Source organism: Convolutriloba macropyga, chromosome 14 (genome assembly GCF_964194025.1).
Source record: "Convolutriloba macropyga chromosome 14, txConMacr16.3, whole genome shotgun sequence".
Lineage (NCBI taxonomy): Eukaryota > Metazoa > Xenacoelomorpha > Acoela > Convolutidae > Convolutriloba > Convolutriloba macropyga.
In genome coordinates this window covers 11895211-12039389 of record NC_134481.1, presented here as the reverse complement: position 1 = coordinate 12039389, position 144179 = coordinate 11895211, and the positions used below count along the sequence as shown (strand labels likewise).

Here is a 144179-nt window from a genome sequence, read left to right as displayed (position 1 = left end):
AAGGAAGCTTACGAGAAAGATTCGTGGAACCTGAAAGTCTGGCTAGAAAATGGTGGGGACTATTTCGATCAATTAGCCAACTCGAGTCAAATTATGAACCCAAATAATTTCATGCAACTTCAGTTTTTGAGCACGCTGTACGTTGTAGTACAGGAGACGGTCGATCAAACAGAAAATGGATGCCAATTGGATGACGTAATCAACATTCCCAGGTCGAGCCATCAGCAAATTTTAGCAAAAATATTATTTATTAAATGCGCTAAAATTGCACAGAATGTGCCAATTCTTTCGAAAGTTAAAGTTCACCGCACTTAAATTCAGCAAAAGTCCACTTGTTTCAGCATTTTTCAGCGCTTTTTCAGCTCAATTCTTGAAAAGATTTTCTTGATTTACATTTTTAGCTTCCAAATATAGCTACACTATCGTAGTTTACAAATTCAATATCAATTGAGGGTATCTCTCCCATATATTCAACGCTTTTCAGAGCTCATGTACGCAAGAATTTGCAAAATGCTTTTGTTGAAAACAATAAAATTCAGATTTTGGAGCAATTTTTCGAATTGTTCTGAACAAAAGTTCCTCGACCAGGGTTAACTTAAATTTAGGGGAACACAATCTTGGTGTGGATCTCACGAAAGAGAGCGCGAAAAACTTTGTCTGAGAAAGTTGTACAACTATTACGAATTTGCGCTGATCTCAGCCAACGCGTACATGAAATACTACACGGGTGAACAATCATTTCATGATATCGAGCGATTGACTGAAAATATTCGAGAGAGCATTCTTAAGAGAATCGAGAGATCAATTCAAAATGCGACGACAAAGGTAGAGTCAACTGAAATTAAATTTCTGAAATCTTGATGCTCTTTAAAAGTCTAGATATCTTATCAAACTTTATTTATTTTTATTATAGAGGCCGCTTATATTTGTAAATTTTGACAGTTTTGTTAGGATTTTGATTTAAAAAATGTCTTACTTATTCAACGTCTTTTTGAAAACTTAGAAGTTTGCGAATACATATATTGAACTTTTCTCAAGAACTTCATTGACATTTTGGCAATATATTGAAAATATTTTCATGTTGATTTAATTTTTTCAGGCAGGTTTGACAGAATACGTGAACAGAATAATGGTACGACCACGAGTAGAACAAATTGAATGCTCATTTTCGGACAACCTTATCGAGAACTTCGAGTTAGAAACCGACGAATTCACACTTTTCCCAGTTAATTTACTTCGGATGTGGGAATTCTACCAAAACAAGGTCCTCAACGAGCCGAATCCGAATATCTTTAGCTGGGCTCTACTCACAAACGCGTTTTATTATCCTGATAGCCAGAAAATTCGTTTTTTAACATTCTTAATTCACTCTCTTTACTCGGACCAGCATCATACGCCATCAATGTACGGAGGAATTGGATCGGTTTTAGGGAACTGTTTCGTCTCCCCCTTCCCCTGGAAAAACCCCCTGTGAACAGAATTCCCAATTGAAGAAAAATTTCCATAAACAGAATTATTTGCGAAGAATTTTTCTCCTTTAACAAGTCATGAGAATTTCTGAATTGACAAAAGTTGACATAGGCTATTAAAAAGTGGGACGTGAAGAGAAATTAGAGAACTTCAAATAAGTTGTTTTTATGGTATAAACTTTGAATGTTGATCTTGCATAATTTGTATAAAATCATGGAAGATCTTGCAAAATTTGGCAAGATTAACATCTAGTCCCGGCCACGGTTTGAAATACTGTCAATCTATACACGTATAGTGTTAACATATCGTTGGTAATAGATTTCAGATGAGGGGGGATTTATGATATGAGATGATGGGGGAAGGGATGGGAGTTAAGAAACAATTCTCGATCTAGCCCACGAGTTTGGTCACTCGCTGGACCCTACAGTTGTTCCCTATTATTACCTGGGTGCCTTGATGGATTCAGAAACGAAGGCCACCATCAGCAATTTTTCCCAATGTCTAACTGATATATACGACCGAGAAGGCATAGGATTTCTTTCCTTATCTCCCAAAAGAACGCCAATATCTACTAGGATATATTCAGATCCTGGTAACGGTATTGTAATCAGTTGCATCAAAAGTATGAAGAATTGTTGGTATATGATAGTTCGCAGGCGGAAAAAAGCGTTTTTAACTAAGTTAGAAAAAAATTATTCAATAACTAAAGAATAACTAAAAGATTTCCAAAGTAAAGCTTAGAGATGAACAGAAGAAATTTGATTAGTAGATCAAGGTGGTGATTGTGATTTGTGAGATCAAAAAAGCTTAAAAACCTGTCCGCATAAATACCTATTATCAATGAGATAAATCATGATAGGAATCTAATAAAATAACCGTGATTTATAGTGAAGTCTGAGTCCTAAGTCTGACCATAAACGTTTTACTCTCACAGAATTTCCAGAAATAATATGCATTTGCCGTTTTAGAAAAATTGGTTTATACGTCAGGAGGTATCACCATCATTCAAAATTTCGCGAGAGGATTTTACTTCAAAAATCTCACTCTAATGATAGCTATCTAGATTCATAAGTTTAAATCGAGTATAGATTCTAAGCACCATTTCTTAAAGATTATTTTTAAATCAATTTTGTGATCTGAATCAATTTTCCTTGTCTGTTTAAATTCTTAAGTTAAACATTCTGAGTTTTTACCAAGTTTAGAATTTAGTTTGAATCGAATATCTAAAGCCCGCACTCAGACATGAGCAGATTGCGTAGAGTATGTTCAAATCAAGCTTCTTCTGATTATTTCCATCTTTGATTCGGTTAAAGATTTCCCGCATATATCTATTGCCATTTTGTCACTCGAAACGAAAAAAGCGAAATTGGCCCAACTTCTGTCTTGTGCCGAATGAAATGAAAAATTGTCTCAATGTATTTGCATCTTTTGCGAATAATCGGCTGTTACCAAATCTTGAGTTTCGAGAAGTGCTGCTGCCGTGCCCTAATAGTCTGCGTCTGATGAGGAAAAAGCAAACCTCCGGTGCTTTTTGACACCCCAGTTGAGTTGTGTGCCAGGTCGTTGGCGTCGAAGTAATTGCCAGTTTTTGAGCTCATGTCGCTAATGTTCCCAGAACAGTCTGCGCAATTTCCCTTAAAAAAATTGTAACTAGCGTTTTTATTGTGAGTAAATTTCATTTTTTTGAAACTGCAGATATCGTAATGGTTGCTTTCCAGATTGCCAGTGTTGATTTGTGAGTGAGTTGACGTGTCTGGACAAAAAACTAACTCTGAACTTGATATCTTTTCTTGTTGTTTTGTCAGAAAAAGAATTGATTCCACTTGGTTTCTGTGAATTTTCTGATGCTTTGTCTCCACTCTGTGCTGACAGAAACTTTAAACTCACTACGGCTGGAGTTCTTGAGGGATTGAAATGATTCGTTTCAGAACGCTCACGTATTGTTTTCATGTTACATTCTTAGACAAAAGTGAATTTGCTCTCTTCTCGTCTGAGTCTGAACACCAGAAATTATTGAAGTCTACCTCTGTCTTCCATGTTAAATGCTGCTTCGGACACCTTGGCATTGGGTATCACTTTCATACATCTGGATAATACTATGTAATTGTCAACTCAGACCAGTATAAAAGTGTGACCCACTTTCTCTGGTTTTGTGAACAATTAATAATACTCCATGCTTCTTGTGACGCCCTGTCTCAGTAAAAAAGCTAACACTTTGTAACAATTGCCAGCACCTTGCTTTAAATCTTAATTTTATTCCATTAGTCGACATAACAGCTTTCCTCTATATGATCCAATTTCACACATTCCTCTAGGTATCCCAAACTTACTTTTTTGAGTCTCCAAACAGCGGAATCCTTCAAATGTTTGAACTTTTTTGGCAACAAGAGTGTTCTGTACTTACAGAGTTGACCACTGGTCTCATTTTCAGCTCTTTGACCCAACTGCTTGTTATTGCTTCTCTGTGTCTGGTGGACCCCACGTCATTTTGTCTTGTCCCCGATTTTTCCACTGTCCCGTTCCACTGTACGAATTATTATTTTGCTTTGCTTTATAGACTGTCTTGAGTTCCAAATAGTCATCCTCATTCACAGCAAGATGGGTTCACATTTTTGCGATTTTTTTTAATCATTCCCTGCTCGTTTCCTTCGGCTGGGTCATGCACTTTCAATTTGCTCTTTTGCATGTTCATTAAAACCAGCAGTTTATGTGGTTGAAAAATGTTATATGTCAGTGCCTTCTGGGGACCCTTGAACTCTGTGTTTCCCTCTGGCAATATATCCTTCATCTAGTAGTGCTTCATAAACATCGAAAGCTTCGAGACCCATTATTGTTGCTTGAGTGATTGCGCTTTGCGTGCCAAGCCACCCACCCACCCTTTATTGCATTGGCTGTGCCCTGTTGGTCTGTTTCTAGATTGTGTAGATTTTCAAAATCTGAAAGCCAGATTCACAATTGTTCTGAACCCTCATCCCGTTGGCCAGTCGTTTCTGTGTATTCAGGTTTTTAAGTTGACTTCTGATTACTTTATGATCACAAATCAAATTTCCTTCCATTGCCCTGGGTTCATGTTTGCTGAAATTTTTGTTGCAAGGAAAATTGCTGATACCTATATCAACGTGCGAATTCCTGGATCAATGGGAAAAAAAATTTGACACCTCCTTCAAAGTCCTTTTGCACCTATGATCTAACCTGCTCTGTTGCTGACTCTCTTGACTGGTCTCTTTCTGTAGAATACCTGCGTCTAAATATTACGTCTGGGACTATTCTGTGAGAATCTTATTTGTATTGTCGTATCTCAACCTCATAAAAGAACCCACATTGATAACACGTTTTTTGGCTCACCAGTGCTTCATTTGTTGCCTCAAGCAAAACCACAAGAAAAATATGCGGAGCTCCGAAGAAAAAGCGCAGAATGGCTACTTTGACAAATACTGTACCCTGAAAGGTCCCATCACATCTGTTGAAACCTAATTCAATTTATCCACTCTTAAGTTCTCTACCATTCTTAGTCTTAGTACTGAAGTTTTGTGATTTTAGCCAATGCTTAAACATTGCAAAAATTTCCACGATGTCCACTTTTTTCTACCACATCAGCTTGATTTATGCAATCTGTGCCACCAGTCCGTACCAATTTTTTGTATGTGTTACCTAATCAAACCCAATCGTCTGTGTCACTTGCACTTACGCCCGTTACATTTCTACGCAGTTGGAAGCAGCTTATACTGCAGAACGCTGTAGAGAAACCAAACCCAACTCTTCTCTTCCGTTTTTTTTACCCTAATTTCCTTCTTTTTATTCTTGCAGCTGTTTGTTTTTCTCTAAAGTGAAGCTTTGTTCCCATTACCTGCCTCTTGAGTCTAATAAAATGTCGGAAGAATAGTCAGTACACCGCAGACTCTTGATTTCGTTTTGGCTTCGACCTGTTCGAGGAGATCTCGACCCTCACACAGCCCTTGCCCTCCACTCTCAAAGACTCTCAATTAGGATTTCTGACCTGTGATTGAATGGGCACAAAGTCAAGAAGTGCTTCAAATTTGTCACTATGTGGACAACTAGTGACTGTCAAACAGCACGCCTGCTGCCTTAGTAATAACACACTGGGCAAAAGTTGAACAGTTCTCGTCTTCTCCATTTTATTGTCACCTTCATGTCCTGTTTAGGTGGCGCTTCTCAACAAACCTGCTTCTTTGCACTGTCTGTTTCCTACTGCAGTATTTGGCAAAATGTGAAGGTATCCATAAAACAGAGCACTTTTTCACGTTTTTCTTGGGTGCCCTGTTTACATCACGTTTCACTGCTAGTGCTATCGAACCGGTTTCTAACCTGTGTCTCTGAGCTTTGCTCTTTTGGAAGTTAGGCAACCCTTTTCGTCAATTCTGTGATTTTTCTTGACTGGAAGAAGTTTTCATATCTCTTGGCGGACCGATGAAGACCGAGGCATTGAAGAGGGTAACAGAGAAAACTCTATTTCTCTTTGAAGCTGGTGAGCATTTCCTAACCTCTGATGGAGAAGCTGTCCAGATCTTAAGATTCCTCATGCTGCAGTCTGGCCGGCTTATTATGATTTTGTCTTGTTTTTCAATCTTGCTCTCAAATTGGAAAGTCCTCTGGTTTTCCTGTTTAGGACAGTATCATTACTCTCTGTTGGTCTGTTGGGTTTTGAGCGAGCAATATTTTTTGAAAATCTAATACCTGAGCAAAAAATGATTATAACTGTCAGAAAACAAAGCGTGTTGAGCAATTTGTGACTTTGAAAGCGTCGGGGCCCATACCGGTTGCTATATAAATTTTCGCAGATAGAATTAAATATATTTAAAATAAGTTAGAAAAAAGAGCTATTCAAGAATCAAAGAACAAAAAAAAGACTTTCACGTCAGACCCTAGAGATTAACAGGAGAAATCTGATCAGTAGATCAAGATGGTTGTTTTGATATGTGAGATGAAAACAGCTCAAAAACTGTCGGTACAAACACCCAATATCAATGAGGAAAAATCAAGACAGAAATTTAATCATAAAAACATGATTTCTAGTGGGAATCCTAAGTCTGAACAAATATGTTTTGCTATTACAAATTTTCGAGGAATCAATTGTCAGGGATACGGTGAATTGTATCCATTCGCACTTTTATAAGATTTCGCTTACATTTCTGGAGGTATGATGATCTTTCAATGCTTTGTGAGGAAATTTTACATCAAAGAATCTCACGCTATTAAGAGCTATCTAGATTCATGGCCGGATTCATTTTTCTTGATTGGAAGAAGTTTTCATATCTCTTGGCGGACCGATGAAGACCGAGGCATTGAAGAGGGTAACAGGGAAAACTCCATTTCTCTTTGAAGCTGGTGACCTTTTCCTAACCTCCGATGGAGAAGCTGTCCAGATCTTAAGATTCCTCATGCTGCAGTTTGGCCGGGCTATTAAGGTTTTAGTCTTGCTTTTCAATCTTGCTTTCAAATTGGAAAGTCCTCTGGTTTTCCTGTTTTGGACAGTATCATTACTCTCTGTTGGTCTGTTGGGTTTTGAGCGAGCAATATTTTTGAAAATCTAATACCTAAGCAAAAAAGGATTATAACTGTCAGAAAACAAAGCGTGTTGAGCAATTTGTGACCTTGAAAGCGTCTGGGCCCATACCCGTTGCTATATAAACTTTAGCAGATGGAATTAAAGATATTTAAAATAAGTTAGAAAAAAGAGCTATTCAAGAATCAAAGAATAATAAAAAGACTTTCACTTCAGACCTTAGAGATTAACAGGAGAAATCTGATCAGTAGATCAGGATGGTTATTTTGATATGTGAGATGAAAACAGCATAAAAACTGTCGGTACAAACACCCAATATCAATGAGGAAAAATCAAGACAGGAATCTAATCATATAACCATGATTTCTAGTGGGAATCCTAAGTCTGACCAAATATGTTTTGCTATTACAAATTTTCGAGGAATCAATTGTCAGGGATACGGTCAATTGTATCCATTAGCACTTTTATAAGAGTTCGCTTACACTTCTGGAGGTATGATGATCTTTCAATGCTTTGTTAGGAAATTTTACATCAAAGAATCTCACTCTATTAATAGCTATCTAGATTCATCAGTTTGAACCGATTATAGATTCTAAGCACCATTTGTTGAAGAAGATTCTAGAAATAAATTCCAGGAATCATTTTTTAATCAATTTGGTGACCTAAATCAATTTTTCCTTAACAAGCTAATAAGTCAAACTTGCTGATACTACTAACAAAGTTTAGGGCTTGAGTTCTAATGGAAATTCTAACCAAAAATTCCGAAAATGAGTCTGGCAACCCCCCATGCGCTACCCAAATACGTCTGATCAGAGCTGGCTTGGGTCACGCATCTCAGGGTCACTACTGAATGCTGGGTTAGGTCGCAAACCTTTCTGATGAGTTAATGCAACTTAAGCATGGGTGGTGTTATCTTATTACACAAATTAAATTAAAATTTTCCTCATGTTGTCCGAGGTTACGTTGTAGTGGTCAGAATCTACAAAAATCAAATTCAACAGACAATGAAGTCGCATTAGTTATCGTGTGAATCTAATCCATCTGGAGCTTCACTCCCCCACTCCTCCCCTCTCCCCAGGTCAGTGGTCATATAAATATAAAGTATAGCCCCGTTACCGTAAATATGCCATAATGGGAGATATAATTTTTTAATTTATACCACCCATCACAAAACACGTGTCATTACATAGTAAATCATTATGCAAAAACGGCTAGTGCAATCAATCTGGAGTTGTAAAGACCAAGCAAGAATAATCAAGAATTATTCCCGGGAGGAAAGGAAACATATCGTTCCAAAGGCATAAGTGGCTCAATTTCCTTGTCCGACAACTACGCGGATACTTTTGGGATGCAAGTGCTGGTTGACACGTTCAAACGGGAAGAAGATTTCAACACTATGACTGACGAACTCGAAAATTCGGCCATCTTGCATCATTTCTCTCCCGATCAGTTAATGTTTTTAAGCTATGGCCAGGTAAATGAAAGTAGATCACTTACCCTATTACATAATTGTGAATTTTTAAAGCTCTCCCGAAAGTTCAAAAAAGTTTCCGCTGAAAAAAATTCAATTGTTACATGTCGACAACATGCATTGAAAACGCACACAAATTGAAACAAAAGAGGTACACAAAATAGAATGGTACACAAAACAGAATGGTTTTATGCAGTTAGTTGATATATTTTCAATTCCATGTTCACTAATTAGTGTGAAAACGATACAAGAGGCTGCAAGTTTTGTTCTTAGAAAAGTGTCCCGACCTTGAATTTGGTTTGCAATTCATAATGATGCAAATTATTTTTTTTCTTCAGAAAATCAAATTAATTCAACGCATTTTTGAAGAGTATTTGAGCCTTATTTCTCCACAAAACATGCGGTAAAAGCACCAATTTAACCCAATTTTTCTATAAGAATCTTTAATCGATTGTTTTCAAAATAATTTTGCAGATATCGAATGTTTCCCCCCAAAAATCAGAGCCAATTTTGAGAGGATAAAAATTGGCGTAGACATAAATGACACTCAAATAACCCGAATATTTTCAATAAACCACTAGACAATGTTGAAAGTGTAAAAATTGTTGACACATAGGAAACTAATTGAAAAGGGGAGCATTAAAAATGACCAAAATAATGATAATCGAAAAGTGAAAAATTAAAAAGAATCTTTTCCACAATAAATCGGCTTCGTTAAAAGTTTTTTTTTGCAAATAGGGAAGCAAAAGTTCTTCATGCATCACAATTATATGTTTCAAACAAAAATATTGCCTTTTTGTATTTTTAAAAACATTTTAATCTAAATGGCGGATGAATTTAATCGTCACATTTTTCCAATATTAACTTTTGATTTCAGAAAACTTATCCTCGTTGCAACAAAAAGTCTTTTAGGAACCAGAAAGTTGCGTTTGCATCTGCTTTTCTGTGAAGAACATATTCTGTTCAGACAGAGAAAACTTGTTTGCTTAAAATTATCTGTTGGCAATTTTTTCCAATTTGCTCTATATTTTTGGCAGAAATTTCTATTCGGCTTGAAAGAAGGATTTATCAAAACAAACAATAATATAATGTTTCAAAATATAAGCAAATGATGAAAGCTCTTCCTCAGTTGCAAAATATTCACGTTGTAGAAAAAAGCTAAAAATTTTCCAAAACCTTATTCAGAGTCTCTTAAGCAGCTCTGTTTCATGCTCACGTGAATAATACTCTAAATTTAATGGACATGCTTTGATTTGATTAATTTGCTCTCAATCAAGTTAGACCAAAAAGATGAGAAGTCTTATGAGAAGTCGTTATAAGTCAAAGAATGGGAATAAATATTAAAATTAATTAAATGGTCAAGAATTCTAGTTAAAGTCGAGCAAAACTCTCTTCATAGATCGAGCCACAAGCTTTTTACAACCATAGTTTAAAAAAATATATATCAACGGAACTGAAGTTAAGTCCCTCGAACTACCCAATCCTATTCCACAGTTCGATAGTTTACTTAATGTGCTACCATGGTGACAAGAGAATTAAATATAGCTTTTGAAAGCTATTATATATGATAAACAACTAGCAGAGTAAGCTTAAGTTCGAGGACAGTTTCAATGATGGAGTCCACGTCGAAGACAAGTTTTGGGCTGAGAAGTCAAAGTTGAGATCCTCCTTTATTGGCTGGCTATTTTCAAAGACAGAGTTCTATGTCGAGTGAATTTCTTTCTCTAAGCAATACTTGCGCAGCTTGGCTTTATCTAACTTAAAAACGGTCGCAGCCGGTCTTTTAATTCGAGCTCCAAACTAGGACTGGTACGAATCTTGCTCTACAAGGGATGACCACCATAGAAGAAACTTACCAATCATAAAACGCCATATATGGATCTTAAGAAACCTTACTAAACAATCAATTATCAGAAAAAAATTTGAGCTTGGCTCATAAACAATCCAAAAAAGCCGCTTATTGTTCCGAAACTGCATTTCTGTGCATGAAAAGTCAAGATTCAGAAGTCTTTTATGGTACCAACCATAAAACGCCTTAAAATAATGTTTATGAACCGTTTTATGGTCGCAAGTTGTCCATACACAATGCTATTAATAAACTTCTCTGTTTTTTTCAGGTTTTTGCACAAATCAGAATAAACAGACTGTTTTGGAGTCTTGCAATGTCAAAAATGTAAAGTTCGTTTTGTGATATCTAACTTACCAAAAAAAAACTACATGAAAAAAAATATGGACTGTTGTATGTCAACTGATTTTCAATAAAAATACTTTTTTTAAAATTATCCAATTTTTGTTTGCATTTATGGCCATTGAGGTCAAAATAAAATTTTAGGAATCACGAAATGTCAGAATCTATAATTGAAAATTTCAAAATTGGCAACAAAGAGATTGCCTATTGACCGTTCTTTATCACATTTAAAGTAACCTTTTTACCTCACTTTTTGCAACAAGAACTCTCGCTTCAAGAACAATCGCTTCTCAAAAAATTCCTATCCGTAAAAATTATCATATATAGAGACTTATTTGAACCTTTAATGAGCAAAAACTTTTGATTCCGAATTAGATTTGTATTAATTCACGATTCTAAACCTTGTAGCATCAGTTTTCTTTCAATTAAAAGTTTAAAAATCTAAAAAAAAGAGACTTAGTTACCATAGCAATATCATAAAACGGAATTTTTAGTGGACTTTTATGGACCAAATAAATTTCGTTTTATGATAACTAAGTTTGGTCAACCTAGGTAATTAATGAATAGATCTGTGGGAGTAACTCAAAATGATAAGCTTTAGTTTCAGCAAACGTCGTCGATGGGATTCGGAACAATTTCGATGCCAATTTTGCATCTTCTGGTATCTAAGCTGAAAAATGTTTTAATGTGGTGTTTACAGTAGAGTTGACCGGTATAGATCTGCGAAGGATTAAAATTAGCAATATGTATTTTGCTAATTTATGGGATTAAAAATGGGATTACAAATTAGCAATATGTAATCCCATTTTTTTAAAAAAAAAGGTGATGCCAAACTTCCAACTGTAACACATGAACCATAAGTTCATCAATTTTATATTTGTACTTTTGCTGAACATAGCAATGAGTTGGTAAAATAAAAAGTTTTGAGTTATAACCAGACATATTTTTTTTGAAAATTTTGTCAGATTGGAGTTTTCGGTTTTCTCACTAAAACTTGAAGCCATTCTAATCATTTTTATAAGATTAAATTTTTCCAGTGATACGCATTATAATAATTGTAATACGCATTATAATAAGTTTCTTTTCAGACCGAATGCGAGGCAAGTGTGAATTCTCGCAAATCATTGAACAATGGCCAGAAATCTCACGCTCCCGGATGGGCCAGAGTCAATGTGGTACTCTCGGTAGTCCCAGAATTCGCCAAAGCATTCAATTGTGCATCAGATTCCTACATGTCATCCGGACATCACTGCAAAGTCTGGCCATAACTTTGGCCTTGAAAGTTTGATAATTCCTTTTATGTTGATGAAGTTAAGACTCTAAAATTACATCAAATTTACATGATTTTACAAATTGCATTTTTTGCAACTGATTGTTAATTCTAATTTGATCAACTGTTGTTGTCTGCATTTGTGAATAATTTGTACTGTTTATTTTGTACTCAAAACTTACTACCGTCTTATAATCTCTGATTAATTTGAGGTCGGGAGAAATAATCACGGAGCTCTAGAACCCAGTAAAGCTGTACACGCCAAAAAATTTTGGAAAACACTTTGGACAAATTGACGACAGATTGGCCTAGAGTATTACAGTCTTTAATTGGCTTTATTTAAAACAGAAAAGAGGCACACATGCATTATTACCGTAGGTTAAAAATTCTCGTAAAGTAAACTCATTTCTTTAATTGAAGAGTTAAACATACACTGCAGATTGGCTAAAAACTTGCTGATTACGCCAATTTAGATGGAAAAGACTGATGATAACACTGGTCACCTCCAGATGATTATTTTAAGCCTTTTTTACTCTTTTCTGAAGAAATTGCAAGTGCAAGCTGAAGATCTTTCTGAAGATTATAAGATCATTCAAGCGCAAGCTTAATTTTACAATATTCCTGAAAATTCAGTTCGGTAACATTGCTTCCACGAATGACAGTTGTTTAAAGTACTAAAGAAGAAACCGATCTATCGGCAGTTGTTTTGAATAAAAAATACATTACTGTTGCTCTTCAGATCTAAATTTCGATTTATAGGGGGCTGATGATCTTACTCGAATTTTTGAGAAAAGTTGGTCTAAAATATTTTCTGGTTACGTTCACTTTAAGGTAGATCACCTTCAATCAATTAGACAAACTAAAATTACTCTCTTTAGAATGAAAATATGTTTTTTTTAAAAAATAAAATCTGTAAGCGAAATGCGACTTTGCCTAAGCGATTTTAATAATTCAGACAACTCAGCTGTTTCTGTTAATGAGAAAAAAAAACTAACCACAGTTAAGTTAAACGGCGACCAATTTCTGGGCAAAAGCGGAATCACAGCGTATGATAATTCCAAGAAGAAAGGCGTAACTTGAAAGCTTGGTGTATCGCTTTCCCAAAATTTGATCTCAATTTTTTTTTCAAATTACAAAATTTTTATTAGAGCTTTGTGAAAATTTTGTAGAGGCGAAACCTTTCCAAAAATTGCTCCGAATCTTGCACTCGTGGGTAGAAATTGACCCAATGTTGATTGTTTTTTGCAGCTCGGCAAGAGTATGCATATCTTATGACAAATATACGAATGAAAAAACTACATCCAGTAAGCCAAGTCATGTGCAAATTATCAAAAACTGTTGTCATGAAGTACGATATTCATTAAAACAAAACAAAAAGGCATTAATAAAGTGAATTACTACATTATAACAGTAGCCTATATAAATTGTTTGAAAAAAAAGCGTTTTCAGATTTCTTTAGCAAATGATGGTGACCAATCATCAGCTTCCCAACTTGAATACTTGAATAAACTGAGAAAACAAATACTGCTAAATTCCATTTGCATGTATCCAGTAAATTCGGTTAGACTTGTAAAATCTAATTTCTGGAGGAGAATAAGTTTGCTTGCCTGACATAAAAAAACTAACACTGAAGATGCATTGGTTTATTGTCCAGTTCGCCAATTTTTGAACGGCAAATGGGCGAACACCTCTTTTTTTACAAAAAAAAAACAAAAATCGCGTTTTGATAAACTCAATTTAGGAGGACAAAAATATTTTACTTTTAAGAACAAAATCAAACACATTATTTACCGGCAAGTATGTAAAATTCTTTACAAAATCTTGATTTGACGACTCTCGACATATTAACATGTTTGTTAACATGCCGAGGGTAAAATTTTGCGGTATAGAGCTCAGCTACGCACAAGGAAACTCTGAAAAAGCCCTCTTTCGACACTGATTGTGGTAATTTTCTACTTTATACTGTTCGCAAGCTTCTATTTCAAGAACAGATTTAAAAAAAACTAGTTAAAACCATCAACGCTAAATCAAAGTACTAGGAGTTCATAATTCAGAAACACATCATAAATACGTTATAGTTAAAAAAAACAAGTTATTAAAATTCTCAAAAGTGCGGAAAATATCAAGAGGAAAATAGGGAGAGACTGAGGCATAACTCAAATCCCTCACGTCACATGGCACAAATTTAAACTCGATTCAGTTCGAGCTCTTACAATCTCACGAGACCGAATTGGATTAAGTCTCAGTCCCTCCATAAGACAAAAGCCTTAACACTTGAATCAAACAGGTTTCGTTTTTTTTATATTTTAGTTGTGATTTTTATACTGATATCTATTTTTTTATGAAAAGCCTATGAGATGTACGTTATTTTATCATCTCAGATGTAAGAGCGTTTTGAATCATTAAGTATTGGATCATTGCTTCGCCAGAGTGCTATTTGAAATTATCATGGTAAAGAATTTGATATTCGATTTACATTTTTTGCTTTTGAATTATACAGGCAAAATGTTGCCTTCAGTTCAATATGTTTTCCCAAATTAGGCGAATTCTGGGGAGTGCGCATTACGGTGCAAATGCTATATAATCCGAGCAATCATGTGCTATATAGTTGCTCAAAAGAAAGGTAAGGTTTTTTGACAATGTTCTTCATCATGAGTTGTGTGTGTAGACACACAAAACTTTACAGATCAGATCTTCTGCCACAGCGCATAATTGTTTCATACTCGCTTCAAAATTGGACATATATGTCACGTTTCCCCGGTTGCATGTTTTTAGCAACCGTGAACAACAGTGACACGTGTTTGTAGGTGTAATCCACGCTTATTGTTACAATTGTTCACGCTATCAATTTTGCCTACTATTACCGTATGTCATTTTTACGGTAATTAACGAGGTGATAATAAAACTAATATGAACAAAGCATAAGTGGTGATTATTTTCAGATAAGTTCCTTGCAATACTTTTTCTGGATTAAGAAGACAATTAGCAATTTTGCAACTACCCATATCACAGCTCACAGGAATAGTTAAGTCAACGGATTGGGTTCTATGTAATAATCAAATGACTTTGAGCAATGAAAGTTTAGGCTACTTGAAGATTAAGAATTGGATGCTCAAAATCGTGGCCGCACTCCGAGATTTACGTCCAAGCGTGTTCGTCAGTGTAGTAGGTTAGTTGGTGTTTAACGTATCGAGTTTTGAATATGGACAACTTTTCCTAAAATGAAATTATGTGACAAGGTATCGTCAGTGTTATCCACAAAAACCCAAAAACTTTTCCAAGGGTACTTTTTCCAACTTAACCCGGACCATAGCAGCACTGTAAATCAGCGCTGAGTCATTATATTTCTCCGTCTGTTTTCTTACTATGAACAGATTATGAGCATGTCAATTTTTACCCTGTTTAGACAGAAAATCATAGAAAAAAGCTCTCCGAAATCATTCTGAACAGTGCCAGATCCATTTCTTTCTTTATTATGCCCAGTCAAAAAAAAATCTGAAAAAATTGTGAACAGTTCTTCATCCAGTAAAACTTTTTAAAATAATCTAAAACTACTATATTAACGCTATACCGCTAAAAAAACTAAAGAAGATTTTACAATTGATCGAATCAAGTAGGCGTTAACAGACAAAATCTACTGAATAACCAACAAAAATGTTTGATAAAATAGTGAAAACAAATGATTAAACACCAAAAAATTATGAAATCAACATCTATCTGAAATTATGTACCCATTGAAGGCATTTAATTATACGCTGGTTACCCCCCTACCACTTGATGCTTTTTACCACCTTACCCCAACCCTCCCCTCCCTTGCCGCCTTTACATATTTCATACTTTCAAATTCTTCAAATCTGGCTAACTGGAAGTTGTTTGCCCAGTGCGCAGTCAAGTTGGGTCATTCCAGGCCCAACAGACCCAGTGGTCTAGATCAAAGAGCCCTTTCAGGAGGTTCTAGGAGACTGTCGTCAACACCTGTTATAGCGACAGCAATTAACTTGATATGCAGATTTTATAATATCCTACCATAAGTCTGTATAAAGCATAATAAGTGGGGTGGGGTTGGGTTGGGGGTAGGGGGAGGGTGTGGGTTGGGGGAGGGTGTGAGTTGGGGGAGGGTGTGAGTTGGGGGAGGGTGTGAGTTGGGGGAGGGCATAGTCAATTTCGGTCTCTCCCATTAAAGCCCCTAAAAAAAGTTATAGCCCCCATTATGACATGTTTACCTTGATTGGAGGGTGGGGGCTATAGGTTATCTGACCACTAAGCTGGGGGTCTTTAATCGGAGAGACCTGTCAATTTCAAGGGGGAAGGAGCGTGAATGATCGGATGAGTATCGGGGGGTAAGTGGGGGTAAGAAACGAAGTTGAATTTGGCAGCCTCTGCATATAGTTCATTCTCTGAACTTAGAATAGTCTTGTTGATTCTTTTTATTGTTGAGTCTGTTATTATGACTCTTTCCCTCCTAGTCAAGCTAAATGGTCCCGCTGGCAAGTTGCGGTGGGGGTTTCAGGGTTTTTTGTCTCGTGCACGCGGTTTTCTGTTGCCGAAAACCAACTTATATCTGTTTCCGGACCCTAGTCCCCTTGCATATCAGTACTAAAGTATTGTACTCTAATTTCATTTCCTCGGCCCAGTACTGTATCTGTTTTCATTGAACTAAAGCTAAGACACGCAGACAAAATTACATTCCAAACTGAAATAAGAACCATCAAAATCTGAAAATTGCGCCAAAAAATTTAAAACTTTGTCAGGTTCCAGGCAATCGGCATGTTTTTACTGATTTGGGTTTTTTCTAATGTCAATAAGTTTTGCAACGTTTTTGTCATCTGCATGCTCAAAAAGTCTTTTTTTTTTAAAAGTTTTACATTTTTTCATGATTTTCCTATATACATCATGGAATCAAAACCAGTCTATTTTCAGAAACAAAGTATTTATGAGACATACTGCACATCATGAGTAGCGAGATGTTCTTAGGATATACTCATACAGTACGACGATATACATTTGGAATACAATGTATCAGCACTGATTCACTATGGCACTAGGTTCCGGGAATAGAATGGTACATTTTTTGGGACCATAAAATTGCCGTACGGATAAAAGTCAGTCGAAATGGGCGAAGTATCATTTCAGATCTGGTTTCTATAACGTGATTTCATCATTAATTTTCTTAACAGAAAACCATTTTTGTAGCTAATTCAGCGGCTAATGAAAATGAAGACAAAGCAAGTTATATGAAATTATGAGCACAGCTAATCAGAATAGAGTATATATTTTTTTTTATATATATAGCTTTTTCTATCATCAGTTTTTTCCTAACGCATGAAAAAAAAACAACTCGAGACGTCATGTCAAAGATTTTAGTTTTTAAGAATTAAGTTTTGTTGCTCCAGCATTTAAAAATACAATGCCTGCCTGTTTGATCGGATAGGTTTCAACCGTAATAACTTATAGCATTTTCATTGCTTAATTTCTGTTCCAAGTTCGAAAAACTTATAACGAAGTATTTTATTATAATTGGAGCTGTATTCCTCAACGTTAAAAATGCTAATTTGTCCAATATAAGCTACAATTTCCAGTTTTGTGAAGTTTAGTGTATACAAAGCTATGCTAAACCCCAGAAAACCATCTGTAGTGCATCATCATTGAAACATTAAACAGGCCAGATAATAACCAAGCGTTCACAAAAAATAATTCCACAAAGCAATATGAAGAACTGAAATCTCAAATTTTTAAGTCTGTAGTTGACGCGACAGAAAAAAAATATAAGCTGCGTCGTTGTATTTTCGCGATATTTTATGAAACTGCTTAACTTGGTAAACACAACAAATTAAAGATGATCAGCGAGCAGGAATTATGGTTCTTCTTAATACCAGTGAGTTCGGTGTCTTTAGCCATGTGTTGCCTTACAATCGTCTTATGCCGGCTATCCAGATCTTCAAGTGAGTTCAAAAACGGAAATATTTATTTATTCCGGTCGATTTCGACCATATAATTGATAACAGGCTTTGTCAATTTGATATCTAAAGGTTAATTTAGTATCTTCAACCATGATTGGACAAAAACGGTCGTAGATTCAACACAAAATTGCATTGCTTGGAAGTTAATTACATACCAGTTCACCCAAGAGAGGGGAACGAAGCAATGGTTTGTGGCTTCCCAGTTTTTTTGCGCTCACTCAGAAAGAAGGGAGTGTGAAATGGGAGTCTAGATAATGAACTGAACTGTCAGTGTTGATTGACATAATTATTGGAAAAACATAACCAAATATCACAATTATCGTTCTCTCCAAAATAAATTAATTTCAAGAAAACAGAGTGCCTGCTCGAGTGCTTTATAGGAACCGCTTTTTCGTTTTTTATCCAATTCAGATTAAATCTCTTAAAGGGCGACAAATTGGGTGACGTACAACAATGCCGACGTATAAGAGTGCCGATTATAAGAGTGCCGAAAGTTTATTCAATTTTTCTACCAATAAATTTCTTAACCAATCAGATCACTTCAACTAAAATGAGCGCATAAGTTCTGAAACAATCACAATGAAGTGGTGATATATTGCTTTTAATTATTTAGTAGGAAAAGATAATTGGAGAGAGATAAATTTAAAGCAAATAATAAAAAATAATTGCGGACCATGGCCATGGCTGAGGCCCGTGGGACTTGATATGAATCTATCACGACCGAACTACTGATCAGCGCGCCCTGTTTGCTTTGAATGCAATGAATTCCGCTAGCACTTAGTTGATATTTAATTGTTATTGGCGGTTTCGACGCTTCTAAAATCAGTTCCAGTTTCGGCACTTTTAAACGTCAGCATAGTATTACTTCGGCACAGTTGTACGTAATTTATAAAATCACGGGCAACCAATCTCTATCATTCTCAAAACCAAAAATAACAAATATCACTGCCAAGTTTTTTAAATCTACTTATATTTGTTATAAATCATAGTTTTTCTGTTCATGGTAGGTTCAATTCTGGTTATATTTTCCACGTTTTGAGGTACTAATTTTTGAAGTATCTGTAATGAAGTACTAAGTATCTGTATTGATAACTTCCGAAGATTTTTTAACCAGTTTTCAATTTTGTTTTTATTCAGATTTTTTTCGGGCATAATTTGGCAAATCTATTGCCTTAATTTTTGCCAAAATGTTACAAGAAACAATTAGCTGCACATTAGAGATTTTTGAACTCATAATTACCTTTAAGCGAATATGAGGTCAATTATGAAAATTTTTTTTGTCAATTGTTGCCCTATAGTGTACGATTTTGCATTATTTGTCAATGTGGGTTTTCTTGGAAGTGTTTGACAACAAAAAAATTGTTTGAAAGAAATTGTCTTCAGAAATTTTTAGAAATTTTGTTGAAAACTGTCATATTTGTAAATCAAATGTTTTGAGTTTCAAACTCAAAACATTTGATTTTTTAATTGCAAATTGATATGACAACAAAAGCTAGCATAAATTAATAATAATTTTTTTGTTTTCAAGATTAAAATGGAGGTTTTTGAAAGTGAAACACCAGGAAAGGCAAGTTTTGTTAAATTTGCTACTCTTGCTCAAAAATTGAAAATTTTTTGCTGTTTAGTTGGTTTAAAGTGGTCAAAATCATTTTGTACATCATTGCTTTCATATTATTTCGCAGGGTCTTGGGATTGTAATTAATAATGTTGAATGCATCAACATCGTAATTTTTTTTGTTTAAATCTCTTTTTTCTTTTGATCCAAACTTCTTTTCTTTTTTAAAATTTCTTAATGTTATTTTAAAATATTATTTTGCCTTCATTGACCAAAACAATTTTAGTTGCTTTAACTTTTTCTATAAGTTTTTTTTGGCAGCTATCGATATTTAATGCCTTATTAACAGTGAACGTCTCATTTCAATTTTTTTTCGCTTAATCATTGATTATAAGAATCGTCCGCTACAAATTGAATCTTCACGAAGTATTTCGGTGACTTCTTTCTAAACAAATTTTCATTCACTTTTTACTGCCTAGTGTTAATATAGTTTTTGAGAATTTGAAATATTTTAAAATGCCAGTTTTTGAAGTTATTGAGCACCAAAATTATTTATTTTTTGAACTTTTCTTTACGTTTTCTGTAAATTTGGTTCTCGCTCTAAGTTCTTTCTCAGGTGGGAAAAAATACTTTGAGCTTCAGCTGGATTCTTGTGTAGTTCATTAAAGCAAAGTTGCAATTGAAGTTTAACATTACGAAACTTGAGATAGTTTTTTTTGCATTTTTTTTCAATTTGTTGTTTCATTTTGTTTTTGAAAGCAAGATTTTCATTAGATGTCAAATTCTTTGTTCTGTTTTTTTTTGCGTTTTTGGGTATAAAATTTTAGATTTTGTTACCCTAACACCAGCAGAACCCGCAACTGAAAAGTTTTTCTCTTTCTTTATAATTGTTCAAACTAGTTTTTGACTGTTTGGCTCGTAACTGTCCAATTGCCTGCCATTTTCATTCAATTTTTCGGATTGCAATTTGGGACTTGTTGGAATTTTCTGTGCCACGCACAGACTTGCACGATCCGTCTTCTTTGTAAAAAGATTACATTAGTCGATTATGTACCGGCCCGAACTATTTCAATGTGCTTTTTTTGCAATTATAAAATGATGCTACCGCCTTTTGACGATCCTTGTTGAGAAATTTTAATTTGACGTCATGAAATTTTTTCAAAATTCTAAAATTTCAGTGAAAGTTTTGGTGGGATCCATGAAAGTTTTAGTTAGATAGGGTACATTGGTTAAAATGACGGTAGGTATGTCAATTAAATTTAACACTAGCTTGTACAGAACCCAGGTTGAGGTGCCAGACCGAAAGTCGATATGTCCAGACCGAAATGAACGCACAAGGTGGCGTCGTGCGTTCAAAATTACACGGTCTGGCTCGTATAGGTGGCCAGTAATGGGGAAGGGCGGACTCTACCCCTGAGATTAAATAAAGGATTGTTTTTCAGAACGAAAGAAATTGCGAAATGTCTACACACTGATTGAAGAGGAACATTATCAAAGAGAACCTTCTGCACCTTACCTCACCGACTCTGATCAGTGATCGAAACACACTGATCAGTAAATTGCAGCCTCTGATCAGTAAACGACAGACTCTGATCAGTGATCGAAACACACTGATCAGTAAATTGCAGCCTCTGATCAGCAGTGGACAGAGTGAATTGGTCCAGTTCAACTGATACAGAACCCATATGTCCTTAGCATTTAAACAACCCATCAAAACCCGGATTCCCATCAAAACCCGAATCCATTAAAAACCCGGAAATGTTGCGGTGAATAGTGGTGGAAAATACTTCCACAGATATCAATTTTTTTTTAGCGCTGTACGATTTGAAAGCGGTAAATTTCATTAAGTACAATTTGAGATTTTAATGTGAGATTAAGTACAATTTCTGTAATTTTTGGGATAAACATACAGTGGACTTTTAAATTTTTTTGTGACATTCACCGCAAAAACCGCTATTTTGAAAACTCAGCTTCAATTACCGCTGGGAATCTCTTTTATCATGTTTTGTTTCACATCTTCAAACAGCCTGTTCTTATCTGTTTTATAATATTGCTAAATTTCATTGCAATGATTGAATGATTATGATTCATTAGTATTACGAATGTAATGATTAATTTATCTCTACTGGAAATATATGTTTGGTTTATAAGCAGTTTCGAATGAATTTATAGATCTTTCCTTTTTCAAGTTCCACAAATTTACGAATGATGAAAAATTTACGAATGATGAAAATTCAACAATATTCAAGTTACAGTAAGCGAAAATCTGCAAATGAATCATCAGGGATATGAACTCAACTTGACGTTCAAATTTTCATTTCAAAAAATTAACAAAAAAAACTGTTTTCAGCACTGTTATTACGTTGGCACTGACTATGAATTTCTGATACTACTAATCAGTTATTATGCGCAAAATATTCACTCCAGTGATGAAGTAAAAAATATTAAATTTAATATCACATCGGTGTCGCGCTCATAAATAATAAAGAACAATATAGCAATGTTTTTTATATCATTACCCTAGCATTCATAGTCCTCAATTGTTTTCAAGTGTTTAGAAAAAAATCAAACGTGCTGACTTTTACTACGGTGTCTTTCTGCGTTTGTTCTTTTAAAATTTTAGTTTTTAATTTAATAACACTCAATAATTGATTAAAATCAATTATTGAAACTTCAAAGATTTCTATAGATTGAAATCTAACTGGTACCGCTATAACAGCCTAAATTTGAAATTCACAAAGCGTTTTCGACTCAGCTCTTTATTTGGTATTATTTTAATGTCTTAGAAATTTCTCTAACAATTGGAAACCTGACATTTTATTTTGAGTCCAAAATCACGCTAAACAACTGGGACCTTATTTCTGAAGAAACTCACAGAGAATTAAAGAATCCGCACTTTCTTTAGTTTAATAATCCCAAAGTTGCCAGAGTTGCTGGTTGTGCACTTTGGGTTTTAAAATTATGGAGAGGAGCTTCATTTAAATTACATCAAATTTTCTTGTCTCCTTCTTTGAATTATTTTGTTTTACAAATATCACCAGAAACGTGATATCATCAGTGAGTTACAATATCATCAGGAGTTATATTGTTTCAAACAACAATAGCTACCACTGTTGACAAAATATTTAAATTAGACATCACAAGTGACAGTTTCTAAAGTCTGAAAAACCTGGAATTATCTTCAAATCTACATAAAAGAACGCTGAGAAACTGATTTTGACTATTGCTGCTTTACGTGTCAGATGTTTGAAAGAACGAATAACAAAAAATTTAGCGTTTTGCTGAAAGGAGTAACACATTTTGTCAGCAGTTTACTTTTTGCGTAACCATTTTTTACGATGTAAGGTAGTTAATCAAAACGTGGAAATAAATTACCATACCTCATAAGAAGGATTATATTTGGTATTAAGTACATTCACGAATGAATTTGACCCAGCTCTGCCATCTAGAGCATGTAATTAGACTGAAATTTTTTTCTTAGGAATTTTACTATTGGCTAAATGAGGGCAAATTCAAAGACTTAATTGTGCTTCTGAACAGTGCTATGGGTAAATCCATAACCGCTAACTGTATGCCTAATCCGCAATTAGGGTCAAGAAGGCATTTTCTGAAATCAATCACAAATTAGGCTTTTTTTCATTTTCTTCTAAATGACCTTGCTTCACTTATTAGATACTTCGATGACAGAAAATATTTTTTTTGATTGGCAATTCAAATCAAGCGTTCCGGCAATCTCAAAATAACAATCCTTAAAAAAAAAAGAAATTTTAGATGAAAAAATAATTTATAAAAATTATTGAAGACTTGTAATTTATAGAACATTCCTTTTATAAGTAAGAGACAAACAATCACAGAAAAAGAAGTAAGCTAACATTTGTGGAGAAAAGACAAGGTCTTTTATCAGTTCAATTTTCGTAGTCTAATGGAGCATATTTTGGACAGTTTGCGTTTATATGAAAGAACTGATAGGAACTGCATTAATTCATGCAATAACCAATTTTTTTCAACAATTCTTTTTCTTCGGTCTTATTAAGCTGCAACAAACCATAAGCGTGAAAATAGTTTTGAAAAATTGTAGTGGTTATGGCAATGCATGTTTTTCAGACACCGTCTACCCCAATAAAGCTCGCCTGCTCTAAAGTTCATCTGTAAGTTGCCTCTCAGGAGAATATATACTTTGTCTTCATTTGAGGATGTCAATGAAATGTCAAATATAAGCTGCAAAAGAGCAACTTGCCGCAAAAAATTCAAAAATGTCAGTAGAGTTTGACCAATAAAACCTGAATATCCAAAATATCAAAACTGTATTTCAATGAAAATGAAGCATTCTAATAATTACATGATGTGCATTTGTATCATTCATTGTAATAAACTATAAAACTGCAAATACCTTATTCAGTAGCATAAAAACATTTTTTTCAAAAATAAAAATATAGTGCAATAGAACAAAATTAGTGCTATGAAAAATATTACCGAAACACTTAAAAGCAAACGGTTCCATTTTTCAACTTAATTTGAAACAACTGCAATTTTATTAATAATACAATTTAAAGATGCAATTTCACAAGATACAATTTAAAGTTGTTCAAACAGACGTTCTAAGTTATCTTTCATATGAAAACAATTCAAACTGATAGATGAGCATTCGAGATAAATTACAAAATATCTGTCAGAGAAGTTTCAGTTTTCCCCAAAAAAATAACGATGTATTTGTTAAAATTTGGCTTTGTGGAAACAATAAGATCAAATGTATGGTGGGGAAAGCCCCTTTCCTCCCCCGCCCTCATCAACCCCTATATAGGCACAACATAAAACAGAAGTTCCTTAAGGCTTGTGGGGGTAGATGGCTGAGGGGGTGTTTGAACCTAGTTTGAAGAAAGTGTCATTTTTTATCAGCCTTTTTCATTTTGTTTAACTATTTTCCACCATGTATTGTAGTTAATCAAAACGTGGAAATAAATTACCATACCTCATAAAAAGGATTATTTTTTGTAATAAGTACATTCACGGATGAATTTGACCCAGCTCTGCCATTTAGAGCATGTAATTAGCCTGAAATTTTTTTTCTTAGGAATTTTACTACTGGCTAAATGAGGGCAAATTCAAAGACCTAATTGTGCTTGTGAACAGTGCCATGGGTAAATGCATAACTGCTAATTGTATGCCTGATCCACCATTCGGGTCGAAAGGGAATTTTCTGAAATCAATCACCAATTAGGCTGTATTACATTTTCTTCTAAATGATATTACCTCAGTTATTAGATACGTCGACGGTGGAAGAAGGTAGTTATCGGTTTAGAATTTCACTCAAGCGTTCCGGCAATCTCATAATAACAATCTTTTAAGAAATAAAAAGAAACTTTCGGTGAATAATTTAATAAAAATTATCCAAAACTTGTAATTTTTAGAACTTTTCTTTAAGTAAGAGGCAGACTGTCACAGAAAAAGAAGTAAGCTAAAATTTGTGAAGAGAAAAGACAAGGTCTTTTATCAGATCACTTCTCGGAATCTAATAGAACATAATTTGGAAAGTTTGTAATTATATGAAAGAACTGCAAGAAACTGCATTAATTAATGCAACTATCCAATTTAATTAATTTTTAAAATTCTACTTTTCTTCAGTCTTCATTAGCTGCAACAATGAATAAGCGTGTGAACAGTATTGAAACATTTCTCTCTATGGATTTGGCATTGTTCTTATGTTTCAGTCACCTCTCCCCGGTTAAAGTTCGCGCGCTTTAAAGGTCATCTGAACAAAGTTGCCTCTCGAAAATATATATAATTTCTTCTCACTTGAAGAGGTCGCTGAAATATCTAATATATGTTATACAAGACCAGCTTGCCACAGCAACAGCAAAAATGTCACTAAAATTTGACCAATAAAATAGAAAAATACAAAATATCAAAAATTTAATTCTTTGAAAATGAAGCACTCTAATATTTACATAATGTGCATTTCTATCATTTATTTTATGTAATAAGCTATGAAAATTGCAAATATCTTATTCAGTAGCATTAAATCTTTTATTTTCAAAAATGAAAAATATAGTGCAATAGAAGAAAATTAGTGCATTGAAAAAAAATTTACTGAGAAATTTAGAAGCAAACAACGTTACAATTTCTCAATGTAACTTAAAATAATTGAATTTTCATTAATGATTTTTAATAAATTTGAAGCCAGTTGTTTGCGGTTAAGAGGTCAAATTTCACAAAATAGAATTTAAAGTTGTACAAACAGACGTTTTAAATTATCTTTCATATTAAAACAATTCATATTGATGAATGAGCATTCGAGATAAATTACAAAATATCTGTCAGAGAATTTTCAACTTTCCCCGAAATAATAAGAAAGGATTTGTTAAAGTTTTGCTTTCTTGAACCAATTGAGATCAAATGTAGCCTGGGAAATGCCCCCTTCCCTCCCCACCCTCATCAACCCCACACCTGTGCCCTATCAGCCGTATCGCCATTATCTCTTTAGATACTTGAAAGCCTCAAATAGAGGTCAAAAATACTTACAACGGATAGTTCTCTAACTGGTCTTCATAAAACTAATATAGGCACAAAATAAAACAGAAGTTTGCATCACAACAGCTTAAAACAAAGACAGTTCTTCGCGGCTAGTGGGGGTAGATGGCTGAGGGGTTCTGAGAGAAAAAAAATTTGGAATGAGGTTAGGGATAAAAAAGATTCAAATTATTATTGTAATTGGGTTTTTAGAACCCTTCAATCACACAGTAAGACACGAGCGAGGAGAGCACTAGATAAGTGAGCCAGAGTGAAAAGAAAAACAACGCAGTGATGTATTTTGGAACCGTAGGTCCTCCCAACTCTGCTCCTATACTCTTTATAAAACGCCTCAAAAACAGAGTAGCTATGCAAATAACTGCAAGCACGCAGAATACAGTCACTGAGAAACCCAAAGTGCCCGGATCCACTTTGAACCCGCCCGGGGTTCCTTTGATCTCGTGGTAAATCGCGGCGACAGTCCAGGCCACGCCGATTCCTAGGAAGACGTTGACAGCATTGGATCCGGTGACGTTGCCAACAGAAGCATCCGCGTGTTCGTCGCCACAAGCTGCGGTTTTGGATGCAAAGGTGTCTGGCAAACTTGTTCCCAGAGCAACCAGTGAGATTGCAGTTACAGCATCTTTGAGTCCGACCGTGCATCCGAAGTGACTCGCGAGGTCTCCGATGATCGCGGTCATGAACCCGATCGCGATGATAGACACCACAAAGCATGCGTACCCGCCAAGGATATCAGTGGGGGGCACGAAGGCGAATATGACTTTCCAGAAGAGAGTGAGGAAGTGCATGATGTAGTCGAGGACCGATGGGGACTTTGGGACGCTGTCGACATCTTCTGAAAAACAAAGATCCTTTCAAATACGAAACTAAGGATCTAAATCATCAAGTCTATTGTGATTTCATTGGTTGTTGCTCATCTAGAAGTAGTCAGTCTTCTCCCCGTCAATCTCAGACTGTTTTGGCAAATTTCCCTCTCGCAGGATTCTTACAATATTTCATCTTCCAGAGCTTTTTTTTATTTAAAAAAGTCTCTTTAACTTCTTCCAAATTTTGCAGATCCTAAAATTGTTTTTAAATGGTTTTAATTTGTTTTAGCAAAAAACGTCATACCAATAACTGCAGAATTCGTAATCGTTCTAGATTTTAAATCCGACTTGGATTTTTTCTTTGGATTAGAGCCGTGAACAATTATTAAACTGGTTTTAAGATGAGCGTTAGAACAATGACTCTAATTTTCGTATTTTTGCGACGATTCATATCTTGCAAGAATCTTGTAAGATATGGTTTATCCTTCAAGATTTGAATCTTCCCATCATCAGGGAAATCTATGTTTATAATGATAAATTTATGTCTTGGCTGATCTAAATGTAAACAAGTCTGTACACTTGTCATGACATAAACAGTTCTTTGTTTGTGTTAAAACCTGACAATAAATTTTATTTCTATCAGGCAACATTTCTCACTGTCACTAAATTGACGAGATTTCATCACAATCATTAAATTTTGCTACAAAGTAGTCCTTTTTGTGAAGGGAGTCGAAATAATGTAATAAAAAAATAATGGAAAATAAATGAAATGTTTGATGGTACCAGCGTCATCATTGGCAGCATTGTCGTCATCATCATCGCCAGAGGCAGAGATGGTTATAGCCTCAATGAATTGATCCTTCCAGCTGTTACTACTCAACACTTGACCCATATTCGTATCTTTCATCAACTGATCAACGACCTATACAATACACAACCCGAATCATAGTAACATTGTAAATCAGCGCTGAATCATAGTATTTCTCAGTCTGTGTTTTTACTATGGACAGATTACGATCATGTCACTTTTTACACTGTTCAGACAAAAAATCATAGTAAAAAATCTATTTTCAGAAAAAAGTACTTATGAGACTTATACTGTACATCATGAGTAGCAATATACTCTTAGAATACACTGATACAGTACTGGGCCGACGATATACAATTGGAATGCAATGTTTCAGTACTGATTTACTATGGCACTAGGGTTCGGGAAATCAGTATGGCACTAGGGTTCCGATTTACTATGGCACTAGGGGGTTCATTTAATTTATCCAGAATCTAAAATGGTGTTGCTTGATCAGACCCGAGTTAAACGGCTAACGCAAAGGAAGCCGAAGTAAAAGTAAGCCGACAGAAAAGCAAGCCGAAAGTAATGTAATAGTTATGTAATCTATCAGAAAAAATACATTGTTAGCCGTTACAATCAATACTGCGCGTAGTATTATAGTGCATAATGTATTCCATTGCACCAAAGAAACAAAAATACGTCAATTTTTCAGACATCTAGTGGGTACGGGCCTCAGCGGACCGCTTTCCATGGCCATGCCTCTCATCCGCTGAGGGATGTAATCCGAAAACCGCGGGCCTTTTATTACGGCGAAGCCGCGACGCTTGCGCCCGCCAGGGGCAACTTAAAATACGGATATCCCAAAATTTAATTTTTCGGCTTACTTGATCTCATTTTCAAAATTCGGCTTGCTTGCCTATCGGCTTGCGTGACCACCACCGAGTTAAACAGCGATTTATTATCTCTTCTTTTGGTACTTCAATAAAGCGTGACTTTCAATCGCTCTCTCTTCTCAATGGGTGAGACGAAAAGTTATCACATGTTACTCCTCTCATTGAGCGACAAAATTCAATGGGTTTGTAAGAAAATTCAATGGGTTTGTAAGAAACCGGGTGTTATCGAAACCGGGTGTTATCTAAAGCCGGGAAATTTTTCTCTGGGAAAGGGAGATCTGAGAAACTAAGAAGATAGGGACCACATTTGAGAGCCAAAAAAGACAATGAACACATAATTTAAAAAATGTTTGGAATTTAGCAATTATTAATAGAGTATTGCATAGATCTATTATCTTATGAAGGCTTACAATGGTGAAAATTTAAAGATTTTAATTGATGACGCTTTTCTAGAATAGTACATTTAATTATTTTCTGCTTTATCATTGTCATAAAAAATAATATTGGAAATCAAGTGCGGTTTTATTGAAAAATTGGCAATGAAAAATAGGCAGCAGTTCTGACTTGAATCAATTCAACACGCCTTTAACTTCCATATCACAATTTTCTCTTTTTGTTTCCAGTGGAATCTGCTTTGAAAAATTTAATTTCGCTTATCATGATTTATATCGTTGATATCGGTTCTTTTTTGTACACGGTTGATATCACGTTGATATCGGTTCTTTTTTGATAAAGTCGAATGGTTATTTTACAAGAGTCTTGCAAGGCGATGCATTCTTTTGCAAGATTTCCCTACATAATTCTGCAAAATTTTGCATGATACCCTTCGTCATACAAATATGTAAATTATCTATACAAATTTAAGCATGATTTATGACAACAAAAATTGTCCAAATTCGCATTTTTAAGTTAAAACTTTAAATAGCAGCCAAAAATAAAATAACAACAAAAAATGAAAATTGAGTGTACAAAATCGATACATATAGCTAAGAAAAACAAAACTAAAGAAGCTCTTGTAAATCGTAAAAAGCAAATTTGTTTCACAGAAATGTAATTGGCATTTTCAGATAAGTTGGGTGATCGCAAAATTAAAACAAAGTAAATCGAACTTATTTGTTTATTTGTCAGAAAAATCAATTTATCAGTGCAAAAGCATATTTAACCGAAATTTTCAAATGAAGTTCTTATCTAAGTTCTTATATACCCGCGCTTCTTATGCCATACAAGTCTTCGCAACGGGGCAAATTAACAAAAAGGAACACACTTAAACCAACTAACGTTGGATTCATTGCTCTCGATTGACAGGCGGGGCAATTTGATTCAGAGGGAACTGTCCTTACTTTTTTATGGGTGTCAGAATTCCGTACACTGAAAGATTTGAACTCATAAACCTCTGGCGTAATAGTTTAAAGCATTAATCAATCGGTTATCAGCTGTGATAGTAAACCTTAGACAATCGCATTTATTTTTAGCAACAGACATAATTTGCGAATAAAAGTGACTTAGGTGACGCAAAAATCAAGAAGTCAAGCGTGAAAAAGTCACGCGAGAATTGAAATCAAATGTTCTAGAACAAAACGGTCATTAAACTTTTGTATAAAATTTTGCTTAAAAAAGACACGCACGTTTATAATAATTGTTTAAAACTTCCTTCGAGGGCAATCAAAAATCTAATTGGCAACTAATTGCATGCAAAACCCCCTCGGCTTACTAATTGATGATGAAAAACGAATTGCAGGATTATGCTTTAAAACTGTGGAGACAATTTCATTTCAATTGATAATTGGCATGACCAAAATCATTTAGTAAAAAGATTTTGCACGATTAAGTTTTAGCATCATCTCAATATAAATGTTAAAAATAGAGGTTTCAACATTTTTGTCAAATTTGTCAATATTTGGGCACAATTATTTAGAACACTTTTTTTAATTTTTCGACTTGAGCTTAATCGATTCCAGCATTTGCATGAGTGTAACTACGCACTTGCAGAGTATTCTCAAATAATTAAATCGTACTGAAACACCACATAAACTTATGTTTGTTGAAAAACAGTTGAAAATTTGCCGCGCTAAGTCAATTTGTATTAATATAATAGATCTGCGCGAGTTAAGTTTTCAAATAAGCGATTAGTAAGAGCCAGAAAAAATTGAATACTTATTTTTTGCCAGCATGCTAAAGTGAAAAAAATATTAACCAACATTACCTCGATTGTTTAGTGAACTAATGTGTCTGATATACTAAATTGAAAATTCTTTCAAACCTGTTTCATTTCTTTGCTCGGAATAATAGTCACCCAACATTTGCCCAAGTTTCCCAGTTTTGGTCGTCCTTTTAAGGCAATTTTCTGACTATCGCTTAACTTTGCCTCGTTAGTCTCAAAATCGTCTTCGTACACGACTGCTCCTACACCCTCTTTAGACTTCACTCTCTTCGGAATTCCGAGCTCGACTCCAAAAATTTCTTTTCTCGAATATTCTTCCTTGTCCACAATTGGTATTTTAATAGTAGCTTCGGTTTGGTTGTCGGGAAAAATGACATTTCCAGTTGTCATTGTGAAGTCGGTTTTATCCCTCGCCGAGGCCTCAATGGTCTGGAATGGTACGTGGATTTCACCCCGGGCGCCCGTTAGCCGGGTAACTTTCAACTCGGCCTCTAACAAGTTCTCATGGACCTGAACCAATTCGGTATCGAATGAAAAAACGCCTTGGTGATCATCGTCCAAAATCGTAACTAAAGCTTCCCGGAATTTCTCGCTTAATTGACAGTCCAGATCCTTATCATTCGTACCATTTTCTTCACGTGAGTTGCGGATACCTGTCAAAATGACCTTGAAGTGTTCGTCTTCTTCAAAATCTTCGTCGTCGATAATTTTAACAGTTATTGTTTTGGATTCTTCTTTTGGTGCAAAAACTAAAGTTTCCTCTTGATACTCATAGTCCGTTTCTTTCTTAGCGGTTCCATCAATAGTCTTGTAATCAACAAAAGTGTAATAATCGAAATTCGAATTTTTATCAATAGCTATGCGCTGAACATTCAGTTCAAAAGATCCAACGTTTTCCATAACCGTATAATTTGGGGGATCAAAAGCAACCCTGTTAAAGTTCTCAGTATCCTCAATGAGGACATTCAATTCATGTTCTCTAGCTTGAGATCGTTTTTCCAAGCTTTTCTTCACAACATTTCCACCTCCAGTCATTTTTCGGGTCGTAGCTACCCGGTAATAAGCCCGGCTCTTTTTCTGGTTGGCTAAAATTTCCAGCGCGGCTTGCTGCGATATTTTTGAATCCGACCAATCAGGATGCTCGTTACGTAACTCCTCCAGTTTCTTTATGTAAGCTCGTTTGTGCTCTTCTTGCGCAGTGTGTGATACCAAACTTGGGTTGCTAAGCTTTGTAGCCGATGCGTGATTCGAATTTTTGTCCATTTGTTCATACTTTCTATTCGTGTGGGTATTGTTGTCGGCGCCGTTTCTTTCGGCTAATTCCACATCATTTTCCCCGGCATCCGCTTTTTCGGCATAATACCTTTTTCCGAAAATAATTCGGTGAATGTACCGTTTATCAGCGACGTACGCGATTATAACCAAAACTGGGAAAAACGCAAAAGTGACCAACGCTTCCCAAACGTCGACTCGATCGGGAGTTATAACCGAGATTATTAGATATAACCAGATATAAGCGAATACGCTAAACGTGGCGGTGCAGACAAACACTCTTAAATGTTCAATTCTACGAATTTCGCCGTTCGGAATTACCACGACACAAATCGCGATGATACAAAATAGGTTGAAGGCTGCCGATCCGACTATTGTGCCCGGTCCAAGATCGCCCGCTTGAAAATTGTTGCCTACAATTTCGATCACAGAAAGCAATATTTCGGGTGCCGATGAACCAAGGGCCATAAGGGTTAAATTGGACACCGTTTCGTTCCATATTCGAACGTTGATCACTGTTTTCTCACCTGTGTCGGGGTTTGTATATACGACCTCTTTCTCCTACAAAATAAGGGTCAAAATTTCACCACAGAATTATTGAGATCTAACTGTTATAGTTTATGTTTCAGATAACATAATCAGCCTAAAATGATCTCTATTTATCGTATAGGGACTGAAAAATTTAAACAGGAACACAATCATTGCCGCATATAAATTGAAAATAAATTTGCCACGCTTCGTTTTATGAAAGCAATGGCCTATTGTACAGCCTCAATTCTCAATTCTGCGATTGAATTCATCAGCGTTTCTAAGCAAAGCGATAAATTTCCATTCTAATTTTTTTGATCTCGATACAAGATGGATTAGCAAATGTTTTGAAATAATGGAAAGTTTAAGAGATATCTGCCATAAAGAAACATCAGGATTTCAGCTTAAATAATCAGCTTTTACATAAAAATCATGCATGATTAACGGCCTTTTCAGACGAAAAACTGGCAACTTTTAAACTAATTGAGCGAACGTCATCAAAATAAGCTCAAACAAGTTTACAAAACTTGGGTATGAAACCAAACAAGGCGACTCGGTAATGTGCAATTGCACATATGGTTCCGACCCAGCTCATCCACAATTTTCGCATGATTGTCTACCAAATGAGGAATATAGAACGACCCAAAAATTCAAATATTTTTTTAAATGTGTTGTATGAACAAAAAAATAGCCTCCAAAGCAAATAACTCAGTGGTGGAGCATTAGATAATGGTGCATTAGATTGATAAGATGTGCAAATAGTAAGAAAGCCAGTCAAGACGAAGAGCAAAATCAAACAATAACAACAACAAAATTTACTTACATCAAAAACTTCATGTCCGTTTTAAAAAACAAAACATAATAAGAAAGTCAAAATAGCGTCAGATGAAACTGATATTAAACAAAAAAAATTTAAATCAGCAGAAAAGATATGGGACTACCCAATAAAAAGACTACTCAATAAAAAGACTACTCAAACAATAACAACAAATACTAATTACAACAAAAACTTCATGTCCGTTTTAAAAAACAAAACTAAACAGCAAAGTCAAAGTAGCGTCAGATAAAGCTGATATTAAACAAAAAAAACTTTTAAATCACCAGAAAAGTTACGGGACTACTCAATAAAAACGCTTGGTAACAAAACGAACAAAAATTAATTACATCAAAACCTTCATGTCCATTTTAAAAAACAAAACTTACTAACAAAGTCAAAATAGCGTCAGATAAAATTGATATTAAAAAAAACTTTTATATCTTTTATATCACCAGAAAAGATATGGGACTACTCAATAAAAAAGCCTGGTAACAACAACAAAAATTAATTACATCAAAAACGTCATGTCCATTTTAAAAAACAAAACTTAATAACAAAGTCAAAATAGCGTCAGATAGAACTGATATAAAACAAAAAAACTTTTAAATCACCAGAAAAGATATGGGACTACTCAATAAAAAGGCTTGGTAACAACAACAACAAAAACTAATTACATCAAAAATTTCACGTCCGTTTTGAAAAACAAAACTTAATAACAAAGTCAAAATAGCGTCAGATAAAACTGATATTAAACAAAAAAACTTTTAAAACACCAGAAAAGATATGGGACTACTCAATAAAAAGGCTTGGTAACAATTAGACCATAATGAACAAATACAGTAAATTTGTAAAATTCGCTTATTTCTTTAAAACAAATAATTTCAAAGTAATGAAAACCATTAGAAATCAACTAAATTATCCCATAGGTGTATAATTACCAATGCTTCTATAGAAGGAATTAAGAGTTGCCAGTATTCAATTTTTTATGCGGTTACAAAAAGAACAACAAATAGACAACAAACAAAAAACCAATTAAAACTTGGCAGAAAACACTTTCGAAACCGTAAAGCCATACTATGGCCATCAAAATATGTTCGATTGCAATTTCTGCGAGCACTGATGATGTATTTTGTAACCTCTCATTAATGAAGCTAGGTAACATGTAGATAAACATGAAAAAAAAATGCAAAAGTAAGTAACACATTGTCTGTTTCGAAAAAAATGAATCCAAAGACATGAACGCCATTAATTACAGAATGATATATCCAGAATATGTCTTACGTCTACAAAAAGGACGTCAAACATTACAAAAATCAAAAATTATTTTTTTTCCGTGTCGAAGCCAGTAATGTCAACGAATTCTTTAAAACCATTAGATTGTATCACACCAGTTCCTCTTGAAACCTTCCTTTGACAACATTAATGTCATATTTGGCTTGTAATTAACGAGACTAGATAACAAACAGACAAAAAAGGAGCAAAATTGCGAAGTTAAGTTTTTTTTAATTTATAAAACAATCGTTTTCAGAGTCATGAAACCCATCAGCTATCTACTAATATCAGAAAATCGGATCATCTATGCTTCCCTGAAAAACCAACTAAATCGAGTCACTGTAGTGGAATTTTCATACGACTAAAAAGAGAAAGTAAAAAGTACAGTTAAAGACAAAAATTTTAAAATTCAAAAAAATTCTTCAAGAAAGTAGTGTCGAAGCCGTTAAAATCATAATCTATCTTCAAGGATTTTAATATTATCAATTGTGCATTATTTGAAAAGCCAAAAATGCTATATACGAATTGTCAATAATGTGATAATGTGACAAAACTAGAAAACGTGAAAAATGGGCAAATACCGTAAATTTTTTAAAAAAATGTGAAATCTAGTAATATCAAAGCCAGAAAACCATAACTTAAGGCGTAAAACCGCAATGAAGATTGCATTTGATTTCAATAGAAAGAAGAAGCATTCTTTCATTGCTGACAATAAGCAACAATTCACCAAAATTAATAGAAAAATAGACGCAAAGTTTAATAAGTCATTATTTATTTAAAAATCAAATACTTCTAAAAGTCAAAACGACCATAAGCTTTCAAGTAATCAATTAAATAAAACAATGTGGAGCTATTTAGGAATCCAATTAGACCTTTCATTAGTGAGCTTTGGTTTGAAAAGTTCTGTTATTTAATTAATGTAGAAAAGATCGATTTTTTTAAATTAAAAAAGACCGACTGATTACAATTCGAATTACTTTTGGATTATACCAGTCCAAGATTGGTCCAAAACTAGCCCTGCTAATGCTGTTTGTCCGTTAGGAACACTTAATTATTCGAATGTTCTAGATATTGATATTTTATTAGTTAAAAACTCAAAAATAGATGCTGCGTTTTTGATAATCAATTGAAAAATTTAGCAAAAACCGGCAAAGTTTTAGTTACAGAGCACTCTCAACGGAATTTGAAGTAAATAAAATCCCCATTTTGAGTCTACAAAGATTGTGTTAGTGGTGTTTGGGTCTGTATTTCCTGTAAATTTAATCAAACTGGACTAAAGTAACTTATTTCGTGCTGTTTTTGATGAAAAAGTCTTAATTTTGAAAAACTTAGCCAAAATTTTTGACAAAAAAATAATAAAAACAGCCTACAATAAAGCTTTACAAACAAAAATCAACAACACTTTCCAAAAAAAATTTAACAAATTTTTGCAAAATTGGCGAAGATTTAGTCAAAATGTGAAAAAAGTCTCATAGGAATTTACTTTTTTTTTCTCAAAATTTAAACCTTGATAACTCCCTGTAAAAAACGAAAAATAAAAAAATCTTTTTAATTCCATATTCTACGCTGGACAAGCATTCTAATGATACCAGTCTCAACTCTCTACGATGAATATATCGATCGGCCAAAATTGACTGAACAAAAAAAGCCATTTGAGTATATAGTTTGTTCCCCCTCCACAGGGGTCGGAACAAAAGAGCATGTCATAGTAGAAATTTGACCCAAAACGGAAACAGTTTGACTAAATTTATTGAAAGTACATTTTTTCACTCAAATTTTGTAGTAAATTGACCAGCAGAAGCAGCAAAAAAGACAATTAGAGGAAATGCTTAGCAAAACTGTATAATTATGGTGAGCTTTCGAGATTGTAAAATAATGTACGGGCACTTGCTTGTTTTAATTGCAAGAACGAAAGTTTTTTGTTTACATGTGTGCTTGTACTAATTAAAAAAGTAAATGAATTTGCGTAATTTTTTGGGGAGTTAATTGAATTTTTGGTTATTTGTTTTATTTGTTGTTTTAATTAGGGTCCTTTCCTCTCGATTTTTTCAGCCACTAGATACTATTTATTTGAAAGGCTGTTTTTTTTCGATGCAGACGACTTTGAGTAGGTTTCGAAATTCTTCCGGCTGTTTTGTAGTGTCAAAATGTCGCTGATATATCAGTTCAAAAACAGTTGAAAACATAAACCGACTAATGTCGGAAGAATTGCTATCGAACGACAGGCGGGTAGAAAAAAAAATGACCGCTGACCTCCCGATCCATAACCTAATGCACTGACCACTCGGCTATCAAACCCTTGTTGTTGCTATACTGCAACCGTAAAAAAGTCACTTGAGAAGTCAAAGAATGTTCTAGAAGAAAAACGCAAAATGGTCCAGCGAAAAGTTGGCATAAAAAAAGACCAACACGTTTACAATAATTGCTATGAACTTCGTTCAAGAGCAATTAACAACTCATTCAAAACGTTGCGAAATTAAAAATGACTAGTCATAATTTGAGACTTGTCAGCAACTTTTACGAACCAATTTCTTCTAAACAATCATAGTTTTACCCCCAAGTAAATTAGTGCATATTGTGCCACTTCGCCGATTTTTAAGACTTCATTAATGACACGCTTTTATTTTATTTCTTTTCACTCCATTATCTAAAATTTACACAACAGTTGGCCAGAACTGGATGCTTCCTTAAAATCCTTTAGTTATTTGGATTATCATTTTTTTTTCAAAAATGATTTTAGGGATAAAATGAACAAAAATTTTTTAACAATCAAAAAGAATTTCGCGGCTCCTTTCTTCTTTATTGATAGAAAATCCTTAAAGTAAACATCATGTTTTATTATCTTTTTGTCGGCTTGATGAAAATTTTAGCAATGTTGTTTATCTTTTCCACAATTTAGACAAAACAAAGATAAAGGTATAGATTCAATGTGACTGCATGCTTGAATGCCGACTTTGAAAAATACCTTAGCAGACATAAAAAGTATTTCATCTTTTTTGCCTCCATTTAAAAATGAACCTTTTGATATCTTTTCTTTTCACACTTGCCCGACCTTTACCAAAATAAAATATGAGAATTGAATTTCAAAGCGGGGTGTAATTTATATTTCCAATACATCCGGTCTAGACTACCACGAGATGTTTACGGCCTTCGCGTCGCTATTGTTGAATAATTTTACCTAACAGAAAACTGAAGGTTCAATTTCCGCCATAGTATTACAATTATAGAAACCTTTCACTAAACGAGGGGATGGATGGGGGGGGGGGGGGGGGTAAAGCAGGAAGGGTTTGATTTATGAGGGGGAGAAATCGTGACAGCCTTCAAATGGGGTGAGGTGCGGGGGGAGGGGGAGGAGGCTGGGTTCATCAAATACCATTTTTATAGTTCCAAACGGAGCTCAAAGAAATTTCTCCTCAGGGTGCATGAAAAATGTACCTTTTAATCTTTTTTTTCACTTTCTCATATTTTCCAAAAGTTATTCACGCCCGCTGAGTTTGATATTTTAACACCAAATATGATGAAAGGCGCCAGTATTTTTCCCTACTTTTCCTTCGATTCCCATTTTTTTTTCAGATTGTAAAGCGCCAGACCGCATAATGAGATCAAAAAGTCGTTAAGATTACCAATGCTGTTGTTTTATTTGCTGAATGTAATTACTTATCAAGGATAATTTTGAGCCCATATGCAAAGTTATGAATATATGAACAAACTAATTATATCAAACAGATTCTTACGTTACCTTTCCGACTTCAAAGACCACGGGAACGCACATAATAAATCGTCAGTTTCCAAAAATATGCATATAAGTGAGAAGATGAATCATTCCTAAGTTTCAAAAAAAAATTACATGAACAGAAATTGTGCAATTTTTTTTTACAATTTCTACACTTATGTAAATCGTAGTGCCTCTAATTTTGAGTTGCTTCTCAGGAGATGGGCTTTATCACATTGCCGAGTTTTTCCTGATAAAGGTCATAAAACCCAAATTGCATTTACGATTTGTATTTGCGTATTTTCTTTTTCTACATTAACTAGACAATATGGCTCGGGCAGTGTTTCGGGCAGTCAAACTAACAATCATTCACTTATCGTTAAAAAACAATTGAAATAGAGTTTTAAAATTTGTTGTCGATTTTCGTTGCTGATGTTTTCGTTGTAGCATAGCAATTGTTCTTGAAGACAAATAAGTCCGAAAGTATGGAACGATTAGTTTGTGACTAGTAGTTCGTGCTAATGTAGTTTTATAACTATTGTTTTCCAGAGAATAAGAGCTAAATAACTACATTAACGCAAAAATTAAATATTATACCGAGATGAGTTGAAGCGAGACACAAAACGAACACGTCAGTAGTCAACTAATGTCATCATTATCGAGAACCTATTAAACTAAGGCAAAGCCGATTTCTTGTAAAGCTACTGCATGTTGGTAAAAACTTAAGTCAATCTATACAATCAATTCTCTTGGCGACTAAAACACTGCTGTATATCGTACGCCTTTTCTTACTGCTATCAGATTTGCCAGCAAAGCGAAACGTCCGTTGGGTAGATGAAAATATATGAGGACTGCAAGAGTATATGAGGACTGTAGATATAAGAAAAGGTTTAAAATATGATTTTAAATCTAGATTTGAATTGTTTATAAGGCGATTTAAGACAACAACTGCCCCCATTCTACAATAAATCCAATGGAAGCTACAACAACGCGACCCGGCGCATTGAACTTGGGGGACGGAAGCAGTGTATGGAGCTGCACAGGAGCATGAAACTAAGTTTTGTCCTGGTGCATGAGAAGAGCAATGGACAGAAGGTGGCCTTCTCGACTTCGATTACTCTTTGTTCAAACTACATTTTTTGGATGCTCTTGTGATATTTATATGAACCCGGTATGTTTTTAGGGCAAATCCTAGCAAACCGACTCAACAGTTTTACGTCAAAAAATGTATGTTATTGAAGCGCGAACCAAAGAGCCCATTGGCTTTGACAACTAATCGAGCGTCGTCATTAATCAGTTTTGATAATTTTTTAGCAAACATTTCACATGCAAAGTCTGAAGAAAACGTTCCACTTCGACATCATCATACTTCATCAACCAAGATGGTAAATGAATTGCGTATATCGTAATGCTGATGTGGGAAGAGCCACTTTTTTTCACAAGTTACCTTTCGTATATGAGGGAAAAGCCATCTCTAAATTCTCTCTTGGATAGATCAAACTTGTAACATTTCAACAAAGGCGCATTCAGTCAACACGACGCTCCGCTTTCCTTTGCGAGATCTAGAGAATCATTTTTATCCATGATTTATTTCGTTTATTTTTCGTGACCATGTAGCTGTTTCTCTCTGTGATTTATGAAAGCATCTGTTTGTGCAAAACAACCGGATTTGCAGCACTATACTCATAATAATGTTCACAGAGTTGAACAGATCTTTGCTGAACAGAAACTCGTCTGCCCTGTCTTCGGGTAATAACAAATTTGGGCCACTTTTTCTCAGTAGAAGACACAAATGATATTTCTATATTTGTCGTGGAAGGAAGGATAGTCCAGCAATGAAGGGATATGTATTCTGCGTCTTGAAGTAGCTTGGCGGAATCTGGCATCGTTCACGCAAAGAGACGAATAGATTTTTGACTCTATTTGTGTAAGACTTATAGACATCTGTGTATGCTAGTAGTAGGATCAAAAATTTGTCCGATTTTTCTTTCAGGAATTGTTCGCAACAATGACTTGAGCTTATTGCGAATCCTAAAACACGATGACATTCAATCAAGTCAACATCTTGACCACACAAACGCTTTTTAGTTCTCTCTACAGATGTCGATTGGGTTTTGCAATTGGTTAAGAGTTCGTTAGGTTGTATCCAAAGGTGTTTACATGTTCACTGAGCCGTTCCAGTACAACTTTCAAAGAGTGAAGTGTATCAGCAGCATTGCCGTCATCGGCCTACCATTTATGGGTGATATTTCGATATTCGAATGATCTATGTGTGCAATAGAAGCTACATCGTACATTTGCAATGCTATCAGGTCCCCCTGGACTGCGCCTCCTTCAGACTTCAATTAGTTTTTTTTATGAAGAGGTCTGATAGCGTCGTATACTAATTTTAACTGCTGCACAAATCGATTGGCAAATGTTTGCGTTGTTTTGAAGGCAAGGCTTCTGTTGAGACTGTTGAATGCGTCCTTGGCAGCGATAAAATTTCTAACTTCATCCTGGAAGCCCTGGCTTCTGTAATTTTATCGAAAAAGCCCCGACGAAGCGCATGAACAGCTCAATTAATGCTATTCCTTTGTCCTTGATATAGCTGTGAATTCCCCATTTTTTTCCAAAATGGATGGGTGGAAGGGTAAATCACGATTTCTCAAGTCAGAAGATGACATTCAATCAAGTCAACATCTTGACCACACAAACGCTTTTTAGTTTTCTCTACAGATTTCGATTGGGTTTTGCAATTGGTTAATAGTTCGTTAGGTTGTATCCAAAGGTGTTTACATGTTCACTGAGCCGTTCCAGTACAACTTTCAAAGAGTGAAGTGTATCAGCAGCATTGCCGTCATCGGCCTACCATTTATGGGTGATATTTCGATATTCGAATGATCTATGTGTGCAATAGAAGCTACATCGTACATTTGCAATGCTATCAGGTCCCCCTGGACTGCGCCTCCTTCAGACTTCAATTAGTTTTTTTATGAAGAGGTCTGATAGCGTCGTATACTAATTTTAACTGCTGCACAAATCGATTGGCAAATGTTTGCGTTGTTTTGAAGGCAAGGCTTCTGTTGAGACTGTTGAATGCGTCCTTGGCAGCGATAAAATTTCTAACTTCATCATGGAAGCCCTGGCTTCTGTAATTTTATCGAAAAAGCCCCGACGAAGCGCATGAACAGCTCAATTAATGCTATTCCTTTGTCCTTGATATAGCTGTGCATTCCCCCATTTTTTTCCAAAATGGATGGGTGGAAGGGTAAATCACGTTTTCTCAAGTCAGATATTACGTACTTAGGATCTGCTTCTCGACTGATTGACTGCTTTTTGCGTAAGATCTGGAGTACTTCTGTGTTCCCTTTGATACTCAGTTTATCTTATATGGATAAGACATCACCTGATGCATCATCCGACAAGCGTCTAAAAGCGCTTGATATCTTACCGGTTTCCATTTGTGAAGCCGTGTATTTCTCTACTTCTCGTTTTCTATTGGTCTTACGTAAAAGTTCCTGAAGTGCCCTTGTCCCGTTAAACAGTTCATCGAAATTGCATCTGATCCATTGGACCAGCGTTCTAGAGATTACTTTCGATATGAATTAATTGTTATCACTTTTCGATCGGGCAAAAAGGGGTCTCACAAATATAGTGCAAAAATCTCACAAAATGCATTTATAGTGATGGAAACAAAGGGAAATTTCCGATCTTTTCCCTTTGTGACCAAAGCTTATTTGGTGCGTATTATTTGCACCACTAGACGCTCGTGTCATATTTTTAGTTGATGATTGACGTTGTAATGACACGTGCTCTTTAACTTGAGGCTCTATAACGTACTGGGGGCACAATCGGAAAAGATCCAAAATTCCCAAGACAACTCGGCTGTATTCAATGTGATGCCTATAAACCTGTGTAGGGGACATTTCGTAAAAAACTTGTCTCGGTGAGTCCCTAAAAACTGCCAACTGAACCCCTTATGAGAGCTTTCCGTATACAGTTGTTAATAAATTGATATCAATACTAAGGCAAGTCATGGTATCGTGGCTCAGCGAGTACAGTTGGCAAAATTCGAAATTAAGCGACAATATTGACTTGAGTTCGAGACTGAGTCGGAGAGACCCTGAATATGTGCGACACACCTCAATACTTTTGCTATACGATAATAAGGGGATGAATGCGCCTTCTCAAGCATCCTTTTTTGCAAATTTTCTTTTTTCAAATTCTAAAAAAATGGAATATTTGCGCATGCATTATCGTTTCCCTCAAAGTTAAAAACCAGGGCAATGAAAAAAAATTATCCAAGCTAATGACCAGTTATTAACACATTTTTCTAATTTTTATTGCCCTACTTAGTTGACCCAACTTAGAGTCTTCTCGCATTAGCATTTTAAATCTTTTGAATCTCTATAAAAGATCGAATATAAATCCTAGTCCATTAGACCCGTTTTCCCAGCACTCAGACGCAAGAGCTCGAGTCAAGGCAGTAAGTCCCCTGGAAGACAAATTTTTATGTTCTAAGATGTACATAAACTTATAATGCAACTTATCAGAAATCAACACACCTATAATCTCTAACTTTTTCATGACTTTTCGTACAAAATAATTAGATGGTCATTACAGGTATGAATTCTACTAATACAGCAGTTTTATATTAGGTTAAGGGAAAAATTGGGTTCTAAATTTCCCGTAAACTGGTTTAGAGGAAAAAATTGGGTTTTAAAGTTCTCTTACCTTTGAAGTGATCACTTCGATAGCCGCCATGAATTTGTCAGCTACAATCGCTACTCCCAGAAACATATAACACAGAGCCAATAAATACACAGCCCCCCTAAGCACTTTCTGCCCTGACGTCGGGTCGAAGGGCCGCCAAACGGGTAAAATAATCCCATCTTTGTCTTTTGTGCACCCCCCGTCACTGGTTGTGCAATCTTCACTCACGGTCGAGTTAGCGCTAACGGGGTTTGTTTGAGTTAATAACAAAGTTATAACTAGTAAAATGACTGATAAATAAAAGGTGTAACTTGAGCTTGCTCTGGGCAACATTTTAGGGCTTAGATTACTAAGCGTCATTTTGAATGTGTGTTTATTGGATTTTGGGACAAACTAAAGGATGTTTAAATACAAGCAGCTAGGGTGACAAATTTGATCAAAGATCGATAGTTTACCGACCTGTTTAAAAAGGCTTCTTTGAACAAGAAATTTCACACTTTCAGGTCAATAAGCAACCGCTGCAATTAAGTCAGCGATAAGAAATAGTTTTATACCTATCAATTAATTTGACCTCGATGATCGTTCAAAACGCTTTTGAGCTCAAATAACTCTTAGAATAAGTCTTCAACTAATCAGGTTTCTTTAAAGTTGCAAACGATGTAAACGATAATTCTTGATTTAAACAACAAAAGCTGCAAAAGATTACAAACGTACAAAAATTGGTCAAAAATGGCCGCTAAAGCAGTTTAAAATTTAGTCAGCAAATTGAAGTCTGGTAAAAAAAAAATAAACCGCATGTTTTTGTCGTTGTTAGAGGGATAAAATAGGGAACGAAATGTAATTTAGAGAACACGGTTATAGGAGAACAAAGAGAATGTAAACATCCGGACTTAAGCCGGGGCTAATCTTTTGATAATCTGGGTTGAATTCCAGTCACATTGAGTGATTTTGTTGAGTAATATGCGCTTATTTGGTAAAGAGTAAACAGAGTCGCATTCTGCATCTATTTTTGCCTCTAAAAGACGTCGAGGGAGTTCAGCTGTTTGTGTCCTTCAATGTTCCTGGTCTAAAACAAAACATTACTGGCTGGTTGTTTTTTGATACTATTATTAGTAAAGGAGCTAATATCCGGAGAAAAAACAAAACTCTATTCTGTTTTGAGCTCAGTGATGTTTTGATGAACCACAAGTACAAATTATGAGTTTTTATATAGAAAAAAAAGCGGCCAGCGTTTTTTGTGGGCGGATGAGTGTGAAAGTTTTCTTGGGGGGGGGGGAGGGGGAGGGAGGGAGGGAGGGGGACTTTCTAATTATTGCTTTTGTAGGTTATAATGTTCTTCAGAAATTCTTTGAAAGATGTGAACAGAATTATCGTTTTTATTCTCTTTTAGTAGTCTTTTTCAGACCACCTGTTTTCAGATACCTCTAACCTCTGGAAAAAATACAAAATTATTCTAAAAAATTAGACAGCTATATAGTTTTTAGATGTTCTGCTTGTATCGAATACAATTACGACAAATGCTTCACATCAATTTTCAAGAAATATTTCAAAACAAAACCACAGGGGAGATTAGGCCCATTTCTCATTATAACGATTTTTCAAATATTCTCTCTTGAGCGTAAAGTCTTGAAAGTTTCTGCCTTCATTTGAGAGAGCCAAGCTTAGTCTACTGCCCTCATAATCTGCATATCTTCTGTTTTGTCAATGAAAAGAAAGTCTAACATTAAACTAAAACAAGCTATGAATTTAAAATATAGGGGAAATTGATAGAAAAACAAGGAGGCTCGGTAATATGCGCTTGCACATAATGTTCCGACAAGAGCTCATCTACATTCCTGACTTAGTTGTCAACCAAATGAAGAGATGTTCAAAAATAAGTTTTTGAGTTTTAAAAATTCGTTACATACGCAATCTACTAAATGAATTACATGATGCCATGCGGCATTAGAACGCTCCCAAGATCTGTCATTAATAAGACTACAAGAAAACAAACAGCAACAAATTAAGCAAAAATAAAAACACTTTTTACTGCAAAAACTCAACATCCAAATTTAAAAACACCTAGTACCAAATCTAAATACAATCAGATAAAACACAAATTTAAACTTTTTAAGCTGCAAAGCAGATGGGACTTGTACTTGATAAGACTAGAGAACAAGGGCAAAAAGAGGAAATAAGGAGGTGAAGTTCACAAATCTATCATTATTTTTTAAACCAAACAATTTCAAAATCTAAAAAAAACATTAACTTTTAGTTAAAAAGTTCTTGATAAAGTTACAAAAAATGTTTAAAAAACCAATAGGGCAAGATTTTGTTTAGACTAAGCAATAGAACCGGACTAAAGATGCCGAAGCACTCAAAAACTTACAAACATTTTACGAAAACAAAGTACTGAAGCCATTAAAATCATCAGCTAAAGGTAATGTGCTAAAAGAAGAGAAAAAGAAATACAAATAATGACCACTCACAAAGTTTTTATGAAAACCCATGTTGTTCAACAAACACAGCATCAGTCATGACATAATATCAATAGATACGTTAAAAAGGGTAACCTAAAAAGGGGATGGGAACTTTCAATGGCAACAATATAATACGAAAGGACAAAAAGAAAAATTGAAAAGCTTAAAAAGTAAAATTTTTGGAAACAAATAATATCATGAACTTCAAACTATTAGCTCTAATGTGACAACATAAAATAAGTTCATTCAATCATCAACTGGAAGCTAAAGAAACATCTCAATATTTAGAAAATTTCTCACGACAATGTAAAAAACAAAGAAAACGCAAAAACGGCAAAATAAAAAAATTTTGAGAGTGAGAAGTGTCAAAGCCATTAAAAAATAATTCATAGTGAAACGTTTTTTTTTCAAATTTTTATCAGCAAGCGGATTTTTTTTGTCTGTATAAATGTGACCTCAAAAATTTCAACAAATATGAACAAACATATTAAAACCAACAAACTTTTAAGAAAATCCTTAGTATCGAAGCCATTAAATTCAACAGCTTTCAATGGAAAATAATCAATACGCTACATTACGCCTTGATGGGATGACAATGTCATCTGTCGTTCACAAGTCATCAATAAATCATCGCAATGAGTCATATGACTACAAAAACGACAAATACAGGCAAAAACCAAAAATTCAGAAGAGTGCGAGAAGAAAATTTCGAAGCCGTTAAAACGCTCTTCTCTGCAAACAGCTAAACAGATGTAAACAGCAAAACAGTTCTGTCATTAGTGGAACTGACCTCAAAGTTCACATAAAATTTAAAAGTTTAGGATCGGTTAATGTTGAAATAATTTTCTTCGAAAAACTATTTTTAAGGTCTTAATAGCCATTAGCTGTCAACTCAACACACTAGATAGGTTCACTTAAAACTCCTGAAGAAACCTATCGCAATTTTAGTCAAGGAGTCTATTCTATAGGACTACAAAAAATTATAAAAATCTCAAAAAAATGACATCATTAAAAATTACGAAAACTCAGACTCGAAGCCATAAAAAAATATGAGCGATTCCTTGAACACTAAATATTTGCTCATTAGACTTCATTTGACTGTAAATGAGAACTATTAGTAATGGAACTTTGATATGAAAAGTGGCTACTCTCTAACTTACTTAAAAACAAAAAAAAATCAAAATCTGTTAAAAAACGGCTCTCAAAAAGAATTCGATTTTTTTTTCATAATAAACGTGCCTATGATACCAAAACTAGCCTTCTTTTGCCTTTCGTCCACGAGAAACACAATATTGTTTTGTTTTATGCGTAAAATCTAATTTTGAACTAAAATTTGTTGAAAAAATCTTAATTTGGACAAAAAATAACGCTAAAACTGAACAAAATCATGCCAAATTTCATAGGTTCACACAAAAGTATAAACCTCGAGATATCCTCGCAAAACACGAAATTCAAAAAAACTTTTATTTTCAAATTCTACGCTGGACGAGCTTTCTAATGATACCACTCACAATTCTCAACGATGAATATATCGATCGGTCAAAATTCACAGAACAAAAAAAACATTTGAGTATATAGTTCCTCCCTCCCACAAAATGGGGTCAGAACAAAAAATTGGCAATTATCTCACTAAAATTAGCTCTTGGAAAAATCAATGAAACCGGTGTGTTGTTAATTTAGCACTTTCGAGTAGTGATCTCGAAATGATAGTTAGTACCTGCCATTAACGAAAGTAAGACAAAAGACCAACAATAAATTGAAAAAGGCAACAAGCATAACCTCCAAGCAAAATTCAATATCTGTTTTTTTTATGTAAAATTTGTGAAAATAAAGGTCAAAATAGCATCAGATAAAAACTAAACTAAACCAATTGACTTGCATTCCTCCAGAAAAGATACGAGAACTGTCTTTATTAATAACAGGCAGACTAATAATAAACAAAAAGTGCAAATGAAAACCATTAGCTATCAACAGAAATTTTGCAATGGCTTCTTTTAAACCTTCATTTGAAGTCATTTAGACTTGTCATTATCCCAAAAAGACATACGTACAAACGAAACATACACAGTCAAAAAGTATAAAAGTCAAAATTTAATCACAAAAAACATTAGATAGAATCAATTGCGCCTTCATTTAACGCCGTTTAAGTGATATGTGACTTGTCAAAAACTCAAAGCAAATTCACGCAATTGATGCTGAAGCCAAAAACTAAAATATTTCTTGAAATCGTCATATATGCTCATTGGCATTCACTTGCACGTAAATTTGACCAGTCAAAATTCGATTTGTTATCTGAAATCATTTCGGTCTGAAACAAACATAAAAAAACAGAAAAAAACAAAAATATTTTTAATAGTATCCGAATATTTTGTGAATAGTACAATTCTTAGATACCGAATTAGACATTTGATTAATTAGACTCAGTCATAAGACTAAAAAAGAGAGTCAAAGGCCGCAAAACTCTCGAATTGATTACAAATTTACAAAAAAATTCGTCGGAGTCATAAAAAGCATAAACTTAACTCAGAAAACACAATATTTAGTCTATGGACATCATATGACCATAAATGGAGCCTGTTTTGACTTGAAGATCAAATGAAAATAGACAATCCTGTAATGTGGAAGAAAAACTGTAAACAAAACATTTTAAAATGTACAAACCCAAAATACCATCCAGAACCTTTTTTAGTGCAATGAGACCAGCGATTGGACACGAAACTGGCCTGCGCGGCTGTTGAAAAAACGCATTTTTCCAGTTTTATTCCAGGTAATTGCTGAACAGTTTTTTAGCAAACAGTAATCTTAATACATCAAAAAATGATGCAATTTTTTTTAAAGAAAATTGATATAAATTAGCAAAAGACCACTAAAACGTTAGATCCAGAACACTTTCTTAGAAGCTGGAGGTAACAATATCCCTTATCGGAGTAAACAAAGATTGTGGTATAATTAAAACCAATGAGACTATTGTTAATATTTTTATCAAATTTATAGCAAAAATTGGTCAAAACTTCAGCAAAATTAGGAAAAGTGAACAAAACAAAGGAAGTTAGTCTAATGTTCCCAAAACTTTAAACATCCGTAACTCATCGGAAAAATTCGAAATTCGAAATAATCTTTTTAATTTCAAATTCTTGACAACCTTGCTAATGATATCACTCACAACTCTGTACGATGAATATATCGATCGGCCAAAATTGACTAAACAAAAAAACCAGTTGAGCATATAGTTCCTCTCCCACTAAAGTGGGTCGGAACAACAATTACTTTTTACCAGTACATCAGTATAATGCAATCAGTATAATCCTGTAGATTAGGGAACAAAAATGGCCTGAATTTTAGTGTTAAAAGTGGCTGGTAGTAAAAGAAACGGGCAATTATTAATATAAAACTATAACTCAAGGCAATTAAATGTGACAAGTCTGAAAACGGTCGATCATGTAATTCGTCAAACTGTATCACGAAATGTGAACATAAGTTCTGAGAATTTACTTCTATTGTGTTAAAGTTGGATTAGTGTTGACATCATAGGCAACATAATCAGAGTCTTCTGACTTTCAGTCGACATCATCAATTATTCAGAGTTTAGTTATTATGATTCAGCGAACAGTAATTCTGATTCAGCGAAAAGTAATCAATTCAGTGAACAATAACTTTTGTTTAATAACGGAATTCAATTAGCTCGCTGAAGGCGTTTTTTTTGAAAAATAAGATCACTTGCCAACCACCCATTTTCCAATAATTATTTAACAACCATTTCTTTTTGCATATTCTTTGCTATATTTCAATAAATTTGGCACTATAGTAGTGCGAACAAAGTTCAAGAAAATTAATTCTCATCCATTTATTGAAATAATTTTTATAAAAATGGTTTGATATTTATTCTGAAAACGTTTTTTCCCTAGAAAAGAAAGCGAGATTAAAAATTTGATCCCACCAATTAAGATTTAATGTTTTGCAGGTTACGAGATTTATTTGAAGGAAAGTTTTCGCTGTATTATTGACAAAACATTACACAGCAATACGAGCAAGCATTACAAAATTTTTTTGATTGAGTGTGTGTGGCAAACTCATTAGTTTTTGTTTACGCTCTACGCTAATAAAATTCAGATTACCCAGTACACACTGCTCAAAAATTCCAAAGCTGAGCTCTCAAATTAAACAATTGATAGAAATCAGCCGCAAAATTGAAACGAAAATCTAATAAAAATTTCAAAACATAGATATAATCCTCAGCATTTTCTGAACAAAATTGATAAACATAACGGTTAATCCACAAAATCTAATATATTTATAACATTAAAAGAAATAGTAATTCTAAAAAAGACAGCTAGCTTACTTGACTTTTTCAGGATTAACTCCAAAAAAAATCATTTTCAACGCAACCCATCTTTTTCATCACGGTAAGAAAAGTGCTTCTAATGGGATCTTTTCACCAAAAAAAAAGAGAAAAGGGAGGCAAGTTAATTGAGTTTTTACGAGTCGACCGTGAAGCTAATTGATAACGTCATGGTCAGCTGAACAAATTTGGGAAGTTACTTGAGATTGTCGCAAGGTTGGTGGAAAAGGAATGGGAAAAGCTGGGAAAGCATATATGGTGGATAAAAAGGTGTCAAATGGAAAGGCGCTTTGAAAATAACTAAAGCATTATAGTCTGCCTTACCAAAGACAAGTAGTCACATTAAGCAAATTGAGACGAAAGCTAATTAAAATGAGACAAAATTCTGTAAAATGTTTTTGAAAATCGCCCTAAAAGGGAGCATACGTTTGAATAATATCTACCAGTTAGCTTGGATTTATGATAGGCATTACAGGTCGCATCATGCTGTTCAAGTTTGCCGAAAAAAATCTTGCTGTTCTTAATGTTGATTAAAATAAGGTTAGAATTTCCAATTTGGTGGACAAACGGATAAAACAGGATTGCATTAATTTTTCATTCAGGGCAATCGAAAACAATTCTCAAATTTGTCAAAAGAGTTATTTTAGTTAGGAAATAATAGGTTATATCCTAAACTAGCCATAATAACCCATAAAAATCTCGGAGCGATGTGTTCAGAGATGCTTGAGTTCATTTTTACATCCAAAGATCTAGCTTGTAACTATAAAAAGCATAACATCTGTCAAATTACGTATACCGATACCTTGTGATTTTGTTCACAGTAAAATATTTTATCAGCATAACTTGGATTTCAAAAGACGTAAATCTAATCATCAAGAAAAGCTGAAAATGAAAAAAGAGAACTTCCTTAAGAGAACTTCATAGTTCAAGAACATAAAAAAAACAGGCATCACCCTCTAAATCAATTACTTTTATATGGTTTACGCGCTCAAGCATTCAAACAATAAGATCAATTATGATGATAAAATTAATTTATTTTGAAAACACATTTTTTAAACAAAAAAAGAATCCTTAAATTAGAAGAGCGATAAGATTTAAATTTCGAAAATTTAAAAGTAAAAGGCCAACTGGGCCTCATACGGAAACTCTTGATGACAGACAACTTCATTTTTTAAATTAAGTTTTTGATAAATATGCCTGTTCATAACATATATAATGAAACTGAATACTCTGTGTCAAAAGCAGAACAGCAGTGATTAAAATTTAACCTCCGAGAGAAAAACAGGTAAAAGCATTTTATATCTTCAAATAATTTTATCAAAAAAAAATCAACGAACGCAGAAGCAATTTCCCAATCAACTTCCTGCCAGTTTATCGAGAAAAACAAAATGTAAATTTTTCTTTTATTATACTAAAACAAAACCAAATGTACACAAAAATCCAAAATATAAACAAAAAGAATTTTAAAAAAATGGAGCTCTATCTTTTGTAAAATTCAAAATCTGAAAATTCAAAATCTGAATATTCTGAATATTTTGTGAAATTCAAAATATTTGCAAAAAAGATCAATTTTTTTAAAATTACATACAACCTCTAAAAATGAATATCAACACACAAGTTGTGAAGAAATAATGTTCCAGATCATATGTAATTCCATTTACAATAGTTGTAAAAGAGAGCTTGTAAAGTCTGACAAAATCACCCAATTGAAATTACATTTTTGTTCTGAAATCCACCAAAAGAGAACAGTAAAAAAGACGCATAAAATATTATATACTAAGCAAAAAAATTGAAGTTTGACGGACCAACTTTTTTAAAATGGAAAAGAAGTCAGTACTTTAATCCGTACTAGCGAAGCATAAACTTTTTGTTTGTGTCAAGCGTGAGACAGCTGCTTTTTTTGGCAAAAGCAATGAACTATTTCAGGACAAGAACTGCAATTCAAAAATAGATTTGAGACGCTGCAACAAATTGAAATCGTTGATTTTATCTATGAGGCTTACAGAAGGAGTGAAAACTTTGAAAAAAGCAAACCTCATGTATACACTTCTTTTTTGTTGAAAACAATATCGACACAATTAGTGTTGTCAATTATTTTGCTATTTAGATCAATAAATGATCGCTTTGTAGGCTTTAAGCTCTCGTAATCTATTAAAAGTTATGCAGAAGCTTCGTCAATAGAATATTTTTTTAATTTGGTTCATTTGTTCCTGGTTTTCAGACATTTGTAGATAACCCTTGAACCTACTTCCTGCTTTTCAGACGTTCTTCGATAAACGCGCGAGAGATCAAAGTTAAAAACAAAAAATCAAAATAAGAGATCGAAGTGTCGATAAAACGCAATAATTCGCTAAAAAGCCAGCGAATTACAACAGACAATGGAAAAATATAACTATCTCTTACGCAAACGAAAAGATTGCTTTTAAAAGAACAACTTCAAAAAAAGACAAAATGCAACAGATAGTTATAATTACTTGCAAAATATAATTACTTGCAATTCAATGTTTTATGAAATATTAGAAAGCAAAAAAGTTCTATAATTTTGCTTTGTTGGAGTTGATGAGAAAATTTAATTTCCAGACTTTTACAATAAGACATGAAATTGCTTCCAAATGGTTGGAGCTAAAAGCTTTGAAACCGTTTACACAAATTAGCGAAAAGAATTCAAAAACTCGTCCGATCAAAAGTAAAATGGTTTTTTTTCTTACTAGTCAAGTAAATAACTTGAGATCAAACAGTTAAAAACAGTTCCAAAGTTCGCATTGAAAGATAGAAACTCACCGCTACGTAATGTTTTTTCCCTTCGTACGTTTAAAATGTTATTTTTGAAGTAAATGGAAATGAAACAGCTACAAAATAAGTTCAACTTTTAAAAACTATTAACATCCTTTTCCACAGGAATGAATTCCTACCATAAATACAAGTAAAGTTGTAACCAATATTTCTTAAGAGACGGAAAAGGAGTGAATTAAAAATTCTTTTGGGAGTTCAATGTTAGTGGCAACAGAAAAAATGAAGTTCGCAAAAAATTTGCTTCCTTTTTTTGCGGTCTCTATTTCAGCTCTAAGCTACACTGGGAACTATTTTTGGCCCTTGCTAAGTCTTTTTTTAACTGCTGTTGGATACGGCCAAAATGGAATTTTCAGGTAGGAGGGGAGGGATGTGTGTGTGTGTGGGGGGGGGGGAGTTGGGGTGATCAAAAGGTGTTTCCTATTGTTTTCCTTGGAGCTATTACTACCATTGCAAAAAGCTACAAGGAGGCGAATTAAGGCATAGATAATAAACCTTTACACTACCTTTACTATAACGACCAAAAATAAAAGAATGGGGTGAATTAATGTTACGGTGTGTAAAAATGGCAATGGCGAGAGACGAATTTTGCATGTATATTATCTAGTTTTAAGTATCTTTTTTTCTCTTTTCAACTTGTAAAAGCTGCAAATAAGACGATAGAACAACTGCACTAACTGTAGTAAATTTTTGTGACGTCAAATTTTCATTACTTTTTTATCAATCATTTTCGAGCTCAGCTAGTTTTCATTTATTTCCAAGCCAAACGGATTTGAACTAACTGCAACTAAACAAAAACAACAAATAAAAATGATACACAAAAATGGTCTTTCTTTTTGCGATTGTTTGGACTCTGGTTATAAAGAATATTCTATACATTTTTGATGCCGTTCTATCATTTTTGAGCACAAATTTTGCTAATCTGTTTGAAAAAACATACAAACAGTAGTCAAATTTATCTATGAAGATTTTCAGTTAATTAAATCTCGCTTGCGTCATATAAAACCCATCTTTATACTTGATTAATTCTCGTGCAAAATTGCATTTTAATGAAGTAATTCAAAGCACAAAGAACAAATTAGCTTTAAAAAGATTTGGTGTGGAAGAATAACTCTTGAGTATCATAAAACAGGAACACTGATTATTCATTTGAAAAAAATAATAACAAACATTAGATTGATCGTGGTTTTTTCTAACTTGATCTAACAGAAATATTACAAACCGCGAGAAAACTCGATGCAAAACAAATTTAAAGAAAAACGCATACAAGAATTTGCGTAAAAAGATTGATAATAGCCCAATTTTCAACTTCAGTTAACATGGTTTGAAAAACGTCATTAGCGTCATTAAATTTAAAAGAGTCATTAAATTTTGTTCAGAAGTTTTTCCGATGAAGATTCATACTAAATTCTTTTTGTGCCAAGCGAAACATTAAACGCTACATATCAATGTCAAAAATTATTTTTTAATTTGATAAACTTGAATATTTTGAAACAAAAGATTTCTTGATTTATCTTGACTAAACGTGACTTGAAGCTCCAAAAAAATACAATGATCTAAACTAAGCTATCAACTATCATCCATTCTTTTTTCTGACGCAACGAGTGACACATACAAACGCTCTAAACCTTTATTTATGTTCAAATATTTAAGTATTTGAAAACAATTTTCTAACATGGAAAAACTATGAACAAGCTCAATGCCAAAAAATTAGAAATTATATCAATTAAAACCATGCAGCGTCATGGCAAAACCTATAATATTTCCATAAGTTTTAAAGACATTTGCACAAAGCATAAATTAGACTTCAAACTGCTGAGCAAAAAAGCGAAATCTATTTCTTCTAGTGTCCTTCGCTTATTTAGTAATATTTATATACTTAATGTTTCCTATTGTTCTCATTAATATTCGATAGTTATAGCGAGACAGATTTACAAAAAGTGAAAATTAAACCTTTATCTGCTCGAAAAAACAGCCATACCATAACAAAACTCACTGTTTTCTCATTTTTAGTTTTGAAATAATAATCTTAAATTAAATTCACCAAAAAGCGTCAATAGAGATGGCCTTGAGCTAAAAAAAAAAGTGACATTTCAAGTGTTTCAGTAAACTCTTTGTCAACTTTTTCTAAAATCAGGGTTAAGTTATAGTTTGTGAAGTCACTTTTATGTTGCAATTCGAATTGTGTACACAATTGAGGTGCACATAATTAGCGTGGCGAAGTAATAAAGAACTACCAAAAAGATTACCGATTTTCATTAAAACAGTTCTTGATATGGAGAAAAAATTTATCATTCAAGTCAAATTATGTAATAAACATAGACAAATAAGACAATAAAAGCTATAGTAAAATAATAATTCAAACTATCATTAAAAAAATTTGCAGAATAAAGTTTACTTTTTGAATGGCTATTCCTCGCCACTATGTTGAAGTAAGAATATGTGAATTAGGAAGCTAAATCAATGTCAAATTAAACAATGCAGCTAAATTACAATTCAATTTTTTCCCAGCTTAAACTTTGTCTTCTGTGCAAAACTATTCATAGAATTAATCGTGCACAGAATTCTGTTAACTGCATTAAACTTTCAATAATAAAAAAAATTCAAAACGTTGAAATAGCTTTTGTGAAAAATGTAGAATTTAAACTTATTAAAAACAACTGATAATAATAATAATTTGTGGTTTCTGCGTAACCGCAGTGGAACAGCATTAGGCCTACAGTAGCCTGTTTTCAGCTGCCCGTTTTCTTATTATTCCCCACATTTCAGACTGATCTTTTCATGAGCAACATTGCTCTTTTTTGGTGACTATAGCCACTTTTTTTTGCGTCTGAAACTTTCACGTGGTACCATCATTGCAGCCAACATTGGTCAGGCTATGGTCAACCTGAAGCTATGGTTAAGTAAGAGCTCATCCTCACACAGATCAAGCTGTTCGTCTCTTTCTTGTTAAATGAAAATTTAGTTGATTACCAAATTTCTAAGTGAAAATTTTAAACATAACCGACTAACGTCCGTCAAATTGCTCTCAAATGAGGGAGGGCTGGAAAAGATGGGGAGGCCCTCAAATAGCCAGCTGGAGGAGGAGGGCCGGGAGGAGTGTTGGGGGAAGGGGTTTGGGGGGTTGACTGAGAGGGAGGGGCAACTTTTTTAAGTTATTAACCCCCCCTTCATATCATGAAAGTTTCGTTAAAAACAGTTTCCGTCAATCGCAAATTTAAAGAACAGTATGGCGTAAGGCTCTTATTTAGCCTCTTAATTCAATAAAGTTTACTTTTTGAATGGCTATTCCTCGCCACTATGTTGAAGTAAGAATATGTGAATTAGGAAGCTAAATCAATGTCAAATTAAACAATGCAGCTAAATTACAATTCAATTTTTTCCCAGCTTAAACTTTGTCTTCTGTGCAAAGCTATTCATAGAATTAATCGTGCACAGAATTCTGTTAACTGCATTAAACTTTCAATAATAAAAAAATTCAAAACGTTGAAATAGCTTTTGTGAAAAATGTAGAATTTAAACTTATTAAAAACAACTGATAATGATAATAATTTGTGGTTTCTGCGTAATCGCAGTGGAACAGCATTAGGCCTACAGTAGCCTGTTTTCAGCTGCCCGTTTTCTTATTATTCCCCACATTTCAGACTGATCTTTTCATGAGCAACATTGCTCTTTTTTGGTGACTATAGCCACTTTTTTTTGCGTCTGAAACTTTCACGTGGTACCATCATTGCAGCCAACATTGGTCAGGCTATGGTCAACCTGAAGCTATGGTTAAGTAAGAGCTCATCCTCACACAGATCAAGCTGTTCGTCTATTTCTTGTTAAATGAAAATTTAGTTGATTACCAAATTTCTAAGTGAAAATTTTAAACATAACCGACTAACGTCCGTCAAATCGCTCTCAAATGAGGGAGGGCTGGAAAAGATGGGGAGGCCCTCAAATCGCCAGCTGGAGGAGGAGGGCCGGGAGGAGTGTTGGGGGAAGGGGTTTGGGGGGGGGGTGACTGAGAGGGAGGGGGCAACTTTTTTAAGTTATTAACCCCCCCTTCATATCATGAAAGTTTCGTTAAAAACAGTTTCCGTCAATCGCAAATTTAAAGAACAGTAAGGCGTAAGGCTCTTTTTTAGCCTCTTAATTCCCGCCGGGATCTACTTTTTGCTCTAATTTTTGAGGACCAGAAGTCAGAAGGGTCAGACAAAAAAACGGAAATCGTTCACACACAAAATCGCATTAAAAAACCACAAGACTAATATAACTGCTACAAACTTTGTTTGAGAGCAGTTAATCAATTTTTCCTGACCATAAATTCAAATTAAAATGATGGGTTGAAAATCTACTATATCAAAAAAAAGAATTTTTTTCAGTTTTCCATTAGCCCTTGTTAAACATTAATTATTTGTTAATGAGGCAATATTCCATGGAAAAAGCTGACACCAGAATTAATAGCAATTAACAAAAAATAGCTCTGTTGTTAATTGGAGAACTTTCGCTTATGATGCATAATTGAGAAAAATTGTTGATTTCAGTTGATTGATTGATTTCTATTTGAAACTTTTCTTACAATTTATTTTTTAATTCGTTAAATAAAATGCCCAAAAATGCCATCAAAAATATGCCATTGGTATGATATGGATGCAAGTAGACATTAAACTTCAATGGCAGCTCAGGATGATGAAACGAAAACATTTGAAGGTAGAAATTAAAGTTTATTTACAAGAAATTATTTGATTCATTGTAGAAATTTACTCGTACGAAATTTTCTGGGACCAAAAATAATTCCGATAAAAAATTAAATAATAATACGCATTATTGACTCACCTTTACTTACGAAGAAGAAAATTGTTTGTTTTTCAGGCTTACCTTGACAGATTGTTTATGATAACTGAGACAAAAACAAACAAAAAAATCTAGGCAGAGCTTTATTCTGTTTGATAAATAAATTCTGACATCGTTTTGTTTGTGAAAAATACTCAAATAATTTCTTTTCATTCAATCTTTCAATTGGAGCAAGCGCAGTTTTTGCTCCGAAGCGATAGAGCACGGAAAACAAAATCAATAAAAGTAAACAGCAAGCAACAATTTCAATGGAAAATTTCACAGCGTCCGTTTGTAACGTCACGTGATTAAAATCGAGCGCGCTGTTTTTCCCATACAAAACACTTTAAAAAAAATCTGGCGTGTAAAATTTTTTAAAATTTTTGTTTTTGTCAATGTAGTATGAGTTTTGTGTATGGTATTGGGGCTAATTATTTTTTCATGAAACCACTATAGAAAACGAGATTAAAAGAAGAGAATTCTGCTGGCTAGGAGCAGCTGAAAAAGTGAGCGAATTATAAATATCGGATTAAAAGTGCTGGAACCAACTTGTGCTTTTTATACTCTTCCATTTATTGCAATGGTCAACTCTTAAATCTAATCTCAGTGAAATCTCAAATTAAATTTCAAAAGAGATTATAATAGAACAACCTCCTAAAAGCCTCCTTATTTTCCTGGATTTAAAATTCAGGATACTTTAGTTGTGATTAAGTGAATCAGAAGAGCAAATGGCAAAAGGGCTGGAAGTATAAGAAGGAAGTCTTTGCCAGATTTTCCACCAAAGGCACTTCAGCGATGAAGTAGCGAAGGTGAATGGAAAATTGGGAGCCATTGTGATCAGGCGCTCAGCTTAATGGGAATACAAGGTTTTTTCATAAGCCCTTCACTTGCACGTGCTATTGTTCACATTGTGAAGTGCTATATATCAACAAATAACGAAACTATGGGTGTGTGCATAAGTGAGAGAAAGTGCGCTGTGTGTGTATTTGTGTTGTGTGTGTGTGTTTGTGTGTGTGTGTGTGTGTGTGTGTGTGTGTGTGTGTGTGTGTGTGTGTGTGTGTGTGTGTGTGTGTGTGTGTGGGGGGGGGGGGGGGGGGAGGGAGGGGAGGGGGCTAGATATTGTTATAATAAATTCCTTCCAATAAATTCCAATTTGCATTAAATTGTCAAAATAATATTTTCGCAGTACAAAAAACTAAATAAAATTTTGGTTTCAGTTAAAATCGTCATGAAATTAACAAGACATGATTATCCTTCAAAGGAGTTTTGATATAACAGTGGAATTAATATTCATCAATGACCACCCCCCCCCCCCCCCCGTTCTTAAAGTGTAGTCGGTCAAATCGGGGGCGTTATGTCAACTCCTATATACATTAATATATTTTGACAGCAGTTAACATGAGCGACGGGCTTCATATGCATAATGAATAGACATATCAATTGAAGTTCAGAGAAAATACTTAGCAAACAAAATAATAACTATAATAAAGATAAGAAGGTTATGTTAATTGAATGAGAGGAAAGAAAAATTGGATCTTTTCTGTTTGTGCCAGCTAATACTAGAACACATTCTTTATTATTAAACAAAACAAAGAAATAACACGTATCAACTTGATTAGTTGCCATCAACTCTTAATGAATTGCTTTATTACAGAAGAGGTATGCGCGACAATTTTCTTTAAAAATATCAGTAGGGTCTTTTATTTAGAGAAGTCATTTTCCTGTAGTATTCTGCACACCATCCCCCGGTATCACTGGACAAACAAAAAATGCACACCTGGGTCGCAAAATTCTGCCGCAATTTTGGGGACAACAACCCGATGCGTGTTTCAAAAAAAATTGCAGGTACGCTGAATAGAGCAGTAGCAATCATTATCACCACAGAAGAAAAAAAAACAAATGCTTTACGACAGCAAAGTAAACAAAACAGTCCTACGACACAACAATTGCGTCCATGCTAGTCGTATCCGTAGACAATGAGTCAATGAGTAAAAGACTAGCACTTTTTGTATACAAATGTTTTATTATTAGCGAGCAACTTTCCTGTGTCTATTGCTGTTTCCATCGTGCGCCATCCTTTGTCCCAAGTTTTTGGCCGTCAAAGCACTATACCCCAAAAACATTGTTTGGAATATGCAACACACAAGTTAAAAATTGTTTTCGAAACATACAAGTTAAAATTGCTACAACAGCGGAAAACATGCTGATTTAATATTCCTTTAAATTTGATTTGGAAATCTATTTTCCCTATTTCCAGACGAAATCTTCCAATTCAGAATGCTGTGTTGTCGTTGCTTGGTTTGAAAAAATACTACTCCAGAAATACTTAATAGTTTTGATAGTTGTGAAAAAGAACTTTAAAACACTCATCGGACTGATTAGCAATTCTGTTGGTAAAACTTCATTAAAAGATCTTTTGGCCTTTCAAACCTTGTTCTAATGCAGCATGCTTTAATTGCACAATTGATCTGTCGGTTTATCCGGATTGTTGGCGAATTGTTAAGATTATGCACATATACTGCACTGAAGAGTAATTGTGAGAGTACTAGGGATCTGAAAAACATTAATTGTGCTTCAAATGGCATTTGATGACGTAAAAAACATATTGATCATATAGCCACTGCCAATTTCGAACGAACTTGTTAAAGTTGTTTTTGAAAACTCAAAATTAAATCGATTTCATTTCCTAAATATCTGCGGTGTTTTTCCGTTTTTTATCGTTGTCCGTCAAAAGTTACTTCGCAAGACCATCACTTTGTCTCAAAAAAGAAGAAGAAACGGATGCATAAATATTCATTGTTGGCGTGTTTTGTTTGAGGTACTTTTTTCAAAAACTTTTTAAAAATTTCCGGACACATTTGTCAGTTCGACGTTGTTTTTTTTAAAATATATAAACATGTGTCATCCGCAAATTGAACAGTTTAGAAAACTTCCCTGTACCCTGAGACCTGGCAAACCCTCTGCAAAATCAAAATGAAACTATTCTTAATCTGAAAACGCTAATAAGACAATTCGGGAAAAATTTGTCATACCTGAAAATAATATTCCGAAAAAAAATTTCAAATTTTTATGGCGGATCTTTTAGAAACCGGTCACTGTAGATCCAAGCTGGAATAATGCTTGACAGATGTCTAATGTTTTTATTACTATTTCTGGCGAATTTCCACTACAAAAAAAATCATCTTTGGTTGCAAGTATTTTGTTTTAGCTAATATGCTTCAGAACATATCATCAAACTGAATGTTATCAATTTACCACTCTGCTTTGCTGACTTGCATCTCTATAGATTTCCTTGATAAATAGGACCACTTGATAAATAGGTTTTGGGAATTTTTCGAGCAAACCAAGGAAGACGAGTTTCTAGATGCGTCCGTACTTGAGAACTACTTACAGAATTATCGGTTGGAAAGATATCTTCTATTACAAAGCTATCGGTCGGAGCGTCCTGAATTACAGTGCTCCCATTTGTGCTTCCACAATCGTCAACACAACCTGGAACCACCTGCAAACACGACGAAACATTGCTATTTGCACAATTACTGGCTATGTAAAAAAATCTGACATCAATGACTTACACAATGAGGGTGAAATGATGCCTGTTAAAGCTCACAGAGAAATGATAGCAGAGCAATTTCTGGCCTGCACCTATCAGAGCCACCGTGTTGATCACAAAACTACCTTCTCAACCAGTTTTCGTCCCATGAGACCGACACTAAATGATACTCATAGGGACCGCTTGAAGCAACAAACAAGCAATAAAGAGCAACTAAATCGCAAAGAATACAAAAATGCTTTGAGAATAATCCACCAACACACGGTCCATACTCAGTTGAACCAAGATAGCAAGCAACTGGGCACACCCCCACCGAATATAGCAAAACAAAATCTGCCAAGAATCGCACGTATCCGATTAGCACAACTGGGAACTGGATACTGCCCCTGCTAAACTCTTACTTGAGTAGGACCTGTAACAATGTTGTTAATCGTTGTCCCAAATGTGAAGGAGCACCACAAGATAAAAAGCACATTTTCAACTGCAGTAAGAACACCAAGGTACTGAAAGTGATTGACCTGTGGGAAGGACCAGTAGAGGCAGCTATCTGGCTGGACTTAATACCATCAGTCCAACACGACCACACTGCACAGAATAATCCGCCTTCTATGCCCTTTTGCCCGATGTTGACGATTCCCCTTCTGGCCCCCTAAACCGGTGACTGCATGTAATTCAACATGGCGTAGATACAGAAAGGTCGCCACACCACGAGCAAATTGTGGATAGGCAGTCACACTACTGTTAACATATCTTTTTAATGATATAAATGCAGCTAAGGCACCAGTTACAAACGGCAATAAGCGCTGGTATCCCGCCAAATTTACCTGCAAATCACAGCTCTCTGCGACAGCTACAACAACAACAACAAGGCCAGTTTCTGAAATAAATTACCGCAAACGAATAATGAGAATCAGAAATCATAAGGTTCACGCTGAACGGTTTTTGCAATGGTGTTCTGAAAATAATCCTGAAAATGAAAACACAGGATTTTTTAAATTAAAACTGAGGACTATTAACATTTAAAGCAATTTTGTTCCAATGTTTTGCATTTTCTCAAGTTTGAGGCGCCAGTAAGTTTTAGAATTCCAAAAACTGAAACAGTGAGCAAAATAGTCGTTTTGATTGCGTTTTGTTAATAAAGGTTTGACTAACTTCTTTTTATATATATTTATCGGATCTTACGAGAACATTTTTCTGAAAGGAAGATATTTTTAAATATCATGAAGTCTTATAAAGTCTGACTAAATTTTGCTGTTCTGTAATTTCTCTGTTCTGATGACTGCGAATTTTCCTGACAAAGTCCTGACAAGAGTCTAACGAAATCATACAGCAGGCGATGCAACATCTGATAAAAGCTGATAAGATAGTTTAGTAGGAAATTTTTCAAGTCTTTCACCAAAATCTCAACTCACCGGGGAATGCTTTAAAGCAAAATATTTTCGTCCTAATGCAGTGGATCATCAATTGACGGTCATTCGAATATATCAAATTTTTAAAATTCAAGTACGTTATTTAGACTCCAAGTACCTTTAGAATTTGATATAGAATAGATTCAATTCAGAAATCTGGGGACAATTATAACGGATAACTTCTGTGTCTAATTGAAAAAAAATATCTTGAAATAAGCATCATTATGCTAAGAAATATAGATTAATCAGGCACACTTAACCACGAAAAGAATTAATGAAAAGAATCTGTTTGGAAGAAAATTTTTTAGCAGTGACGTTAATTTGTTCAGCCCATTTAATACAAAAAACACAATGTGTCATTACTCAAAATCACACAAAGTGACGTTAAAATGACGTGAACAAATAGGTTTTGTTCAGGAAACAAGTACCTAAGTCCGGTACCCACACGCGACTGTTCCGAATCAATACCACTCTCCCTCCCTCTGACGTCTCCCAGGAAAGAACCCCTTGTTTGTCAATGCCCACTGAGTTATCACTCAATCAGGAACCCAACACGCAGGGGACAATTCCGGTTAACACCTGAACATTTGTTCTCACCCTCTTGTTTTTATCCCAACATTCCCAAATCAGAAAAGAAAAGTGCCTACCACTGTGTGAAGAAATTACAAATTGCTTTCGGGTTTTGAAATTAGGGGTATATCAGCACCGCCCTAGTCATCATGAACAGACCCAAAAAGTCAAGGGGGACAATATTGATTCAAATTACACGGTCGAGAACATAGATAAGGTCAATTCAAACTATTTTCATGGGTTCGCACAACGACTTTTATATGCGAAAACGATCGAGCTCACTTTTTTACATGGGCCCAGGCATGGTGTATTAATAGAGTATCATACTGAGAAGTTTCATGGGTCAATACATAGGCTCTTTTCATGGGTGATTATTTTGATCAAAATTGTTTTCATTGTTCAATACTTGGTCTTTTCATGAGTCAAAAAACAAATTAAATGTGAGATAGTTAAACGGTTGTTGGAAGTTTCTCAACTCGAATTAAAAACTGACTTTAGAGATTTTTTGAGACCAATCGGGGCTTGGCTACATGACACCATGTCTACTTTTAAAAATTCCACCGCTAATTTGTTTTATACTTCAGAAGTATTCACACATTTGATTAACTCAAAATAATTATTTTAAACTTGATTTGCGCAAAAAAGGACACTCAAGAGTTTGAACACTAATCATTCGCTACCAACTTATAGGACTGAATTACAAATAATATAATAATGTTCAATTTATGGGTAAAGTTTAAATTTTGGCGTCATGACGTGCTCAAAAACTTTCCGATGACCCTGATCGTAGAATAACTAAACTGAATAAATCACCAAATTAGAATTTCTCAAAATCTTTCCCTTCCAAATTTTGAAACTATCTGTTAAGACTTATTAAAAGCCTTAAATGCATTAATTAAAAAATAAGCACTGAATTATTTGAAATCCTTGAAACGCGAAAAAGGAGGTACTTAGAACTGTTCTTCCATATTCAAATAACACATTGACACATTTAAATCCTTCTCTTAAAAGAATAAAACGTAAGTTATGAAGCTATAATTGAATTTTGGAAGCCTTTAAAAAATTGTACACAGTACGACAAAGAGGCGTACGTCAAAATTTCAGCCTTAGTAAAAATCGAGCGAAAATTAGATACATGAAATGAACGAAATTAGGAGATAAGCTTTGTATTTTATTATCCGCAAAAGGAGTTACACTATTTTTGCGAAATTGAGATATAAAATTGTAAATTAAGTGACAGGTCCAGTAGCACGTTTTTGCTCATTTTAGGTATCTATTTTTCGCAACAAGTTTATCTCTAGTTCGCAAATAATCCTAATTAAAAGCGCGCTTTTGAGCTTGCAAAAGTAATTTAAGGCTTTAATAATTGAGCATGCAAAAGAGATTTGAAGCCTTTAAAGTGATTTAAAGATAGAATTAATGACGCGACAAAATATATTTGTTTAGAATTTTGGTTTATATTGTTTTTTGAATGGAAATGATTTCATATTTGATATAAACCCTTTTCCTTTACAGTACCATTGTAGCAAATACACCACCAGGACGGAATCCTGAGACATCCCAAAGGGATTGACATTTCATGGGCAAACGAAGAACCATTTCATTTTTTTTTTAAAAACTCCAATACCTGAGTATCAAATAAAACTGTCATTTTAATGTTTGCGCTGAAATGTTAATGTTTATAAACTGCCACTGAAAAATTGCACTTGTAAACTTCTGATTCTGAATTTAGTATTTAAGAGATTTTTTTATAGCGAGGGAGCAGAATGGAGGAATTTTTCAGAAAAAATTATAAGACGCCTTCAAACCTGTAATTAGACGCAAAATATTAATAGATACCTATAAACCAGCGAATAGGCGCAAAAAACTTTTTTTCAAATATTGGTAGACCTCTGCAAACCTGTAAAAAACCCAAAAAGCGGTCGACCAAGGAAAGTGTTTTTCAGAAAAAAATAATGGAAGTCCAAAACAGACGCAGAATTGAAGAATTTTTTCGGAAAAGTGCAAGACAACTGTAAAGATGTAAATACACGCAAAAATAATGAACAATCTCAATTTAACAATTCATTTGTCGAAATCAAATGCAAATCACTCATTAAATCAAATGTAGCAACAAAAAACATACAATTCAAATATGATTTTTTAAACCGAAATTTCCCTCTGTCCAATCTCATCTTGTTATAGACAAACATGAGGGCTTAATAAGTTGCTACAGGACAATTCTTCTTTTTTGAGGTGACCATTGCAAAATGACCCATGATTTAGCAGTGCAAAAGTATCGAAATTCTGTAAAAACGTACACACAGTGCGAATCCAAGAATGAAAAAAAAACTTGATCTAATATTGATGTTTCTGATCTATTGAAAACTGAATTACTTAGTAAGATTGAACTGCGCGACTTGTCGCGAAGAAGAAACGGAAAAATGATTGTCTGATAATAATCAGGCATGAAAAAATGAACAAAAGTAATATTTACAGTCAGCGGGAAATTAATGAGTTGTGATCAAGGAGAGTATTCGCGGGGCGAATGCTATTAGTACTAATTTTATTAGTACTCAGAAGACAATTGAACTAAATTAAATATGCAGCGTGTTTCGGTATCACAGTTTCCTCTTAACAAGAAACTGAATAGTGCAATTCTTTATTCAATGTATTAAATATATCACAGTGTATTAGGTAAATAACAATATTGTAGATACTTATTAAAATATTTGCTGGTTATCATAGCTAAAAACTTATATTTGCTGGTTATCATACTTAGCGATAATAAAAAATTAAGAAAATCAAGGAATATGTGTATCAGCGTTTTCTGAGAGGGTTTTGTAGGTTTAATTTTGGTTTTCCGCATCCCAATCCTGCTGTCCTCTTTCATACTCATAATCAGAGTAACTCTGATTAATATCGGCCAGGTAGCGTATTCGTGGTTCTGGTGGAGATACTCCTTCAATTACTAAATCGGAAGGACAATGAAAACCCACAAGAGGTGCTTCTTCCTGAATATAAGCGACAATTGATGACTGAGAGGCTTGTAGTTGCGGTGCACTAATAGCAGGCGTGTCAGTAACTGTGCTTGCAATGCAATTGAACAATTCGGAGTTCTAGGATGGAATTGCGGCGCAATTGCATGTGAATTATAGACACTTTTTGTTGTCGGCATGTAGAGGTATTGGGTAGGATTGAAATGGGTTCGATTTCTTGAATCATTTTTGCAGTGTTTTGTCGTCGTGGCCTTTTTGTAGACTGAGTTTTTATGTTTTCTAATCTATAGAACTTAGGAGCATTTCGGCGTCTTTTTGAAGTAAATGTCTCAGTGGCAGTCTCTTGTCCTGGCGATTTTGCAATGGAAGGTTGTGGTGGAGCGGAAATTGTTGCGGCTTTAGACTGAGTTCTTATTTGTCGACTTCTTGAAATCCGGCTTCGTTGGTTTTTGGGCCAAGATTGCGCGTTGGACATTTGGGTTTTTCGACGAGGCTACGGAAACAGATTCGGAACTTCAGCGGTGGATTTTGTTCTCGCCACTCCACTTCTTCCTCAATTTTTGATATGTTTCGCCACCTTCTCTTGTGGGTTTACCAAAAGGTGGAACTCGGCGTTGTGCATATTCCTATTGTGGGGTTGCACGTTCCTTGCTGGAGCCTAATATAGCCAGATCACCTTTTCTTATAAGAACTGGTTGTTTGCCTAGGTTATTGATGACTGAAACAGCGGGGAGACTTTTTAGACCACGGATCCGGTTGCCAGAACCTCGTACAAGACTTCGAGCTTTGTCTTTGAGAGCTTGTTAGCTGGTGTAGTGCTCGCTAATTTGATTTGAAACGAGAATTCGCTGTGCGAAATCAGGTTGGTTAACTTCTGGTGTAGTATGATCCGCGATTCATCATCTCCAGTATCCTGATACCGTTGTCCTGCGTCTAGTTGGGCTTTGTTCATGGCCAACTCCACCTTGTCATTTCTTTCTAGATCAATTCATACCCGTTCATCTAGATAGTGGTCCGCCGAAACCGCCGAAACCTAGATAGTCTTCCACCAGAAATTAATGATTTAATTGCATGCTTTACACTGAAGTCTTTATCTTTTAATCTGACACACGAAAGTGGGGGTTTCACCGTTTCTTTCATTCACTCCACCAAACCAATAGCTTTATGATCTTTAGCAGGCGCCCCGCAAATGTCAATATTATTTTGATTGCAAAATGAACGCACTTGTTTTCCAACTAAACAACGGGCCTGATCTAGACGTATAGGTTGTGGTATGAATATGTACATGGTCTTGAAGAAATTTAAATTATATTGCCACCAACAGCTTTTTCGAACAGTTCTGCAGACGGATCTTTAGGATAACGGCCAAATGCGAAAAAATGCCAACAATATTTCTCAGCTTCCTTTTCAATTATAAATGGGCGTCCAAAATCAAATTGGGTTCCTTCATTAGGTTCTACGCAATATTTATGTGGTTGCCATTTAGATGCTGGTATTAGAGGTTTCAAGTTCTTACCTGTTTCAGTGCACTGTTGGCATTTGAGACAACCCTTATTGATTTAGGGCCACCATGCATTTTGCGGTACATGTAGGGCCGCCATGCATATTGCGAAAAGGAAATCATTCCCCAACTACCGGGGTGTGTTGCGTGGAGCAACTCCATTACTGCATCTCCAAGGACGCGTAGAATTGCCACGCGATTGTCAACACAGATGCACCCTGATTGCTTCTGGAGTTTCCTCTAAAAATTGTAGGGACTGATTGAGCGGCAATGGTCCTCGTCTCCGTTGATGACTGCATCCCGATTGCATCTTTGGACGTCATGATTGCCAGAAAATTGTTCGTAAAAATTTGATTCAGAGTGGATTCGAATATCTCCTCACGAGATAGTTCGAGCTCTGAAGTATTATTAGTCCCTCTCGATGAACTGGTCACATTCCTAGTCGATGATGTTGGAGTCGAGTGAAAGGTGACTCTCGCTGAGGGTTGATGAGATACTGTGTTAACGTCGACCATTTTCATATTTTGTTTTGCAGAGCAAATACAGAGTTAGATTTGAGCAACTGTTTTGCAGCGTGATTGAAGGCAGAAAGCGATTTTGAATTGGAATTTGTGAGTGTGGAAGGTATTTGCGGAATCTAACTGAATCGAACTATTCAAGAAAGTGAGGTAAGAGTTTTATCTGAATATAAGCTTGAAATTGCGTCGAAAATGCAGAAAAAGGTTGCTACCGCAAATTTGCTGTCATATTTGTTACTTACAGCTGCTTTTTGATTCCGTTGGCGCAATATGTAGTCGTTAAGTCCCATTATTTGGCCAGAAATATGATTAATGTGCAAGTCAATTCTTATCATTCCAACGAGTCAATCTGCAGTTGGAGGATTTATTTGAACGATGATCTTTCATGATTGACGAAGATGCTCTATCATTGGTGAAAACGGTGAAAAAATTTCCAAAAAGATAGTATTTAAAGTATTCGACTGACCGAACTACTCGTAGCAATTCCAACTCATTTACACAATTTCGATCTTTCTTTGAATTAAGGAAGCGCGGCGCGAATACAATTGTTTTTCAGCCATCTACCGTTTGCTGCTCTAATGCGGCTCCCAAACCAGCGCGTAAAGAATCACCACACTTGTTTTTAAATTGGGATCGTAATGTGCCTTTTTTGTTGATTCTAATATTTGTGGCTTACTTTTCTCAAGTGAATGTCGTGTTGCGATGTCCAAATAAACTTGTTGCCCTTTTTAGTTTTAATCTAAATGGACGGCAACGATGGGCAGGAATTGGTACAAATTTATTTATGTGATGAACAAAACCTAAAAAGGATCGTAATTTCTTCAAATTAGTTGTTGGACTAGGTGCCCGATTTGCTGCGGGTTTCTTCGAGGGGCTAAATACCAGATTGAGTAAAACGGTATCCGAGCCATTCTAATTATGTAATGTCGAAATGACATAGTGCTATGTTGATTCTAAGGTTATCGACGGCTTTTTTTTTGCAAACAACCGTACAAGAGATTCACTTGATTTTCTAAAGTTCCATGGCGCACAATCAAAATTTCTTCAAGAAAACAATGTGTATATCTCACTCCCATTAACGTATAATCCATTGCTTTTTGAAACTCAGCAAGCATTTCAGTAAGTCCGTAAAAGCAGTTTTAAATCTGTATGTGCCAGTCGAATCACCGCTAATAAAATTAGAGTTGCAATGGCGTGCTGTATCCGGGTGTGAATTAAGTTGACTGTGTACGCGTATTGCATATCCAAATTTGAAGAGTATGCGGTATGAGATGAGTCAAGTTCATTTAAATTTTGTGTGAGGAAGTCTATTAAATTGTCAATATTCGGCAATTGATATTTGTTCTTGTGTATGGGTTTGTTTAAATAATTGGAAGAGCTTATTTTACTGAATGACCACGTTTGACAGTTATGACAATTGGTGAAAAAAATTCGATCCAACCTACTATCCAATATTTAAATATGTCCGTTTGAAATTAATTTATGAGTTTCGGTGTTAACTTTTGATTGTAGGCTTAATCGCACCCTTAGTCCTTTCTGGAGACTAGGGATAATTTGTTTGTGGAAATTCGAGTGAACAACAAAGTTCTTTGGTTTGCCGGTTCAACAGCTCGGAAAGGTCTTCGTAAATTTGTTTTTAGTGGACATTCATGTTGTGGTCGATCAACTATTTTTACGGTTGTTTTTTGAATTGAAAAGACTAGTTGATGAGATACATCTTTCACTAGTAGATGTTTATTCCACTCCCTGACAACAATAATATCAAGTTCATTCGCTGCGCCATCGTTAACCGTAATTCAAGAGTGTATTTTGCCCACTGTTGCTATTGGTGTATTTGAATACGTTCTCGATTCCCGTGCATTTGCGCCGCGAACCCAAAAGGAGAATTCGTCTGTTGCGACTACACGGCAAGCTAAGCTTTCATTTATGATTGTACATACGCTACCCGATTTCACCATTATCGGTGTTCCGATTGTTACTTGTTGATTGATAGTTTCAATCATTTTTGATTCACTAGAGATAGTAGCTACGCAATTATCATCAGATGAATAATGAATTGAATCAAAGTCAGGGTTACAGCTTTTATGGAGTTTAAATTAATGGTCTTCATTATGTGTTGTTTTTACCGATTCGACATTAATAATTCGTTTATTTGGTCCTTTAATTGAATTGGAATTTCGATTTTTAGATCGTTTAAACATTTTTACGAAATGGTTTTGCAATCCACAATTGAGACAGTTCGTTCCTTGGGTCGGGCACACTTTTCTACGTTCGAAATTTAACAACCATTTTGGCACCTTTGATTCAGTTTAAGATTTGTCAATTGACATGTTATAAAAATTGCGTGTGTTCGCTACACGGGTACGTATCACAAAATTTGTATTGGATCCGCGTTGCGTATGAGTCTCATAAATGATCGCCAGTTTCAGTGCACTCTGTCGTTCCACTGTTTCTCGTAGTAGATGTCCTTGACTTTCTTCATATGACGTTTTGGCAATAAAAACATCTTTATCCAATGTATCTTCCTTATCTCCGAAATCACAGTTATAAGCAAGTTCTTTTAGGTTTAAAAAAAATTTCCGCAGATTAGCCTTTTTGATATTTTTACATTAAGAACTAATAACGCCCAAAAGTAATGTTCCACTGTTTAATAAAAACAGTATCCATGGCAGTCCACAAATCTTGTTGTCATTTCAACTACATTTCCTCTAAGGTTTTTGCTGTTGAACGCGCGACGCCCTTCCAACCCAAGACTTAGAGATGAAAGTGAGGCTGCACCTTCAGCTTTGACTTTCGCACTTTTATTCCTCCAAACTAATTTTAAGCCTTGCGAAGCTGGCGTTCAAGTTCAGTTGCAGAGTTTGTTTTAGAATTTCTTTTCATAAATGGGTTCCAGTGGCAAGGTAACTGTCTTAGGTCGTGGTTGTAACAGAACGTCAATTTCAATTCATTTTTTGGCTAAGATTGCCGTTTTTAAGTGTAGTTTCCATTTTTCGTATTTCAATGGGTGTTCCACAGTCGCTTTTTCCCAAAGGAGTTTTACGCGCAGAGGTTATCTTCCTGAATCGCGCACTGCTGGCTGCGCATTAAAATTGAACTATGGTTTCGCAGTGCAACAGTATCGAAGTTCTGTACAGTGAAAACGCGGTGCCAATCCAACATTGAAAATAACTTGATAAAATTGTGATCTTTCCGATTTAGTGAAAACCGAATTACTTCGCAAGATTGAATTGCGCAATTTCTCACGACGAAGCAGAATAAAAGAGTGATTGTCTGATAATAATCAGGCATCAACAAATGAACAAAATTAAATTTTACAGACAGCGGGAATTTGATGAGTTGTGATCAAAAGGTGTATTCGCGGGGCGAATGCAATTAGTACTAATTTTATTAGACCTCACCTGACAATTGAGCTAAATTAAATGTGTACAGTGTTTCCGTCTCAGATTTTTATAGATAGAACAATTTACCTAAATGCTAGGTTTTTTGATGAAATAGCCAATTCAACCATAAAAGCATGAAAAAAGAAAAATTTGAAACTGAAGGATTTTTCAGAAATTAATTTGTTTGTTAAATTTGAAAAAGCTATCTTAAAACAGCGAGGCTTGAATACAAATAAAAACCCTGAAAAACCATGAAGAAATAGTGAGGCCACGATCAAAAATATCAGCTGATGATATTTTCATTTTCTTTTACCCTGAGAAGAAATAGGTATTTTTCAGAAGTTAACTTATTTGTAAAATTTTCTGAACAATCTCTAAAGAAAGGCTTTGGGTGATGCCAATTACTTTTCGCGGCCTACAACACACATCAAATAAAATCATTGTGATAGATTTGAGCCCCATATGGTATATTACTAACCAGTAAACCACCTTAAATCACTTAATTGCTATCAGTTATTAAACGCGCATTAGTTTGGGATTTATTGCGGATTATAGATACATTCAATTCAAAAATTAGTTATATTCAGTGCAAAATGGAGTTACCTTGCGTGCGGAAAAGAGATAAACAAATCGAGCAGATTCGTAATAAGAAGGTCACGAAAAATAGGACACACAGCCTGTATCTCAAGTTCGCGGTTAAAATTTCGACACTTTTGCAAACACGGGTTGCGCAAATTCTTTCAACTCTGCCTGTTTTTGTTAAAGTATCTATTTTTTTGCAAATTTGTTGCATTTTTAATGTAATAACATAGGAAAAACAAACATGATATACGCATATCGGGCAAATTTGCCCGTGACGGTTTGAGTATTACTTTTGCGGCGTAATGCACTATAAATTAAACTAAAAACACATTTAAAAACGTAAACAACTGTTTTGCTCAACTATATATAAAAACCTTCAAAATCTATATCAGTGACGACATGAAAGCAAAATTGAAATGATATCTAAAAGATCTTAAAAAAATGAGAACAATTTGTTATTTTGAGAACATAAGTTATATTTAGAAACATAATAAAAACACTCAAGACATATTTAAAAACGAATAATTTGCTCCAAAAATATTAGTAAATTTTCATTAATAATTTTCCATATTGAAAGCACTTGATACATATTTAAAAAAGAATTAATTTTCTTTAAAAACATTAGTAAATTTTCCTTATGAACCGATGTTATGAACCGAACAAACTAGAACCGATATTAGTACACTTTGATGCCTGCATCCAGAATCTTGAATACCTAAAGACCGGACAGACCAACAATGAAAACAGCCCAGAGAACGCTCAGATCAGTTGAAAAAATATGTTGAACATCTGTACTTTTCAACTGATCTGAGCGTTCTCTTGGCTGTTTTCATTGAAGGTCTTTTCAGTCTTTAGTTATTCAAAATTCTAGTACACTTTCTTTGCTGGATAAAGGCAGCAAAAAGTGTATTAATATCGGTTCACGTTTGTTCGGTTCATAATATCGGTTCATATAGAAAACAATTCCAGTGATTTTGTATTTTTTAACACTACGTGTTAGTATTAGTCGTTTTGCAACAACCATTTTCCGCAAAACTTTTCAGTTTTTTTAAAGTTAAGTTGTCAAGTTTGGGGTTTCTGGTGAGCCAAAGCGCACAGTCAAAATAAAATAAGCTGAGCAGCTCAGCAGAAACAATACTGTTTTGTGTTAGAAACATTGGAGAAAATGAACAGGAAATCAAAAATTACAAGGTTTGTTTCTATTGTGAGAAGACGTTTGTATATCATTGAAACTATGTTTTCAGATCAAAGTTCTAATAGGTAGTTGTTAGCATCAATCATTGTGAAGAAATGTAACTGAACGATTTGAGATCAATTAATAAACGGAGGGGGCTATTGGCATGTTTCAGCAATTTATGAGTGAAATTGTGCCAAAATTTTTGAAATATCTCTAAAACCACAAAATAAGAAAAGGCAAATTCTAAAGAGCTTGCAAGCTGATTGAAAGCCATAAATATTGTAACCCAGCATCACCGATTATGGAAAATTTGATAATTGGCTGCTGGTATTAAAACATTTCCGAAAAAATGTCTGATTAGTCTGTGGAATTTTCTGAGCGTTTCATTCTCGGGGGTCTTCAGTGGAGATGGCTCATTTCCTTAAAGCAGTTTTCCAGATTTTGTTCAATTTATCAAAAAACAAATATCAGAAAGTTCCATCAGGGGCTTGAGAGAAAATTGTCTAAGCTAGAACTATGTTGTTGTAGGTGTAAAATAACGAGATCTAAGACAAAATGAAAACATTGCAGGAGAAATCCAGAACGGGCCGCTGCAAAGTCTGTCACGGTAAATTTTCTGTAAATTTTGAGAAACTTTAGCTCTAAAAAGCACTCGAAACTAAAAACGTTGACAACTGCTAAGCTGCCACCTTTTTTGAAGACCATTAGATGAATCGTTGAACAACTTTGGCGAAAATTTGAAAACACGAAAAAAATTTTATCAAGTTTCAAAAACTGCAATTTATTGCAATTTTCACCTTGCAAACGTTGATAAGATGAGCTCAAAACGTAAAAACAAAGCTAGAAAGGGTATGCAAAATGCTTTATTGATTGGTGAACACGCAAAAAATAATTTGTTTGTCAAATTAAAAAAAAAACTATCCTAAAACAACGATGCTTGAATACAAATAGAAACCCTGAAAAACCATGACGAAATAGTGAGGCCACGATCAAAAATATCAGCTGATGATATTTTCATTTTCTTTTACCCTGAAAAGAAATAGGTATTTTTCAGAAGTTAACTTATTTGTCAAATTTTCTGAACAATCTTCAAAGAAAGGCTTTGGGTGATGCCAATTACTTTTCCCGGCCTACAACACACATCAAATAAAATCATTGTGATAAATTTGAGCCCAATATGGTATATTACTAACCAGTAAACCAATTTAAATCACTTAATTGCTATCAATTATTAAACGCGCATTAATTTAGGCTTAATTGCGGATTATAGATACATTCAGTGCAAAAATTAGTTATATTTAGTGCAAAATGGAGTTATCTTGCGTGCGGAAAAAAGATACAGATATATAAAAACTGTATATAAAAACGTTCAAAATGTATATCAGTGACGTCATGAAAGCAAAATTGAAATTATATCGAAAAGATCTTAAAAAATTGAGAACAATTTGTTAATTTGAGAATATAATTATATTTTAAAAAAATAAAAACACTGAAGACATTTAAAAACGAACAATTTGCTCCAAAAACAAAGTAAATTTTCCTTATGAAGCAATTTTATGAACCGAACAAACCTGAACCGATATTAGTACACTTTGCTGCCTGCATCCAGAATTTTGAATACCTAAAAACTGGACAGACCAACAATGAAAACAGCCCAGGGAACGCTCAGATCAGTTGAAAAATATGTTGAACATCCGTACTTTTCAACTGATCTGAGCGTTCTCTTGGCTGTTTTCATTGAAGGTATTTTCAGTCTTTAGATATTCACAATTCTAGTACACTTTTTTTGCTGGATGCAGGCAGCAAAGAAAGTGTACTAATATCGGTTCATAATATCGATTCATATAGAAAACAGTTCCAGTGATCTTGTATTTATAAAAACTACGTGTTAGTATTAGTCGTTTTGCAACAACCATTTTCCACAAAATTTGTAGTTTTTTTTCAAGTTAAGTTGTCAAATTTGGGGTTTCTGGTGAGCCATGTCGCGCAGTCAAAAAATAATAAGCTGAACAGCTCAGCAGAAACAAAAATGCTTCGTGTCAGCAACATTGGAGAAAATGAACAGGAAATCAAAAATCACAAGGCTTGTTTCTATTGTGAGAATATGTTTGTAACTTATATAACATTGAACTTATATTTTCAGCTCAATTTTCTAATACGTAGTTGTTCACATCAATGATTGTGAAGAAAATTATGTAATCGAGTTGAGAACATTAAACAAACGAACGGGACTATAAGCAATTTGAGCAATCTGTGCCAAAATTTTTGAAATATCTCTAACACCACAAAATAAGAAAAGGCAAGTTCCAAAAAGCTTGCAAGCTGATTGAAAGCCACAAATATTGTAAAAAATTGTTCAAAAAAATTTTAAAAAATTGATGTTTCTGATTTCGTTTTAATTTGAAAAACGTTTAAATATAGAGTGAAAAAAGCCAAATTAGTTCTAGCTTCTACAATTCTGGCCTCATAAGTCCTTGCGAAGTGATTTGTTGCGATACTAAGGGGAGACATCTTGCATTGTGAGACTAAATTTCCGTTACTTTACTTTTTTGTTTTCATCTTCTAAAGAAAGGCTCTTCCCCTTAAACTGCTTTTGAAGGACGTTTTCATGAGGCAGAAAAAAATTCCTCACCAACTACGATTTTTTGGTTATTAGTGAAAAAATTAACCATATACGCTCCGGTGCGGAGTCGGTAAATGGCCAAATTTGGGGAACATCTGTGATCTTGATTTAGCTTCTACGCCAGTGTTTTGAGCAATCGAAACATGTTCTGCTGATTGAAGAACTTTTGTTCATCCAACATTTATAATTTTCTCTTTTTAGGCAAAGCAGAAACAAGTTTTACCATTTAATTTTTTTGAGAATATGAATTAGATGCGTGCATGTTTAGGTAGCTGCCTCAAAATAATTAATCCAACTCTTCTGCGTGGACAAAATTTTCTTTTAAAATTAATTTTCTGGCCTTTTCCGAGACAAGTACTGAGTACTCTAACATTTTTCTCCGAAAAGGTAAATAGCTTAGATATTTGTACAAAGAACCGACTCTTGTGAGACCCGGCCAGAAAACTCAAAAAATTTTGCTAAAAGTTTCGCTATAATAATCCCACGGTGAGGTCCAGGACCCAAGACCCATGTCGATCAGACCAAAAATCAGTTATGGGCCAGACCGAACAGGCTTTGCCAACTTTGGGCCAGACCGAGCAAACTCAGGGATAGACTCCGCAATAGACCAAAAAGACCAAAGTTTAGACCGATTTTGTTTGTCATGGCCAGACCGACTTAAATATGTAGAGTTACATTTAAAAAATAGTACTTATGCGTTTTAAACTTTAGGCCCAAAAATTAACTTATACTACATCGACTGTTTTTTAAACACGAAATTGTCATATCCAAGAATCACGGAGTATTCAGTAAGCAACATTCATTGTTTATTTCTCTGCTGTTAAGTTGCTAGTTGCTAAAGATCGGCTGCTGCCTAAAAACGATCAATACAGGGCTCAAATAATTTTTTTGCAGAAAAACCACGAAATGCTTCCCTCAACAGAAAAAGTTGCTATCTTATTAGAAGAGGTCTTGAGCAAAACACGCACCGTTTTTAACACCATGTTATCCAGCGATGAAATTAATATCACCTCCAACAGCGCCACACGCATCTTCATCGAAAAAAAATGATTGACAAAAAATACACGAAAACAGAGATCAAAATCGCAAACATAGTCCCTGTAAACACAGCACCACCAAATATTTAATCAAGCATCCAGAACTTCAGTCAAAATGGACAAACTAAGAATAGTGCAATGGTACTGCCAAGAACTAATCAACAAAATGGTTGACTTGGCCTTAATTTTAACGAAATTGACATGAATATGGTGTGTGTAAACAAAACCCAAAGTTGGTAAAAGAAAACTATCCCAAATAGTTACGTGGTAGCAGCTGAAACTTGCTCTAAAAACATCGCGGATCTCTCATTTTAAAAAAGAACAACATCATTTTAAAGCAAAAATAAAAAGGTACAAAAAGAACTTTTGGTACAAAAGAGATGAAATCAGACGAACCATTGAAATCTTAAAAATAAGTTAAGCTGCCCTTGATTAAAAACTTTTGATTTTTTTCCGTCTACAAATGTCGAGCCAAGCCCCTGGATGTAGAAAAAATTTTCGAAGAAAGAATGCAAAACGATTTTACATGTGACGACTTTAACTCTTCACATCAGGAACTAAACTTTTCGTAAACATCTTAACAGCAATCCATTTACATACCAATCATCAGACCATAAAAGCAAAAACACGCCGGATTTGCACATTTGCGATATTTATTTGCTTGAGCTTTTCAATGAGCCTTTTTACTGTATCAAATAATATAGGAAGCAATCATAGAATAACAATGGCGACAGTTAACATGAATTTGAATGATTTTGAAGGACAGGGAAAACAAAATGTTTCACACGAAGTCGAATAAAACTTTCAGACGCTCAAGGAAAGGGTTTCATATAATCAAACTTTTAGCCCCCGCGTTACTCAAGAAAAAATGACATCAATCAATTGTGAAAAAAAATGTAAATTTACATCACGAAGCACTCGAAGACTCTTCCATTAATACAAATCTGTTTCCATACAGTTTTGAGACACAAAAATTGGTGAAATGGGAAAAAGCTAACAGAACTAAAAATCGCAGCCAGGGATGAACGCAACAGAAAAAAATCACTAAGAACAGAAATAATTCACCTCCAGAAGAAAATAAAACGATCCATAAGAAAACGCGAGCAGAAAAGAATAGCTAAAAAAGTTGGAATTGCTGGTGACAAAAGCAGCCATGGGTTCTCGAAAGCGATTAGCGACCTAGCCATTGAGAATCAGTCAAAACACAAAAACCACGGACTACCCAAAGTCAGTTTACAAAGTGCATTGCAGTCGCAGTCCCTGAAAAAAAATAAAATCTTTGAACAAATGCTAAATGACCCAAGGCCGTACCCCACAACAGATTCACAAATAGCTGATCTACACTGCACAACTATTGACATTGAAGCGCGGTTTTTGATAGGCTCAAACTCAGAGAGAGAAACGCGGAGCTATAGCAACAGTAAAAGACTTTGAAGAACTTCTAATGTGTTTGAGAAAATCATGCCACAGAACTGACAGAATCTGTTACAGAATTCTTAAAGAGCTACCAAAACGTTATGGCTATAATAGATATTCTGTTGTGCAGCCAAATCAACAACTCGTATGTCTCTGTCAATTGGAAGGATTCGCCGATAAAAATGCTGCCAAAATAAATTAAGGATCGAACAAAATCAGAAAAGTAGAGACCCATTAGTCTGACCAATTATCTAGCCGAAAATCTGTGAAATTGTAGTGAAAGATATATAGTCATGGAACTTTGTGAATCCCACAATGTACTCAGTGAATTACAAAAGGCTGACAAGAAACATTGCTGCACAACATACATACAACCTCTTGAAACTCGTGCAACAAGTAAGTGAAGCTTCTCAGTGGTCTAAAATGGTTGAGATGGTTTGATTAGACGTTGAAAAGCTTTTGATGCGGTCTCGGGTCTTGGATTGATCCATAAACTAAAATCAATAGGGCTTAATGTATCCCTCATAAAGTGGATAAAATTTTCTTATCACAGAGAAACGTATACGTCAAGATCAACTCTGCTATTCAAAAAAGTTTTTGCCCAGAAGCCGGTGTCCCAAAAGGATGTGTAATATCTCTAATTCTTTTCCGCTTCTATGTTAGGTGGTTGCTCAAAATGGAAGCCTAAGTCTTACAGCTTGCTGAAGATTTTGCTTCATATTACAGATCACGTTCCTCCAAATTAATCCAAGAAAATCTTCAATCATTGCTAAAAACCCTTCCGAACTGGTGCGATTTACTGAAAACCAAAATTAATCTAAGTAAAACTCAATACATGATCTAGAAAAATCCCTAAGAAAGACTAGGCTCTAAACCTGAAAATCAAAGTAGTGCCCATTGGTGAGACGAAATAACTAAAATTCCCAGGTCTCACTCTCAGCCATTTTTCAAGCGGAAAGACTACTGCAACAACCTAGTAATGTGAGCAAAGAGCAGAATATTTCAACTCTGGAGACTAAGCAAATTAAACAGAAGTTCTGTTTTCAGTCTGCAAATCCTGGATTAGCTTTTTGTTCTTGTACGCAAATGCTTGCTAGCTGGACCATGCCCAAACGCTCATCAACAAAATTCAAAACGTTCAAAGTCGAGCACTAAGATTTTGCCTCCGAAAATCAAGATGATACAGAGCCCCAAAGACTCACGAGACCACTGACAAAGCAAACATACCACCGTTCGGAGAAACGCGGACCAAATTAGCCAGAGATTATATTAAAGGGGCAGAAAACACGGTATATTGTCCACAGTAGATTTAATAAGCAAAAAGAGGCATAAGTAATTGATCAAAACAGCTGAATATTGGGATATATTAGGATCAAACCTCATTGCACCACAGACTGTAATACCCATTCCTTTTCAAAAGTAGTTTCGAAGGCAGCATAAAACGGAAGAGGAAAATTAGTCAAAACTACTAAATAAAAACAAGTGAAATCAGATAACTGGTAAAATGAAAACAGAAAACAAAGACAAAACAACAAATCGATATATTGGTCTTCAGTCTAAACCTCCAAACACACAGCACAACAACGCAGTTGCGAAGCTGCCAAATTGAATCAACAAAATTCATGCGACTACGGTTCGTTTCCTAGTCGGGCCAAAAGAAGTTTTTCTTTGTCTCAATTGTACCGTGAATTTAAAGGCACAAAGCCTTTTTAAGTGAAAACTTACAACATCTTCTGTTTTCAACACTCGGACTAAATTGTATACGGCTAGCCCTTTGCCAAGTCATTTTGGGGCTGGAAACAACACTCTTCAATCTATCCAACTTCCCTTTCAGACAATCTGCGCTTTCAGTCTTTTTCATTTCAGCCAGTCGCTCTCCTATTTAATTCGGGGCCGAACCAATCAAGTGAGTTTATTAGATTGTTGGCACAAGGTAGATCATCATACGCAATCTTCGCTTGTCTCTCCATCTTTCGTGTCTATCATTTATTTTACTACAATCCACTGATTAAGCAAAAACATACAAAGTCTCCATTAGACGAAGAAAACGTCTTATTATGTGCTAAGCGTCGTTTGGTTCAGTGGTTATATGGATTTCGTCATTGCAGCACTTTTAATAAAGCCCTTCCGCAATTGTTATTTTTATTTTTTCAAAATCAAACAACGTTTGTTTCATTTGTCACTCTCCTTTTTTTATCACCAAGTTCTAGCACCTTATCCCTCCTAGACGGACAGTTGTTTATAACAAAAAACAGAGTTACTTGCTTCTTTTGGTCGGGAACTTAATATCGGCTTTATATTGGTAGGAAATTAATTCGTAATGCAATCGGAAAAGAAAAAGCAAAAGATATGATGCATCTTACGTTGAACTTAGCGCTGTCAGCTAACATGTCATCAAAAATAGGAGCGTCAAAAATATGTTCGAAACCTCATCCAGATCAATTTAGTTTTTTCGCAATTTTTCCCACGATTCGAAAATCAAAAATTGTAACGATAAAACAAAACAACTTCAAAAAGAGAAGACCATTTAGTGCAGTATGCAGTTACCGAGCAATATTCAAACATCCCGACAATGAGTTTCGAGCCCCACCAACGTACAGCAAACAATTAAACTTGTAAAATCCTAAACTTTCAAATTTTTCATTTGATGATTAAACAGTTACTTACATTGCGAAACTGAAACTTGCCGCTAACACCGTGTTCTACGAGGCTAGGCAGGTAATCAAGCCAATATCTTTTTAAAATGCCAAGTCCAGCCAGTACAGGAACTTCTTGGTGCATGGAATGGCTGAAAGCACCTGAGGCAGAAGAAGTCCTTTGATACAGCGAGAACAGAAACTCAGGTTTCAACTTAAAACTTTTTCTCAACGTGAATTTTAAGATGAAACTCTTTCTTAATGTGTATAAGACTTCTTTTGCCGAATAGTTGTACCTAAATTGTGTATATGTGGTGCTCAGAAAAAAACTTTTTTTTGCAGAGTACTGGCTACAGTATTGACTTGGATATCTGGGCTGTGATCGGTCCGATTAGTTTGGTCGGACGCTGATTCGAGCTAATTTTCTGAATATCACCTCTTCAAAGAGGTTAGAAAACTGAAACTATTTTACGGGGTCACACCAGAAAACAGGTACCGAGCACACCAACGTATGGGTATGGGCCAAATCGAACCGACCAAATTTTGGGTATTGGCCAGACTGAACAGTCAAAAAGATGGTTATGGGCCAGCCTGAACAGACCGACAATTTGGTACGGGCGAGAACGATCAGACCGAGATTCAAGTATGGGTCAGACCAAAATTTGGTATGGGCCACACGAATGATGCGACCCAAACTCAGTCCAGACTATGATAGAGAGTCGCACTGGTCTCTTGTCCGCGGTCCAAGTCCGTCTGCCTCATACTTGTCTTGTGTCGCGGTTCCCATTCTGGGATTCCTGCGCAATCGAGGCAAATTAAATAATTTTGATCAGGCCACTTCTCTGAAAATAATTTCAAATCATTGGGCCGCATTACTTAGGAAGACCCTTTTGTCAAGACTAAAGGCTAATTGAACAAAATAGACTTGTTCAACAAGTAACACAGCTCCTGCAAATTTTCTCTTAAAACAGATTGAAAACATTTTAAAAAACAATAGGGGATAAAGCAGTTTTCGGAGTTACAACTAGTCTAAAACTAGAGCTTCCAGTAGAGGAAATCTATACCTATAGGTTCAACTAATCTATTGATACAAAATGCAATTTGAGAACATTTCAGAACACAAACTAAATCGGAAATCACTTGAATGGTTGACAGCGAAAGATCTGGCTTATCTTCGTTAGCATTAAAAATGTTAAAAAAGTATTGACAAAATGATAGGCTAATAAAGTTTTTTCGAGTATTTGAAATTTTGATACTATTTTTGTAGAGGAAAGTCTGAAAGACAATTGTTTTTCTGGCTTCGGATTTTAAGTAACGTGACATCATAGAAGTTTTTGACCAAATAAATCGACATATAATGATCGAAGCACTCAGAAAGCAGTTTTCTAAATGGTTTATTGCACTATTGATTCAAGTTTCGGCTACATAGAATCAACAAAATCGTAGTTACATTTAAATTTTTGTTGCACTTTTTGAAAAAAAAACTGATAGAAAGCAGAAAATTTACATAAACATTTTTTGTTCTGTTTGAATAACCCTTCAATCTTTATAGACTATTTCTATAACTATCAATCTGTATATAATTAACTCAGGTTGCAAATTAGGTCTACAACAATAAGGAGCTATAGACATTTAATCAGGACAAACCGAAATGTAATTAACATTAGTCTTACCTGAACTCGAATTCAAACAATAACGCGTTCATAAATTCAGAAAGAAACAAAAGAAATAATTCGATCAAACAAAATTTACGATTGAAGCAAACAAATAAAAAGATTTGATCCGTTTTTTTGTAGATTTGCTGGTCAAAAAATCTGTCAAAAATGTGTGTATTTTGGTGAAGAAATTCAATACCGACCGAGTGATAAAATATAGAATGATAGATTTGAAAAAGGAAAGCTTTTTCCTTGTGGTTAGTTGTGCCAAGAGCGCTTTTTGTTTTGTAGTGGCAGCGATCTGCCAAATAAGTAAACAAAAATAAACAAAGAAAAGAGAGGAAAAGAGCAGAAAAGTGGCACCTCAAATCAAAAATGAATCAAATTTCGCTGGGAAAAATTTACTATCGAAAACAAAACACAGGTAAGGTGTGTAGTATATAACCATGTTAAAAGGCACGGATTCTTTGTTTTTTTTGCAACGCATACGTAAGAGGTTTGATGGGGGGTGCATCAAAATTTGGAATTTATGGAAAAATAGCTTTTCTGTTATAAAATTTGGCAGATTTTTGGTGACGTTTTTCAAATGGGGTGAAGTAAATAAACAAACAAACAGACAAGCAAAAAGACAGACAGACAAGCAGCTCAAGATAGAATAAACATTGGAAAAACGATACCTTTCATAATCTCGTTTTCCCTTATTATAATAAAACCGAGGATAATAATAAAAAGGAGAGAGAGAGTTATAACTAATATTACGCAACCACAAACTGGCAGTACAGTGGTAATACTAAACCCCAACCGGCTTTCATCATAAAATCAACAACAGTTGGGGTTGGGTGGGGCGGGGGGGGGGTTGATGTTGGTATTAGATAGGTTATTATGCTTCAGGTGAAATCAAATTTAGGGAAGTCTGTGTTGGTTGCAAACACAGTAAACAAGTAAACATTTGAGGGAAAAACCAGCTCTGGATATGAATAGGAAATATGGGGAATTGAAATATTATTTTTGGCTTCCCTATTTTTTTCCTCCGATTTTTTTATTAACTGTTACCAGTTTCTATCAGACCACTGCTAAGCAAATACAAAAATCAATGCAGAGCTGCGAATTTGTATACAGAGCGTATTAGAAAATGGTTAAGTAATACTTAAACGCTCATTTCTGGAAATAGAGAAAGAATCTGAGCGAAATTGGGAGAATAAATTGGGAAAATAAAAGAATAGGAGAGAGAAATACATTACGATCGCAGTTAGAGAAGGCTATCCTCAAATTGGCCGACGGGGAGTTTAGCCGACGCAATTTTTTAATTATAAGCCGACAACCTGATCGCACACGAATTGTAATTGTTCAACAAACTAACTACTGATAATTTGGCCAATCAGATTTTTTGACCAATCAGAATTAAGCTGCCGGTTAAGTTTCTTAATTTTAGAAAATCTTGTCGGCTAAAATCCCCGGTCGGCCAATATTACTAGCGCTGTTAAAAATCATTGTTGGAAATAGGCAAATTCGCGTAGCGCCAAATTCGCGCAAGCCGAATTAAAATTAAGCCAATAGTCAAAGCAAGAAGAAAAGTTATGTAATTATTATGTAATTAATATCCTCCAGAAATATTGCGTTATTACCAAAATTTGATGAATTGGTTATTAATGCCCATTTGTAATGTATTCCAGAACACGAGCATAAAATACGCCAAGTTTTGAACAAATCGAGTTTTTGAGCTTATTTTGTTACTGTTAATACCCCACCTATCATGAATGTCATGCCCCCCCCCCAAAAAAAAACAGTCAGGCGTGCTTGCTTACCATCTTGTCATCTTGTTTAAAAATGAGTTTTATAAGTACTTAAAATGGTTATCAACAACGTTTTAGCTAAAAGTGAAGCACAGCAGGATAAATTGAATTTAATATTTTAAATTTTAGCTGAATGTTTAATCGGCGGATCGGATTCGGATTTTTCATCTGAAAAAAAAACCGTGTTTTGTGGCTTCTGTTTTCGATATAGTTACCTATATGGTTTCAGCAATTTGTGCACATCAAACATGAAGGTTTTTTTTAAAGGTCTTCTCAAGGTCACACCAACACACCCCCTCCCCCCCCCCCCCCCACTCCCACTTTTCAACGTCTCTTGACACACCAATTTTAATTTTATTCAGAACTGTAGGCGTTCTGATTTAATTTTTCATATTCTTCTAAATGCCCGTTCGACCTAATTCGTTAAATCCACGGGCCAAATTTTAATAGATGATCACACGTTTATTCCCCTTAACCAAATGTTTAGGGGGCTAAGCTTCATTATGTTGAAATAGCCAATTGCAAAATATGGTGATAGAGATATTAGCCGACAGGTGGTTTAGCCGATTGCGAAAAATGAGAAATTCGGTCGACAGCTTTATTCTGATTGGCCGATAAATCATTGGTCAAAATTTCGTTAGCTCGTCCCACCATTACAATGGCGATGTCCACAGTCGGGTTGTCCTCTTCATTTCTGTTTTTTGGTTGTCGGCTAAACCCCCCTGTCGGTCAATTTGACGATGGTTGCAAAATGCGCATTAAACACCCGGTATGTGCCAGCAAAGCCTTGAAGTAAAGCGGTTCAATAATAATCCATAGTTGGCAAAATTCAATAACAGGCGGCTGACAATTTTGACCTTCATACCTGAAATTGTTTTGCACCATGGTGCTAGTTATTACTTTTATGCATCAAATGCTGCTATCACGACAGTTCAAGTCAAGTTTATTATGTAAAAATGCCGTCCGACGCACTGGTCTCGATATATCGCAGCTAACTTGTCATATTTTTCAACATTTTTTCTAGATCTCGACCAAAAAAGCCAATTTTTTCTATGCTGTTGTAAAAATCCGGCAAAGTCTCTCAAGATAGAGGGTTTTTGCAAGGACAATTTTTAGTTAAGAGTTTGACTAAAAGCATTCACTGTAACCGATACTTTTGGGAACAATAACTTTCTTTATTTTTGAAACGTTTTCTAATCAATGTAACAAGGCTATCTTGATTGAGTTTTAGGATACTATTAAGCCTTACAGCTGAGCTGCAAATCTGAGTAGGACTCTCAAATGACTTGTAGAATCTTGCGAAGTACGCCACCGGGAAAAGACTAAGACTAAGACTCGTTAGATCAAATAATAGGTACTGTCACCTGTGACAATGTGTGGATGCAGTCAACCTTGCCAATAAACATTTCTGGCCTCAGAGCGACAATCGCAAGAGCAATACAGAGCCGCATATGTGGCCTCAATGTTAGCATCTGATGACTTGGTTCAGAAAATTACAAACCAGCGCGCGTCAGACAGTAGAGTTTTTAAGGAACTCTATGCAAGCCTTGAAACTTTCAACCCGAATTCCTACACACAGAAGAAAATTCAAGAAGCTGTAGATACTGAAAAGTTTTCTGAGCTGCTAAGAAATCAGTCGTCAAACAGAGAGAAAGCAAGACTGCAATCACTCTGTTTGCCTCATTCCGGCGCATGGCTTGCGGCACCTCCAGTTTCTGCCTTAGGTCTCCATCTGAGTCCCAGTGAATTTCAAATTAGTGTCAAATACAGACTAGGTATTGCAGTTTATGAAGATGAAAGAAAATGCCCTTACTGCAGGTCTGGGACCCTTGACATTTTTGGTGACCACGCCGTCATCTGTCCCGGAAGATGGGATGCAATTTCTCGGCATGACAGGATTCGTGACCGTTTTGCATCAGCTTGCTTAGCAGCTAACTTGTCCCCAGTCATCGAAAAACGGAACCTTATTGCAGGAAAAGGTTCTCGCCCTGGCGACATATTTCTGCCTTTATGGAAATCAGGTCGTCCAGCTGCTCTAGACGTCACCGTAACTTCTCCACTGCAAACAAACATTATAAATCATACGGCAGAGAAGTCTGGTTACGCGATTGAAGCAGCCGAAGTGCGAAAGTATGCACAACACGAAAAAAATTGCTCTGAACAAGGAATTTTGTTTGTTCCTCTCGCTGTTGAGTCATTGGGTGGTCTGTCAGTTACTCTCAAGAAAACGTTAAAGCGCATAGCTCTGTTAGCTGACAGCAGGATTTATCAGTAGCAGGGACATGCTATCGCTTTTGATAGATTGGCTCAGTCCGTTTCCGTTGTGATTGTAAGAGGATCGGCTACAATGTTGCTTGCACGAGTCCCGTAACCCCAGCTTTCGCAATATTTTTGGACAAATTCTATTGTGGGCAAACATTGTGATCTCCAAGAAGATTGTAGTCTTTTGAGAAGTGTCGCCGAATGAGAGGGGACCTGCGTTTTTGTAAATATTGTCTCACCCAATGAGCGGGGAGAACATAAATAATTTTCAAGAGTTCAATGAAGACTGAAACGAGAAGAATTCTGAAACTTAAGGAGAACAGGACTGATGTTATAAAGAGCGATTGAGAAGAATGAAGATTTCTTCAACCAAAAACACACTTATTTGAACCTTTAATGAGCAAAAACTTTTGATTCCGAATCAAAGTTTGATAACAAAGATTTGTATTACTTCACGATTGAAACTAAGACTAACCTGTTCAATAGTCCATGTTCGTACTGCCTTTACACTGCTCTAACCCGGGTCGAGGTGTCAACACTAAAAATCGTTAAAAATGTATGATTTGCGGTGAATGCGGTGAAAAGATTTAACAAAATGCTATTTTTAGCGCTGAATGCGGTGAAAATAAAAAACCCACCGCTAAAAACGGCAAATCTTACAAAATTTCAACGCAATTGATTTTCATAACGTTTATTGAAGTTGATTTAAATTCACAAGAAAATACCGTGAAGTAAGTAATAGATGGCGCGGAGGCATAAGAAGTTGTTGACATGAAGGAGGTGAGAGGTTCGAACCTGTGTCAGGGTGTTTCTTTTTCGTACAAAAAATCCGGTGAATGTGAAGAAAAGTTTTACCGCTATAAACCGCAAATCATACAAAAATTCACCAATAGAAAACGTAAATAATACAGCAGATTGCGCAAACGAAAATTTCAGCGCTTTTACCCGCATTCATTGCAAAAAGATGCGGGCGCTTTGCAGGAATTTTTTTCTCCGCTATTCACCGCAATTCTTATATTATTTTTTCAACAAAACCTCAATCCGGGAAGAGCTGTCATTAGCAGATAATCACGCAAGCAAAAAACACAATTTCAGGTGAGCCACAGTTTGATTTTTGGTATCCTTTGCTAATATGCATTGCAAACCTGCATATACTATGACAGCCCTTGTCGATTACCCCAATTACCCCCTAATCTTAATCTTTTTTGAGGGTTAAAAGTTCGACACGGGAGTGGTAGTGGACGAAAAGCATTTTTGTCAACAGTGGAATTGAATACCTTCCTGAATTGACAAGTGGAGCCTGATACCGAGTGCCGGAAATCTCGTGACTATATCAAAACGTTCTCATATAGAGTCACGAGATTTCTGGCATTCGGTATCAGGCTCCTCTTGTCAATTTAAGAAGGTCTTCACCCACACAGTTCGCAATAGAAAACTTTTCGTCAATACTGTGTGCGGTCAAAGTACAGTCGTGTCCAGGAGCGTAGTCTCTTTGTCAGCAGCATAGTCTTTGGGTGCGCAGTTAAAACAGTACTATTTGATCTAAATTCACTTCATAACAAATGGATTTGGAAGGTGTGATAGGTATAAGAACCTATCAACTTGAGACGGTGTCCATTAGTAATGAGTCAATCAACAGCCATCCATTTTGATTAATGTGATGGTTTCGAAGAAAAATCAAGAAACTTAGGATACTATTAAAGTTTCAAACCGACCGAAAGAACTAACCTGACGAACTCTGTTGTTGTGTCGATAAATGAAAGCCACAAAAATAAACCCGATTCTAATTTTGTTTTGGCGCTATCATTATCTTATTGACCTATCATTCAAATGTCAGAAGGAAGTTCTCCGACCCGTGAAAACATGATAATAGCATCCAAAGACCTCCAAATAATGAACTCGTTTGTATCAAGGCGATACATGATTCGCATGAAATGCTGACGAAAATAGAAAATCACGCCCAGGATTCGGAACTAAGATCTAATCACATGTCAATCAAGTAAAAAAATTTTTAGCATATCTTAATATTCTCTGTACATTTTTGCATAGATAACTACTATAACGAGACCAATTTTGTATCTTTTCAGATCCATTTTCAATTTAAACTTCACCTTATTGAATTCTTTTGACCCATGTTAAGACGGATAGACATTATGGACAACAGACTGACAGAAATATGGATCATCAGAATGCAGAATTAGCTACTGCGTGGATTCTGTCTTTCGAAGAAAAATTTCTTGCATGGAAAAAAGAAGACAAGATCAACAGCGATGGTACTATAGCGGACCTACAGGTAACCAATCCTTCGTAGCATGTACGGACAAGATGCAGTTCCTAAATTTAGGAGCCTAACAGATGCTAGGAATTCGACAGACACAACGTAAATAGACATTAGATTGGCGATACAAAAATATGTTTTCCTAAGGAGAGAGTATTAACCTGATAAAGGGCTGAAATTCTGTCCGTAATACAGAGTGTAGGGATGTCAGACGACATTTTAATAGCACGTTCAGAGAATAAGCACGCTATTGTGACTTCGCAGAACTCGAAAAAGTGGCCAACACCGAAAGAGAATTGTTGAAAATAAAGTTATCTCAAGAATCAACATCAAGGTTATATGAAGCAACATTTAGACTACTACACGTTATTGAAGCTAAACCAGCAATGTCGGTTATTGAAACGAACGAGAGCTTACAATTCAGAAGTCAAGTACTGGTTTTTCCAAGAACTTCATCAAGTAATAAGCCCTTTAATGTGAAAGAAGAAGTTGGGTACAATTTCAAGAAGACCTCCCGAAAAACAAACAACAAATTTACGGCTAAAAAGATGCAAAAATTGTGCACTAGGTGTGGATATAAGCCAAATTTTAGTAGACCCTGTCTAGCACTAAGTTAAAAAAGTCAACGCCAATGAAAAAGTGGGACACTTCTCAAAATTCTGCAGAAGCAAACCCCAACCAAATTCAAGTAAGTGCATTAAACAGAAAAAAACTTTGTGACGAAGAAAACAATTCCTCAATGGAAGTATTTTCAGAAGCAGTGATGAGAGTGTTTTAAACTAAATAACAAACATTTATCATGTCTGTGATGTGGGATGATAGTACATTAAATAACTGCAAATTAAACGGCATGTAGACAGAGGTGCAGGTATCAAAGTGATTTCATGGAAAATATAGAGTGAGCTTGGTAAACCTCAGTTAGATGTTAAAAAAAACATCTCGAAGCTTATGATGATAAATATATTAACGCTTTTGGGACCATTTTCTTGTGACATTGAGTGGAACCGAAAAAGGAAAATGCGACAACTATAAGCAGTTGTGCAGACTGACAAAAAATTTTGACTACTTGGATGAGACCTTCTACCCAAGAATGGTGCAAACAACATCACAACCGAACGCTTGTCTGTTATGACGGGCTAAAAAACATGTGAAGCTGATACCACAATCACTGCAAATGTACTCTAAATCTCCAAAAACACCTCTACCTCTTCAGATCAAGGTCACAGAGAAGCTGGAACAGATGGTCAGACAGGACATCCTTGAAATGGTACAGCCCGTAGGAATCACTAATGCATATCCTGTGGTGTTCAAGAGAAAGAAGATTGGAGAACTGAGATTTTCAGTGCTCTTGAAAGTGCATATCAATAGTAAGGTCATGGATGAGGACTATCCATTACCAGAGAAAGAGACGATCTTCCAAAACCTACATAGAGCCTTGGACTTTGGCAAAATTGATCTCTCAGTTGCTTACCATCAAATTGAGCTTTCCGAAGGGGCAAAAAACACACGAACAATCAATAAAATTCAGTGACTTCTCAAGATGTGCAGACTACTTCAGAGATTGAAAAACATTTTTTTCGATCTTTCGGAACCTCATCGAAACAACACTCAAAGGAAAAAAGTTATCGTGATCTTTTAAGACGATGTGTTGTTCTATAGAACTACCAGGGAGCTGTCCAAAAAAAGCTGGCAGTCAAGAATCGATTACGTGAGAAGAAAAGATTTACTAAAGGGAAAAACTGGAACTCAAAACCAATCAATAGCGTTAGTTCTATTGGATGTTCCACTTCAAAGAAGTGATTAGCACCAGACCCCAAACAAAATCAAGAAAAAAAAATGCAAAAACATCAAATAACAACAAACAACAAGAACTTTTTGACGGTCTAAGAATTATTTGCGGAAGATTGATTTCTAATTTTGCAACCAAAAAAGCTACCGCTAAAAGACTTTATGAAATAGCAATTTCCATTAGAGCATTATGCAACCAAAACGCTTTGAGGATATAAAAACAAATTTTGTGCAAAATGAGTCCATTGTATAAACTGACGCCTCTGAAAAGCAGTTGGCGGATTTTTTCCGCAAGAAGGACATGTGGTCATATATATCTGGAGGGAATTGAAACCAGCGGAGCAATAGAACTTAAAAAAGATTGTTCAGCGCTGGAATTGACCCTGTGGTCACAGGGTGGAAACAATTTCTTCTTGGAAGATGATTTACCCTGCAGACAGGCCACAAACCACTCAAATATTTCATTACAGCAGACAACGAAATTACAAAAACAGCATTAGATAGAATCACAATATGGGCAATAGCTTCGATGGGTTTCAACTATGAGTTGAAATACACACCAGGAGAACAGATATCCCATGCAGATGCTTTGGACAGACTGAATGTTGACGAAGACGAATATGACAACGATTGAGTTAGTTTTGCAGTCAACAACATCTCTTCCACTCAGAGTGATTTGGTGACCCAACGAGAAATCAAAACCGAACTTGAAACAAAAAGACTCCTCCAGGAGATTAGAATATCAAAAAAGGCGGCAAATGGAAACAAAGTTTAGAAGCAGAAAAAAGGATTCGAACAACAGAAAGAAGCACTGACCATACACAATTGAATCATCTTCAGAGGTGTTGCTCCCTTCATTCCAACCAGATACAGAAACTTGGTTTTGGAAAAAGCACATAGAACATATCCTGTGAAGAATGCAATCAACACATCAGTCAGAATGATAGAATGGTGGCCTGGCATTACCCCAGATTTTCTATATTTTTGTTAGAAGATAAATGAATTGTCAAAAGAAGCGGCCTAGCGTGGAAAAAACAGTCTCAACGTGGCAAGAATCCGCGTTTGGAAACAACTCCATGTGTACTGGAGTTTTGTTATGGAACCAACCAATATCATAGTAATTGTTGATGCGTTTCTGGCAGGATAGAATAAGCTTTCCCCAAGGAAAATTTAACATCAGAAACAGTCCAAGAACATATTAATCAACTCTTTGTAATATTTGGAATACCAAAAACTTTGCTTGTGGTGACCTTAAACAGTCGTGTGAATCAGTGGGAATTAAGGGTCAATGGAACAGCTGAGATAACACTTCAGACAGTGAAGCGGGCACCTCAAGTGTAGAGTCCCAATTTCAACGTGTCCTTCGGGGGCATTACTGCAAAGTGAACTGATGACACGCCGCAACACTTCAAAGACGCGGGGCAAAACTCCGGTTGAACTCGTTCTAGGATGAAGAGTGAGACAACAAGCATGCAGAGTTCAACTTGTCTGAATCAATTATTTTCAAGGCCAACAAAAAGACGAAGACAGCTCCTGCGGCCATCATTATCAGGAGGGGCTTGATCACATCTTTCATACAGCCTGAAAATTCAACTCCGACTATTATAGTGAGCAAGAATCAAATTGCGAGACTTAATGACAAAGTGTTAACCAAACCAACAGTCGAGGAGACCATATCTCAATCCGAGCCACAAGTTCAGAACACAGATTTGAGACCTTCACATCGAGACGAAGCTTTGGCAGCCACATCAACGGCCAAGCAACGACAACCGGAATCATCAGATTCTTCACAAACATCCACAAGCAATAGAAAACAGTCCGACAGATTTGGAGAAGCTAGAAAGATAATCCTGCTTAAAGAGGATGGAGGATGTGATGGTTTCGAAGAAACATCAAGAATCTGAGAAGTTTTCTCTATTAAAGTTTCAAAAGACAAAAGGAGAACTTACCCCATGAACTTTATTGTTGTGTCGATCAAAAATGGCTATAAAACTAAACTCGACTTTCATTTTGTTTGGGCGCTATTGTTAACGTACTGACCTACCAATCAGAAGTCTGAATTAAATTCTCCTACCCATAGAAATCTGCCTCTAACATCCTTCGACCTCCTACTAGTGAACTCGATTGCTTCATGGCCATACATGATTCTCATGAAATGGTGATTAAAATAGAGAATCACTTCCGGGATTCGGAACTAATAACTATCCAAATGTCAATTCAGTTAAATATCTTTAGCTAATCGAATTTTATTCTCCATTTTTTGCATAGATAAGTACTATAAATGAGAATAAATATTTTTTATTATTTTCAGATCGGGTTTTAATTTAAAAGTCAACTTGTTGAACTGTTTTGACCCGTGTTATCATCCACGACAATTAACAACCGTGGCACCCACCTGCCTGAAACACAAACTGCTCAACGATTTCAGTCCCTTTTTAAAATGTTGAGCTCGAAGAAATATAACTATCTTTTTAATGTTAGATCTTTTGAAGTGAATTTGAGTGCTCATTGTTTGTTGTTGCATTAGCTTTGTATTCACCATCTTCTTGCTGTACTTCTCTGACACATTTTTTTGTTGGGTAAGTAACAGTACGTGTTAAACGTTGTGCAAAACTGAGCGTATCTGATATAACATGACACAACCTTTAATACATTTTGCAAAAAAATGTTATGCACAAGCCCCATTGGCATCAAAACTTGGCATCAAAGCCAAGGCCTACGGTAGAACCTCCGATGCCATCGTACAGCTGGATAGAATCCTACAACCTGAAATTGATGGCCAAACACAATATCGTAACCGAGGATTACGAACGTAAGTTTACACCGGCACAAATTGCATCACTCTCAGATGAGGTTAATGGCAAAAACCAACTGGAACGCGAGAGTAAGGCAAGCTCTCAGCTCTACTTTTCTCTACTGTTATACGGCCAAAAAATTTTCTACATTTGTCATCCGCAACCAACTGTTTCCCGCTAAAATGCAAGAATTAACAAGAATTCTTACACAAAACAGGAACGTCACATGTGATCTATACCAATGCCTAACGTGGAGTCAACTTGAAATTGAGTTGATCGATAACTTCGGTGCAATACTATGCGGAGTTGCTTTAAAATGTGAACTTCAACAATCTCTGAAACATTCAATGGTTAGAGATGTGTCTTTAGTCAATATGAGAGACAGCACGATTCAACGGGAACCCTTCATGGTAACCCTACCCAGGGGGATGTTACGCAACTCATTGGCACAAGAACTGAGCAAAGTGGCAAAACAATTTTTCTCCTACAATGGAGGTAAGTTGACCACGAAATCAAAAACGCCCATAAAGACGGAACCCATCGGATTCGTCACACCAACGGGCCAAGGACAAAAAACAGTGAGAGAAGAGAGTTATCACAACTAATGGTGGCATGGAAGATTGTAGGTTTGGAAAGTTAAACTTAAGCTTTTTTTCGGAAAAGAACCAAATTAATACTGACCTTGAATTATTCCCAACACAAAAGCGAATTCTAAATTTGAAACTGTACAAAGATAATAATGGTAAAGAAATTTAAACTGATGAGAATGGTTGAATAAGTAAATATTGATTCTGATAAAGATTATATCATGGATTGAACACCAAAATTCTCACCCACGTAATATTGGATTAGAAACCCAAACTAGGGGCCTAAGTTATCAAAGTCATGAATGACCTTCTGAAAACTTTTCCCAAAAAGGTATTTTTCTCACAAAGATTCGGAACATTTGGTAAAAATAGGACTAAACTATCATAACCAAACATAGATTAGCAGTATATATACGGCTCAATTTTAGCCAATTTTTGTAACCAAAATCAGTCTGAAAATAGTTATATTGTCGTGATAATCGAAATTTCGGAGTGAGTTAACAGATCTCTGTCGTGGTACTGAACTTGTAATAATTGTTGAAACTAGTATACCTTGGTAATTATACTTTTCGTTAATTTAACTTAGCAAATTTTCAACTACTTTCTCTTTTTGGACCTTTTCTTATAAATTAGTAGAGTTTAAACTGGTATCTAGTAGATATTTGTTAAACACTTTGATACGTGGCACTCATAGGCATTTGTAACTAGTTGTTTTGAAGGAACCATAGTCTTGTAATAATTAGGACTGGGTAAAACTTAATCGTTTCTTTCGGTTTTCTGTTAATCAAAAGCGTACTTGTACAACTTTAGTAACTTCACAATACATCTCTAAGGATCTGTAATCATACTCAATCTAGCTTCAATTTATTGGGTTTAAATTAGTTTGGTGACTAGTAAAGTAGTGATCAACCAATCAATAATTAGGTTAAGTTAGGTTAACGGACTGGAGGACAGCACCGAGTCCATGACAACATCAAGACGATTGATTTCTCAGAGTATTAATCGGCCAAGCTCCTTCCAGGAGACCGCATAGTGAAGCCACTCTGAGGGTAGGCCTGCCTGCTCGTAGAAGACTTGGCAAGTTAAGTTAACCCATGTAGTATGGAATGGTGAACCAAGTAGACAATTAAAAAGGTCTGCAGTAACCTGAAGTACCTGATGGGCAATGTCTTAACGTTCTATCAAATTGGTTAATACTCGTCTGGTTGGGTTGTGGAGTGAACACCGACGAGCTCTTCACGTCATCTACTATTTATTTTAAGTATATTGGTTGATCGATTAGTTAGAAACTGAATTGAGGACCTGGTATAATTCTCAATCTTAGAGTCACCAATTTATTTCATTTTGTAAAGCATTTCTTAGAAGCTAAAATATCATATAACATAGAAAGGCATTACCAACATATTTTAATAACATTATTATTAGCAATTGACTACAGTTCTATAGCGCCTGAAAATACTTTCTTTAGGACTTGAATGGAGGGCCTGGTATAACCCTTCAGTCTAGTTAAGAGTAGTAGGTTTTGTGAAGTTACTATCCAGTCCAGTAGTTTTCTCTAAGATAGATTCTAGGAACAATTGTGGAATTGTGAATAGGGTAAAACCTCCACCCTAAATATTCAGATTCTATATTGGCGACCACAGAGGGATTCTTCTGATTAGAAGGCGGTTTTGTATTTTACAAAAAAAACTCAGAATTGAAATTTGAGAGAACCGATGAATTAGATCTTTGGAATACGTTCCAAAGGTAAAACTCATTTATATATTTTTTTGTGTCATTTGGTTTTGCATCGAAAATTACTTCAATTACCAAAAATGAACAACGCACCAAACAACCAGCAACAGCAACAACAGAACCAGATGAACAATCAGCAGCAAATAGTCGTAGCACCACCCCTTCTCACACCCCTCCGATACCCCAGCCGCGACTTCGAGAGTTTCGAAAGATGGGTTCGACACTTCGAATCCATGTCAAACGCCAATAATTGGGATGACCAGAGACGACGCGAGGTCCTGCCCACGTGTTTGAACAGTTATGCGTTAGATGAGTATTACAATCTCCCCAATCATTACTTTCAACAAGTGCAAGGACAACCAGCCCCGACTATATCAAGAGTTCTGAACGCTCTTAACAACAAAATCGGCGACTTTCCCAACGCAAGGAGTGCACGCACCGAATTCAAAAATCTTCAACAATTGGAATCAGAGTCAATCCAAGAGTTCTCAAGGCGAGTTCGTAAGTTAGGAGAGGCAGCCAATGCTCATCTTGATGTTGCGGGACGACAGGAAGCTAACAAAGATGCCTTTGTGGACGGACTGTTGGACAGCGAAATCAGATACACACTCCTGAAGGAAGAACCAGTAAGCTTCAATGCAGCTACACAACGGGCCATTGCGCTAGACGCCATCAGTAAAGCGGAATCCAGTCGACTGCGAGGACGAAGAAACGGGCATTTGAGATGCACAAAGGGTGAACAGGATCATGATGAGTCAGTAGCAGCTGACTTTAGAGCACTCAACACCAGTCTGTCATCGGGTTTTAATCAAATGATCGAGTTTCAGACCAGAAGCTTCAATAAGATGCTAGAGCAGCAAGAGCGACATACACAGATCATGGAGAAAATTCTTGAGACCCAAACAAGATTTCTATCCGAATCAAGTCAACCCAGATTTAGAAGTCCGGGAAGACCGGAAGGCTTTCGACCCAGAACGTCTGCAATGCAGTGCTATAATTGCCGCGAGTTTGGGCACTTGTCCAATCAGTGCCCACATAAAGGAACAATACAACTTGGTTTACCCGCAAACTTGGACACCGATAGACAACCAATCGTAAAAAGCATTTTACAGAGAGCGAACCCAGAACAAGTGAGCAATATCAACAAAGTTCAAGCCGAAGCAGTCTTTGGACCTACAGTCTACGTGATGGTTGATCTTGACGGACATAAACACAAAGCGTTAGTGGATACTGGGAGCAATGTGAACATTCTATCAGAAAAAGCTTACTCACAGTACGAACAGCGTTCCAAACTAAGACCTTTCCGAGAACAAGTTCTTTCGGCCACCAATGATCCTTTCGAAATATTTGGCGTTTTTACTGGCGAAATAACGTTCAACACCGTGGTTAAGTGAAAGCCGATCTCCTGGTGACCCCAAACACAGACGTGCCTTTGATAGTTGGAACCCAGGTGATGGAGGAGAATAAAGTATCAATCGACTTCCATTCTAAGCAGCTCATGATGGAGAAGGAAAGGAATGTGGTAAATTTGCAATTTGCCTATAAACCTGAAGTCCCCAGGCACGTACATCTTTGTGAGACGGAAGCAGAATCTGGTCTTGATCAAATTGAAACAACGGAAGAAACACAGCACAGGGCAACGGCAGAAACAAACCTAACCCTATCATGCGATGAAGAGTTGGAACAGATTTGTTCTTTAGCAATTCCAGACAGAAACCAACAAACAGACGACAGAAGAACACTGCTACGAGAGTTCAGAGATGTGTTTGCAATGAACGACAACGAACTTGGACAGACACAATTGGTTCAGCATGAAATTGACACAGGTGATACGCTGCCCATCAAGCTTGCACCCCATAGACTTGCACCTGGAAAGATCACTGTGGTTAAGAAGGAGATTGAGGACATGTTGGCACGAAACATTATCCGACCATCAAACAGCCCGTACAGTGCACCAATCGTTCTCGTTACCAAAAAAGATGGGAGCAATTGAATGTGCACAGACTTCAGACGACTAAACGAAGTAACAAAGAAAGACGCTTTTCCCCTTCCGCGAATTGACCAGATACTGGATCATCTTCACGGAGCAACGATTTTCTCAAGCCTCGACCTAGCCTCTGGATATTGGCAGGTCCCATTAGCTGAGAGTGCTATAACAAAAACTGCGTTCGTCACTCCCGATGTTGGACACTATGAGTACCTCAGACTTCCATTTGAACTTGGAAATGCACCGGGAACCTTCCAGCGACTTATGACAAGCATCTTCAATGAATATCTCTTCTCGTTCGCCCTCATCTTCTTGGACGACGTTCTGGTGTTTAGTAGGAATGTGGAGGAAGACGAAAAACACATGCGCCTCGTTTTTCACGCTCTTCGCCAGGCCAATCTTAAACTCAAACCCAAGAAATGCCGCCTCTTTCAAGAATCCGTAACCTATCTAGGATACAAACTGAGCCCAGAGGGAATTGCACCAGATGAAAACAAACTCGTTGCAGTACGGGACTGGAAACGACCAGAAAACGTTACCGAAGTGAGGTCTTTTATTGGATTTTTCAGTTACTACAGACGGTTCATCAAAGACTTCGCTGGGATAGCGAAACCTCTTCACCAGATAACAAAAAAGAAGAGCCGTTTCACTTGGAACCCTGAATGCCATAATGCGTTCGAAAAACTGAAAGCGGCTTTGATTGATAGCTCAGTACTCAAGCATCCGGACTACAACTCTGCTTTTATTGTGGACACGGATGCAAGTGACAACAGTCTTGGGGCAGTACTCTCGAATATTGTCGATGGAGTAGAATACCCAGTGGTTTTCGCAAGCAGAGTTTTGACCCCAGCAGAATGTCGTTACTCAACAACAAAAAGAGAAGCATTAGCAGTCATTCAGGCGATGAAATGGTTCAAGCCTTACATTAGGGGAACTCAATTTGTGCTCAGAACAGATCATGCATCGCTACAGTGGTTATTTAGACAAAACAATGACGGGATGATATTCAGGATGCCACAAAGACTGCAAGAGTTTGATTTTCAAGTAGTACATAGACCAGGAGACAAGCACGGGAATGCAGATGGACTGTCAAGACAGTGCAGCATCACACCTGAGCTAACTGAAGCTGAGAGACTGGATATGTTTGGAAGTTGCCCATCAGCTAACTCTTTGGAAGACGCCCTCGGAAGAATTAACTTAGTTACAGCAGAGGACGCGAACGAACCAATGAGTATCCAATTTCAAGAAGAAGTAAACTCACTTAGACTGGCTCAAAGAAACGATCCCTGCTTACGTCTCATCTTGCAATGGGCAAACGCTGAGAAACATCCAGACCAAAATCTGCTGAGAGACTTAAAAATCAAGAAGGCAAACGCAATAGCACAAGGAGAAGATGCAGTAGCGATGTGGGGCCTTTGGGACCAGATGGAACTGACTGATGGCGTGCTGTACAGGAAGTGGCATGTAGAAGGAAGCAATACAACACAAAAACAACTTGTAGTACCGCAGGGACTCAGAGAGACAGTTTTGGAACAACTTCACAATTCAAAACTCAGTGGAGGCCATTTTGCTTTTCAAAAAACCTTGGACAGGGGAAGACAGAGGTTTTGGTGGCCCAATATGAGAAAAGACATTGAACGAAAATGTGAGAACTGCACCCTGTGTCAAGCACGAAGTACCGCTGGAAAGAAAAGAATAGCCCCTCTCCAGACCATCAACGTTGGGATCCGATTCAGCAAAGTGGCAGCAGATATCCTAGGTCCTGTTACCCGAGCGAAGACAAGCGGTGCAAAATACATACTCGTGTTGACGGACTATTTTACAAAATACGTGGTTTGCGTTCCCTTAGAAAGAACTACGGCCGAAGATGTTGCTAATGCAATTGTGGAGAAATGGGTTTTGACGTTTGGAGCACCTGATTGCCTACACACCGATGAAGGATCAAACTTCTGCAGCGAACTGCTACTGGAAGTGTGCAAAATTTTTGGAATAGAGAAGACAAGAACATCTCCATATCACCCGCAGGGAAATGGTATGGTAGAACGTCACAACAGAGTTGTTGCGGATGTTATTTCCAAATATTGGGCAAACAATCCAAGTAGCTGGGATCAAATGATTCCCCATCTCAACTTCGTCTATAATACGACCGTACACAAAACAACAGGACAGACTCCATTCTCCCTTGTGTTTGGACAAGAATGCAAATACCCGATTGACTTGCTACTCCCGAAAGCACCTGGTCACGAAATTGCCAAATACGAATTCGCAAGATGGCTCAACGAGCAATTCAGAGAAACACATATGAATGCTAGAGAGACACTTGGTTACAAGCAAGAAAGACAGAAAGATATGTATCAGAAAAACGTTTTTGGAGAGGAATTGAAGCCGGGAGAGAGAGTCTGGCTTTTTGCACCCCACAAAGCGAAATCAAAAAAATTCTTCCTTCCATGGGACGGACCGTACAACATCATTGAGAAGACGTCAGAGGTCAATTACAAAATTTCAAAGGATGCGAATGCAAAGAAATGGCAGATATTCCACTACAATCGATTGAAGCCTGTGAAGGAGGAAGACGAGTTACCCAGAATGGAAACGAGATCATCACATCAGGAGAAATGGCCCAGCCGCCAGAATACAAATGACCAGGAAGTTCCCATTGAAGTAAACAATCAATTTTTCACTCCAGAAGTTATATCAAAACGACCCAAACAAGAGAGTCCCTTCAAATGGATGGACAGATGGACGAAGATGACGATTTTTTTCTACGATCTCTTTGCAGAGCGAGAACATTCAACTAAAAGGCCCACTAAGACTAACATAGGAGCAGAACCGAACACTCCGGAACAAGCAACAACCCAAGAGAACCAGTCTCCTTTTGTAACACCAGCCAAAGAGATTGAATCTACACCACTGCCCCAACAACCACACAAGCCAAAAAATGTCTTGAGGGACCTCAGTGAAATACAGTCAACACCTGCAAGCGCCAAAAGGGAAATGTGCAAACCAAAAACATTTGCAGAACTTTTCGGAACCAAAACTGACGAAACAGTAAACTCCATCGCTAAAACCCGAGAAAGACGCGCAGTGAAATACCCAAAACGATTCGGAATCGACGACGAATAAAAAAAATAATATATATTTATATATATATATATATATATATATATATATATATATATATGTCTTTTAAAAAAAAGAAACTTGATTAAGTTTCTCTATATAGCATTGCCTAAAAAAAATGTAAAGATCAAAAGATGAGCCGAAATTTCTATTAAAGACGGGGGCAATCGTAAAAAATATCTGAATAGCACCAAATTAAAAAAAAAGAACTATCTTGCAAGTTATTGTAACAGCGTTATTATGAAAAGAACTAATTAGCTCGAATACATTTCAGGGAATTTGGGGGAAATTTTGTAGAATGTAGCACTCTTTCTAATACAGAAAAAATGCTATCTAGGTTTAGCGCAGTAATAAACCATAGTAGTGTTTAGATGTACAACTTTATGATATTTATATTAATACTTGCGGTACGACAGCAAACAGTGGAGGGTGCACGAACTACTACGCATGTTCTCTTCCAACCTCAAACTCCAGTTTCATTGGCTGACTCATATCTGACTGTGGATATCGCAGTCCCACTTCCAAAGCTGTTGAACATGGATCTCCGACCAATTTATAAATTCTCTTCAAAACTTCAGCAATTGGAACAGAAAACATGGAAGAGCTCCCAGTTTTGCAACAACCCAGAAATAAGCGCACTATTACAGCACCACTTTGGCGGAATAATCTCATCTATTCAGACAGAATACGAAAGAGCAGAGAAAGAAAGGACAAAGCTTGTCAAAGAAGAAGCATCGTTTGTAAACCAGACTATCACTCTTCAGCGACAGAGACGATCACCACTGCTGTTTGCAATGGGAGCTGCGACGGCGATAGCTTTGGAACCCTTACTGGAAAAAGCAGGCTGCAGGCTACTCTCATCTTTTGGTCTGTGTGAAAGCTCCAAGCGAAAGATGGAACAACTGGAAGGACGGTTGCACTATTTGGAATCAAGAATGGTTCACCTGCACAACGAAGAAAAAGAGTCTATTCAGGTCATGGCCAGCAGTAGTTTGAAGCTTCATGAAGACACACGAAAAGTGCTAATCAAAGGATAACTTTGAGATTCTGCAAACAAACCTGGTGATGCTTCAAAAAACAATGGAAGAAATACAACAAGCCCAAGCCTGTGATCATCGAAGGTCTGACGTTTTTATGAATGCCTTTCGCGCCCAAAGTGCAATTAACAACTTATCGTGGACTCTCAATGCAATGCACAGTGAGTTGCAAGTACAAACACTATATTTGACGGAACAGAGAAACTTGTTTATTACAAGCATTGGAGTGCTATCCAAAGGAACACTGCCAACCGCACTAGTACCCTACGAGGATTTACGGAAAATAATTACAACTCTGAAGCTGGGAGACAAAAAGTGTTCAATCCCATACGACCACTCAAGTTTACATTACAGCCTGCCCTTAGTGAGAAATGTTTTTTTCCAATCCACACGGACTGTTAATCACAATGGAGGTGCCAGTGTACAGTGGTGAACCAATCCACGATGCCTACAAAGCAATCCCTCTGCCGCAACCAATCAAGAACACAACAACGGCCGCAACTCTAAAATTAGAAAGGAGCTATTTGATCGTATCAAGGCGAGAAGAAAGCTATGCCGAAATGAAGAGTGAGGAATATCTGTCTTGTTGGGGGACACAATTGCTTAGACTTTGCACTAAGCCAGTAGCGTTAGTGAACGCGCAAGATCAACTCTGCTTGACTTCACTCCTATACAATCACGAGGTGGCTGCTTTGAAGACTTGCACACGAGAAGTAACCGAATTGCCAATTTTACCGACAGCAATCTACCTTGGGAACTCTATGTACCTCCTCAACGCGGCAGACGATCAACAATTTCTTTATAACATAACGTACAGTGGGGCAGAAAGTTTTCAAACCGTGTACCAGCCTGTAAAAGTTGCCTAGTGCATCCCCCCTGCAATGGAAAACTGGTTCACCCGCAGAATGGACTGGTCATGTTGCCCGATCCAGCATATTGTCTTCAACACAGTGGACTAATAACAACAATCACAACTCCCGAACTACTGGATACCGCTTTCGACATCCCGAGCTTTCCAGCGGATGCTTGCAGATCCCGAGCCTTCCTACAGAAGAGAGTCGGAACTTGATCTTGCATAGGATCAGATCGGCACTCAAGGATGTCCCTACGCTTGATGTCACGCCTGAATTAGTCAGTGAGATGGTAGACAAAATCCATCAACAACTTTCTGACGAAAACAACTTCAAATCCTTTGGCCATGGGTCAACACTGCATACATTTAAAGAGCTGGCTGGTCTGCTTGGTTTCTCTTTATGGTGTCTTGTTTTTGTCTTTCTGGCTGTCTGGACAGGGAAGAAGGGTTACCAGTCCAAGAACACTACGAAACATATTCATAATTTGCCCAACGATGATCAACGAGATATCGGAACTGACATGCAGTTTGAGGAGAGATTAAACTTAGTTGAGAGAATGCGAAATGAGGAGATAAGCGCTGATTAAAAGAAAAAAAACTGTCGTACCAAAATATGGTGATGGTGCTTTTATATACTTATACTCTAATTTCACTTTATTGTACTATTCAGGAGAATAGTTTAGTCCGGATGGGTGGGATGTAGGATTGGAAAGTTAAACTTAAGCTTTTTTTCGGAACAGAACCAAATTAATACTGACTTTGAATTATTCCCAACACAAAAGCGAATTCTAAATTTGAAACTGTACAAAGATAATAATGGTAAAGAAATTTAAACTGATGAGAATGGTTGAATAAGTAAATATTGATTCTGATAAAGATTATATCATGGATTGAACACCAAAATACTCACCGACGTAATATTGGATTAGAAACCCAAATTAGGGGCCTAAGTTATCAAAGTCATGAATGACCTTCTGAAAACTTTTCCCAAAAAGGTATTTTTCTCACAAAGATTCGGAACATTTGGTAAAAATAGGACTAAACTATCATAACCAAACATAGATTAGCAGTATATATACGGCTCAATTTTAGCCAATTTTTGTAACCAAAATCAGTCTGAAAATAGTTATATTGTCGTGATAATCGAAATTTCGGAGTGAGTTAACAGATCTCTGTCGTGGTACTGAACTTGTAATAATTGTTGAAACTAGTATAGCCTGGTAATTATGCTTTTCGTTAATTTAACTTAGCAAATTTTCAACTACTTTCTCTTTTTGGACCTTTTCTTATAAATTAGTAGAGTTTAAACTGGTATCTAATAGATATTTGTTAAACACTTTGATACGTGGCACTCATAGGCATCTGTAACTAGTTGTTTTGAAGGAACCATAGTCTTGTAATAATTAGGACTGGGTAAAACTTAATCGTTTCTTTCGGTTTTCTGTTAATCAAAAGCGTACTTGTACAACTTTAGTAACTTCACAATACATCTCTAAGGATCTGAAATCATACTCAATCTAGCTTCAATTTATTAGATTTAAATTAGTTTGGTGACTAGTAAAGTAGTGATAAACCAATCAATAATTAGGTTAAGTTAGGTTAACGGACTGGAGGACAGCACCGAGTCCAGGACAACATCAAGACGATTGATTTCTCAGAGTATTAATCGGCCAAGCTCCTTCCAGGAGACCGCATAGTGAAGCCACTCTGAGGGTAGGCCTGCCTGCTCGTAGAAGACTTGGCAAGTTAAGTTAACCCATGTAGTATGGAATGGTGAACCAAGTAGACAATTAAAAAGGTCTGCAGTAACTTGAAGTACCTGATGGGCAATGTCTTAACGTTCTATCAAGTTGGTTAATATTCGTCTGGTTGGGTTGTGGAGTGAACACCGACGAGCTCTTCACGTCATCTACTATTTATTTTAGGTATATTGGTTGATCGATTAATTAGAAACTGAATTGAGGACCTGGTATAATTCTCAATCTTAAAGTCACCAATTTATTTCATTTTGTAAAGCATTTCTTAGAAGCTAAAATATCATATAACATAGAAAGGCATTACCAACATATTTTAATAACATTATTATTAGCAATTGACTACAGTTCTATAGCGCCTGAAAATACTTTCTTTAGGACTTGAATGGAGGGCCTGGTATAACCCTTCAGTCTAGTTAAGAGTAGTAGGTTTTGTGAAGTTACTATCCAGTCCAGTAGTTTTCTCTAAGATAGATTCTAGGAACAATTGTGGAATTGTGAATAGGGTAAAACCTCCACCCTAAATATTCAGATTCTATAAAGATAAACAACTGATACGGTTCTGGAACCCAACAGATACTAGGTCATGAAGACAAACGCACAGCATGGTAAGCGGAATGCCACCACTGCAATAAGACAATACATTTTGCCAGAGGCTGTAGACAAAATCAGATAATTCCGGTATATAAACCACCTAGAACTTCTTCAAGGGACTGCAGACAAAAAGACAACGCTCCTACCCAAAACTTTCAAATACTGATGAATACACAATTTTGCGGAATACAAAACTCATTTACAGGAGCCTTTAGAACAATTAAAAGTCAAGAGACAAAATGGGAAAAATACAATTTGGCTCAAAACCGGCCCTCAAATCTCTATCATGTCATTTGGATAATCGCGTTGTCTTATTGGACGAAATACATCGTTAAATAAGTGTCCGAGAAACATCAACTAAAAGAACTGTAATGAAAAGCCCTTTTATTACTTGGGTACGCTAGCAGCGCTAGTATTGAAAATACTCAAGCAGGCATCTAAGGAGCACGAGCACAACCAACATTAGAAATTAAAACATTTTGAGTAATCTGTTTTTATCATTTTTCCCCACATAGGAAAGTTTAGGCAAATTTGTGTGAAGTACCGTTTACTCTACAAACTGGCACTGGCACAAAAAAAAATGACCGAAGGGTCCCAAATTTCCATCCGGTGTAAAATAAAAAAATCTACTTGCTGAAAAACACATTAAAATTTTATCCGCATATTTCCATGATCTTGCGCAGCATGATAAGAAAATCAATAGGTAGATACAAACAAAACAAACAAAACGCCAAACATTGAGCAAATGTTTGACAGCATCAGCTAAAAGCTCAGCGAGAATAAGAACAAATAGGTTTGAAATACGCTTGTGCTCAGCTTCGACTCCATAAAGAATGAAAGAGGAAATCATTGTTATCTCTTAATCTTAGGAGTAAAGCCACCAACACGTATCGTTTTAACAGTAGGTTCTACGGTTCCATAATATGCCCGCAGGCATCCAAAAGATTATTAATGCACGATGCAAGAAGTTCATCAATCCCATGCATTTTTCGACAATATTATTATTCTGAAACCGGGTAGAACTAAAAAATCCTCAAGTTCATAGAAGTAATCCTAAGCAAATTAGATAAAGCAAATTTGTCGTTAGACCTAGAAACATGAAAATTCGCTCAATATCAAACAAAATTATTGGGTTTTGGAATGGGTACAACTGGTATTTTAAGAATATCCTCCAAATGGGAGCTATTCATAACTCAGAGCACCAAAAACCCATCGCGAATGAAATTGCAAATGGCATCAAACAAAAGCTTTATAACACTTATTCCAATTTTTTTGGTAAATTCCCCTTTCCAAAACCTACTTAGCAAAAAATTAAGATACGAGTGGTCGGAGACGCGTCAAAGAATATCAAACGCCAAACAATGAGATGATTGATAGCAGCCGCCACAAGCTAAAAATAAAAATGAACAACTAGATTTGAAATACTACCTGCTGACAGACATACTGCGGTCCCAACAGAAAATTGCCTTGAACCAAATTAAACAGTTTCACTCAACCTCTAAGAACCAAGTGCTAGTTGTAAAGCTTGAAACTGCTTCAAAATTGTAGCAATAATTAAATTCTTTATTGACCTTACAACTATGCTTTGCTCTGATGACAAATTGCAACAAATACCAAATCTCTAGGAAATTATAATTGGTAAAATGAGGCCCTTCGAAAATTGTTGACAGATCACAGATTTAAAGCGTGGCGTATATTAATTTTTTTTGCACAGCAAACAGTTAAAGAATACAGTTTTCAAAAATTGGAGATCAACGAGCCACACGAAGTAGAAAGAGCTGTAGGAACATTAAAAAACGTGGTAATGTTAAAATCAAAAGGTCCAGTAGGAAACTCTAAGAAAATGCTGAACTGATTACCAGTATCTATAAGAATTGCAGCAAGCTGTTATAGTTTTCCATACTTAACACCTTTTAAAATTCATTTGGCTGGAAACAAAATACTTTTTATGTCGGACATCACTGAGAAACAAAACAGAATTATTTCAAACTGTGTCAAAGAATTTTTTTATGAAGCTGCCGGGAATAAAGAGCTAATCAATAGGAGCAATTACAATGACCCTAATGAAATTTCTCTGATAAAAATTTCCAGCTCAAATTTTCCCAAAAATTCGAACACTAGCTCAGACGCGGAAGAATCGATGGCATCCGAACCTTTACCGCAGTAACAGAACAGCTATAACGCCATGTTGACCACAAACGTCGAGTTATAAATCTTTTATTAAAAAAATTACTGCTGAATCTAAGCATACTTTACAAGCTATTAGCAACCGTATCTGCAGAAAGAGCAACTTCGCCATAGGAACATGAAAATTGTGAATGCACAAACGACCCTGGAAGCTTGCTTAGAGCTCCTCAACTGAGGCAATAGCAAGGTTTTGCCACCAAAACAAGTAACCAACAGCACACTGAACAGACAAGGATGATAATGAGAACTTGCCCTATCTCAAAAACACACCCAAGATTAACAGTTTAGTCCACCGTAGCGGAAAACAACCACCTAAACCAACGTCAGCGAAGGTGCCAACCCGCATCACACGCCCGCCAAGGGTACCCATTCGCAGTCATTCAAGGTCCCCACTAGTCCCACTGGGAAACCATCAATCCAGGGGAGAGAAGAGAAGTGGAACCCTCGTCACTGCCAAATATTGCGCTAGTAGCAAAATAGTCTCCCCAGGGCTGCAAACACTACCAGAAGACGCCAAGATCTCAATATCGAAAAGTTTACTTCAAAAGTTTGAATCTGTGAAATTGAACTAAAATCGCAAGGTCCGCTTCTTCCTCCCCGAGTTCAAAGATGATGTAGCAATTATAAGGGAGAAAAAAAATGTGCTTCGAAGGGGTAGCTAATATTCCGTTCTCAATTCCGAGGCAGCTAATGTTATTTATGTTTGTTCCTAAGGTGCCTGCTTTTTCAGTCTTTAGTTACAATTTATGTTATCTATCTCGAGGAGACAAAATGCGACCGGCATGAAAACCTAATAATTTGAGTCGTCGTTCTTTAGCAATGAGTCGAAGAACAGCCATCGGTTCCCATAAGCATGCTTTTGCTTGATACAAAAGTTATTGAGAAATTGAATTCTTATTTAAAACATTGAATGCAACGAGAAGTGTTACGATCAGAAAATTGAGCGAGTGTCAAAAACGGTGACACGCTTAAACGCTGGTTTGTACTTCGGTAGTTTTCGCATTTTAAGTGTGCGTAAAATGGTGACAATTTATTATTATACTCCTTTGATCTCGTCTCCGATTCTAATCTAGTCCTTGATTTGGGGGTATTAATCGCCAATTTACGCTACTGTCACTAAAATTCTCATCAAGGATATAGAGAATTTTGTTTTGATTTATTTACATTTTGTCTACAATGTTCGTTTTGTCACTGCTTTCAGCAAATATGGTTTTCAAAACGTAATGGACTTACTTGTCCATTATCAGGTAATTAACAGTACCTGCTAAACGTTCAAACCGGAGAGTTTACGGTATAACAGAAGGAGGTGGAAATACTTTGCCAAACTAGTAAATTCAGTCAACCTTTAGCAGGAATGTAGATTTAGAGCTTTGCAGTTTGACGATAAGGCTGTGTTGGGTCGAGTTAAGTCAATCTCCATTGTTTTCAGGACCTTCAAAAACATACACAATTCTCTTTCGGGTAACCAATTCTACGGTCAAAAATGAATTCAAACGAGCTATATAGAGAGTATGTTTTTTGTATAGAAGGCTCAAATCTTCTGCCCAGGCAGTTTGGACATCAAACACCAAAACAAGCTTAGAGGGAGAGAAAATTGGCGCTATGGTTTTTGCTCTTGGTGAAGTTATTGCTTCAATTTCTCTGAACAACCAAATGTCCACAATTTAAGGAAATGATCGAATCTGATAGAATGTAGGTTGCTTTCGTTAACTATTTGGTCACTCATAATGCAAATTGAAAAGAAAGTTATTGACGTTGGATTGCATTGAAGTCTCTTTTTTGTGGAGGACATGAATGGAAGCCTGAGCTTCGGAAGGACATATGTGAGTTTGTTGGGTTCATAATTTGAGGGAAGTTGATAGGAAAGTACAGACGAATAGCAAAGATCGGGCATAAAAAAAGTTAGGTGCTCGAATTGATTCCCATAAAATTGTATCATTGTGTGATACAGTTTTATGGGCCGGAAATAAACGGCCGGAAAAAATTGAAAAACAGCTAGAAAACTTAACTTACATCGATAATTTCTAATTTATCTTTGTATAACATTGCTCTCTTGTATGTGGAGCGTCTAAATTGGTATGTTCCCTGCGATATTAGATACCTAAGATGGGGCAAAATTTGAGATATCTTGACCAGTTTAAAGGAACATCTCAAAGAAATAATTTGATCTATTGTCTCAAAGTAAAATGAAATGAAGTGTGCTTGCCAATGAGTAAAATTCGGGGTCTTTCCCATTATAGCCCCCCCCCCCCCCAAAGCTTAGTGGTCAGATAGCCTATAGCCCCCCCCCCCCCCAATCATGGTAATTATACCATAATTGGGGGCTATAATTTCATGGGTGCTATGATGGATAAGACCCAAAACTCGAATTCGAGTAGGACGAGCTCTTAATCAGATAAAACCTGCTTTACTGAAAATGTGGGAAATAATTCCGCGCGAAAATCAACTGAAACGCTTTGGAAAAGCTGTTCATGATAGGGGATGACTACTTTAAATTTTTCGCAGCGCAAAAAAAAACCATTTTTGATTCCACCTTTGCAACACTCCTCAAAGTACAATTTTGTCAAAAAACAACTAGTGACTACTTTAACGTCTACTGCCTCCCTCGGGGGTGCCTGGCTGTCCAGAGATATAATTCCGTTTTTTTTTGGATATCAACTGCAAGTAACCGAGTTTCAAGCTACCACCTAGGAGTTCCTGTCTATGGTTCCTGAACAAAATCTCCTCTTTGGAGGTCCCGTTTTTTAGACATCCGTAGCTACCACTCCGTATCATACCACGGCATATCTCAACTGCTTTTGAACAAAATCAGTTTGCTGCACGCAGGCAGCTCAAGGTCAGGTGCTAGTTACATCAGTTGTGCGCAGCAGTTGACTCAACCAGAAAGCATCATCAAGCTGCGAAGAGGTGTTGTTTTTTCTCTAACAGCTGTTGAAGACCAACTGTGTGACCACTAGGCAGAAAAAGCAATAATAAGAAAATTCTCTGAGATCTCAAATTTTGGTAAGCTTCTCCGATTACTGGTGAGGCAGATAAATTTACTTAACGACAACTTCACAAGTTCCCAACTTTGATTTTCGTCAGCTGCTGCATTCAAAAAGTTGGGAAAGCGTTCTTTATTATACTCATGCGTTGCTCACAAGAATGGTAATCTGGACATATGCTGTTTCATTACGAAATTGAGCAAGTAAAGGTTCGTTTCGTAGAATATCTCAACTCATCCAAATTCCTCGCCCTGAGTTTTACAAGTTGAGGTTTTTATCATTTGGTTGAGTTGGTCTCTCGAAATAATTAAAAATCGTTGGAGACGCGGTACGATGAAAGGCCTGAAATTGCTGTAACCAAACAAAAAGAGCACATAGTGCTAATTGTTGATTAAAACGCGACTTTCAGGTTATTCCGCTAATTAACGACATCAACGCAGTTCATATTAGAAATTTGAACATATAGAGAAATAATTGTTTTTGTAGGATAGGCAGAAGAGGTGTTGTTTTACTGTCCATTTATAAGAGGGTTACTGGAAGACACAGAATCGACCAATTTTTCAAAGATGATTTAATGCAAATTTTTGTGCTCGCTTTTTCCGTAATCCGATAAATCGATTTCGCAACCAATGTTATCAGTTTTCGCTCCGATCTCTTGAAACTTTTTTTGAAACCAAAAAAGAGAACACCAAGTTATTTTTTTAGGAAGTTTCGGTTAGATTACTGAACCCGAAATACAGCCTGCTTCTATACCAAATTCATGCTCGTATTTTGTGTCGGGAATGCTGTCATCAAATGAAATTTGTTTGAGATGTGTTTTTCACGATTTATTTTTGCCAACCGTTTGTTTTGTTTGAATACGTCTTTGGTTTTTGTTCGAATGTGAGAAATCTTTATCCATCTTGCAAGGCTACTGGTTTCATTTTTTCTTGGGATTTTTTTTCTGTATTTCCAATTTTTCCTAATGTCGTTGAGCCCCTATATGCACGAACAATTTTTTTGGTTGGAAGAGTTTTGTCTTTGTCTAAATTTCCCATCATGGTACGACACAAAATAAAATTTCGATTAATGGGACCGTTCCTGGCATTTGTTCCTCTATTGATAATTGCATGTTGCTTCCAGCGGTTGCCTCACTACTCCCGAAGCTGAATAACTTTGATGGACAAAGAAATGTAATCTTCCGTATACTTTTTTTCTGTTCTATTTTTCCGTAGACTTTTATATAAAAATCATTCATTTGCTCTCGATTGAGTTTCAAGGAGTCCCGAGGAAATTTTTTTGTTCACTGGAATTTAATATGGTTCTAGATAGTAAATAATGATATTATTTGCATTTAAAATGAAGAGAAGCTATGTTTTAGTTAAAATTCGAAAGCAGAGAAGCAAAGGAATTAGATCTTTTTAGCTGAGGTGTGATTGACTCGTCAATAGAAAAGCGCAATTGTCTCTGTAAGCAAATCTGTCTGTAGAAGTGCAACTGTCTGCAAGAGCGCAAATGTCTGTGCTATAATCTGATTTTAGTATATTCCTAAATTGTATTCCGAAAATTTGCAATTCAAGTATATGTTTTTTTCTGGAAAATTAATCATTAAATGGTGTTTTGTTTTCTGAAGAATAAGGTTTTTACAATACCTTTCATAATCCACTCTTAATTTTCTTTATTTATAGTTGTTTTAATCGATTGTTCCATAAAAAAGATCTACAATTGTATAAATCTTGACTACTAAAGTCATCGAAGATTTTCGATCCGCTCAATTTTGCTGTGTCACTGACTTGACTTCTTTTTGTCGAAAACAAACGGAAGTGATTTTCGACAGGAGCTTCAGAACACGAAACGAAATCATACAAAACACTTGCAATCAAAGGAAACTAAAATATTTATTATAAATGAGTAAATAAGGTTCGTAGAATTGAAAATGCCTCCAGCATTTTCCAGGGTCAGTCCCTCAACTCAAGTTTACTGAAAGGGCCAGATCTGCTCAGCAACTTAACTGGTGTCATTATGAGGTTTTGTGAGAATCGAAGTGCGCTGTGCGCAGACGTAGAACAAATGTTCATGCAAGTGAAAGTTGACCCTAAAGACCGACCCTACTTACGCTTCCTCTGGAAGAACAATGGACACATAGAAACTTATGAATACACCAGTCATATAATTGGTGCATTAGATTCACCCTGCATAGCATCCTACACGCTCAGAAGACCTGCTCAGGACAATACAAAAACTTATCCAAATGTTCAAAAGGTCATAGAGCGGAACATATACATGGATGATTTGTATGCTGCCGTATAGAGTCCAAATGAAGCTACAAACATTGTCCATGAGAATCGCAAGGTTCTTGCTACTGGTGGCTTCAATCTGACGAAGTGGAATTTAAATAGTCAACAAGTTCTTGACCTGCTGAATCCGGATATCTGACTTATCCCAGAAACATCCGCACCACAAAGTCAAAAAGTTCTTGGTCTGCCCTAGTTTCCAGAAGCAGATACATATGTGATAGAGCAAAAACTGTTCCAGAAGATCAAACTCGATAAGAAACAAGTCAGCGTAAACTACTTCGCTTTTTTGCTTCCATCTTTGATCCCTTAGGAATTTTCGCCCACTTTACAATAAGATTCCGCAAAGTTCTCCAAGCAGCATGGAACCACGGTCCAAAATGGGAGACGCCATAACACCTCGATGAGAAATCTGATTTCGAGAATCTGAAAAAAGAACTTTCGTTTTTTCCGGATGTAGATCTTCCTCGCAAATTGTTAAACGAGATAACGATTTCATTGATTGAACTACACACGTTCACAGATGCATCCGAGTTAGCATTATCAGCAGTCAGTTATTTACGAATTGAACACATTGATGAATCCGTTTCAGTCGCATTTGTGATTGGTAAAGCAAGAGTTGCGCCAATAAAATGGATGACGACTCCAACTTGAAACTACAGGCAGCGGTATATGGTGCTCAACTAGCTCAATTTGTCAAAGATGAGATGGATATTGAAATACATAAACAAGTTTTTTTGTCTGATAGTACAACCGTTTTGTATTGGCTACGGACACCTGAAATTTGTCATCGGATCGTCTTTGCTAACAAACTAGCCAAAATTTTAGACGTTTCCTCTGCCCAAGATTGGTTCTACATTTCGTTTACCAAAAATCCCGCCGACGATGGTATCCGAGGCTAAAACGTTCACCAGATGATTTTCAACTCACGTTGGCTATTAGACCCATCCTTTTTTGTGTCAAAATAAAAACACGTGGCCGAAACAAGATTTACTTTCTGCTCAACATGTTAAAATTATAATGGCAGATCCAATAAAAGAACTGAAATGCCAAATTGACACATCGCGTTACAGCAAATGAAACAGTTTACTTAGAGTTGCAGCGCTTTGCTTCTTGTTTGCAGATAAATGCAGAAAAAAGAGTCCATTTTGTCACTAGCACATTATACAAAAACTTACAATTACTTGATAAAAAGTGCCCAACATCAAGAATTTAAACCGGAAATTTCGAACTTAAAAAAAGTTTTGCAGTATCACCTACCACTAGTGTGGCGGCTGAGCTTACTAACTCAGATATCAAATTAAATAGCGCTCCAAGGTCATTTCAAGCAGTTCAATTTAGAATAGCATGACAAGCGAATTAAATGCTACATTCTACTGGAGCCAAACGGATTTGTTCATTTTGTTCAACATTAATAATTAGCAACTATTACTAGTACACAATCGTCATTCATGAAGTTAAACTATAACTCAAACTCGAACTACCTCAACCACCAGCAAAACAATACTACGACTTAACAGTATTGTATCAGATTCTTTGCGATTGGATTGCGAATCAACCTGTTATTGATACAGAATATTCGACAAAACTTCTACATGGTTAACAAATTTCCCATGACATCAAATTTACACTAAAAAGGTGACGTTATGGAAAAGTGTTTACATTTAGTCGACATTATTATCTACAACCAATCAACAGTTGAATTTGACATGTAAATCCACGTGACTAGCAGCATAAAAGGAGCTCGAAAAACTACCAAAAATCAGTTGAAACTTGTTAATTTTGTCATATTAAACTAACATAGAGTGCGTATTGAAGCACGCTTTCTTGAGCGGTAAATTACTTGTTATTGTGTTTTGTTTCTGTAGATCATATTAGTGATTGTACAGTCTTAACTTTACTTTGACTTGTGAAAAGAGAATTAACTTTGATATTCTCAAAACTTTCTTTTTGAGGAACGAAGTTCCTAAGTAAGAGAAACTTTGTGCAAAGCATAAAGTCAGTTTCTCTTACCGGCTTTAACGGAACCTAGTGTAGTTCACTGATTGCGTTATTGAGCAATTGAGTGAGCTGAGAAGCACAAAGTGCGAGTTTGTTTACATTTGAAAATTTTGATTGTCGGGAAAAACTCTCCGAAAATATTGAGAAATCAGAGACGGAAATTATTTGCCCTAACCAGTAGCTAGGACAGTTACCTAGAGCTGAACATAAGGGATTTTGCAATTTCGAATTATAACTTGAGTTATTAACGAAAATTCAACAAAAAATTGATTGTTTCAATTTGAATTATTTAGCTATTCTGAGAGAAACAAGTTTGTTATTCAGCAAAGCTGAGCCATTAGTAAGCAGAAGTAATTGAGCAACAAGTAATGCAACGGTAATCTACAGTATAGCAGATAAAACAGTTCACAGAAGTTAACTGCAAAAAACACAATATCCGGACAGATTTGAAACCGCTGAAACGAACTGGGCGGTGTAAAGTTTTCCTTGACTTTGGTAGGAAAGCAGCCGTTACATTTGATCCGCCGACCCGGACAGTGGAAGGCAAACTGCTGTCCAATCTGATGAAGAGATTACCGAAGGCACCCCCCAAAGAGAATCAACCCCCAAACAAATCAACAGCGCAACGCCAGTGAGGCAGAGCGAAAGTTGCGAGTGCATTTCACAAAACACGTTGAAGAATTGACCTTGTTTAAACGGAACAAGCAAAGCAAAAGGCAACCAGGCAATCCTAACACAATCAGCAGAGAGGAGCTTCAATTTACAGCTCAAAGGTACGACAAGAAATTCCAAGATTTATTGGAAGAAGTCAACACTAAACAGCGATTGGCTACAAAATAATTGAAGACTCAGATCGACCCAACAAACTAAAGGTCCTCTACCAACAGACTGTTCACCTCTAGAGGAAAAAATACCCAAGCAACTGCAGCGTCGAAACAAGCTTGTGCCCTATCACGCTAATTTCGTTGAAGAGCATCTGAAAGAAGCAAGGAAGCGCAAAGCAAGTTTGGACTATCATTGGCTTTCATATATAAGCAAAGGTACGCAACCAGCAATGAATGCAGAGCAAAGCAACGCAACCCAAGCAGTGAACGACAGCGAGAGCAATAAAAAATACCTAACGGACAGCACAGCTGCTCAAACAGTGCAAAATGGAGCAACAGCAAGTGGCCAAGTGACGGAGAATGTTTCGGAAACATCTTCAGCAAAGCAAAGGCGAGAGGAAAAGATGAAGAAATTCGATATCGAATTTGAAACCAAGATGCGACTTGAACAAGCACGGTTTGAGCGGAGGAGGCTAGAGCTTGAAATGCAAATGAAGGAACTGGAAACCAAGCATCAACTGCTGGAGGAAGAGCGTGAGCTAGAGCGCAAAGTGAAGAGAACAGCATTAGAGAACGATGATGCTCGTTCCCAATCAACTGGTGCTCGAGACAAATCACCCTTCAACTGGACCCCAAAGGAGAAAGATGTCTCAGACTGGGCCAGCAGGATCGACAACCTTCTAACACCAGAACGACCAACAGCTCGCTTCGAAGTAACCCTGAAGTGAACAGGTATAATCGCTTCTCACAATATCGCAGTTCACGAGACCGATCCTGAAGTGTTGAAGACCGAGACGTTTCCCCCAGAGCTGGTCTATTACGATACAACACTGGATATTCAGGTAGTAGTAGCCTACCAAAGCTGAAGTTGAACAACTTCGATGGAAACCCTCTCGAATGGCCGGAGTGGGCTAGTATGTTCATTGCTACAGTGGATCAACGACCAATACCACACTCAGAGAAGATGAGCCATCTGAAGACTCTACTGACAGGCAAGGCAAGGTCAGCAATCTCTGGAATGGGCTATTCTGGACAATTCTATGGTGCTGCATGGAGCATTCTGGAGAGGAAATTTGGAAGGCCTCATGTGATCATTGATGCACAACTGGAGAGTCTTCGCAAAGCAAGTCAGGAGAAACCAAACGACTCAACAGGTCGACTCAACAAAGAAACCAAACGACTCAACAGGTCTGATCAGTTTCTCAGTTATTTTTTCTAACTTTGTGAATGTGCTCAAAGAGTACAAGCAGATTGGTGATCTGCAATCAAGCTCGACATTGTATATGGCAGTAGATAAACTACCCCAAGTTCTCAAAGAGAAGTGGTGGTTCTATGTTGATGTAAATGATTAAGATTGGCCTGATCTGATTATGTTTGAAAAATGGCTATCAAGGATAGCATTCGTGCACGAAGGGTTTTCAGCTTTTAAGGGAGAACGAAGAGAAGAAGACCGAAGAAGCACAAATAGAGACAAACGGTTCTCGAAAACGTCGAACTTCAGTGCAAGTTCCAACATGAAAGAAACGAAGCGAACGCAAAGTGATCACTGTCCGCTAGCTGATAGCACTCATAAAATATGGAATTGTCCACTATTCAGTAACATGAGTGTGAATGATCGGTACGCAGCAGTGAGAAAGCAACGTTTATGTTACGGATATCTAGGCAAAGGACATGCAATCAAAGATTGTAAAGTCAATGCGTGCGGCATCAATGGATGCATCACGAAGCACAACCAATTGCTACACTCAGAAAACCAAATGGACGAGGGCAATCATGCAGTCAACGTAAGCGCAGCAACGATCAACCAGAGTAACGAAGTTACTAGCTTTCTTCAGATAGTTCCTGTCTCAATACAGAGTGGTGGCAACATGCTGAACACATATGCTTTCCTCGATAGTCGATCAACGGTTTCATTCATTGATCAAATTGTACGAGAGAAGTTACCGGCCCAAGGCACCGGTGTGACGCTCAACATAGCTGGCATACACGGAACGAAGGATCTGAAGACAGAAAGGGTTCCTCTCAAAATAAAGTGACTACATTCAAAGGTGCATTCAATCGAAGCGTTTGCACACCCATCAATCTCCTTGGGAAACACAAACTACAACTACAACAAGCTGAAGCAAAGCTTCAACCACTTGAGTGTTTTACCAAACAAAAGCTTCAACTTGATGGAAGTTGGCATCATCCTCGGTCAAGATGCTTATGAGCTACAACGCCCATTGGACTATAAGATAGGAACACGAAGTGAATCTTTCGCCGTTCTAACAGAGCTAGGATGGGTAGTCAGTGGACCCATGACAGGCAAAAGAAGACAAAATGTTTGTCATTTCGCCTTCACCAAAGATGTGAAAGTGGCTGAGAATATCCAAACCCGGTGGGACATAGAAACCTATGCTTCCAAAATCAACGTCGTCAGTCAGTCAAAGGAACTGCAGGCACAAAAGATGCTAGAGAGTACGACAAAGTTTACCGGCGAGTGGTACGAAGTGGGAATGCTGTGGAGTGAACCAGAGCCAAACCTACCGAACAACTACAACTCAGCCTTGGGTCAGCTTTACTCACTGGAGCGAAGATTCCAAAGGGATCCAAACATGAAGAATTTGGATCAACAGTCAATAGATACAGATGTAGAAAAAGGATTCGTAAAGATATTGGACGATTCCGAGGTGAAAGGCACCTTCGGGAAAGAATGGTATTTGCCACACCATCCAGTGCTAAACCCGAACAAGCCTGGCAAAGTAAGACGTGTTTGCAATGCCGCATCAAAGTACAAAGTCATATGCCTAAATGAGAAGCTACTAGCAGGACCTGATCTGCTACATGGGTTGATTGGAACAATTATCAGATTCCGTGAAGGACCAATAGCCCTGACAGCTGACATCGAATTGATGTTTCTACAAGTGCAAGTTCCCGAACAGGATAGAAGCTGCTTGAGATTCTTATGGCGTCCAAGAACTAACGAACCTGTCCAGATATACGAATATCAGCGTCACGTATTTGGAGCTAAGAGTTCTCCAACATGTGCAAACTATGCTCTCAAGCGAGTGGGACCGGACAACGAAGAAGAGTATCCAATAGCAACAAAGGCAATACAGTACAACTTCTACATGGACGATTTCATCAAATCGGAAGAAACCCCTGAAGAAGCAATTGAAGTCTTCAATCAACTACAACCTCTTCTCTCACGACATGAATTTGAATTGAAGAAATGGATAAGCAACGACGAGGCAGTGTACCGAAGCAATCCTAGAAGAATTGAAGTCAATCAGCATCACAAAGCAAGTCGAAGTGGAACCCAATACGGAGGGATCTTCAGTGCTAGGACTACAATGGACCGTTACTGATGATAGCCTTCAAGTGTGAAGAGGTACCAACAAGGAAGTGGAAACCCCTATAACCCATAGGAAGATTTTGTCATTGGTATCTTCAGTATTCGACCCGATCGGATTGTTTGCTCCGTTCAGTGTTCATATGAGACGACTTCTGAAAGGCATCTGGACTAAGAATGGACAACATTGGGACAACGAAGTGGAGCCTAGTGAAGAAGAAGAATTCCTGAGATGGAAAGAACAACTTCCAATAGTGGCTGAAACAAGCATCGATCGAAGATACTTCAACAGAGTGAGGGATAAAACCGAACTTCATGTGTTTGCTGACGCATCTGAAGACACGATTTGTGGAGTGGTCTATCTACGTTCACAACCAAAGGAATACTCAGCTGACTTAGCATTTGTTATTAGAAAATGCAGAGTGGCACCGATGAGGCATCTTTCAATACCACGATTGGAACTACAAGCGGCAGTCATGGCAGTGAGGTTGAAGGAACAGATAGTCAAGGAACACGAAATGAAGATAAGTAGTTGCAGTTTTTGGTCAGACTCAACTACAGTATTGCAATGGATCCACAGCTCCCATCGCAAGCAACAAGTGTTTGTGGCCAACCGAGTGGCTGAGATACTAGATACAACTGATGTTTCACAGTGGAAACATGTGAGCGGTATCAACAACCCAGCGTACATTGGCACCAGAGCAATCAACATTGAAGAACTCAAGAGAGGTGAGTGGCTCACTGGGCCGGCCTGGTTGAAGCAACCAAAAAGTGAGTGGCCAGAGCAAGTTAACCTAACCTGCTCATTAGTATTCATGATACAGGCTGAAGAGAAGAAAGCTGTTATCCAGTGGGAACGATTCAGTAACTTCAACAGACTAGTAAATACAGTGGCATACGTACAGCGAGCATTGAACAAACACAGACCAGCAACACTCATAGTTAGCATCGAAGAAAGAGCAAAAGCAAAAGCAACAATCTTCAAGTTACTACAGCGAGAACAGTTTGGTGAAGAGATGAAATCTCTCAAAGCTGAAAAGGAAATTCCAAAAGGCAGCAAAATCCTACAATTCTCACCCCTCCTGGATGAAGAAGGACTTATTCGAGCCAAAGGCAGAATAGGCAAAAGTCAGTTGGACTTCAATGCAAAACATCCAATTTTGCTACATTGGAAACATCATGCGGTTGAATTATTCTTGCGAAGGCACAAGGACAATCAACACGAGGGCATTGAGCATGTAGGAAACATTGTTGAGAAAAAGATGTGGATCCTAGGCATACGGAACGCCCTAAGATCAATCAAGAACAAGTGCATTACCTGCAGAAAAGGCAGAGCACAAACTATAGCACCAGTAATGGCAGGTCTACCCGAAGAGCGCTTAGATGCTTCAACAGCCTTTACAAGTGTTGGAGTCGACTACTTTGGCCCTTTCATTGTGAAGATTGGGCGAAGAAATGAAAAGCGATGGTGTTGTCTCTTTACTTGTCTAACTATGAGAGCGGTGCATATAGAAGTTTAACCTAAGTTGGACACAGACAGTTGTCTCAATGCAATAATGAGATTTATTGCCCGAAGAGGCAAACCAAGTACAATCATCAGTGACAACGGAACAAACTTTGTTGGAGCTGAAAGAGATTTTGCGGAGTATGTTGCGGCATGGAACAAAGAAGGGATCGAAGAACATCTTATTCAGCGAGGGATCAGATGGAGGTTCAACCCACCCGCAGCACCTCACTTTGGAGGAGTATGGGAGCGGTTGGTGAGAAGTTGCAAGAAAGCAATGTATGCAGTGTTGGGGAACAGATCAGTCACCGAGGACGTTTTTTCAACAACGATGTGCATCGTTGAGCAGACTTTGAATGCGAGACCTTTGACTCCAGTCAGTTCAGATGATAATGACTTAGAAGCATTGACTCCCAATCACTTCTTGCTTGGCAACAGGATCATTTGCCTACCCTATCTACCATGCGCGGAAGAATTTGTTGATCATCGAAAGCTCTTTCGACAAACTCAAGCCTATGCAAATCTCATATGCGACAGATTTCGTAAAGAATATCTGCCAACTCTGAATAATCGGCAAAAATGGCGATCGACGGCGAACGAAACCCTTAAAGAAGGCGATCTCGTTTGGTTGATCAAAGACATCGATAAGCGTGGATATTACAATCTAGGTCGAGTCGCGGAGACCATCGACGGGTCTGACGGTGTGATTCGATCAGCAATGGTTCGAACGAACGACGGAGTGTACAAGAGACCAGTAGTGACGCTCGCCCCAGTACTACCTGGAAAAGATGTTTTCGCGACGGGAAACAGGGCCGGCGATGTGGCGGCTGAGCTTAATAACTCAGAAATCAAATTAAATAGCGCTCCAAGGTCACTTCAAGCAGTTCAATTTAGAATAGCATGACAAGCGAATTAAATGCTACATTCTAACAATACAGTGCGTATTGAAGCACGCTTTCTTGAGCGGTAAATTACTTGTTATTGTGTTTTGTTTCTGTAGATCATATTAGTGATTGTACAGTCTTAACTTTACTTTGACTTGTGAAAAGAGAATTAACTTTGATATTCTCAAAACTTTCTTTTTGAGGAACGAAGTTCCTAAGTAAGAGAAACTTTGTGCAAAGCATAAAGTCAGTTTCTCTTACCGGCTTTAACGGAACCTAGTGTAGTTCACTGATTGCGTTATTGAGCAATTGAGTGAGCTGAGAAGCACAAAGTGCGAGTTTGTTTACATTTGAAAATTTTGATTGTCGGGAAAAACTCTCCGAAAATATTGAGAAATCAGAGACGGAAATTATTTGCCCTAACCAGTAGCTAGGACAGTTACCTTGAGCTGAACATAAGGGATTTTGCAATTTCGAATTATAACTTGAGTTATTAACGAAAATTCAACAAAAAATTGATTGTTTCAATTTGAATTATTTAGCTATTCTGAGAGAAACAAGTTTGTTATTCAGCAAAGCTGAGCCATTAGTAAGCAGAAGTAATTGAGCAACAAGTAATGCAACGGTAATCTACAGTATAGCAGATAAAACAGTTCACAGAAGTTAACTGCAAAAAACACAATATCCGGACAGATTTGAAACCGCTGAAACGAACTGGGCGGTGTAAAGTTTTCCTTGACTTTGATAGGAAAGCAGCCGTTACAATTAGAATTGTCTCCTTATCACCATTCGTCGATCATAACCAGCCCTTGCGTGCTCGAGAACGATTGTGTAAAGCATTGAGACCAGAAACTGCTTGCTTCCCGCTGATCCTAGATGGAAACAATCAGAGTGGTAGACTAATGATAAAACAAATTCACCAAACAAACATGCATTGTGGCACAGAAAAAACTAGAAGTTTTTTAATGGAACTCTATTGGATCCTAAGGTGCAGGGCGGTATTCAAAGAAACAGTTAGACAATGTATTCCATGAAGAAGTATGATCCAAGAAGTAGCTGCCCCCCAAATGGCTGACCTCCTAGAGTTCAGATTACCAAGAGAAAATCATCACGTTTTTCAAACCACAGGCTTAGACTTCGTAGGACTCTTTCCAGTTAAAGAACACGGAAGAAACAGGCCTTGATACATACTCCTCTTCACGTTCTTGGTAGTACGCGCTGTCCATCTAGAAGTTGCCGTCGATTTGACAACAGATTCAACAATCAATTGCATCCGTCGCTTTATTAGCCGTAGAGGAAAACCAAAAGGTTCTTTTCGTTTACCGATTGTTGAAAATCTTTTGTTGGATCAAATAACTCTTTGCAATCCAGTATTGCAAGCCCTAAAAATTGCAACGATTTTTCAAGTCATTTGCATCTGATGCAGGTGGAAATTGAGTGGGTGTTCAACCCGCCTGCGGCTCCGCACTTCTGTGGAATTTGGGAACGCCTAGTGCAGATGTTTAAGTTATCTCTGTACAAAGTAATTGAGTCAAGAGCCCTTTCAGATGATATTTTGTAGACACTAGTATGTGGAATCCAATTTGAATTCTAGACCTCAAACGAATGTTCCGAGTGAAATTAACGATCCTCTGCTTCTCACGCCTAACCAATTTCTACTCGGAAGAGCGTCAGTTAACTACCCTCCTGGTCTTTTTGAAACGCAAAAAGTCACCTTGTCCAAGTCATGGAAATCTGCTCAGTAACAAGCCTCGCACTTTTGGAATAGATTTCTTTGCGAGTACATCCCTAATCAACAGACAATGTCGAAGTGGAACAAAACTTCTGAAAACCTCAAGGTAAATGGCTTGGTTTAGCTACTTTAAGACTTCGCGACACGAGGTCTCTGGCCTCTTGCAAAAGTTATAGAAATTGACCCCGGTTCAGATGGTGTAGTACGCTCCGCGAAACTGAGAACTCCACATGGTGAGAAATTAAGACCAGTCATCAAGCTAAGCAAAGTCTTAATAAACAATTAAATTATATGTGTTCTGATTCTCACGAGCAGATGTATACTTTAGTTTTCAATAGGAAAAGGTATTGAATCGTAAGTCAAGTCTCTAAAAGTAGATGCAAGCAGTCACCTCATTGCAAAGTTTCACATCAAATGTCTAAGTTTTGCGATCTACAGTCAAGCACCGTTACCTTATTTGCAGTCCCTTTTTCGCGCCAATTTGTTTTTGGGATATTCTTTTGCTCATTTTCGTTTGTCCCCTTTTCAGTCGCCCATACTTTAGTTCCTCCCAAACTTACTTTTCCGATTATTAATTTTGCGAGTGATTATCTTATCTTGTCTTCTTATCTTGGTGATTTTACGCCCTTATCATACAGTACAGCAACAGTTCGTAATCCTACAATTGGGGCCGAGGATGTCACTGACATGACTTCTGGAAGGGACTTTCGACAAGAGCCTCAGAACACAAAACACAATCATACAAAACACTCGCAACCAAAGAAACTAATATATTTAACTTAAATCACAATAACAAACAACATTTTTTATTAGCACATGCGAACGATAACCCCCACCCAAATTAAGTTGTTTTTGATAACACATGCTGCTACTTGTGTTAGAATTGCTGCAGGCTGACACTCATTTAGTATTAACTATCAACCAACAAAATTAGCCCTCGACCCTTCCTTTATTAAGAAAATAGGTGTTGTATTGCAAGACTTTGCGAAAAGGGTCTAACAACATTCAAGATTTTGCAAAATTATCCCCCTTGTAGGATCGCGTAACATAAAATACTCTTCTTTCTGCCGATCCTGTAAGTACAATGTGTTTCAAGCCTACTCCATTTTCTTCTCAAAAGCATCAGATAATGGATAATCTTTAGGATATTTTAGTTGCCAACCCATAGTCCATTTTTTAAAACACAATTTCGCCTGTGCTTCTCAAAATCCAATAGTTTTTACCGTTTATAAAGATGTTCTTTGAACGCACAAATTGGACGACCTTGATCATAAAAGAGTTAGACTTCACTAGTGCGTCAGATATTGCATTGTTTGGATTCACGGAAGACCTTCAAATGTCTCAATACAAATTGGGCCAACTTCCTGTGATAGTATGCTATAGTTTTTTTTTTTAAAAAAAACGTAAGGTTAAATTTACTTATATAATAATACGGTGAACTCATTTGAAGTTATCGTATCCGAATTGAGCTGAAATTTCACCTCATTTTGTGCGTTACTTCACGGCATTCAGAGCTTTTTCTACATAGTTTCAGAATTCGCCGAGCAACCTTATAGGTTTGGTGTATTCCGCGCATATCGTACGCAAAAAGCTGATAATGTGCTTACATCTGGACCCGGGCACATCTCTTTGGGATAGTCTGAACAAGAGATACATTAATGACTCCAAAATGCCTTAAATATTTTTCAGTTACAGTTTTCTGTTCAAATATGAAAAAATTTTCTGCTCAATTTGAAAAATTAAATGACAGCATCAAAAATAGAAAGTAAACTTTGTCATTATGTTTCATGGTCTGTTAGTTTGATGATAAAATTTCTATAACGCAATTTAAATAGCACAACAACAGAGTTTCGGCCATTTAATCTTTCTGTGAAGATGTTCTTTGAACGCACAAATTGGACGACCTTGATCATAAAAGAGTTAGACTTCACTAGTGCGTCAGATATTGCATTGTTTGGATTCACGGAAGACCTTCAAATGTCTCAATACAAATTGGCCAACTTCCTGTGATAGTATGCTATAGTTTTTTTTTAAAAAAAAACGTAAGGTTAAATTTACTTATATAATAATACGGTGAACTCATTTGAAGTTATCTTATCCGAATTGAGCTGAAATTTCACCTCATTTTGTGCGTTACTTCACGGCATTCAGAGCTTTTTCTACATAGTTTCAGAATTCGCCGCGCAACCTTATAGGTTTGGTGTATTCCGCGCATATCGTACGCAAAAAGCTGATAATGTGCTTACATCTGGACCCGGGCACATCTCTTTGGGATAGTCTGAACAAGAGATACATTAATGACTCCAAAATGCCTTAAATATTTTTCAGTTACAGTTTTCTGTTCAAATATGAAAAAATTTTCTGCTCAATTTGAAAAATTAAATGACAGCATCAAAAATAGAAAGTAAACTTTGTCATTATGTTTCATGGTCTGTTAGTTTGATGATAAAATTTCTATAACGCAATTTAAATAGCACAACAACAGAATTTCGGCCATTTAATCTTTCTGTGATCTTTGATCCTATTGTATTGCATCTGCTCTAAGAAAATGATTAAGAAAAGATTTTTGTTGCCTTATATTGAATAGGTGATTACCAGCGTATATAATAATAGTTAAGGTAATATGAAACGCTGAAAATTGTCCGCTATAGCTAGATTAAAAAGTGTGTCTCTCAGTAGAAAAACAAAAACACGAGGCATTGGAACGTTATTAATCTGGACTAAGAAACAACAAACAAGAGAAGTTAGCATAAAGCCTAGAAACAGAATTGCTGCAACTTTGGTATATATTGCGTATGTGTTAACTCCTAGCCAATGGTGATGCTAAGAAGTCTTGAAAGATATTTGAACTGAGTCCCAGGTTGAGGTGAGCGCTAATGATCAGACAATTAAAAACGCGCGCCGGTTAAGTTTTTAATACATGATTTTTATTACAGGGTCGAGCAGCCTAAAAAAGTCTGCATCCACAGTCTGTGGTCCGGCTAACGTCTGCCTAAAGACTGATCATTCATTTTACTTGCATTATTAAGTTGAAAACTCGACAAGGTTATTATAAGTCGTTGCAAAAGACGTCTTTTCAACGCTTAAAAATGTAAGATGTAATGTGAGTTTGGATAGCGTTAAAATCTTTCAATGCTATAAATTCATTTTGTAGGAATTGCGGTCAGAAGCAGCAAACAAATTTTATCAGCATTCTTAGTAACAAACCTATTATTTTGTTCACATCTTAAGCAATGAAAAAGCACAATTCAACGTAGATGCGATGAAAAAAATGAACTCTATCTCTGATCTGCTCTTGGAGACGTACAACTATGCCGACTCAAAACTATGCCAACTATAAGAGTGCCAAATATATTCAACATTTCACCCAACGAATTCTTAGATCAATCGCATCACTCTAACTGAAGTGAGCGCAAAAACTCTGAATCAACAACGGTGAAGTATTGAGAGTTTGGACTTTATTATATAATAGAACAAATAATTAGAAGGATAAAAATCTAAGACAAACAATGACAATTGCGTACCATGGCCATGCCTCAGCCAATCGGGGGAATGGAACAGACTCTATCATAACCGATCTAGTTCTCAGCATGACCTGTTTTTTTTCTCTCATTTCCTCTATCATTTAATCGATAATTAATTGGCGCTGATCGTTTCAGTACTTTAAAATTCAGTATAAGTTTTGGCGCTCTTGAACATCGAGATAGTGTTAACTCGGCACAGTTGTACGTAATCTCTCTTCCTCTATCCGTATTCTCATTCTCAAGCTTTTTAAGCTTTTTAAATGAGGTAGGTGAGTGTCTTTGAAACTTAATATTTTCAACTAGCAAACTTGAAAATATTCGCGGTGCAAATTACATTTCTTAAATCGACTATCAATAGAACAAAAAAGACACTATGAATTGCTTAACTTGAATGTAACTGATTCTCAGGGGTGTCGACAAGAGAATGAAGTATATAAAAGAAAACAAAAATTTAATAACCGAAATAATATCAAAAACACACTTTCGTGGTGTCAACCGTGAATTAACTATGTAAATCATAAATCACTTAGCGGGAAATGACTTTAATAGAGGTTACACAAAAATTATTTCCAAAAACTTAATTAGTTGAATTAAAATAATTTGGGTTAATAATAAAAAGAGATGGTGCATTACTTTTTGCTCAAAACGAAAAAAACTTGGGTTATTCAAACAGAAGAACTTAAAAAAACGTAATGAAAACGTTTTCTTTTTTTTGGATAAAATACAACTTGTTTTTTTAAACTTTTTAAAGTAGTTTTACATTTGCCTCCAACATGACTTTCATTCACGATTGTATAACTTCTTCAATTTTACTGATTTTGCGCTGCGTTTAAACTGAATACTGGGCATCAGTAGTCAGCAATTTAAGAAGATACCTACCAGCCTTTTAATTATTCAAGTAAACAAAACGAACTAGAGCAACTCTACAAACAAAAAATACCAGTTGATTTTTCAAATCAAAGCAAAGTTTTCCCTTTGTAACCCAGTTTGCCTAATTGCCACGCATAAAAGCAGCAATAATGTTTTGATTTGTTAATTAAATTAAAAAGTTGCACTGAACAATCTGTTTTTTTTGGTATAGGTTAAGGAGAAAGCAAAAACATGAAAAAACCACTGCAAGAGAAAAGGCTTATGAAAAGAAGGGACAAAAAAATAAAAAAAAGAGCAGTCGGCCCTATTGGAACAAAAAAAGTTGAACGTATTTCTCGGCTCCAGCTTTCTAGCCGTTGTCACCTTTACTTGAGGGACAAGCAAAGCAGCTCAACAAGGATCAAAGATGCCACAAAAGAAGTATGAGCTTCAGTTTACAATTAATAATTGCACGTTAGCAAAAAATTCCGATATGTAAAGCCAGCTTGACTTGTTAGATTAGGCAATTGAAAAATGTTCAAATTTGAAAAAAGTTCAAACATGATCATTTCTGATAACCTAAGCGAAACTCATGCAGTCAAATTTGGACAATATGACAGAAGAAGTGTTAAGAACAAAGCCTCACCAGAGTACAGCAACTTCGATTCTCGACAGACAAAGGGCTCTAACATCTAATCACCAATATTTCCAATTAGAGCTGATTACCGTGGAGAGTGATGGACAATTAAACCAATCCTCAGAAAAATTTCGTGAATGCGCCATACTCACCTCTTGCCAAAGGAACTGGTGACTGGATTCAGAACGATCAACACCAACGTATGATGTCATCAATGAAGACTCATTTGTCGAAAAGGCAGCCAATTCACAACTGCAAGACAACACAGCTTTCATTAATCCACCAACAACTCTTCGAACTTAGTCAACCCGTCCCTCTTTATGAAGAACCAGCCAGCCCCAGGGGTTTTTATAGCCAATTATTAATTATCAGCCAAATTCCCCTCTGTAGATCAGAAAACAGTTCCTCGATAAAATTTGCAATCCAGTATGACCCAATCACACCAAGCTCCTTAGCCAAGCACATGGCCATGAAGCAGGAAAAAAACCATTTGGTCACATTGTCATATTTTGGTCATCAATTGAGCTAACAACAATCTTTTCTATTGGATTAAGATTTATATCTTGTCTTTACTCAAACAAACGACAAACAGTTTGTTAGTCGCTTCAATTTATTTTTTTGACTCCTGAAAATTCAAGAAGTCCTTCCCAAACTCAATGTGTTGTATTAAATTTGTCCAAGCGAACGTGGAACGTCGTTGGCACACACTTTGAATCAATGTTCTGAACGCCAGACAACAATTCTGAATTCCCAGTGTTTTGACCAAAATGCCGTTCAGACTGGTAAACATTGCTTCACAAGTTATCAACAATCACTAGCGGAATGCAAATTTTCATCTATCCAGATTTTTTGTTTTCCATAAAAATATTAAGATTTTCGAACCAAACCACAAAAATCTGAAAACAAATTTGCTTGCAACATGTCAGTTCTTTGAACATCGGTTGAAATAACTCTGTGAATAGAAAATCCTGAGAGACATTTTTGTATATGCTGATTTAGAAATTCAACAGCTTGTAGACCAACTTTCGTTTACCGCAGAGCCTGAACTATATTTCATATTTTTTAATATTGCATTGCAGCTAGTAATCGTTGAAGCAGTGTTCGATTTAAAAAAGCAAAATTTTAATGGTAACTCCCAGCACTTCCACACGTGAAGCAAAGATTGTCTCTGCGGTTCAGGAGAACGGTTCAATTACCGATACACAGAGAATACCTCAGCTATAGAATTCCATGTGAGGCAGAGCAAAGGAGCTAATACTCGCTCACTCACGTTATCCAGCTTATTTTGACTCAGCTCTCAATGAGGTAATGAATTTGTTTAGACGACCGTTCAGTGGGTGTCAACGCTTTCTTCAACCAACTAGGGAAGTGGAAACGTAAAGCTTCTTACAAAAACCATTCTTTCAAAGCATTTTCTGCATTCTCAAAGAGACTTAAGACTTTTCAGAACCTAAGTTTTGATATCGATCTTCTTGACTACTTTAAAGGGAAAATTTTCCCCACAACTTGTTTCTTAAATGGAGTGAATACTTTCTGACAACGAATACTACAGGATTATATGTTCAGACTCAAAAATATTTTCGTTTTATGACAAAATGGGCCGGGAAAAAAGAACAACACCTTCAATCAGAACATTAACAGTAGTTATGTCGCTGTGATGCAAAAACAACCGGTTAAAAAAACACCTAAAATAACACATTTAAAACCATCAGAACGGAATGATTTAAATCAGCAAAGTGATAGTTGCAGCGGCTTCAATAATGTGCAACAGTTTGCAAACAAGTACACCAATTTTGTTTCTTGTAACAAACCGCTGAACAGGCTGTTTCATTGAAGCCTGTCCGAATTATGAAAACTTCTCTCCTGATGACGATTTTCAAGTTGTCCGGAAAAACAGCTTGTGTACAAATTTTTTAAGCAATCAACATCGTATAGACACTTTTTTCCCTGAACCGTTATCAAGTTTATAAGGGTTTCCATCACATAACAATGCTCAACCGAGCAATATCATTCAACAGAATAGATGCCGCATTTGCTGCCAGAACGTTCGAACGACAAACAGAACCTCTCATAAACAAAATTTATCGTCCAAAAGTGATAACAATTTACAAACACAAAAAGAGCGAAGCAACTCAGAAACAGAAGCCACCATATAAAACGAAAAACAATCTAAGGTAGGTAAAAATTTTGCCGAGAAAGAAAATCAACAGTCTTCTAAGGGTACTAGTTTAAAGAGACCATCAGCCGTCTATCATCAGCCAGCCACCCGGTCCCACAACAAATTGGTTCGATCAGTTACAGCTACTCCCGTTACCCTCTATCAAAAAGAAGATAAAGTCTTTGACACGTCAGCTCTCATTGACCCTGGCGGTCAGTTAACTTTTTGTTTGATGCCTTTTTGGATTATCTGGAGCTGCCACTCAAAAAATCAATCTTCAACCCAAATTCAATCATTCCTGAACACAACTAAAAACCAATCGTCGACGTTAAAAAAATTCTGTTCATTAGAAAACAATGGTACAGGAAAAAAAGATACTATTGTTTGAAGAAGACATACGGTCACTGAAGTAGGAAAGTCAATACTTCTAATATCTGGGAGTACTACAAACACTTAGGTGAGAGGTATGAAATAGGCCTTCGATGGAAGGTAACCGCCACTCTGCAAAATCAATTTTTCTGCACAAAACCAGCTGTAGATTTTTGATAAAGAGACTTAGTTTTAATCCAAAACTAAGCTAGATGTACTGATCTCTGGAAGAGTAATTTCCAGCCAGTGGAAATGACAAAATCTGCTCGTCAAAAAATTTAGTAACCACTCCATCATCTTTTTCAAAGCGCATATAAGCCAAAAAAATTTGCCGCATCGTCAACGTAACGTTCAAGTTCAACGAAGAATCATTTAATTGAAATATTACAATTATATCAGACGTGCTAAACAACATTATTCGAATTTTTTTTAAGATTTCGCGTAAAATACGATTGCTAATTTACCAGTCGATGAGAAAATTGTTTATAGAATTTGTTATACGGAGCGAAGATCATTCGGCAACACGTATCTATGGACAATTAAAAATAAGGTGTGACACTTCCAATTCACGAGGTTGTCTTAGGCTGCAACTTGCTATGTGCAAAATCTGTCTTGAACAGATGCTTGGTTGGCAACACCGAGACATATCCAAACACGCAGACAAACAAAGAGCACAATAATTTTTTTAAGGATGACTTCTTCCAGTCTTTCAATATCTTTAAGAATGCCAGCGAATGTTGCAACGTGCGGCGTTATCTATCTGAGATTAAGATCAAAAATAGTAATGAAAAGCAAACATCGTTCGTGCTTTAAAAACTGTTGAGCGTCCCAAAATGAAAAATTGAACTATCTGTCACAGGTGTACGGCTGTTGGATTTTGTTCGACAAAAACTCCCAGTTGAAATCAGAACTTTTTTCTTTACCAAATGGATGATTAAGTTGTCATTGACTGGATAAATTCTTCAAACAAAAAGACTCTTTCGCTGCAGACCTCAAAGCAGATTTAAAAGGAAAAAAGCAAACGTAAAAGCTTTATCGTAATGTGACTAACATGAAACCAGCCAATCATGGTATTTTTGGTTTAGATTCTAAAGAACCTTTAGAGCCAACAGAAATTGCTGAGGCTGCCAGACTTTCGTTTCAAAGAAGAGATTTCCTTTAGAAAAGCAAACCAGGCTCCGGTTTGTGCCGCGATAGTAAGATCATCGGCAATAATTAACACACAAAGAGTCAGCATTCAGCGTTTTTAAAGGTGGACGAAACATTTGGTAGCGCTAGTACTTGTTTCTAATCTAGTAAACAGAGTAAAGGAACAGCGTAGCAACGGATATATGTACACCATCTGTTTATCTAATGCCGATGTCTCAAGGCAACTACCCACCCGCTACCGCATTGCCGAAATAAAGACGCAAATTGGACATGAAGTACAAAAGCTGATCATTAAACGCATGCTTGATACAGTTGCAAAAACTCGCACCCGCAGATGGCTAACTTTTGCTCCCGCTGAACGCAATATAGCCAAACGACCAATACTACATCATGCCAAAGGCCACAATTGCCATTTCGTTTTGAAAATGTTTGTCGCGTCTGAGTCCATCAAGGCAAAGAAGCCACCGAAAGAAATGTACACCAAATTTAGAAGAAAAAAAAATTTTGAGGAAAATTTTTCAAAGCATTAGAAAAAAATTGGTTTTTTGCCGTCGTTTCGAACATAAAATTTTGATATTTTCATGACGCTGCTTCTTGATTGTCCGTTTTAGAATTAAAAAACAGTTCGCCTTGGCCAACTATAGACTAGACCTTTTCGGCCCCCTTTAATATCGAAGAGTAAAACACAAGCTTCAAAAAAACTACGGTCTCATCTTCACTTGTTTAGTAACGGTGGAATTGTTCATTTGGAAATTTGCCGGCATTGAAATACAAGCATCTTTTCGAACGCCTACTTGGTTCACATCGCGCATATACCGACCAGTTGAATTGAACAGTGACATTAATAAGATTTCATTTTTGTCAAAGAGGAGCTAAAAATATTCCTGCAAAACCTTGACAAAGACAAAGTCAACAAAGAAGTTGCAACACAGAGCACCAAATTGCACTTGAACCCACCTCATTGACCCCCAGATCGGTGCATGGGAGAGACTGCTCCAAAGCATCAAGCTGACGCTGCCTATCATTGTTTGGTCAAAAAGACTCATCTTCAACATGTTTCACACCATAACGTTTGAAGCAGAAATTATGTTGATCTCCAGACCTCTTAATGATGCCCAGACATGCTGGAAACTGAAAAACCGTTGAAACCGAACATTTTCTGCTCCTGCATCATTACATTGGCCTTCCGTCCGATGTGTTCCCATCCACCAAGCCATCAAACATGAATTATAGGAAAAACGTGCTGCAATTCCGTAATCAGAAGTCCTGCCCGTGAATATTTACCAACTTTGACGGAAAGACCAAAACGGACCGAAAATATCGGGTGATCACTCAAGGTTATAGATATGGCGTGGATTGTGAAAGACTTCGTCCAACGTGACTTTTTGGCTCTGGGGAGGGTGGGAAAATTCTTCATTGGCAGAGATGGCACCGGTTAAAGCAATATGGGTTACAAATGTGGTTACTTATCGTTACCTAAAACATGGATACCAAAATTTTGAAATTTGGCTTTTCAATGCTCGAAAAATTCTTTCGTTACACACAGCAACATGGAACCCTTTACTTGCTGCGCATAAAACCTCTTTAGAGACACTGACGGAAAGCAACTAGAATTATTTCAGGTTTGGTGTCTAGTATTGAGTATAAACTTGGCATGTGTGCCTCAGGTTTAAAAATACCATAGGTTGAAGACTTTTTAATCACAATCCAAAAGAACTAATTTTTATGCCCTGATTTAATCATAGCCTTAATTTAATAATATTATAATTCCCATAGCTTTATCGAAGGGTTAAAGGGTCAAAAAACTACACCTGTTAGAGTTGAAATAAAGAGTTTTTTTATGAAGTCAATTGGTCACGCTAATCGCTGTCCAAAAAATTTTAATAAACCGTCAATCTTTAGGTAGAGTTCAATCTTTAGAGTTAAATTTTATTTATATCGATATCTAAAGCTGACTCATCTCATTCAAAAATAGTGGATGTTAATGGGACCAAGGGGCGATTTAAATCAAGAAAAACTTATATCCGAAAAAAGCGTACACGTTGAAATTTCAAAACAACATGAATTGTTGGTGTAGCATCTACAGAAAGCAAGTTGGTTTTTCATACGTTTAATGTTATTTGCCAGCGAATTTTTCTTTCAGAAATTAGTTAACCGTAACAAGTCAATTTGAATTCCTAGGCAGAGTGGCATTTTGTATTGGCAGTCTAAAACTCCAATCTTTTTGCAAAATCTCTAAAAATAAAATTGAGTTTTCAAAAAAATTTAGTTACCAATGGTTGAATAAGATTGATTGATTGATTGATTGATTGTCAGTCGTCAGCTATTAACCAGCTGCATGGAATTTTCATAAATAGATAACCCTTATTTTATTACCATTTTTTATTACTAAAGACAAATTATTAGGTTTCTCGTATAAATCAGAAGATATTCACTCATTACAATATATTTCTTAGCTGGAGTCAGCTTTTCGGCTCTCATATATGGGAATTTTTTAGTATTCTTCATCTGGTATTACCAATCCAATATTTTCCAAGCTAACAGTTTTTTGACTTTCAGGTCTTTTCTAGGTCAAATTTTGAGTTGTTTTTTTTCCTCACAGTTTTCTCCTGAATGATTCACTAGTATATTATAACCAGGCGCAGTGTATCTAGTGGATATTTTAGCGAAGTGGAAAAACGATAAAATCAATCAAGAAGTTATAGAACTAAGAGAGAACAAAAGATCATCACTCGACAATAGTAACTTGCAACAGGATGAAATAACTGAACCAAACAAAAGATAGAAAATAATAAGCAAGCAACTAGAGAACCTCAAACAGCTCTAGACAACAAATAATTTCTATATTATCAAGCATTGTCAGAAAATGTTAAGAAAATTGCAACAAAAACAAAGAAACCAAACAATTTTTACTTCAACAATAGACAGTGTTTTCCGAAGTTTTTACCAAGATTTACGCAACTACTATGTACGACGATATATTTGGTGTATAACTACGAAACTACTTGTACCACGATATAAGTATTGAAACTCCATTATACTCATACCATTCGGAAACTGAAAAGTATTTTCATTACATTAGGGACTCTTTTTCGGCTGGAACAAAATTAGAAAGCCTTGTTTTGATTTGGGACTTACTGCTATTGACAAAAGCACTGTTGGCAAAAATGCAGCTGAGCAAAGGGTTGACTTAGTTCGTAAGTGTTTAACTAAGTTCGAGCCCCACAGGGTTGCTATATGCCAAATTCGCCAAAATAAAAGTGGATTATACAAACGGGACTTAAACAACAAGGAAATTGATGCCTATAACCAAGATATCAACAGCATTTCTGATGAAATTATACGCGAACTGCAGTGGTCCATCTAAACGTCGTCAATTATGGTCTCGAGGCAAACTATATCAGACAAGATGTTGTGCTCCCAAGCATCTATGGAAATCAAAAAATAATTACAACTTTGTGGAATTGAAAAAAAATGGCTTCAACTGCTCATCAAATGACATATCGTTGAGACAAACAACAAAACACATTTTTTTTGCAAGTCAAAAGGGGACTGAATAACATTCATAGTCCCAATTAATTCTGATACCTTTGGGCCACTTAACTCTTAGTTCTTTAATTGAAATAATAATTGTTTCTTTTGAGGAGAATATTAGTTTTGATTTTGATTTGAATAATAGGTTTCATTTGTAAGGGGGGAGTCGTCTTTTTCATAAGTCCCTCAAAGTATAATATAAAAGCAAAATTTATTTTTTTGTCAGGTTTTTTTATGAAAAATATTTAGTAATATTTGTTTCATCAGTATTGTTGCGTCATAGTAATTTATCTGTATGAAACTGGAGATAATGAAATAAACTGTGGCAAAGTTCAAATAGAAAAAATGAAAAAAGAGACCAGTACTACCAAAAAAGAACATAAAACGATCTCAAGTTCTGGTGCATGAACTGTAGAAGCCTGAACAATCAAAACAAAAAAATACCAAATTTTTTGACAACTCTCGACTAGTTGTCTTTTTTTCCTAGCTGTTACTGAATCATGGATAAAAGAGAATAAAACTATTTCAGATTTTTTTCTATGCAGCAGTCATCAATGCATTCACCAGCCGAGATCATCATTAATTGAATTGGAAAGAAGGGGAGATGTAGGCATGTGGATACCGAATTAGTTTTGTAAGAAAATTGATATCTACACCATCAACCGGTTTTTTGAATCACTATGGATTGAAAAATTTAGCTTCTGAACGAAAGACTGCTCATATATATTTGGCGTATTCTACAAACGTAAAACTTTCAATATATTTATTTAATTAAATGAAATCAGAAATCTCGAATATTTATTCCAGCACTGACCATCTAATCTATTTTGGAGATTACACCATAAATTTATTTAGAGAAAACGGGAATCACTTACTTAACAACTTCTCAGAAGATAACGAGCTTCAGTACCTGAACAGTAAAAAAGCATCATGTACAACTAGAGGAAGATTTTCTTTGATCAACTTCGGCTTTATTTCTAAAAAACCATTTTTTCGAAACAGATATAATAGAGTCAATACTTGAAAAAGATCATTTCACTATTGTATATCAAATCATCTTTGAAATTAGATTGTAAACATCAAAAGACGGATTTTTTAATACAAGATAAAAGAAGATACGCTAGAAGTAAGTTTAACCATGAAATTGCTTTGTAAGAATGGTCACTAATGTAAAAAAATGGAGCAATTGGATTTTTCACATGTTCAATAAAAAATTCCAAAATATATTAATTATTCACGCATATTTGAAAAAATATAGAAGTGAAAACAAAAAAAGGCTATTAAAAGAACTGTATAGTCTCTTTAATGAAAATCATAATAAGTTCAAATAGCGGAAAAAAGATACTATTCAAGAGCTCTTTAACAGTTACCAAGTAATGACAAAAAATGTAAAAAGAAAAAAACATAAAGCATCTGACGATTATACAAAACAATTTTTGGAGAACCTCTCAACTTCAAAAAAACAATAGACATTTTTCGAAAACAAAATTAGCTAAAATAAACGGACAGAAAAAACTGCAAAGCTGTAAGAACGGCATCACGTAATATCAGACAATAAAGCTTTGCTAACTGTTCGCTAACTGTTTTGCTCGTCTTGTACTTTACAAAGGCGAATTTGTTGCTCAGAAATGCCTTATTTTATGGTTAAGGAATTGATTTCGACTTGAAGCCGGTCACCAGGAGAGAACTAATAAAAGTTATTGACAAACTACTGTCATAATAATCAGCTGGACTTGGGTATATACCATCGTGGGCATTGAAAGTTTGTAAGTTGTCCATTGGAACTCAATTACACTTTACTATTAACATGTGTAAAAACACAAACAATTTCCCTGATTTTTTGATGGGTGCTTATGCCACTCCTATCTATAGGAAAGGCGACACACATCTCTATGAAAACAATCGACCAATTTCCGTTACTCCAACATTAGCAAAGTTTTTCAAGACATTTTCTGGTGAAAATGTTGGAACACCTAGATATGAAAAAAACTTAACAAAAATCGATTTGGTTTCCAAAGCAAAAGTCATGTCTTGATACAATAATTGCCTCAACAGAGAAATTAAATCAATACTTTGAAGAAAAAGGTATAGTTTTTGTAACAATCTGTTTGGATTTAGAGAAAGCTTTTAATTCAATATCCTTGGACACTTTCATTCAAAAATCTGAGAAGAATGGTTTTGGAGAAAACGCAAGATTCTTATTGAATTATTTTCTAATCAACAGGAAACATTGCGTTAGAAACGGAGTATTTGACTCCGTCAGGACATTTATAAATCACGGTGTTCCACGGTTTACTGTACTAGAACAAGCAGTATTCATACTTTTTGTAAATGACTTCGGTGAGGAAATATGGAAAAATTTGAATGTTCCACAATTTGCAGATGACACAGCAATATTATGTCATGAACAAAATAAACAATGTTTAGAAGCAAAGGTCGAAAAAATATTGATGAAAACTGAACTATATATGAAACAAAACAAGTTAATTCCAAATGAACGGAAAACAGAAATAACGATTTTCAAAAACGGAAAATTACTAACTGTCAATTGCGTTGAGTTTAAACGTCATTCATTGAAACCAACACATGAATGCAGAGTTTTAGGTAACATTCTTGACGAAGAAATGACATACCAAAAACAACTTAAAATTGTGATCAGTAAAATGACCTTGGCTATTAGATCAATTTATTTGGTACGCAATCAAACACCTTTAGAGACTCGAAAAAATCTCTTTTGATCATTTGTTTTGTCGCATTTAGATTTTAGTGCAATAGCTTTTTAAAGTTTGCTATCCTACTCAGTTGACACAAAAAACAAACATACTAGATGAAGCATAAAAGTTTGCTTTTTTCGAACTAAATATTACAGTGCTCGTAAACTACTTCTTGAAAATAAAATACTTCGGGCAAAACTTCAAAGTTTAATCAACTTTTTGATATTGTCATAAAGGTGATTTATGCTTCATCACTTGTTTTGTCGCATTTAGATTTTAGTGCAATAGCTTTTTAAAGTTTGCTATCCTACTCAGTTGACACAATAAACAAACATACTAGATGAAGCATAAAAGTTTGCTTTTTTCGAACTAAATATTACAGTGCTCGTAAACTACTTTTTTCTCTCACAACAAAATGCAAATCAAAATTTAGTCAAAATTCAATAAAAAAAACTCCTTTCTGAAACGTAATAAACTTCTAAGATTTCTAAAAAATTAAAAGAATAGATGCAAAAAAGAAACGAACAATTTCCAAAGGACAAAAAGCTTTAAAAGTTTATTTTTTATTAAAAAAATTCACGAAAACTAGAAACTGAACTTTAGTTTTTCTATGTTATATTTAATTCTTCAAAGAAAAGATGTAGTATGTTTGATTTATAATATTATAACATTTAACTTTAATTTTGTGGTTACTCGAATTTAGAAGTGAAAACAAAAAAAGCACAAAAAGGTTATTAAAAGATTTGCGTAGTCTCTTTAATGGAAATTATCATAAGTTCAATTAGCGGAAAAAAGATACTATTCAAGAACTCTTTAACAGTTAACAAGTAATGACAAAAATGTAAATAGAAAAAAACATAAAGCATCTGACGATTATTCAAAACAATTTTTCGAGAACCTCTCAACTTCAAAAAAACAATAGACATTTTTCGAAAACAAAATTAACGAAAATAAACAGACAGAAAAAAACTGCAAAGCTGAAAGAACGGCATCACATAATATCAGACAATCAAGCAGTGCTATTTGTTTGAATAACTGTTTTGCTCGTCTTGTACTTTACAAAGGCGAATTAGTTGCACTTAAAATACCTTATTTCAGTTTTTAGGGAATTGATTTCGACTTCAAGCCGGTCGCCAGGAGAGAACTGTAAAAAATTATTGACAAACTACTGTCATTAAAATGTGCTGGACCAGGATATATACCATCCTGGGCATTGAAGGTTGTAAGTTGTCAACTGGAACCCAATTACAGTTTACTATTAACAAGTGTAAAAACACAAACAATTTCCCTGATATTTTGAAGGCTGCTTATGCCACTCCTATCTATAAGACAGGCGAAACACATCTCTCTGAAAACTATCGACCAATTTCCGTTACTCCATATTTAACAAAAGTTTTTCAAGACATTTTCTGGTGAAAATGTTGGAACACCTGGATATGATAAAAAATTTTAACAATAATCATTTTGGTTTCCAAAACAAAAGTCATCTCTTGATACAAAAATTGCCCTGACAGAGAAAGTAAATCATTATTTTGAAGAAAAAGGTATAGTTTTTTTAACAATCTGTTTGGATTTAGCGAAAGCTTTTAACTCAATATCCTTGGACACTTTCATTCAAAAATCTGAGAAGAAGAATTTTGGAGAAAACGCAAGATTCTTATTGAATTATTTTCTAATCAACAGGAAACATTGCGTTGGAAACGGAGTATTTGACTCGGTCAGTACAGTTATAAATCACGGTGTTCCAGTATTTACTGTACTAGAACAACTAGTATTCATACTTTACGTAAATGACTTCGGCGAGGAAATATGGAAAAGTTTGATTGTTCAACAATTTGCAGATGAAACAGCAACATAATGTCATGAACAAAATGAACAGTGTTCACAAGCAATAGATGAAAAAATATTGATGAGAACTGAACTATAAATAAAACAAAACAAGTTAATTCTAAATGAACGGAAAACAGAAATAACGATTTTCAAAAATGAAAAATTACTAACTGTCAATTGCGTTGAATTTAAACGTCATTCATTGAAACCAACACATGAATGCAAATTTTTAGATAACATTATTGACGAAGAAATGACATACCAAAAACAACTTAATATTGTGATCAGTATAATGGCTTTGGCTATCAGATCAATTCTTTTTGGTACGCAATCAAATACCTTTAAAGTGTTGTGCTTTAAAGTGTTGTCTTAGTGTTGTGCTTTATTCTGGTAGCGATGCATTTTTAACTGCTACCTGGAGGAAGCCGTGGAAAAAAATCACCGCTACATTAATCGCAAAACTTACCAAAATTAAACGCTGTTACCGCATTCAGTGCTTTCATTAAGTTTTTGTTCATTATGTTTCAGGAAATTTTAGGGAAGATAATAAAAGTCTTCAAAGTTTTCCCGCCTTTTAACAGTTTCACCAAAAAGTTTAGTATTCAGTATGTTACAATGATGTGAAAACTCAACTGACGGGACCAATAGTTTCTCCTCATATGAGATCTTTCAGCAATGCACTCTTAAAGCGAAAAGAAAGAGCACCGTATTTGTATACTAAATATAGAAGGGTATACTGAAAAATCGCACCAAATCGTTGCTCAAAGCTGTCATAGCTCATCAAAACAATTCAAAACTGGGAAATTTAAAATCGTTGACTATTTTTCACTTCATTCTAGGAAACTTAATTACAGAAAAAACTCCTGTCAAGCAAATAATAGCTGAAATATAAAATCTAATGTGCTCACAAATCAGGAAAGGATTTTGACTGTCTCTGAGGTAAAAATTATTAAATTTACCAACCTTGAAGTTTGTCTTGTTCAGATGGTAAACATTTTGGCTTGGTATCTTTTATGCTAACAAAACTTTTGATGGCTTTTTCTCAAAACTTATAGTCTTATTTTCTAATAGTAGTTTAATTTTGTTCAGAAATGTCAACCATTCTCTCAACCAATCACATTAAGTATAACATTTGTTTTAAATATCATTAGGATTGAAATTTCTAATTATACGACATTTTTTCTGCGCGAGGAATAAAATGCAAAAATCTGAAACTTTTAACGTTTTGCTAAAACAATGTTGCACTTTCTGTTCCGTTTTCTCCGGTCAAAAAAAATTTCCTTAAACAGCTAACCGCTATTGTCTTGCTCACTGATCGGCCATTGGTTTTTTTGAAGCGAAATAGCTTTTTCGACAGGTAAAATTGTAAAGAACACATGGATTTTTAAAAATTGAGTAAATTGTAGAATTTTTTCGACAGGTAAAATTGTAAAGAATACATGGATTTTTAAAAATTGAGTAAATTGTAGAAAAATTGTTAACCAATCCATCTAATGGCTAACAGAAAGGCTGACTGTTTCCCAATTACTAAAGAACTATATTACTGTGGACAAACATTTCCGCGGCGCCCATCTTTGGGTCAATCAATCTAGTATTAATGTCCCTAGAACAATGCAATATCTAGGCTACAAATAACTAATTCCAGTTTTTGTAAACGATGAAAAAAAATCAATTGCGAAAGTTACTGTTTTTAGCGCATCTTGCTTCTTGACTCTAGTCAAATGGTAAACTACTTGGCTATAGCTTGTTTAGGAGAAAAAAGAATTGCATATACACTGGAGGATGAAGAAATTATACTGCTGGTCCGTACATTAGATACTTAAACGACGGGTTTATCGTTTACCACATCACATGTATAAACTGAGAGTTCAACCCCTAGTTCTACTCTTGGTATATAGTTAAGTATTAAAGAAAGTTAAATGCAAACATGAATAAATAAGTTATGTTAAACAGCATCAAATATGAACCGAGCATTAAGGGATAGAAAAGTTAAAGTTATTAAGATAGATATAGCACTAGTTAGCACAAATTGAATTATTCTAAGTTAACTTGTAATTTAGATAGAATTTAAGAGATGTTATTTTATAACTTAGAATGTTTAACTGAACTTACCTGATTTCCAAAATCGTATTTCCAAAATCGATTTCAAAAATCAAAAAAGTTAATATTTTCTGACTTAGAAAATTCTTAGTTAAGAACTTGTCACAAATTATTCTAAGTTAAAATCTATCTCAAGTAAGCTGAGATTTAAGCAAGGGAGCAATACGGGATTATGATTTAAATCAGAAGTTATCGGGGACCAAATTGTGCTGGTGGTTGAGCGTGCAAGCTCCTTTTATACTTGCAGACACGTGGTTCTCTAGTATCCTATTGGATTGAGATAGCAGTGTCGACAGAGTTACCAAGGTTAACTTGGTGTTATCTGTGTGGCGTGATAATATCACGTCATAGTATTCTCAGTTTAAGTTAGTGATCTTAAAATAGTAGTTTATTCAAAACTACTTAGTAATTTGTTCACACGTTAAAGTGGACTTTGTCCAGTTCCAGTTTGTGCTTCACGCACTATAACGTAAATTCTCAAAATAGCACTAAGAATATCAAATATTGTTTCTGAGTGTAGCACACTTCAGTACAAAATTACCAAAATTTTAAGCAATATCTTGCTCTTTTAATTGATTTTTCGAGCAGAACACATTTTGGATTTTAATACTAGTGTTTTTAATTTTCGTAATTACCCAAATTACCCTAGGCAAAATTCGTGGCACCTGATCTAGTTTTTGATATAAAGAAAGTAAATAATGAAATATAAATCAATTTGGTAGCTTGAAAAATTGACTTGTCGGCCAATGGGAGGGAAAATCATGAAGCGGAAAACTTTAGAGCTTTATATACTGGTTCTTGGTTCCGATCAATTTATTCCTTAGCTTAAACCCAAAAAATGATCCATTTAGCTTTTGAAGCTGACTGAATTTAACGAAAATTTTATTAATAGAAATTGGTGGAAAAAGATTCATTAAACCTCTCAGTGTTGCCGAGTTGATGATGAAAAATTAAGCTTCCTAGTAACGCCAATTTAAACCTCCCAATGATGAAAAAGGTTTTTTTAAAAACATCTTAGTGTCGCCAGCTTTCGTTTGGGTTCATTTCGAAAGTCGGGCCAATTTCGCATTGCACTTCGTCGGTCAATGTACCTTGTCGTATTAAAAACACAGAGTAATACATTTTCATCAATAAAATCGAAACAGTTTAATTCTAATTCTATCAATTGAAGAGGGTTTTATTTTAATTGTATTCGTAAAAGACTTTCATCATTAAAATGAAAGTTTTAATTTTTAAATTCTCTCCATTCAAGTGGATTCTTGCTTTTTTAATTTTATTTAAAACATTTTTTTCTTTTTATCAATCTCTTTATATTTCTTATTAATTTCCATTCTCCAATTTTGCATTAAAATTGGTCGAAACGGCAGGATAGAGTTCTCTTAAAATGTAAAGCTGACTTTTAATTGACAACGGGTTGCTAAAAAACCGCCGATTAACATTGAATTATTTGCATTTTTAGCCAATCAGCTGCATCTATTTTTAAAATCCCATTTTACCTGACCAAATTGTCAAGCCGTTCTTTTTCCACGTTCACGACGTTGTTTTATATGCCAGAATGCTCAATTGATGAGGTTTTACTTTTGAAATTGTCAAAAAATGACACGAACTAGTTCAAATTTAGCGATGATTACTTCTAGCTGAAAATATCAGATTTCCATTTTTTCCGTTTTTCAGTTAATATATCTTAGTTATGTTTTTGTTATCGAAACACGCAAAATTTTATTCCTCTACTACAAGAATGTGTTTTGAGTAAATTTTTGATAGCTGGAATTTAATGATTATTAAAATGATTTATTAGTGTTAATTAACCGGAGTTCAAATTTAATTACCTCAAATTTGCAACATGTTCAATATGTTTTTGTTTATGTTTCATTTTTCCCTTTTTCCCATTTTTTCCGTCATTTGAATCTGTAATCATAAATACTATTGAACAACGGCAACAATGATATATTTCTTCCATGTACCGATTGAAAACAAAAAATTGATTTATATCCAAAAATGATCACTGGTTAATATTGGTTTTAGTTAATAAAAATGATTAACGTTAATTTAGAGATAGTTTTTCGGTTTTTTGTTTGCGTTGTCATTCTAATTGGTGCAGTTGGTTGTTGTACATTCTTATATCGCTCTAGACGTTTGAAGAAAACAAATTTTGTCCGCTATTGCATTTGTCTTGTCATATCTGATATTATTATTAGTATTTGCTTTCTATTCAATTTATCCGGTATTAATAAAGCAATTGGATCTGCGCTCTACAATGAAATGTAAGTTTCCATAAGCTATATTTTCATGGAAATCTGGCCAGTAGAATTTGATTAAATTCCTGGAAATTACTTATCTTTCTAATTAATATAGAAAGTAAAAATCCACGATACAACAAAAATTGTTTAATATCTCGTGCATGTTAGTTCTCAAACGACAACATTTTGGACTCAATTGACCACCCCTCCCGCCCCAACACACGCATACACACACACACACACGCATCCACACACACACACGCACCACACCACACACCACAATCACCACACACACACACACACATACACACACACACATACAAACACCCACCGACACACACACACACACACGCACACACACACACACAAACACACACACACACCCACACACAACACCCCATTACACCACACAATCAT

General features: G+C 36.0%; 2 protein-coding genes across 9 annotated transcripts in view; one reads left to right on the top strand and one right to left on the bottom strand.

Moving 5' to 3' along the window:
- Nucleotides 1-12050, top strand: part of LOC142353135 (endothelin-converting enzyme-like 1) — a 12181-nt gene extending 131 nt beyond the window's left edge. The window contains exons 1-6 of the mRNA XM_075405344.1: nucleotides 1-212; nucleotides 606-825; nucleotides 1100-1430; nucleotides 1865-1996; nucleotides 8293-8468; nucleotides 11742-12050. The exon at nucleotides 1-212 is cut by the window's left edge and continues 131 nt beyond it. Coding sequence (XP_075261459.1) covers nucleotides 1-212; nucleotides 606-825; nucleotides 1100-1430; nucleotides 1865-1996; nucleotides 8293-8468; nucleotides 11742-11921 — 1251 coding nt within the window. The 3' untranslated portion in view covers nucleotides 11922-12050. The remainder of the gene's footprint in view (nucleotides 213-605; nucleotides 826-1099; nucleotides 1431-1864; nucleotides 1997-8292; nucleotides 8469-11741) is intronic.
- A 13894-nt stretch (nucleotides 12051-25944) lies between these two features.
- Nucleotides 25945-141626, bottom strand: LOC142353204 (sodium/calcium exchanger 1-like). Of its 8 annotated transcripts, none has more exons than XM_075405430.1 (5): nucleotides 141535-141626; nucleotides 42934-43978; nucleotides 30716-32449; nucleotides 27556-27694; nucleotides 25945-26801 (listed from the first exon to the last, which is right to left on the bottom strand). In XM_075405430.1, exons 2-5 carry the CDS (start codon nucleotides 43270-43272, stop codon nucleotides 26155-26157), a joined length of 2859 nt encoding a protein of 952 aa, XP_075261545.1. In that variant the 5' UTR covers nucleotides 43273-43978; nucleotides 141535-141626; the 3' UTR covers nucleotides 25945-26154. The 8 variants fall into 8 exon arrangements, with proteins under 8 accessions (XP_075261545.1, XP_075261538.1, XP_075261544.1 ...); XM_075405423.1 differs by lacking the exon at nucleotides 141535-141626 and adding an exon at nucleotides 82375-83175; XM_075405429.1 differs by lacking the exon at nucleotides 141535-141626 and adding an exon at nucleotides 57322-57545.
- Between the last annotated feature and the right edge of the window lie 2553 nt (nucleotides 141627-144179).

What these genes read in the sequence shown, in the direction of transcription:
- LOC142353204 (XM_075405430.1), bottom strand. Translation starts at nt 43,272, where the DNA reads ATGACGCTTAGTAATCTAAGCCCTAAAATGTTGCCCAGAGCAAGCTCA. An exon ending in TCGAAGTGATCACTTCAAAG is followed by an intron (nt 32,450 to 42,933) that starts GTAAGAGAACTT and finishes CTTATTTTGTAG; the next exon opens with GAGAAAGAGGTCGTATATAC. An exon ending in CGAGCAAAGAAATGAAACAG is followed by an intron (nt 27,695 to 30,715) that starts GTTTGAAAGAAT and finishes TGTATTGTATAG; the next exon opens with GTCGTTGATCAGTTGATGAA.